Consider the following 121896-nt stretch of genomic DNA (forward strand, 5'->3'; position numbering starts at 1 on the left):
GCTTTTCAAATAACTATTTTGTCTGAAATTCTCTCCCCCATACTTAATTATAAGCTACAAAGCACTGTAAATTAATTTTGTATGCTCTAAGTATAGCATAGCACACATTGTGATGAGATTGTTTAGATAATAATACGATAATTCTAGTCTTTGTGATCTTTCCAACAGAGGCTAGAGCACTTGGCCATTTGGCAAAAGCCACACAGCGGAGCCAATGGGACAGTGACCCCAGAAACCCAGGACACTGCGACCTCAGAGATTTTCATGATTGTCTAGTATGCTACTGCTTTAGGTTAGGAAGAAGACAGGTTTGCTGAGAAGCCAAAGTTGCAGGTATTCTCCCTGTCAAGTGCTGCGGAGGGGAGGGTGTCCCCTGCAGCCACACCGTCCATGTCACTTGCATGCACGCCCAGCTCTGTCACTCAGGGCCTTGCCCTCTGACTGGGAAGCCTGACGACGGGTGCTGGGAGGCATGGTACGCTAGGCGTGTTTGAAAAGTTCCTGTGCTATCAGAGTACACACAAGTGTTCAAAAACTGGACAGACATAGGGAATTCTTTGTTTAGATAAAAAGGGGAGGAAAAAAAAATAGAACAAGTCAGCAGAAAGGATTGAAGCTGCCAGATCCCAGGCCTGTGGAACAGTCAGAAAGCACACGCAGCTGCTTCCCCCAGCACCTCCCCACCCCCATGGGGCCACATAAGGGGGGGAAGCTGGGTGGAGGCCTCTCGTTCTACTATTCAATGTGTGGTCTGTCTTACAGCGTCTCAGCTTTCTAATTTTACAGCAAGAAGGACGCTCGTTTGCATGGTGGGAAAAGCAGCCCTGGCCCATCCTGGGCCTGCAGATGACCTTCCCAGGAGGGGCCTGAGACTGGCCCAGAGCTCAGAAACCCACCCTGGAGTTCTCTTAAGGGTTAAGGCAGCAGCACTTGCTCAGGTTTCTGGCGCCCACAGCCTACTGAGTTTTCCAGCCCTAGGTGTCTGCTGGGAAATGCAGCTGGGAGCCAGGTGACATGGCTAAGTGGCTTTGTTTTGGTGTTACCAGAGAAACAAGGGGGAAAATAAGAAATGAAGTTTCCACAAAAAATCCAAACCGACTTCAGAAGTGTCTGTGTGCTTGGAGAAAGAAGAAACATTGGCTCCGTTCTGCCTGGCACATGTCACCCACCTGAAAACACCCACCCCACTCCCCATGCGGGAGACGGGAAAGCCAGGAGGTTTTTTCCATGTGGGAAGGCGCTGCCCGTGTGTCTCAGGGCCAGGAGCTGTGCCACCTCTGAGGTCACACCCAGCCCAGATGGGGGACATACTTCGCTAACTGTAAGCATCAGATCAGGAGTAGATTAAACAAAACCAACCGCAGAAGACACACTGCCTTACTCAGGGTTATAAATAGGAGGGAGGGGTCCTTACTAATACTTTAAACATCGGGAATTAGGGACCGGAAGGGAGGAGTCTATCAATCTAAAGACGAGGCAGAGGGCCAGACACCAATGCCAACTAGGGCTCTAGTCCTTTCCAGAGACTCTAACACTGGCCCTTTTGCAAATCCAGGCACTTTGGGAGCACTCTCCCTGGCAGAGCAGGGGCAGGCTGGACTGTTTAACCAGGTTCTGGAAATGGCAGTCTACACCAGGGGCCAAGAAGTGCCAGGAGTGGGCTCTGCTCTGCTGCCAGCTGGTTACCCTGGGAAACGGCTCGGCTCTTGACCACTCCGTTAGTCAGTGTCTGCCGCTGTGACAAAATACTGAGAAAATCAGCAGGCAGAAAGGAAGATAGGCATTTTCTTTGGGCTCATGGTGTCAGTGGTTTCGGTTCCTGGTTGCTTTGCTGTGGTCCTCAGGGCAAGCTGACCATCATGGTCAGGGAAAATGTGGTCTAGCGAAGCTGCCAGGAAGAACAACACCAGCTTTTTGTTTGTTTGTTTGTTTCATTTTGGGGGACAGGGTTTTCTCTGTGTAGCCCTGGCTGTCCTGGCGCTCACTCCATAGACTAGGCTGGCCTTGAACTCACAGAGATCCCCCTAACTCTGCCTCAGAGTGGTGGGATTAAAGTGTGTACCACCACCGCCTGGCTCAAAGCCAATTTGCATGACAGTGCCCTTCTCCCTGTGCCCATTTGGCTGCAGTGAGTGAAATAAGCAAGTGACTGTGTACTGTTTAACATGGGCGTGGCCATGTCAACGACCCCAATGCCTCAGACCCATGGCAGTCGCAAAGCTTCTCTGTGTAAGGATCAGAGGGATGATAATGCCTCCCTATTGTCCACCTGTGGATGCTAATCGTGTGTGAAGAGACATCCACCATAGCTTTTTGCCCACGGGATGTTCACTGCCTGAACACAGCTCCCCTACAAAGACTGCTCCTGCTGAGATTAGCTAAACCTGCCTCCCTCTTCAGCTGTGTGCAATAACCCACCTCCCAGTTCAGCTGTGTGCAATGACCCACCTCCCAGTTCAGCTGAATGCAATGACCCCACCTCCCAGTTCAGCTGTATGCAATAACCCACCTCCCTGTTCAACTGTATGCAATAACCCCACCTCCCTGTTCAACTGTATGCAATGACCCCACCTCCCAGTTCAGCTGTGTGCAATGACCCCACCTCCCTGTTCAACTGTATGCAATGACCCACCTCCCTGTTCAACTGTATGCAATGACCCACCTCCCTGTTCAACTGTATGCAATGACCCACCTCCCTGTTCAACTGTATGCAATGACCCACCTCCCAGTTCAACTGTATACAATAAGCATACTGAGCTTTTGTGCTGCTGTGACTTCACCTGAGAGCCCAGACTACCAGATGCCACTTTTCAGTGTGTCTACCCATGGATCCACGCTGTTTCTGGACCTACCTGTGTTGGACAAGTCACATAGTGGAGTCCTGTGACCCGTAGCTTCCAGTGTTTAGCCTTTTTTTAAGTATAGCTCTCTGGTTCACTCCTGTGATGGTATATTTAGCTGTTTCTTCCTTTTCATGGCTAAATAGAATTCCATCCAATCCAGTTAGGTCCACTGTTTGCCTCTGTGAGTGATGCTGCTGTGGCCAGCCTTTCTTTTGAGAGTGACTGGAAATTAATGTGAGCACAGGCAGCAGAGATGGGTGCAAGCTGCTTCTCTAAGCACTGATTTGGACAAGCTCCAGGCAGGATGACAGGATGCTCATGACCCAGGGGGCCCAACATCCAAGTTCCCCAAGCTCCCCCAAGCTCCCTCAAGCCGTGTGCTTTCCAGGTTACAGGGCTGCTTCCTGCAGATACAGATGCCCTGGGCAGGTATCGGGTTCACTGCTCTCAGGGAGGGGCTTCTGGTCCTCTCTGGACAAAATGCCTGTCCTCTTCCTGAGTACAGTGGGGTCCAGGACTCCTGGGGCTGCAGGCTGAACCCTCAGGTGCAGGAGAGCTGCCTCGATCCCCCATGTGCTAAGGTTATCAGTTGGCACCACATTCCCTGTTCAGTGTCCAGGTCTTAACTTGGTGCCGTTTGCAAAGGTCCACATGTTTGTCAAACTCAGCAGCTTAAAATTAGTACAATTTAAGGATGTAAAGTATGCATTTATAAGTTTTATATTTTAAAAAGATCAGTCAAGGACTTTTATTTTGTCAAGGTAAGTAAGTCAATTCCCCTGAAAGACTGTAAATACAACTAAAAATGATGAATTAAAAAAAACTTTTAAAATGCATTAATGACTAGAAATTATAAACCCAGATAAAGTGAAGGTAAAATCATTGACCAAAGTCTGAATTTCTGTAAGGATACCTGAAGAAATTTGATGACTTTCTTTTTCTGAAAAATTTCAAAAGGGTATGTCTTAGTTAGGGTTTCTATTGTTGTGGTGAAACAACATGGCCATAAACAAACTTGGGAGAAAAGGGTCTATTTCACCTTACAGTTTCACAGCGAAGTCCATCACTGAGGGAAATCAAGGCAGGAACCTGGAGGCAGGAGCTGATGCGGAGGCCATGGAGGGGTGCTGCTTACTTCCTTGCTCCTCATGGCTTGCTCAGTCTGCTTTCTTATACACGGCCCTGGGGGTGTCACCATCCACAATGTGCTGGATCCTCCCACACCAATCACTAATTAAGAAAATTTCCCACAGACTTGCCTGCAGGCCATCCCCCACCTCACCCCACGCCCCCAGAGACAGGGTTTCTCTGTGTAGTTTTGGTGCCTGTCCTGGATCTCGTACTGTAGCAAACCAAACTCCAACACTGTTAAACAGCTCAGTGTCCAGCGTCTGGGACTCACCTTCTTCTAGATCCAGAGGGCTCTCCACGGCTTACTTAGTGTGTCTCATAGGCTCAGGCCGGCTCTGTTCCATGGCCTCTGCTGTCCTGGGTGATTGTCCCATGGTACTGGTATTTCCAAAACGTTGGGGTCTTCTTCTGCAACAGGGTTGCACTTTCACCCAGTAGCCTCTCCTAAGCACTCTTCAGGGACGATGGTCCTGCCACATGGGGACAAGACTCAGCTTTTCTCTACCCTTCTTCAGACCTGGGGCTTTGACTGCAGCATGGGCTGTACCTACACTAACGGCATCTTCTGACCTCTTCGGGGACTCCAGCCCTGCCACACAGTGCCATGCCTCTGCCTCTGCAGCTCTCCACGACCTCCTCACACCTTCTAAAACCAGTATCACCTGGTAAGCTGACTCTTACACACTACCAAGTTCAGCTGCTAGCGTAAGGAACGGCCTTGGCCACCTCTGGACCACAGCCTCTGTATGTTAACCCTGCAGAAGCACTTCCTAGAAGATCCTGCCCCAACGACTTCTTAATTCTAGCTGATTCTCCATCCCCGGCTGGGCAGCACCCACACATTCTTAACTCAGAATATCAAACCACCCCCAATAGATTCTTTGAGGGATTCTCCAGACTTCTCCCTGGCACTTCACAGGTCAGGCCTCCACCATCAGCATTTCTCTCAGTCTTCTTCTCTTCCAAGATCCCAATATTGTCCTCTCCTCCCTCCCTCGCTCCCTCCCTCCCTCCCTCCCTCCCTCTCTTTCTTTCTTTTTTCTGTTTTTTTCAAGACAGGTTTTCTCTGTGTAGCTCTGGCTGTCCTGGATCTCACTCTGCAGACCAGGCCAGCATCGAACTCACAGAGATCCACCTGCCTCTGCTTCCCAAGTGCTGGGATTAAATGCATGTACCACCACTGCCCGGCCTCAGTATTATTTTCTAAGTACCTACAACAACTCCTTAAGCTCTGAACACCCAATGTTTTCTCCAGCCCAAAGTTCTAAAGTCCTTCCACAATCCTTCTCAAAACATGATCAGGTTTGTCACAGCAATGCCCCATGACCAGGTACTAATTTCTGTCTAGGTTGGGGTTTCTATTGTGATAAGACACCATGGCCAAAAAGCAACTTGGGAGGAAAGGGGTTGTTTCATCTTACACCTTATAATCCATCATCCAAGGAAGTGCTGCTTACAGGCTTGCTCGGCCTGCTTTCTTACAGCCCCCAGAACCACCTGCCCAAGGGTGGCACCACCCACAGTGAGCTGGGCCCCCCCACATCAATCATCAATCAAATAAGTGCACCACCGGCCAATCTGGTGGAGACATTTTCTCAGTTGAGGTTCCCTCTTCCAAAATGACTCTAGCCTGTATCCAGTTGACATAAGCCTAACCAATTCAGGGTAAGTCAAATTAAGATTGCAAGTGAATAGTCCAGTCATTAATTCTCCACAGACATCACCCTCAACCTGCACAGAATGCCTAACACAGATTATTCACCAAGAATGGCACCTGCCTGACTGTGAATGCCTCAAACCACAGGGCCTAAGGCAGAGGATTAACCCGTAGTGTGTTGATCAACCAGTCAGAGCCCTCCAGCCAGAGGATCTCCTTTGAGAATGACATTGTAGACCAATTGTTCTCAGCCTTCCTAATGCTGTGACCCTTTAATACAATTCCTCACGTTGTAACCCCCAACCACAAAATTATTTCATTGCTACTTTATAACTGTAATTTTGTTACTGTTATGAAACATAATGTAAATATCTGATATGCAACCCCCAATGGGGTCCTGACCCACAGGTCGAGAACCATTGGTATAATAGACTGACAAGCCCTGTGCCTTATCCACCAACATACCCTCTGCGGTGACTCCCGCACAGCGAGAAGCATGAACCACATGGTACTCAGAGGAAAGACGAAATGGAGGGAGCATTGTCAGGGATGTGTGGGGAGTCAATGCCGCAATTAGCAACACAAACTGCATGGGTAGTGCTCACTCTATACAGGAGGCACTGGAGTCTATGACTCCATGATATACATTGTTGCCTTGCCTTCAGTATCCGTCTGTATCCTCTGGAGTCTTTCTGCATCTGGCCCCCTCAATGGCACCCTACCTCCCATGTTCTGGGTCTAGCTAGTTTAAAGAAAAAAGAAATGGACCTGGGTCAACTTTCATGATGTTAAGTCTTAGGAAGAAAATAGAAGGTCCTTAGGCAGGAACAAAAGATTCTAGAAAGACCTGTGTCACGGACTGAGCCTGAGATGGCAACTTTGGGAGGTGACATAGTAAAAATATGGGACAAGTGGCCTCAAAGATGAGCAGGGCCTGTGTCCTAACAGTGGGGAGCATCCCCTGTACCCCCGAAGGACCCCAGAAGCAGTACTTAAATGATTCTAGGAAGCTGAGGATTTGCCTAGACGGAGACTTTAATATCTCCATGTCTGGGTGGCAAGACCTCCTGGGTGCTCTGGGGACAGTTGGAAGGATCCTCGGGATGCAGATCAAGCCACCCTTGACCCAAAGATGGAAACATAACTACCACTAACTGAGTTGTAGGGGCATGAGGAAGAATATTCCCTGCTACCATTGAAAACAGAATGAAGTAGGCCGTGGGGAGATAGAGAAGACACCCCAGAACTCATAACCTCATGCTCACCATGGTGGGGGCAGCCACCAAGCCACCAACTCATCACAAGATTCGGGAAGACAGTCCTAAATGTGGCGTCAGAACCAGGAGGCCATTGGCTCTGGGAACAGCAGCCACACCACAGCCTGGCTGAGCCCTGGGCTTCCTGTGGTACCATGTGGATTGGGGGTCTGTGGAGTAGGTAAAGCTCTAAGCACACTCTTGCAGGCCATGAGGCCCCTACACGACAGTTTCTGTGCTGGCTGGACACATAATTGGAAACAGCCTGAGTGTGTGACTCAGAGAAAGCCAGCACCGCCCCACCCGCTCACACAGCACATCCTGTTCCCTCCTTGAGGACTTCTAAGAAGGGGGTTAGCTTCCTGTGAGCCCCCAGCTCCGCCTGGCTGACATGTGTTGGCTGCACAGCTGATCTCAGCTAGCTGCTGTGTTCTAGAAAGTCTTTTTCCCACACACATCTAGCTCAATTCCGGGACGACTTGTCCAAGTCAAGAGCACCTGGATACATTTAAATACACATTTATATATGTGTATACACATATACATACATGGGCATATGTATGAATGTGTATGCACATGACTGCATATACATGCATACATGCAAGCCTACATGTACACACATTCACATATGTGTATACACATTCACACATGTATTAGAATGCAGTTATGTATGTAGTGTGTGAATAAGTGCACTACATATGCATGTGCTCACAGGTGTATACATGAACATTTACATGTATTTCATATGCAATATATGTACATGTGTATGTGTGTATATGACCACACAGGCATAGCTTTGCATTTATGTGCCACACATATACATTGAAATACATGTTTGTGCCAACATATGCTCCACTTACATGTGTGTATACATATGTGCAGAGGTATGTGTGTGTGCATATACACATATGCAAAATATATTTGTACATGCATAGCCACACACATAGGATGCTTCCTTTAATTATTCATGGCTTCCCTGGACACAGGATCCCAGAATCCTACACATGACTACTCAGGGACCCCAACATCTTGTCCCGGGCTCTTCCTAGGAACTTTGGGGACAACACAGCAGGTGAAGATATTCTGTACCACTCCCATTGCAAAGTACCCCTACTTTGGCAGTGAGGATGTCTTTTTTTTTTTCCGAGACAGCGTTTCTCTGTGTAGCTTTGTGCCTTTCCTGAAACTCACTTGGTAGCCCAGGCTGGCCTCGAACTCCCAGAGATCCGCCTGGCTCTGCCTCCCGCGTGCTGGGATTAAAGGCGTGCACCACCACCGCCCAGCCAGTGAGGATGTCTTTAGCCCCAAGATTAGTGTTGTCAATCAATCCTGCCAATCCTGGTCTTGTTAAAGCCATCAGCGCCTGTGGTTGGGCTGTGTCTGCTGTCCCAGCCCTGGGAAGGTGCTCTTCACCCCGCACCCTGCAGAATGTCTGGGCAGGGGGTCCCCTCTGATCTCCTGCTATGGCTGTCCCATGCTGCTCACTGGGATGTTTTTGAGGACACCACCAATGTTGAGCTGGGCAGCCTGCTTCCAGTTTGCCCAGCAGCACCTTGTCCCTATCCCCTCTGTTCCCTGGACATTGGTGCAGACATTGTCCTGCCTACACGACTTCCAGCTTCCTAGCTCAGAGTCACAGGGGCTTCTCATCTTGACTGAGAAGCCCAGGCAGTGGCATCAGGGAGAGCTGACTTGCATGTGGGTAAAGTCCTGGGGCATATCCAGACAGATCTTAAAATAGTAACTGGCCCACAGAGTGGCATTGAGGCTACTACTACTGGAACCTAGAGAGGGCTAGAGGGGCCTGGTGGGGGCCTTGAGTGACAGGCGCTTTAGCTGTAGAACAGATGGCCGCAGAGAGCAGCTTCAGCAACTTCCACTCCTCTGCCACTGTCCCCTTCCCCAGGGTCCCGGGCTGTGTTCACTGGGGGCTGTTCACGGGCTCAGAGGCTTCTCAAGCACACTCACAGCTGTGGAGCTATGTCTTCTGGCTGGCTATGAGCTACGGCACCACTCCGCTCCATCCACATGGCCCCGGTACCATCTTAGCAGCCAAAGACCCCAGCCCCCACCTCAGGTCCTACTGATGTTTCAGACATCACACCAGAGATGCTGTGGAGTGCCTGTGACCATGATATGGCTCCCTATCTTAAGATGAGCTACTTGGCAACCTTAGTACTATTCTACAAGACATGGGGACAGAGGAGAATTGGGAGGTGCAAAGTGCAGACGCTAAGTAGACTTCTTTTTCTATAGGAGGGAACTGAATTCTGGCCCAGGGCAGACCATAAGACGGTGTGAGTCAACAGAAACCAGAGAACTCCCCAGGCTGCTTGGGAAAAGTGCTAATAATCCCTGGCAACCCAAGGGGCTGGACACTCTAGATGCCTGTGGAGTTTCTTTGTCTCCACCATGATTCAAACCCTGCTCCCTCTGAGCTCAGACACAGAAGTCTGCTGTGGAGAAAACCTGTGTTTAACCGTTACTACAGTTACTCACTAGGAGCCCAGAGTCCTTCCTGAAATGTGTGCTGTGACTCATGTACCTGGACTGGTCACCTCCGGAACATTCTGTCTGAGTAATAAATCCATGCCATTTATGAGCTCCTGAGGGCCAGCTGGGTTGCTAGATGCCCATAGTAGGGTAAGGGCTGCATTGAAAAGCTCCCCCAGCTCTGCAGGGCCTCCATACCCAGGCCAAGGAGTGAAGGGCAGACATTAAATGAAAGGAGGATGGCTTCTTCTCATTTGGAATCTCTGCTATGGGAGAAGGAGTCTTGGGACTGACAGGTACCCCTATCTGTGTTGCTAGGGGCACCTGGCATTCCTCACTCAGGACCCCAAGTAGCAGGGGAGCCCAAGTTAGCAAGCAGCATCCAATCAGCCACATCAGAAAGTCAGAAAAGAGAGAGGGACCCCTGCTTAGAATATTCTGTAGAGTCCAGTGTGTATGTACGCACGCGCACACGCACACGCACACGCACACACACACACACACACACACGCACACGCACACGCACACACACACACACACACACACGTGTGCATGTGCGTGGATGTACACCAGGGTTGGAAGATCATATATCCCAACCACGAGGGCTGATGGTTTTAACTGGACCAGCTTTGTCAGAACTGACCAAACAGCAGTAATCCCGCAGCTCGTGATGTCCGCACCGCACACACAGACTTCTCAGACAGGCCAAAGAGAATCACTGATAGCCATGTCCACGCCGTGGACAAACTCACGTAACACATAAGTCCATCTCATAACCAGGAGAGGGCCAGGGCACAGAGGGAGCATGTGACTTGCCTCAGGCAGAACAGCTAATGAGTTGGGGCCTCTGACTCTCAGTTCCTTACAGTACATGGTCAGAGGACACAGGCACTGAGTGGATTCTGAGGATCTCTGCAAAATAGACAGTGAACTCCATCTCCTGTGCCGGTGCTAAGGCTATGGTCCAAGAGAAGCTGTTTCTAGTCATGTTGTAGCTATTTGGCCCTGGAAGGCTGGCTATGAAAGTCCAGCAAGGCCAATGCCAAGGTGCAGGAGATGTGTACAGCTAGAGACCAGGCAGGAAGGGAACAGACATTAACAACTACCATTGGATGCCTGCACCGTCAACTGTTCCACAGCTGCGCACACTGAGGGTGGGAAGTGGTCCCTTGCTGCTCTCCTTTCCTTTGGTGGTATCCATGGAGACCGCTGTCTATGGTAAAGAGCATTTGCATCACTATAGCTGGTCATCTCCAGGGAGAGCAGAGCACGGAAGACTAGTGGCAGCCCTTAGAGTCCCTGAGCCCACAGAGAGTCCAAGCGGGTCTGCGGAAGGTCAGTTCACTCCAGAAAACCCAAACCCCATGAGTGCCCGAGGCCTGGAGCCAGAGTCCTTTGAAGTCACTTTCAGTTCTCAAATCCTTGGTCTCCTGCCCTCAGCATCACACACCCTCCAACGCAGGTCCAGAGGAGTTTCAATGCCACTCGCTTGCTCTGAGCCTCGAAGCGGGTAGACCTCAAACAAGCTGGTTCAGCTTAGGGCTGGAATTTTTGAGACAATTTAACATTTTCTTCCTGCCAAAAAGGCTGCTCCTCAAAGGAAATGGCCCTTCTCTGCGGCTGAGCATCCTCCAGAATCAGCCCATGGAGAGTACAGGCTGGAAGGAAGCATGGGTGCAAGCCAGGATGCTGTGCAACCATCAGGAGACCCACAACCCCGGAGGAGCCCAGTAGGAAATGAGATCCCTCCGTGTCCTTTCTGCTTTTTCTGACTTTAGGGCCACAGAGGCAGGGGAGGCATAGGATGGTCCTGGAGTCCTAAGCCTCATAGGAAGACCTAGCAGCACCCCTCTACTTCAAGGAGGGTTCTAGGACCACTTGTGAGCAATATTCCTAATTTCCTGAAACCATCCATTTACATGTGTTGGCTGACTGAACTCCATGCTTCTCTCTGTGGCCTGTCTTCTATCAGTCATAGGATTTAGGCATGCTTCCTGGGCTCGGCTACATGTGATTTAAACACAGTCATGCCAGGAGTCTGGTGCTAGGGAAACCTGCTTATGGGTTCCAACATCAAAGTCCCTGCACACGTGACGTTTCTTACATGGTTCGTGTCTGTGAATGGCCCCTCTGACTGAGTCCTGCCCAAGGCACTGATGCGTCCATGCCTCACCACCCTGTCACATAGACTGGCTAACAGTATTGTTCTCCTAAGACAGGCTGGCCTGAACTGAAGTGTGGCCTTCAAAGGAGTTTATAATCCAAGAAGGAAAGAAGGTCCTGACACCCAGGAAAATGGGAACCTGAAATAAAAACAGGCAAACAATAGCGAAACTCAACAAAATGAAAAGACTGACAAACTTGGTTTAAAAAAAAACAAAAAAACAAAAAAAAGCTCTCTTCTCTCTCCTCCTCTTCTCCACGCACGTGTCTCTCCCACAGGCCTGTGCACTCTCTATCCCTTTATCTCTAATAAAACTCTTATAAGCAGATAAAAAAAAAAAAAAAAAAACTCTGAAGAAAACTTTAAAAACCTTACCTATGCTGAATTTTTTAAAAAAGAGTCTGAGGATGGTGAGGTGGGTCAGTAGGTAAAGTGATTGCTGCCAAGCCTGGTGACCTGAGTTCAACTGTAGACAGAGTTTCTCTGTGTCCTGGCAGCCACTCCCAAATTACCACTCAGAGACTTATAAAGTATAAATGCTCAGCCAATAGCTTAGGCTTGTCTCCAGCCAGCCCTTACAACTTAAATTAACTGATTTCTATTAATTTATGTGCTACCCTGAGGCTCATTTATCTGATCTATGAACTTCCCACATTGCTTCTTCTACATCTGGCTGAAGACTCTTCCAACTCTACACTTCTTCTTCCCAGCAGTCTCTCTCTGCCCCCCAAATCCTGCCTAGCTATTGGCCAATCAGCTTTTTAATTAACAATGACAGTAACACATTTTCACAGTGTATAGAAGGATTATTACATAGCATTAATCCTTGGGGGCCTTATTGGGGGAAGAGGGAACCAATTCACACTATTTTCACACACACACACACACACACACACACACACACACACACACACTACATATATAAATCTATCTTTTTAAAAGGTAAAGAAGTAGTTAATTATTAATTATTAATATTCTAGCAATTAGGAGGCTGAAGCAGGAGGGTTATAAGTTAAAAAACGACCCTGGTCCATAGAGTGAAACCCTGTCTCTAAATAAATAAGCAAATAAAATTTTAAAAAGAGAAAAAAAAGTAAAAGACATTTAAAAAGAGTCATCAGAGCTAGGAGGTGGTGGTGCACACCTTTGATCCCAGCACTCAGGAGGCAGAGGTAGGTGGATCTCTAAGTTCGAAGTCTGGTCTACAGAGAGAGTTCCAGAATAGCCAGGGCTACACAGAGAAATCCTGTCTTGAAAAAAAAAAAACAACAAAGGGGTCATCACTACAGATCTGACAGACATAAAGACAATAAATAGATGTGGTGATCAGCTTTATAACAATAAATTTAGACAACTCATATGAAAGAAACAAAGTCCTTGAGAAACACAAATTATCTAAACTAGCCCAAGAAAATGCAGCTTTGTGTTAGTCAAGAATATCGAATTCATTATCTGAAAGGTATTCCACCAAACATATGAGAAAGAAGTGACTTTCAACCCTGCACAAATTCTTTCAGGAATTGAAGGCAACTTTCCTAACATAATGAAGAGCATCACTCCAATGACTGATATCATAATGCAAAAGCTATTCTCTTACCAGACTATGAAGAGGTCCATTTCCATCACTATTATTCAGTGGCTTAATAGAGAATTTAAATAGTATGCATGAGTTGAGAAAAAGAAATATGTGTGATGGGTATTGGAAGAAAGAAACAAAAACTGTCTTCATTTGAAGATGATATGACTGTATCCTAAGAAGTTCTACAGAACTCATTTTGTATGTATAATTGTGTGTGTGTATGTGTGTGTGTGTGTGTGTGTGTGTGTGTGTGTGTGTGTATGTTAGGAAGAGAGAGAAAGAGAAAACATGCACATGAATGCACAAACCAATCGTCAATATCAGGCATCGCTCTCGCGCTCGCGCTCGCGCTCTCGCTCTCCCATCCTATTTTTGAAACAAAGTCTCTTGTAGTGGGTGTCTGTTACAGCTTTGACCTGGAAGTACTACCCCCACTGAGGCTTCCAGTAACTGTCATGCCTACAAGGCAGGGCCGAGACAGGAGCCCTTAAGACCTGAGATCCGGATACGCTGGCTCTCTTGGTTCCTGGATCCTGGACGCTGGAGGTAGACCCAGCAGAGTTCTCCAGAGAACGCCGCCGCCGCCGCCGCTGCCGCCGGGCTTCACCTCACCTCTCCCTGACCCTGTAACCTATCCCTTCACTTGTAAGTTACCACACAAAATAAACACTTCCCCTCCCCCCACTTAACGATGTGGAGTGGCCTTAAGACCTCCACCAATAGACTCTCACTGAACCTAAAGCACACTGAGAGCTCCCAGGTGTACCATACCACCTTTTTACATGGGTGATAGGGATCTGAACTCAAGTTGTCATGCTTGTACATACTGAGCCATATTCTCAATACCAGGATCTGTTTTCCTTAAACTATTATAACCAGTGAGTGAATTAGCGAGCCATGGTATAAATACACAAAAATACAAGGCAGGATTGCACAACAGCAGAACAAGAGTCGCCATCAACCCTTCCCTTCCAAAAATCAGTGTGATTACTGACGAAACAGTCAAACCCTACTATTTTCAAAGTTCAGGGAATTAGCCAAAAATATAATGATTTAAAGAGCATTTATTCAAGAAAGTAAAGCTACACCTTGCTGACGACCCATGGCATCTCTCTGTCACGAATGAGGCTTCAGAATGTAACACTAAGGGGAAGAAGCCGGACACACAAGGCATGTGATCCCACTCGTATGAAATGCCCCAAAGACAAAATCCCAGAAGAGAAAATAGATCTGCGGTTTCTGTGGGGTGGAGGCCTTACCCGGTCATGAACATGTTCTGAAACCGATGGTTACACACCGAAAATTATTGAATTGCATGTGTGAACAAGGTGAATTTGATATGTTAAATACATCTTATTAGGCCGTAAAAAGCTGATCACAGACTTTGACAGGCTCTTCAGGCCAGAGAGGCAATACCGAATCGAGGGCCCTCATCAAACATCCCAGCTCTCAGCGGGGCCCTTGAGAGTCACACTAAAAGAGTAAGAGGAGACTTGTGACTAGATTTGAGTCACTTCAGCCTGAGACTGCAAGCTGACCTGACCATCCAGAATCCTATGACAAGGAGGGTTACATTAAACAAAACTCCTATGGTATTTCACACATGCTATCTGGCATTTAATCAAAAAGTTACCTACCAGACAACTCTCAAGAGATAGGATCACGAGACCGTGTAGAAAAAAATAGACAAATAAAAACTACCCATGTGGAGCCCTGATTTTGGAATTATCAGACAAGAACCCTGAAATATATATGATGAGCACCTCACATTTGAAAGCGAGATAAGACTATATAAGGAACCAGTAAACTACCCCGAAGAAAAAACAGACATTCTAAAAGTAAAGAACGCGGGGGAAGAGATAGTTTAGTCTATAAAGGATTTGCTGTACAAATATGGGATCTGAGTTTGACTCTCCAGAACCCATACAGAAGCCAGGCACTCGATAATCAGCCAGGTTAGCCAAACCAGTGGGCTCTTCAAGAGGACCCACGTTCAGTTGACAGCACCACATAGTGGCTCACCACTGTAACTCCAGTTCCAGAGGATCCAACACCCTCTTCTGGCCTCTGTGGGCACCAGACATGAATGTGGTGCACAGACAGACCTACAGGCAAAACCCCCATACACATCAAATAACAGAATTGTTTTTTAAAAGGTGGAGTAACTAAAGAAGACATTGACCCTTGGCCACTCCACACATGCACATGCTCATGCACACACACACACACACACACACACACACACACACACACACGTATACACAGTAAGAGAAAGAATTAAAAAAATAAAGCAATAGCTAACATTAAGAGATCAGCTGATAGGGTTAACAACAGGTTGGATGTGACAGAGAAGAGAATAAATGAATTGGAAGAGCAGACAAAGGAAAAACAATAAAAGCAGACAGGAGGAACAGGGAGATGTGGAAATTGAGGTCCAGAAGAGAATAAAGACATAATGGAGTAGAGGTGATATTTTAGAAGTTAATTGCTAAAAGCAATAAAAAAAAAAAAGATGTCTTACCATCGATTTAAAAAATAAACTTGCACATGGCAAGGAGGCTAAGCTCGAGAAGCAGCCTCAGGGACAGGCTGCTCCAAACCAACAAGAACATCTTCAAAGAAGTCAGAGCAAGAAAGCTCATTTTCTTCAAAGACAAGCTTTCCCACACATCTGGAAGCCAGAAGACAATGGAATGCCATCGAAAGGAAACAAACTACTAAGTTGGAATTCCTACCTAGGGAAACATCCTTCAGAACTGGAAGTTAAATGAAAAGTTGTTTAGACAAATGGAAATTGAGAAACCTCGTGTCCAACAGACCCACGCTACAACACACAGTAGAAGGGATGGTGGCAGGCAGTGTCTAAAGTGGCCCCCCAAAGGTGCCACCTCTGGGCGTTCACCATTTGCACAGAACCTCCCCTTGAGTGTGACCATACCTAATGACTCTCCTCTAGCAAGTAGATGGTGGCAAAAGTCATGGGTTGTCACTTGTTGTCATAGGTTGTTGAGATGAGCTCACAGGAGCGCTGGCTTCTCTCTGCTGCTCCTCCATCCCTTCTCCCACCCTTCCTTGCCGACACTGCCTGTCTCTCTGTGTCTCATCCCCTGAGTCGTTTCCCCAACTCTGAGGAGATGAAGCTTCCATGTAGGACGTGAGGCCCTGGTTGTGGTAAGAAACTGGGGTTTGGAGCCCACAGAGGCTGTGGCTTACTGCAGGCACATGGGGAGCCTGAGATAATTGGAGGGAGGGCTGGGGGACCCACTCTTTATGGTCTCATCACATTGTGTCTTTTTACTTTTGTACAAGGAGCATGCACTCTCTATACAGAAATAATAAGTAATAATATAACTTTAATATCAGCCAGTAGTAAAAAATTTGTAATTAGAAAAAAAACACAAAACACAAAACACACACACACACACACACACACACACATACACACACACTCAAAAGGCAAAAGAAGGCAACTATAGGCACATCTGACAAAAAGGATAACCAAAAGGTGGTACATTTCACTCCTATATCAGACAGACAGACACACACACACACACACACACATGCACACATGCACATGTGTATGTACACATGCACACACATACTCACACATACACACACTCACACACACTCACACTCACTCACCTCTTCCACTCTACGATAGAGCCATCCCTGTCACCTGGGACTTCCTACCCTTCTTTGTCCTCAAGAGAGCTGAAGAGAGTAGAAGAGGAGCTTGATGTGACGGCATCCTCACTGCCGCACTCATCAAATGTGGACCCACAACAGGGCCTTTGCGAATGGAGACTGTGTTCTTCTGCCGAGAGAGGACAACCAGGAAAGAAGGGTGGTGGTAGCAGTGGGATCTTTGCAACACTTCCCAACCAGAGCTGAGATCTAGTTCTCCATCCCCTGAGTTCTGTTTGGCCTGTGATTCCTTTGACCGACAAAATGTGACAAAATGATACGTTTCTAGGCCCAGATTTCAAGGATCTTAGCAGCTTTTGTTCTCGCTTTGTTGACTGTCACAATGTGAACAAGTCAGAGTTGGCCTTCTGGAGAGGCCACACAAAGGGGCTTAGGCTTCCTGGCCAACAGCCTGCCCTGTAACCCTACAAGACCCATGAAGAATGCCATTTCTGGTCGAGCATGCATGCCAGGAACCTGCCATAGTAGCTCAAACACGCAGGCTTCTGCTAACTTGAAAGAGACAAGTAGGAACTGTTTTTAGCTCTGTTTTAGAATCTTTTTACTCAGGTTTTAGGTGGAAACTCTTGAAAGAAAGAAAGAAAGAAAGAAAGAAAGAAAGAAAGAAAGAAAGAAAGAAAGAAAGAAAGAAAGAAAGAAAGAAAGAAAGAAAGAAAGAAAGAAAAAAAGGGGAAGTGCTGTGGGATGATCTGTAAAATTGTTCTGGTTGGTCAATAAATAAAACACTGATTGGCCAGTGGCCAGGCAGGAAGTATAGGCGGGACTAACAGAGAGGAGAACTGAAAGAACAGGAAGGTGGGAGGAGACACTGCCAGCCCCCAAATGACAAGCAGCATGTGAAGATGCCGGTAAGCCATGAGCCACGTGGCAAGGTATAGATTTATGGAAATGGATTAATTTAAGATATAAGAACAGTTAGCAAGAAGCCTGCCATGGCCATACAATTTGTAAGCAATGTAAGTCTCTGTGTTTACTTGGTTGGGTCTGAGCGGCTGTGGGACTGGCGGGTGACAGAGATTTGTCCTGACTGTGGGCCAGGCAGGAAAACGCTAGCTACAATTTTTGTAGATAGAAGAGTGAGATGGGGTCTGATTATGGAGCCCAGGCTGTCCTGAGAGTGTCTATATACTGGTCTGGCCTCGACTCACAGAGACCTGCCTGCTTCTGCCTCCTGCATGCTGGGATTAGAGGTGTGCAGCGCTGTGCTTAGCAGGAATGCCATTTCTGGCCATCCAGCCTCCTCTGCATCTTTTGTCTGACAGCTGCCCTGTAATAAGCTCAGCGGCAGTTATCACATGACTCATCACGTGAACCAAAGAGAAAGCAAAACGGTTGCTAGTAAATGTTAGAAGGGTTTTACTCTGGAGAAATGGAGCGGTGATCCAAGTGGTGAGGGTGACCAGACTGGTGATGATGGTGTTGCCGTGGCAACAATGCCAGTTGTGGGGGAAGCGACGGCGATGAAGATGGTGGGGATGGTCTATGGCCATACCACCCTGAACGCGCCCGATCTCGTCTGATCTCGGAAGCTAAGCAGGGTCGGGCCTAGTTAGTACTTGGATGGAAGATGGTGGGGATGGGGTAAGTATGGTCATGGCCATGGTGATGGTTCTGTTTCTGTGATGCAATGCCATGGCCAAAGGCAACTTTATTTGAGCGAGTTTATTTGGGCGTGTGGTTCCAGAGAGAGGGAGTCCAGGCAGCCAGAGGAGGAAGCCGAGAGATCACATCTTTAACCATAAACAGGAAGTCGAGAGCAAACTAGAAACAGGTATGGCCATACATCCTCTAAAGCTGCCCCCAGTGAGGTACTTCACTCCAGCCAGGGTGCATACATCGTCCCATAGCCTCCCCAAATGGCGCCACCAAGTGGGGACCCAGTGTTCAAATGCCTGAGCTTCCGGGGGATAATTCTCCTTTAAACCACCACGATGGTCATCGTGGTGAAACTGATGAAGGTGATAATGACAGCAACGGTGGTGGAGGAGACGATGTGGGTGACAGTGAATCACGAGGATGGTGTCATGATAGTGATGGAGGCGACAGTAATGATGGTGAGGATGTCGGATGGTACTGTCATAGGACCGCCCATGGTGAATGTGGAGGCAGAAGTGGACATGGTCAGTGAAGATGATCATGGTACCGGCGGTGGTGGTGACTCTGGACCCCTGAGTCATCATAAAAATTTGGTCTTTGTTCAACATAGTTTTGTTATTCTGGTTCTCTGAGGATATTCAGTATCTTTGGAGGTGTGTGTGTGTGTGTGTGTGTGTGTGTGTGGTGTCTTAGTTAGGGTTTCTATTGCTATGGAGAGACACAGTGACCACAGCAACTCTTATAATGGAAAGCATTTAATTGGAGCTAGCTTACAGCTCAGAGGTTTAGTTCATCATCACCATGGCAGGAAGCAGGTAGACATGGTGCTGGAGAGGCAGCTGAGAGTTCTACATCTGGATTGGCAGACAGCAGGAAGAGACAGTGAGCCTCTAGGCCTGGCTTGAGTTTCTGAAACCTCAAAGCCTGCCCACAATGACACACTTCCTCCAACAAGCCACACCTACTCTAACAAGGCCATACTTTCTAATAATGCCACTCCCTGTGTGCCTTATGGGGGCCATTTTTATTCAAACCACCACAGTGTGTATTTGAGAATTTAATTAAATCCATGGATTCCTATCTCAGAAAAATACTCATAGGCAAAGTTTTTCTCAGACTTGGGGCGTTTGTTGCCCTCCCGAGGAGCCCTGTGCATTCTTACACCCTAATCAGGCCAGGCAGCATAGGGTTTTTTTTTTTTTTTTTTTTAGGTACAGCCTCCAGATGCCAGCACACAGCTGAATTACGCAATATTCAAGTGACCCCTTCATTCAGCACAGCACATCTGGTGAAGAGGAAGCTTTTGTCAAAACATAAATATTTTGAAGTATTTTGTAATCTAACTCCATGTAGTTTAGATATACTCAGAGTGATTGAGGCGGGGAAATCAATACTATTGGACCAGAAGTTAAAACAGTCAGAACATTCTTCCCCACCCCAGTCTCTTCGGGGAGCCTTATTTTTCCCTCTGTGAGGAGAGGGGCCTCTGCTGCCTACCCTTTATGGCACAGGGTCTAGTCTGGATGTGAGTAGAGATCTGCGGGGGCACTCCATTGTCAGCCTGGCTTCACTCCCTGACGAACGACTGCTGTGTCCAACACACACAGAGGCAATTAAAGACCACCTAACCACAGCTGTGACTGGGTTCTCCCAGAATGCTCCTGAGACACCCCCCTCAGGCATTTGTCCCCCAATCTTCCTGTCACCCGACATCCTCATCCCACCTGGGTCCTGAGAACCTGCCCTCGGCTCCTGAAAATGAAAGCATCTGTCTGCCCTCTGTGCCGCTGTGAAATTGAAAGACAAAAAACACAAGGGCCCAGCAACCCAAGACCTGGCGAGCTTCTTGAGGATACCGGGGTGTCAACAACTTGAGAAGGTGAACCTTGCAACTCTACCTCCAACTCTGAATAGTCATGTGGTACCATGGGGCAGCGGATGTGATGTCACCTACAGCAGGAGACTTTGTTCCTTTTGTTCATTTGTTTTCGAAGCTGTGTCTTCCGGGAAAGTGGAGCTCTGGGAGTTGGGGAGGTTACTGGTATATTGACTCTGTCCCTGAGCAAAAGAAACTGACCCTTCTTTGACATGTACTCAACATTTCCAAGGCCAAAACAATACCCCTGAACCTCGAGTGTTCCCACAGATATCCCTAGCAGAAGGGAGCCACAGAGGGTTCTCCACACAGACCTACTGCAGTCCTCCACAGGCCTGAGAACATGTGGGCAGAGGGAGAGGTAGAATTGCTTACTTGTCCTTCAGGTCATGACAGTGTGCTCAACAGGCAAACACAGCCAGTTAGTCCTCACAGGGCATGCATGTCTTGTTTCAGTCATTCTTTGGTCTACCAGACGACAAAGTATATCTGTGTTGCTCAGTCCTGCCATCCCCCCAGGGAAAAAAAAAAGTCATGTGGCTTTGGTATCTGAATTCTCCCTGGTGGCTGGGAATGACACCTAACTGAGGGTCATCCTTGAGCAGGTGGCCAGCCTCACAGGACCCATCATGGGTTGGCACCCGGAAGGTACTTTTATCTGGAAGGTACTATTGCCTGGGTTACCTCATGGCAGCTCAGTAGTGCCACTGCAGACACTAGAATGATGAGCAGCCTGAAAATGGAGCTGAGGAGGAGGAAGGCTGCTTAACCCTCCTGTGGCTTTGGAATGTGAGCTGGAGGAGATCTCTTCTCCTCTACAGGCAGTGAAGGCCAAAGGGACATCCCTCCAGAGCCCTCATCCATACAAGCAGATTTTCATGGAAAAAATGGGGTGTCTAGGAGCCTGGCTATTGTGTGAAGTCAGATACTGCTTAAGACCCTATGGATCAACTATGTGAATTACAACACATTCAAGGAGCAGAAGAATGAAAACAAGGGGGTGTATTGTGCTCCCCCATTCTGTTATGACCACCCTTTCAGCCAGGATCCCTTGTATTACATAAGAGCACAAATTCTTCCTCTGAAATAGAATCCTGAGGCCATCCTGTGACATCAGAAAACAGTATCTACCCAGATCCAAGGTCTAATCATCCTCAAGCTGTCTTAACTGTCCCTTTCCCTAATGTTCAAACGCCCATCTGAACAGGAGTCAGTAGCTTGCTTGTCCATTCTGTCTATTCATTGTGACCATCAAAGTCTAATCCCCAGGGCTGTCCTCACTGCTCCTGTGAGTATGTGCCAGCTAGCTCTTCCAACTCCTCCAACACAGAATCTGTTTCCTCTGATCAATCCTTGCACATCGCTAACTGGCTTACACTGAGCTTTCTCCTCAGTCATCGGGCAGCCTCTGATCATGCTATGGAAAGACCCAGCAGCATTGTCCATCACAGGGGTAAGGCTGGCATAGGAAGAAAGGATCACCTTATCTGTAGGCCCCGAGAGCCAGGAATACACAAAGCCACATATTCAACTTCCATGGATACCCAACCCACATGTCACTCAAATGTGTCTGAAGCCCAAGTGGTCCTCACTGCCATTCTAGAAAGGGGTACAATTTCCTTTTAGCTACTAGAGAGACCCTAAGAGGTCCTCTGGTATCAGAAGGAGCCCCTCCCTGCTGGCTAAGTGCCTTGGTCTCCTGTTGTCCCTTTACAGGGCATCAGTGTACCCCAAAAATAGCCATCTGACCCCATTGTTCTCCACACCCTTCAAATTCCCAAATTGCCACATTCTGAGTGTCCCCTGGTCTACATCAGGGTAAAACCTCCAACAATTGGTCCTCTACTTTGTGCTAAAGACAGTCAAGACAGCGTCCTCTTCTGCTAGTGAATGGTCACCTTGTTGCTGCTCCTTCAGGTCCCTGCTGCCCTCCCGGATGCTAACGGGATCCCCTGAGAAGTAAGGCTCAGGTGTGACCAGAGACTTCCTTGGTAATGCTTGGGAAAGACACAGGGCTGGTAGCCACAGGCACTGGGGCCTTGGGTGAGATGAGCCCCTGTGAGGGGTTAGTGGGGGGAAACCAGCCTGTATCACTCCTAGATTATCTTGGAGGACTAATCCCTAGAAGGATCCAGATCTTGGGATCTGCCAGCATCCTTTCCCTGGAGAGCAGCCAAGGCAGGAAGTAAACAAAAGCTGAGGCAGCCCAGATCAGCTGCAGTCTGGCATGGCCAGAGCCCAAGCCTGAGCCTCTTGCTCATGACCAGCATGCAGTTGTCACACTCACGCACAACCTGACCCAGACAGATGCTCGATCTCTGGTGCATGCATGCCACAACTCATTAACACACACACACACACACACACACACACACACACACACACACACACACACAGCATATGCAAATGCCACACAGAAGACACTCATGCATGCTCACACCTCTTGGCTCTGGTCACCCCTACCCACTCAAAAGGCCTCTAGAGCAGAGACCAGTGATACCTGGGGCTGCCCACACAAGGGTAGGTACTAACGCTGTGCTGCTAATAGTCTAACCAGGGCTCCAGGTTCTAGGAGGTGCAAATGAGAAGTGACAGGGGCAGGTATCTAAGGCTGGGACCTGTAGGGGCAGCTCTCAAGAGGTCGCCTTAGCGGCATTTTCCTCTTCCTTAGGAGAGACACTGTTCCTCTGCCACTGCTAGGCACAGGACACAGGACATTGTGGAAGGTGCCTCCAGCCAACTCCTCAGATGTGAGAAATCAAAAGAAAAAGATGACCAAGCTTTAGTGGGCAGAGGGAGGAAGGCCCTGAAGACAGGGCATCCATAGGGAAGTCACCTCCAGGGTGGGCTTACCAAAAGTAGCCCCCCAACCCCGGGACGGGACACGGGGCGGAGTGGTAGGGGGCGGGGAACAGGGGCGCTAGATCACAGATTTGCTCGGCGCTCATGGGAAGCAAGCCTCACCATGCCACCTCGAGAACTACCCTGAATTGAACCCCTTCCCTAGCCCTGCCTCTACTTCTCAGAGCCACACCTACTCCAGACTGGAAAGCCTGGATCCTAGCCACAGCCTGCTTGCTCATGCACCCTGCCTGCCAGGGACGTGAGCAGGACCCACTCAAAGCTCACCTTTGGGATTCTCGGAGAAGGGGGTGATACACCAATGTCAGGGCCCTCTCACCCCCTCCCCTAACTCTATGACAGATCCCCTTGCCTTTTGAGGGGCCCTTTCGACTCCCAAGAGAACAACCCGGTGCCCACGGGACCCTAAAAACATACGTTATTTGGATCCTTTCACTGCGCTTGGGAGCTCAACCCCACATACCGCCGCCAAGCTTCAGTGAGAATACTCGGATAGAGTGGGGGGAGGAGGGGAGAACCCCGGCCCACCAGGGTGGGAGTAGCTCCCACCGGTGCCAGTCCTGGGCTCCCTTCCTTTGGGTTGGGAAGGTACGGGAGACCTGGTAGCCCAAAGACTTGCTATGAAAACGTCATCAGGTACTACAGTGCAGACAGGGTCCAGCCCCAGCGCTGCGGCTGCGTGTCCTGGACGTTTCCATCTCCTCGTCTCCCTTTCCTCCCCTCCTCCCCCCTCCTCCCGCTCCTTCTCTTGCTCCCCATTAGTCGTTCCCGCATCCCCACCCTCTGACCCCGCCCATCCGCGGGGCCGCAGCGCCTCCCGGTGGTCGAGCTTTCCAGGCATCCGCCCGCCCGGGGCAGGGTTAAAGTGGGAGGCCTCTGGGCTTCGTCCCCTCCCGCTCAGTCCCGGGCCGCCCCTGGGTCCCCCTCCCTCCTCCCCACTCGGCGCCCGCATCTCGGGCCGTCAGGACCGGGCCTCTCCTCGGAAGTGCCCAGACGGCCTCTCCTTGGAAGGGCCAAACCAGGTAAGCTCACTGTGGGGTGCAGACTAGCCTGGGGGAGAGGAGGAACAGGGTTCAGAGGCTGCACCTCAGGGGTCTAGGGTGGGGACTGAGTTCTCAGAGGTCACAGATCTACCCAAACTGACTGTCCAGCCCTAGGTTCTAGTATCTGGCCGGCCCCTAAGTCTTTGTCGGACATAGCCTAGTTGGGTGCAGGCTTCATCTTGCTGTGAATTCCACAGCTTTCTACTGACCACTGATGGCCCAGACTCCCCTACTTCCTCAGTCCACAGAGTGCCTGGCATCTGGTCAGACCCATGGCCATTTCTAGCGGGTCTGAGTTATCCCTGGCCTGGAGGACATCTCCAAAGGGTTAAGGAACCTAAATGGCCTCAATGGGAAGATATGGTGTGAGTTGGACTTGGACACAGGTCCTGTTGTTGGCTCCTCTGCGGGCCCCAGGGAAGGGTATTCTTCATGGGGAAAGTGGCAGCCATTTGAATGAGCTCCTCAGGTGGACTTCGGGGTGCTCTGTGGGCAACAGAGAAGTGAGTCCCAGGTCCTATGGGTGGGCAAGCCAGGTGCTCTCAAGGAGACACCAACCCTCTTGTTGAATGTCCTCTGTGCTTAGGGACAGAAGCAGGAGCTGAGGGATGAGAGTGGACCCAGGTCACTCTCAGCTCCATCCTACCCCTGGGACTCCCAGGGCACACCCAGAGCACGGAGGAGAGACATCTCCCCTCTAAACAGTCTATAGACAGAACAACACAGAACAGCCCTCATGAAGCCTGGGTGTTCAGGGACTATCCCTATGCTCACTTGAGGACATGGAGCCAGTGGCGTAGAGGGACCAGGTACCTAAAAGGGATATTTAAGGTCAAGATTAACTTACTGTTTTGTTTTGGTTTTTTTTTTTCCAATTAAATAGTTCTGGCTTTGAGGCCAGCATACACTTAGCAAGAAAAAAAAAAAAAAGGAAAGGAAAGGGGCATTTGAGACTTCATCTCACAAATACTGGAAGTAAAGCAGGTTTCTGGGTCTCTTAGAGGGAAGGGGTAGGGCCAGGGACTGGGCTTGGACCTAGGATTCCAGGGAACAGGTGATATCAAGTACCCCACACCAAATCGGAAGAGCTGAGTACGGGGTGTAGAGCATCCATTCTGAGAGCTGTGCATCAGTCTTGGGAACAGTGAAATTCTCCATCTAATGAAATGGTGTCGGGGAGCCAGCACAGACCTTGGAAGAAGCAGAGGAGGCTGCTGCCACTTTGGGCAGTTTGTCTGCTGGAGGGTGGGTTCCTTCCTGTACAGCAGGGATATCCAGAGCAAATCCAGGCAGCTCTGCTTTGGAAGGACCTCTCAGCAGGGTTTGGGAAGCTTTCTGGTGCAACTCTCAGAATCCAGGATGAAAAGGGACTTGGGGTTTTTCACAGACCCTGGCATGGGACACCAGCCACACCCGCCCTCCTGGAGGCGGTTCTGCTTTCTGGTCTCAGAATAAGGTCTGACTTAGAAGCACTTACCAGTCCCTGCTAACAGGGATTCTGGGGTGTCTGGATGCACAGTGTAGACAGACTGTTCACAGCCCAAAGCACTGGGTTAAGATGTGGGGATAGCGTGATTTCTAGAACAGAGATAGTGTGGTTTTTGCTTCTTTGGTGGTTTTTTTTTTTTCTTTCCTTTTACATGGTCCCTCACTTCAATCTTTGCTGCATCTCTTTTTGCTCATTCAAGAATTCAGGGAGCCCCCACAAATAGACAGGGATTGTGGGGTACTGCACATGAGCAGACCTGGAAGCCCAGCCTCTGCCCTCAACACTGCGATGGACCATACTGTGGACAGCATCCCCATGGATGCACACAGACCCACTAGAGATTCAAGACACAAGCACTAGCTAGACATGGGGTAGCTTCCTTGTCCGTGTGGCAGACAGTGAACTGATCAGGGGAGTGGGGAGCTCAGTTCTAGGGGCCCCTAGATCCACTTGTTTTCAGATACCCACAGAAGTGGGCCAGAATGTGTATCCTGTGGTCTCTGCCAATCTGCCCATCTTGGTGTGCAATGCCTTGCTGTGGGTTTGATCTGCCTCAATTGTGCAACCTTATCTGATCACTGGCCCATTTCATTGTGATTTGCCTGGGAACAATTTCCCCATGCTCCTAATAGATGTTCTTTTCTTTTCCTTTTTTTTTTTTTTTTTAACTACTTGGGTGAGACCCTGGAGAGGGAGGGGAAGGACTAGATCTTTGTGTATATACTCTGTCCACATGAAGACATACCCAGAAGTAGAAGAGCCATATCATTTGGCAGTTCTGTTTATCATTTTTTGAGAAGCCACCAAGGTTTTGACACCAGCTTCGCCAGCTTCCATTTTCATCACTAGTGCACAAGGTCCTCACCTTGTGCTTCTTATTGCTTCAGAGCCTCGCTACTTGTCATTTCCTGATTGGTTGGTTTCATTGAGAGGGGAGGGCACACACTAGGGCTCAAACCTAGGACCTTGTGCATGCTAAGCAAGTGCTCTACCACTGAGCCACACTCCCAATCCTGCTCTGTAGTTGCTTTTAATATTAAATAGGTGTGTATAACTGGTTAATGTGTTTCTACTTTCATCTATGATTAATTGGAGTTTTCTTTAAAAAGTTTTTGATCTAGCTAAATATTTGTCAAATTTGTTGGTGTTTTCTGAGAATCAGGTTTAGTTTCATTGACTTTCTCCATTTTTCCCCCACTATGTATCTTGTTTTTCCTCTACTCATCTTTATTATTCTCTGCTAAAAGTCATGGGTTTACTTTGTTGTGCTTTTTCCAGTTCTTTAAATCGTAAGATGGGCTATTGCTGTGGGCCCTTCCTCGGCCTTGGTGTAAGCTTTCACAGCCCTTGCCTCCCCTTCAGCATTGCTTCTCGTGTGCACGTTTCAGAACATTTTTCATTGGTTTTTATTCATTTTTAAGTGTTTTCTTGCTTCCCTTGTGTAGTTAGGGTTTTTTTTTTACTCTTTGGTCTTTGGGGGCCTGCCACCCAGCTCCCAAATAAGTACACAGAGATTTATTCTTACTTGTGAATGTCCAGTCTTCGCTTGGCTTATTTCTAGCCAGCTTTTCTTAAACTGTGTCTACCTTTTGCCTCTGGGCTTTTACCTTTCTCTATCCTCTATTCCTTTCTTTCCTTCTTACTCCATAGCTGGCTGTGTGGCTGTGTGGCTGTGTGACTGTGTGGCTGTGTGGCTGTGTGGCTGTGTGGCTGGGTGGCTGGGTGGCTGGGTGGCTGGGTGGCTGTGAGGCTGGGTGGCTGTGTGGCTGTGTGGCTGGATGGCTGGGTGCCTAGGTGGCTGTGTGGCTGTGTGGCTGGGTGGCTGGGTGGCTGTGTGGCTGGGTGTCTGTGTGGCTGTGTGGCTGTGTGGCTGTGTGGCTGTGTGGCTGTGTGGCTGTGTGACTGCGTGTCTGTGTGGCTGTGTGGCTGGGTGTCTGTGTGGCTGGGTGGCTGGGTGTCTGTGTGGCTGGGTGGCTGGGTGACTGGGTGGCTGGGTGGCTGGGTGGCTGGGTGGCTGTGTGGCTGGGTGACTGGGTGGCTGTGTGGCTGTGTGGCTGTGTGGCTGTGTGGCTGTGTGGCTGTATGGTTGTGTGGCTGTGTGGCTGTGTGGCTGTGTGACTGGGTGGCTGGGTGGCTGGGTGGCTGGGTGGTTGGCCCCTGGAGTCCTCTCTCCTTCTCCTTCTCTCACTCCTTCCCTCTTCTCCTACTATTATTCTCTCTGCCTTGCAGACCCACCTACCCCTCTCCTGTCTCACTATTGGTCGTTCAGCTCTTTATTAGACCAATCGGGTGTTTTAGGCAGGCAAAGTAACACAGCTTCACAGAGTTAAGGAAATGTAACACAAAAGAATGCAACACATCTTTGCATCATTAAACAAATATTCCACAGCATAAATGAGTGTAACACATCCCAAACTAACATTCCACAACACCCTTGCATTTTTTTATTTGTGGGTTGCTTTAAGAGCATGAATTTGAATTTCCACAATTTTGTGATGTTTCCCAGTTTCCCGTTGTTACTAATATCTAACCTTACTTCCCTGGGATCTAAAAGGGTGTGTTTTAAGATTCCTATCTTGGCAAAGCTATTGCCTGAGCATTATTGTGTCTCCCTTGGCTGCAATCCTCTTCCTCTCTGGATGAAGTGACTTCCCAAGTACTTAAAGGACTGAAACTTTATCCCCCACTTTATTTTTCTATGTTCCCACTTCCCTTATGTTCTCATCCCCTACCCTCTACCCCCTACCCTCCATTGCGCCCCCCTCATCCCCAGTTTACTCATGGAGATCTTACCTTGAAGGCAGTAAAAAACAATGACTTGTCCAACACAGAGGAGCCTTGATAAGTTTACTGGTAGAATTCTTAATGAAGTTTGAGTCCAGAGGCGAAGGGTTAATATAGTCAAAGTGCTGGAAGTAAAATACCACCAACCAAGAAGGCTGTAACTATCAAAACTGTTCTTTGAAGATAAAGGGGAAACAGACATTACTAGATCAACAAAAGCTGAGGAAGTTCATCAGCACTCTTTTTGTCCAGAGAAGAATGCTAAGGGAGATCCTGAAGGTTAATATGAAGAATGATAGACAATTGCAATCTAAAAGCCATAAGAAAACATAAATATCTCAGAAAAGGAAAATATATGGGCAACTGCTAAAAGCCAGTGCTATTGTAACAATGGAGGGCAGCTCCAGTTTTTGTTTTCTACATGATTTAGAAAAGCTAATACATTTTACAGAGAACAATTGTTACTTTAAGAGCTAGTATTACAATGTTTATTTGTAATTTCAAAGTTTCTTTGCTATATATTTAAGAAACTAGTATATTAAAATGTTAGTCATAGGGATGGAAAGATGGCTCAGTGGTTAAGAGCACTGGCTGCTCTTCCAGAGGATCCAGATTCGATTCCAGCACCCACACAGCATATCATCACAGTATGTAACTCCAGTTTCAGGGGATTGAAACCCTCTTCTGGCCTCCTCAGGCACCAGGCACACATGTAGTGCACATGCATACATACTTGCAAAATACCCATCCACATAAAATAAAATAAAACTTGAAATGAAAAAATGAAATTTTTAATGTATATTAGTTATGTTTTTAAATGATATATGGTCAGCCTTCTGTATTCACTTTTTCACATCTATAAATTCAATCAATCACAGATTGAAAATAAAATTGTGTCTGTACTGAATATTTGCAGACCTTTTACTCCCTGTCAGTGCCTTTAAAATGTTGTATAACAAGTATTTATGTAGAATTTCTGTTGTGCTTGGCATTAACAGCCACCTAGAGATGATTTCATCATATAGGAGGATATACATACATTATATACAAATACTATAGCTTGTTATATAAGGGAGTTGAGCATCAGATTTTTGTATCTATTGCAGGTCCTGGAGCCAACTGTTAAGATACCAAGAAACAGTTGTAAGAGAATGGAGTTTTAAAATTTATTTGTCTATATGGGGTGTGTGTGAGTGTGTGTGAGTGTGTGTGTGTGTGTGTGTTTGTGTGTGTGCAAACACATGTGAGTGCATGTGAGTGTAGGTGCCCACAGAGGCCAGAAAAGAGCATCAGGCCCCTGCAGCAGCTGGAGTTCCATACAGGAAGTTGTGAGCTGCCCAACATGGATGCTGGGAACTAACCTTGGGTCTTCTTGCAAGAGCAGTATACCTTCCTAACACTGAGCCAACTCTCCAGCCCCAGGATGGAGTTTCGTGACACTGATAACTGAAAGGAATGGTCTCAGAGATATTAAAGGCAGAGAATGTTTATGTCATTAACGTGGTACGGATTGAAACAGTTTCAATTTTTAGGAAGCAAAATACAGTTTCCTGGGTAACTACCAGGAAAGAATAAACAAATACCAAAGAAATGAGAGGAGTATTTAAACATTTTACAACTAAAAATCAACTAAACACAAATGTAGACAGTTATACAAAAAGATAGAGACTACAAATGTGCAAGGTATAGAGACAAGGGATGCCAAAACAGAGGTCACCTTTGTCAGTAACTACTTTCAGTGAAATTGGATTAAAATCCACAATTAAGAAACAGAGATTGGCAGAATGGACTTAGAAAAAACAAAATAGTCCCGTGTTCTCTACAAGAGTCTCACTTTAGATCTAAAGAGAAAAAAAAAATAGTGATGGAACAGAAAATGATGTTCAATACAAACAGCCAGAAAAAGAAGGGCTAGCTATGTTAACATACGACAAAGCAGACCCTAAATTTTAAACACATGGAAGAGACGAAGAAGGACATTGCATATTGATGGGGAGGCTCGTTTCATCAGAAGACACGACAGGCCTAAGGTCATGCCCACCTGGTAACCGTCCATCAGAGTGTTTGTGGTTAGAGTTTTGGTTTATGAGATGGAGGCTTTTTATATTTCTCGGGCTTGCCTCAAACTCTCAGTCCTTTTGCCTCCATCTCCCATGTGCTGAGATCATAAGCACAGACCTCATCTTAGAAGCTGCACCATCATTCCATTGAAGTCCAGCAGTGATTTGATGTGAGAAGACCTTGTAAGCATAGAAACACCAGGAGGTGGAAATTAGAGGTTGTCTTGGGACAGTTATTTTTCCTTTAGGTGTTTCCTGAAATTTGTTGTTGCCCTTTCTTTCTTTCTTTTTTTTTTTTTTCTTAAGTGGGTTATTTTAAATTTTTCATTACAAGTTAGATTTCCCAACTGGTCCACTTCACATGGGTGTGCCTAATTAATTCTGTATTCCTGGTAATGATGGGTTTTCATGATCTCCAACACAAGGTCGACTCTGTCATCTCTGTTTCTTATAAAGCCACCTGCCTTTTTAGTTCCAATGATGCTCACTTTTTCGCGATCCATTCTCTGTCCCTTGTTTATTCTTAGCACCTCTAAGATGCTCATTGTCTTAGTTTGGGTTCCTATTGCTTGAAGAGACACCATGACCACAGCAACTCTTATAAAGGAAAACAGTTAATTGGGGTACCTCACAGTTTCAGAAGTTCAGTCCATTATCATCATGGTGGGACATGGTGGTGTGCAGGCAGACCTGGTGCTGGAGAAGGAGCCTAAGTTCTACATCCTGATCTGCAGGCAACAGGAAGTGGACTGTGGCACTGGGCGTAGCTTGAGCATAGAAGACCTCAAGGCCCACCCCCACAGTGACACACTTCCTCCAACAAGGTCATAACTACTCCAACAAAGCCACACTTCCTAATAATGCCACTTCCTATGAGCTTATGGGTGCCAGTTACATTCAAACTACCACACTTGTGTGTAGTCTATTTCATTTCTTTCTGAGATAGATAGGATCATGTTATGTAGCCCAGCTGGTCTTGAGCTCGTGGCTTCTGTCTTGGACTCCCAAATGCTGGGATTACAAGTATGTGTAATACCTGATACCTCCCATCCTTAGTATCAAGTATGCTGTTCAATGGTTCTACTTATTTTCCAACTAAAACACTATAACATCTGAAATCTGGAGTACTTCTCTGATCGAAGAAAATTTCCCAGATAACAAGTTGGGACAGAGTCTCTCCAGGAGCACAGCCACCCCTGCTCCAGAGAGTCTGTGTTGCTTCTTCTCCAGTGGTCTTGCTGCACCCACAGAGGGGAACAAGATGCCCTCAGCCTGCTGGCACCTGGTGGAAAGTCATACTAAAAAATCAATGTGTGATTCAGTCCATGCCAATGCCCCATGTGAAGGGGGATCAGGCTATAGGGAGAGGGATATGCCCAGGGTCCCACACTGAAGCTAGGACCTTCCCACTGAGTGAAGTGGGCCTGTTTCCCCCTTGTCCTGTTCCCACTGCAGGCCCTGGAGTGGAGTGTGTAAAGAGACACTGCTCCCTGGTGTTTCCAACCCATTCAAATGGGCCCTTCTGTGTGTACTCTGGCCCCAGAGATCAGGGAAGAATGTCTGAGTCCAGCCTAGAACCGAGCCCTGCAGCCAACAGGGAATTGGAGAGGCACAACTTCCCTGTGGGTGGGGGCAACAACATGGGTCACGGAGGCCCCTGTTTGCTCAAGGAATTACCAGATACGTGCATCCCACCCTGGGAGGACAGCAATATATTTGTGGGGGTGTCTGTGATGGTCCCTGCTTTTATTGCAGGACATCAGGGCACATGACTACTATCAAGATGTTCCAGGGTTCTTTTTCTGTGTTCCTGCTTGGGGGCATCTTAGGAGTCCTCCGTGCTCAGCAGCAGGAAGTCATCTCACCTGACCCCTCCATCATTGACAGGAACAACAACTGTCCAGGTACCTGGGTGGGGCTCTGGAGTCCTGGGAGAGAAGTGGTATTCATAGGGTGAGGGTGGACTCACATTATAGCCCCCACTTGGCAAGCCTTGACGGGTTCAATGTTGTCGCCCCACCCCAGAGAAGGCTGACTGCCCAGTCAATGTGTACTTCGTGTTGGACACCTCGGAGAGCGTGGCCATGCAGTCTCCCACAGACAGCCTACTTTATCACATGCAGCAGTTCGTACCTCAGTTCATCAGCCAGCTGCAGAATGAATTCTACCTGGACCAGGTGGCGCTGAGCTGGCGTTACGGTGGTCTGCACTTCTCGGACCAGGTGGAGGTGTTCAGCCCCCCAAGCAGCGACCGGGCCTCCTTCACAAAGAGCCTCCAAGGCATCCGCTCCTTCCGCAGAGGCACCTTTACTGACTGTGCCCTGGCCAACATGACCCAGCAGATCCGGCAGCATGTCGGCCGAGGTGTGGTCAACTTTGCTGTGGTCATCACCGACGGCCACGTCACGGGCAATCCGTGTGGAGGCATTAAAATGCAGGCTGAGCGTGCCCGCGAGGAGGGCATCCGGCTCTTTGCCGTGGCCCCTAACAGGAACCTAAATGAACAAGGCCTGAGGGACATCGCTAACACCCCACATGAGCTCTACCGCAACAACTATGCCACCATGAGGCCCGACTCTACCGAGATTGACCAGGACACCATCAACCGCATCATCAAGGTCATGGTGAGCAGCTGTGGCCAGGGCAGAGATTAGGGGTGTGGTCCACTCACCAGTGGGGCAACAGTCAGAGTTCAGTGTATCCCCCCTGTGAGTAAGGCAGTTGAGGGAGATTAGGATCAAGTCCTCTCATCCCCACGATCCCCACCCAGACTCAGGAAGGGCCACACACGTCCCCAGGCTCAGGCTAATCTGGTCTCTTTCTTTTCTGCAGAAACATGAAGCCTACGGAGAGGTGAGTTGCTCTGTCACTACAGCCCAGCCTTTGCTACCTGTTGGCAACCAAGACGGCTGACCCAGCAGAGGACCAACGCCTCACTCCTGGTTTCCCAGGGCCTCGAGCAGACCAGAGCAGCAGAAGGACCGAGGTCCACCTGCTCTGTGGGGCCTGACACTCTTGAGCTTGCGTGAAGCCCTAATCCATCCCCAGTCAAACCCAGGCCATTTAGTCCCCTGGGAGCTGGAACTAGGGTTATCTACCAAACACATGACTTCTGTAGAAGCTGCGTCATGTCCCAAACTGGGGGTGGGGGCTTTAATCCAACCCAGACTGCAAGCCATGTACCTGTTTTAGGGGTCCTACATGTAGCCTTGGGTACCCAAAGTCCCGCCCTGCTCCTTCTGCAGAAACATGCCATTATAGAGCAGCTACTTTCAAGAATGGCAAATTGGTCCCCGTATACAGATGGTGCCTACCCGTGACCAGAGCTCTTTGGTCCTTGTTGCTGTCTGTCACTGTTTATCACAGCCTCGCTTACCCAAAGCCTGGCTGGATGATTTGACTAAGCACTGGCCCCCACCTGTCTGGTACCCTGTGTGTATGGTCCTTCATTCCATTCTGTTTGTCTCTATGGGTGTTGGGGGACTTCCTCTGAGAGTCCAAGGTTTTGCCTATCCCCAGGTCATACCCAACTGGGGACTTGTCCTACCAACCTGACCTGCTGTCTGTCCACCTCATTTCAGTGCTATAAAGTGAGCTGCCTGGAGATTCCTGGGCCCCATGGACCCAAGGGCTACCGCGGACAGAAGGTAAGATGCCTGGAGACCGCACGGCTCATGCTCCAGGAATCCCCTGACCTGTGGGAATTCCACACTGAAGGCCAGCTGGCTGTGGATGGATGGCCTCAGTGCCTCCAAACTTGGAAAACCTAAACTTCAGATTTTATCCATTTCCTTTTAAATGGTATTTTGAGGAAAGTAGGAAATATTTAAAAAATTTTAAGATATGCCACTTAAAATACATTTATGAAGTAAGCAAGCATGCTCATGTGGGGAAATACACACACACACACACACACACACACACACACACACACACACACACACACGGTACCATTCTGTCAATGGCGTGATTGCTGATTGATATGAGGCATCCACTTGGAGGTTTATTTAATTCTAGGCTTGGAGGACTCTGCTTTGAATGGTTATCAGGCCTTTACCTAACAATAGAGCTGTATAACACAAATCCCTTCCACTACCACAGTGTCTGAAGCTAATAATTCGTGTGTCAGAAAGCAGGACGGTAGGAAGGAGTTGAGATGATGCCAGTCATATGAAGTGGCTTAGAGAGGAAGTTAGGAAGCATCCTCATGTTCTTTGCAAGTTCCGTGAGAGATTCTACAGCAGTGGGTAGCTGAGTGAGATGTCTTCTGTGCCAGCCACTCCCTGACCTGGCTTCTTCCAGTCCTGGCCATGAGCCGTGCCCACCCTGCTACAGCTGGGAATGAATTTGCCACCCGGGCTATCTGACCACTCACACAGCAGAGTGGAGGCCCTGGGAGGTCCCTAGGCCACAGGGACTTCAGAGCACAGCACAGCTGAGACCTGAAGGATATCTGACCACTTGCTTTACTTGATCTCTTCCTCCTTTCTCCTCTGCCCCTTGATTTTTTTCCTTCTTCTCTCTCCCTTTGCATTTAAAGTAGAAGGATATTAAAAAGTTGGTGCATTTATTAATAAATATATATCTAAAGTTAAAACTTTAGCTCCCTAGAAGTCCGATCTTATGTGGTTTTCTGAAGCCCCAATCTTTCTAGTTCTTTCAATCCATGCCTTACCCATGCCCATCCCATTCAAGAGGAACTCCCATGAGTGCCAGGCTGGCTCCCATGAGTGCCAGGCTGGCCCATGGAACACCCAGGGCCAACTGTGGTCTGGACTATAGTACAGAGGTCCCAAGCCCCAGCATCCCAGCTGAGAAGCTGCTCTGACCCATTTGCAGTGTGGCTTCATGGAGAATGGTCTATCAAGACTCAGAGAAGAGAGTCAGCAAGAGCCTGGTGGGGGCCACTGGGGCTCTGGGGGGGGGAGGGGCAGCTGACCCTATTCCAAGATGTTCCCACCTGGGGAGGGACCAACAGCTTTTGCCATACCACCTCTCCCAGGAGATAACAGGGTTTCCTTTGCCTCAATTTACCCCTTTCCCTGTCCTCTACTTTTAGGGTGCCAAGGGCAACATGGGTGAGCCAGGAGAGCCTGGACAGAAGGGGAGACAGGTAAGGTCCCCACATGGCCTCTGGCCCCTGACCCCTGACCCCTGACCCCTGACCCGACCCCCGACCACTCTCCCTGCACCCAGGCTGGCTGGGATCACACCCAAGCTTCTTTATTCTTTCTTCACAGGGAGACCCTGGCATCGAAGGCCCCATTGGATTCCCAGGACCCAAGGCAAGTTCCCTACCTAGGGCTAGGATGGGGCAAGGGAAGTGGAGGAAGGTCAGTTTGGGGCAGTTTCCCACCCTACCCTTGGGGATGTCCAGAGCCCAGCCCTTGTTGCCAAAGGAGAGAAACGCCTCTATAGTTTGAGGGTCACTCCAAAACTACATATCCAGCCTGACCCCTCCTCTATCAAGCGTGTGTTCAGGACCCACATAGGACTTCCAGGCATGGCACAGCCACTGTGCACACCCTCGAGGCTGGGTCTTGGCTGTCCTCCACATCTGTCTCTCCAGGGCTCCACTGCATCTGCTGACATGCCCTTGGTAACACACTGTCTTTTCCTTCTGCCCTTAGGGTGTGCCCGGCTTCAAGGGAGAGAAGGTAAGTTGTGATGGTGCCCAGGACGGTTGTGATGTACCACCTGACTGCATAACAGCCTGGCGGCTCCTGGAGGCAGCCCTAGGTTTCTGGCCTCATGTTTGGGGCTGAGAGTCTTCATTTGCACGCCAAAGACCACAGTGTCTGTGAAGCTTGGAAACTCAGCTAACACTTTGCTTGCCTCCTTGCACAGGGTGAATTCGGATCAGATGGTCGGAAGGTAAGCCTGAAGGGATGGGTGTGCCCTGCCATGCTGCTCAGGGAACAAGGAGTGGGACTAACCAGTCCCTTTTCTATCTTCTCCAGGGAGCCCCCGGCCTAGCTGGCAAGAATGGAACTGATGGACAGAAGGTAGAGTCACCAGCCCCACCCTGACTGCCAGCCACTGCCTCCCCCCACATGCACCTAAGTCTATTCACACAGATACCTATGTATAAACACCACACACACACACACACACACACACACACACACACACACACACACACACACACGTGCATGGGATGAGGACATTCCACACCCATGCGCCTGGCCTGGTCCTGGGATTCTGTCTCCATGGAGACAGAATGAAGCAAAATGGGAATCACCTCACCTTCCTGTGCTCTGACTAGGGTGCAGCTGGCCTGTCACACAAGGGCCTGAGTGGTGCGGTTACTGATGTGCATAGACCCCAGATTTATACTCTGATATTCCTTCTTCTTCTTTCAGGGCAAACTGGGCCGCATTGGACCTCCTGGTTGCAAGGGAGACCCAGGAAGCCGGGTGAGTAACTTCTCCATCCTTGCTGTCCATCATTCATGGAACATGACTGCCAGGCTGGGCTGGAAGCAAGTCTTCAAATTCTCTCTTCTGCCCAACTTCTCCCTGCTTGACCTTCACCCCAGTCTGGAGCTCTGCTGGTCCTGGGGTTACAGCCCACCCCCTCAGGAGCCCATGAGCCAACCCTTGGACATCTATGGTTTCCAGGCCAGGTGGCGCTCATGGTCCTAGGCTGGGAAGTTCTGAAACTTTGATGACCATCGAGGGCAGTCTTAGGCATGGCTCTTGAGCTGGGACCTCATAGCCTGAGTGAGCAGCAGCTCTGAGGTCCCCGCTCTGTGTCAGTGTTCTTGACTCATGAGAAGCACAGTCAACCCATGGCAGCACTCAGCAGGAACCTTTCTTACCTCCCTCAGGGCCCTGATGGATACCCTGGAGAAGCCGGAAGCCCAGGCGAGCAAGGAGACCAAGGTGCCAAGGTAAGGACTTGGCTAGATACAGTTCTAGAACAGGCTATCACCACTCTCATAAATCCCTGACTTGGGGCTCCCTATGCCCAGCTCAGATCAGGGTGAGGTGACTGCCCAGGCTGTGAAGCCTAGCAGGGAGGTCCCGTCCTTAAGTTCACTATTTCAGAGCAGGATCCCGTATAGCACAGCTTGCCCACCTCCCCTTCCAAGCTGGCAGAGACCGTGAAGACCGGGAGCTCTAGTCACTGCAGTTCCTACACCCTGAGGCCCTGGGGACCCCTTGCCCTTGGTAGCCCTAGACCTTTAGTCACAGGATAGACAGCCTTGTCCTAGGAGGCCAGTCCATGCCTCTTCTGCTGTTTCCTCCCTTGAGTCCCTGCCTAGCAATCCTGCTGTCCCCAGGGCCTCACATGGGGCGCCTTCCTCAGAGGCTCAGCAGACTTTACACTGGGCTCCTAGGTTGGTCTTTGGGGCATCTTGGCAAGGTCTTCCCCTCTTACGCCGGGCATCCTGTGTGCTTGAAGAACATGGGGGATTTAGATGGTCCTGTCCCACTGCCCAGTACCTGTCCATGAACAAAGCTGATGTCACCCCCAACCCTTCCAGGGGGACTCTGGCCGCCCGGGACGCAGGGGACCACCAGGAGACCCTGGAGACAAGGGAAGTAAGGTGAGTTGCTGGCCTGCTTATCCTTGCCCAGGGTATTGTCCACTCTGTTCTGTGCCCTCACACATGTCGGGAGGGTGATAAAGAACGGCTAAGGGAGCCCTCATGCACTAGCCCCGTGCATTCCCCCACCACACTCCCAACCATGCTGAATTGTCCCGGCCCCACACAGGGATATCAAGGTAACAACGGAGCTCCTGGAAGCCCGGGAGTGAAAGGAGACAAGGGAGGACCTGGCCCCCGTGGACCAAAAGGAGAGCCGGTGAGTTTAGGCTGCACCTACAGACCATAAGCCTCTCGGACAGAACCAGGCCCCTGCTTTGGGCTCTTCTGTGGCACCACTTTGGGCAAGCAGGGCTGGAGAAGGGCCATTGACAAATGGCACGGGGGTAGGCAGAACCCTCTGTTCCTAATCAGCCTTTTCACTACCATCCCTTCAAAGCTCCTCCCGGGCTGCCCTTGGGGTAGGGATCCTATCCCAAGGCTGACCCTGAGAAGAGACAATGTGAGGAGGCCCAGTCAGGGAGTGATCAGGAATGACCATGCTGACCGTCCAAGCCACATCCCAATCATTGGCCAGGATACAGCCTGACCATGAGCACCCACAGACCGAGTCCTGAGTCTTTGGGATAAAACTGTCACAGCAGCAGTATGGAGACAGAGTCCCAGCCCCAGGCAGATATCACCCGGAGGGAATACCAGGCCCAGGCTCCCCAGTGTCCTAGGGAGAGCAGGGCTACAAGTGGCTGCCTCATTCCTCCTTCGTCCTCACGCCCATTCTCTACAGGGGCGCAGGGGAGATCCTGGAACCAAGGGCGGCCCGGGCAGCGACGGTCCAAAGGGGGAGAAGGTGAGTTGCTCTGTAAGGAGCCAAGGGGTCTGCTCTGGAATCTCACCATAAAGCTGAGCGGGGGGGGGGGGGGGGGGGGGGGGGGGGGGGGGGGGGGTTGGTCCCTGCACTGTCTGAGAAAGTAGGAACCAGACAGGCAAGTTCCCACTCCCAGCCGTCCCTGAGGCTTCTGGAAGGGTACCACCCATCCTCTGTGTGCCATGCATAACTGCATAGGGTGCATACTGCTCCATGCGGCAGTATCCCCACTGCAGACATACATACACGTTCCTGCAGCTTCCCATTGCCACAGCTCTCAAGGATGGCGGGGAAGGAGCTTTCCTCTGAGCTGCTTAGAGCCCCTTCCCCCCCAGAGTGGCCTCAGCAGGACCGAGGCTGTCGGTCTGTGGGGATGAGAGGGCTTCAAGAGGAAGGACACTACCATTCCGAGATCGCCCTTCACACAGCGGTGTCTTTGTCCCAGCGGGTTGAATAACTTGTTCCCCTAACCCCACCCACTCACATTCCCCCAATACTGCCTCTGGAGTCGGGGCATCAGAAGTGTTCCTTGGCTAAAACCTGACCCGGACCTGTCTTCTCACAGGGTGACCCTGGTCCTGAGGGGCCCCGAGGCCTGGCTGGAGAAGTTGGCAGCAAAGGAGCCAAGGTATGCGAGGCAGGGGGTGGCAGATACCAGACTGAAAGGGGCTATCCCCAGGACAGGAGGTGACAGCGGCCAGGGTGGAGGAGACTAACTATCCCCAGGACAGGAGGTGACAGCGGCCAGGGTGGAGGAGACTAACTATCCCCAGGACAGGAGGTGACGGCAGCCAGGGTGGAGGAGACTGTGCCCAATAACCTGCCTCACTTAACCTTCTCATGGACCCAGCCAAGGCAAGACCACTCCTGGGCAGTGGGTCCAGTGCAGCTTGACCTCACCCTGAAGCGTAACGTAACAGGGCTGACGTCAGGACTCTGCGGGTGTACCGTTAGACCACAGTACCTCACCATCTGAAACTCATCTCATTTCTTTACAGGGAGACAGAGGTTTGCCTGGACCCAGAGGCCCCCAGGGGGCTCTTGGGGAGCCAGGAAAGCAGGTTGGTAGCAGGGCACTCGAAGCCCAGAGACCGTGACAGCATCCTGCTCCCAGACTCCCACCCACTCCCAACCCTGTTCTCGATCCCTAACTGTTCTCCACCCTGCCCTCCAACCCTCCACCTGTTCCCCATCTCGTCCCAGGACTCCCTACTCCCCACCCTTCCCCTAACCCTTCATCAACTCCCCACCCTGCCCCTTACCCCCATCCACTCCCCACCCTGCCCCTTACCCCCATCCACTCCCCACCCTGCCCCTAACCCTTCATCCACTCCCCACCCTGCCCCTTGATCTCCCTACCCCATCCTTTCTCCAACACTCCACCCACTCCCCACCCACCCCCAAAGTCCTTCCCACTCCCAACCCTGTTCTGTAAACCCCACTCTGCCCCAGGCCCCCTACCTACCCCCCCTCCTACTCTACAGACCCTCCCTTACCTACTCACCACCATCCCAACCCCTGGCCCCAGGCCAGGTGGCAGCCCTGTGGTGCCAAGACCCGCCATCTTCTCCGAGCTGGTCAAAGCAGGTTAGGTCATCACCACTTCAGGTGACAAGGCCACCTCTGACTCCTCTCCTGCCCTCAGGGATCTCGGGGAGACCCCGGTGACGCTGGACCTCGTGGAGATTCAGGACAGCCAGGCCCCAAGGTATGTCCCTTCCTCCTGGCAATATGGGATGGGGTCCAACGCAGTTGTGCTATGGAGGTACCCAACAAGAAGGTTGCAAGAGAAGCTTGGAGCCCTGGAGCAGGAGAGTGGCCTCCATTGAGCCTCCTGTTCCCAGCTCCTAGTGAGACTGGCCAAGGCATGGAGAGTACTAGGAGACCATGCAGCCTGTCTTCTGCCCTACCCAGCAGTGAATTACCTGGATAGATGGCAGGGTCCTGAGGGATGGACAGCCATATAGGTACTGCATGGTCTCAGTGGCCTCTCTAGTGTGTGCCACGGCCCCTGAGTTATCTGGCACATCAACTGCACACACTCCAGTCCAGAGGTGGACAAGCAAGGCTAGGCTCGCAGCCTCTCTTCCCATCCTACGCAAGATATCCTGGTCCTCATCTGCACTGTTTGGACACGGTCTCCTCACCAGTCATTCCAACTAACTCAACCTTCCCCTTCAGGGAGATCCTGGAAGGCCTGGATTCAGCTACCCAGGACCCCGAGGGACACCCGTGAGTCATGGCATGGAACAAGAACTCCCAGGAAAACCCCGTGGGCTGGGCCCCAAGGCTTCTGTGGTTCCCTCAGCGTGGGACTAGGAAGAGGGAGGGAACGGAGGCCACCTGCCCCTTGGTGCAAAGGCAGATCCAGCCAGCACCAGGAGACACCAGTGGTCAGACATAGCCCAGGGTTGGGTCAGCGTGGCTCAGCATGTGTGGCCTTTACCTTAGATGTGGATTGGATTCTGATATCCAAGAAATCATAAGGGGTGATCTCAGCTCCAAGGGATGGTGAGCTTCTCTTTCTGTAGTTAGACTTGGGGGTCTGTGGCTGAGCAACCTGTCAGACCTTTGTTTTCTTCACAGGGCGAAAAAGGAGAGGCTGGCCCACCAGGCCCTGAGGTACTTGGGGGTCTTGTCCCAATTAGCCTTTTCCTGGTGGGTTTGTGGAAGTCCCACATGCCATGTCCATTGTGGGAACCCTGGATGGGCTTTAACTGGTGGTAGCTCCTGTGTTGTGTCCTTTTCCAAACAAAGCTCGGGGCTTCCCTGAAAATGCCCAGCATCCTTAACAGACGCTGAACTATGCACACGGCTCCTGTGCCACCTCTGAGTTCCTGGAAGTCTGTGGAAGGTCTTGTAGTGTGCAGTGGGAGTGTGTATGCCCACAACTAGCATGTGCTCTGTGTTACAGGGAGGCCGAGGAGACTTTGGTCTGAAAGGCGCACCCGGAAGGAAGGGAGACAAGGGCGAGCCAGTGAGTGTCACCGTCCTATGCCCAGGGCAGCTGGCTAGCGCATGAGGAGGGCTTAGGATACCCGAGAAAACACCCAGCCTGCCTGGCACCCAGCCCTTGAAGGGAATGGTCAGGCTCTGAGGCCTCCTCTGTTCTTCACCCCATCCTCAGCCAGCACCTCCTATTGGTTCACTGGCCTGGACCATATCACCTTCACTTCCATGTCCCTAGAACTACTGGGTATCCAGCATCATGTGGGTGCATGAAGAACAGTAAGGGCAAGACAGCGCACATAAGGACGGATGGCAGATGATGGTGGGTGGGCAGATGGGTGGGGTTGGCAGTTCAGTGGAGGGATGGTCGGTGGGTGGACAGGTAATGGACAGGTGGGTAGGTAGATTGGGGCACATAGAGTGACTAGTATCAGAGTGAATTATCCCATCACTACTACCCTTGAGTTTCCCAGTGGCCTTCTACTCTCTCTTGCCTACCAGGCTCTGGTAGTGGCTGTTCAGGACATTGTTATGGTGGTGTCAGACTCAGGGTGAAGTGGGTGATGCAGTCCTTCATGCCCACCGTACTCCCAGCAGAGACCATTGACAGGGGCATCAATACTCCTATGGGGCAGAGACATCCCAGGGCTACACTGAGCCTACTTCCCTGTTCCTCCTCAGGCTGATCCTGGTCCCCCTGGTGAACCTGGCCCTCGGGGGCCAAGAGGAGTCCCAGGACCTGAGGTAAGCTACCTCTATCCCTTCGGCCCATAGCTCCTGAGCCAGCCAGGCTGATGTACACAAGAGCATCCTGGTTCTGCCCTTAGTGGGCCCATGGGTCAGTAAACACTGGGTGGTGGTACCAGAAGCAACTTGGACCCAACAGTCTCACCTCTCACTGTTATCTTTTGCCTCCAGGGAGAACCCGGCCCACCAGGAGACCCTGGTCTCACGGTAGGTGTCACCCAGTATGGAATCGGTATCCTTGTTTATAAGTGTCCTTCTCTCTTCTAAAGAGCGAGAACCGGGAGCATCCGGTATAAGGGGTTAACGAGCGAAGCCAGGGGAGGAGCTCAGAGGGCAAAGTTAGCAGGCATAGGGTCAGAGGTCAAAGTCAACAGGTGTGAAGTTGGCAGAGACCAAGTCAGAAGATGAATCAAGGTTGACAGGAGTAAGTTTAGAGGGCAAAATCAGCAGTGGTCAGGCTTGCAAGGACAAGTCCATAGGATTGGGGTCACTGGGTGGAGGTGGCATGGGTAAGGTCAGAGGGCAAAGTTGGAATATGTGTAGCTCTACTCCACATGTGAGCATGGACCCCAGCAGACATGGGGTTAAGGACTCTAATGGAAGCCCTCAGGCAACAGTAGGTGTTACCTGTCTAAATGCACCCAACTGGGGCTGTGTTGCAGGAATGTGACGTCATGACCTATGTGAGAGAGACCTGTGGATGCTGCGGTGAGTTGGCCCAGTGTATTAGGATGTGTGCACGCTTTGGGAGGGATGGGGTGTATGGGGGCAGGATCACGCACGCTGTCCCTGGCCCCGTACCCCTTCACACTCTCTACCCACTCACCCTGTCATCCCATACACACTTCCAGACTGTGAGAAGCGTTGTGGTGCTCTGGATGTGGTCTTCGTCATCGACAGCTCTGAGAGTATTGGCTACACCAACTTCACCCTGGAGAAGAACTTCGTCATCAATGTGGTCAACAGGCTGGGTGCCATTGCCAAGGACCCCAAGTCTGAGACAGGTCAGTGGAGGCCATGAAGGGCCCTGGGGCAGAAGCCATACCCCTACCTCTAGCCAGGATCATGCCTTTGCCCATGATTTCATTCAAGGTGGCTGAGCCAGTCACCGAGGTGACAAAGCAGGCCGGTAGACACTGTTCGCACGGTTGTCCCCTCATAGGCACGCGTGTGGGTGTGGTGCAGTACAGCCACGAAGGCACTTTCGAGGCCATCCGGCTGGACGACGAGCGAGTCAACTCCCTGTCCAGTTTCAAGGAGGCCGTCAAAAACCTTGAGTGGATTGCTGGTGGCACGTGGACGCCCTCTGCCCTCAAGTTTGCCTACAATCAGCTCATCAAGGAGAGCAGGCGCCAGAAGACCCGGGTGTTCGCAGTGGTCATCACAGATGGGCGCCATGACCCCCGAGACGACGACCTCAACCTCCGGGCACTGTGTGACCGAGACGTCACTGTGACAGCCATCGGCATCGGCGACATGTTCCATGAGACACATGAGAGCGAGAACCTCTACTCCATTGCCTGTGACAAGCCGCAGCAAGTGCGTAACATGACGCTCTTCTCTGACCTGGTGGCTGAGAAGTTCATCGATGACATGGAAGATGTCCTTTGCCCAGGTGAGTGGTGAGACCAGGACCTTTAGCCCCATCGAGCTAGTAGGTGACCACGGAGGGCCCCGCAGGAACTCACAGAGACCTTGTCTCTTTTCTCTCTTCTAGACCCCCAGATCGTGTGTCCAGAACTTCCCTGCCAAACAGGTAACGCGGGTGCCTAAAACCCTAACCCCAGACAGGCAGAGCAGCCCCAGCATCCTTCCTGTTCTAATAGCCAGAGATGCCGCAAGGAACTGTGCAGCCTCAAGGGTGTCCCCACTGTGGAGGCGCTTCCTTAGGGAGAAACCCTTGAAGTTGACCCCTGGCATGGTACAGTCAGGGGCTCAGGCTGAGGACTGGCTCCTGGGGGCATGTCATGTCATCCTGAGCCCCTGCGGGGTACCATCTGGGCAGAGACTGCTGGCCTGGCTGTGCTTGGCTCTTGGCCACTGATCAAAAAGGCATTTCAACACAAAGGAAGTCTCATCCCAGAGTCTAAAGTCTCCCTACCACTGGGAGCTCTCCTTTTGGTCCGCAGGGGCCAGGCCCTGGGCAGACATAGTTAGGGCCGTCCACTTACCGGGGCCTGGCAAGCTCTTGTCAAAAGGTAAGGCCCTGAAGCTGATGGGCAGATTGGCTAGTGTAAGATATCTGGGGGGCAAGCATGCTGATACCCACCAGCAGTGGATTGGCTTTGCTTCTAACCCTTCAGGCTGCCTTTGTGGCCTTCGTGGTAGGAGGCTGGAACCAGAGCTGCTATTCCTAAGGGAGGGTAGGAGGTGTCCCTGCTGTGCTGAGAGTCTCTGTCATTGCCCCCCACCCAGACACTGCTGTGACTGGGCAAGAGCCTCAGGAAGATGCCCTGGACCTCAAGGAGCATCGAGTAGGGCGTGGGCCAGTTTGGCATGGTAGGGCTGCTGTGGAGACTATGCAGCTACATCTCCCTGCAAAGTCTGTTCTTTGGTCCCCTCCCCCCCCCCAAAGACAAGGTGGCCCTCTGAGCATGTGCACAGGCTCTGAGACCACCCAACAGAAGGGACCGTGTGGACCAGGAGTCAGGGTCTCACACTATTCAAACAGAGATCATTACCAAGAAAACACTCTCAGGGCATGCCTTGGCCTCAGCCACCCAGTGAAGTTTTGTGGGGTTTGATCGTGTGAGGTTCAGAGCACCGGCCTCAAGTTGCCAGTTCTGGTATCTGTCAAAGGCTAGGGGCCATGTCTGCAGTGAGACACCCTCCCCCCAACCCTGCTCCTGGCACCTGACTGAGTTCCCAGGGGAGCTGTACCTTTGGTATCAGACTGTAGCACGGTGTTGTACGGGATGTAAACCTTAAGTGAGGTTTGTATAGGGGAGGCTGTTGCCCCAGACGGCTCCATCCCTCCAACACGGAAGCCAGACCTTGATCCCAAGGCTTGCTCCTGATCACCGTGGGAAGTGTTCAAGTTTCTGCTCCAAAGTGTGACCCCGGCGATGGGTCTCTGTGGCTGTCTTTATGGAGTAGCAAGTCCCCCCACTTAAGTTGTTGAGCTTTGTCGTCAGGAAAGAAAAGTTTTGAATCTTGTCACATGCTTGCTCTGTTGGTGACACCTCGTGAGGCCTCTTCAGCTATGAAAGCAATGGTCAGCTATGTTGGTTTTCTATTGTTGAATGAGCCTTGGGTCCCTGAGGCACAGCCCTTGCTTTTGGTCTACCTGTTTTTTCTGCTGAATTTGATCAGCTCATGTCTTAGGGAGGAGAGTTCACCTCTGTGTTCAAAGAACTGTCTCTGCATCTTCCTTTCTGGTGACATCTGTGTCTGGCTTGTATAGGGTGATGCCAGATGATAGGATGCAGTGGCTCCAGGATGGGGGCCAGGGCCAGACAGTTTCCACCTGCAAGCACACCAGCTCTGGAGGGTGGCAAGATCAGGAGGAAATAGGGACCTCAGCCTACACTGAGGTCTTAGGACCCCACAAAGCACAGTGCTCCTTACAAGATCCCCTCCACATTTCCCAGCTCCCTAACCCCCTTCCACTGGCCTTATAAAGCACATTTGTGTTTACTGCTATAGGAAATTTCAAGGTAAATTAGGTGTGTTGTCTGGGGACACGGTGACCTTAGATAGTGTCTTTACGACCAAGGTCCTGGATGAGAGCATCCTTGTGAGCGTTTCTGGTGTGAATACAGTGTTAAGAACACTTCCAACTCTGACCTAGCCCTGACCCTCTGAGCCAAATAGCCAGCCCTGTCCACCCAGAAGCCTGCCTCAAGCCAGGGATGGTGTCAATCATGAGGGACCTACTGAGAGTGCCTGAGAAGCTCAAAACTGTAGGAAGAAAATCAGTAATGACCATGGTATTAAAGACTGCAGCGAGACCTGAGCACTGACTGTGGAGAAAAGAGACGGGAGCCTCTAGAGAAGGAAGTGTCCCCAGGGAGGCCCAAGGTCCTTCTGGTCCTGGGCTGGACACATCTGGGTTTCCTCATGCCTCTGTGGTTACCAGAGAAAAGGGAGTGACTTTGGCCATGACACCCATTGAGTTATACCCTTCCACTCCAGCAGGCACTGGAAGCCAGAAAGAGGGAGGAGTGTGTGTGTGTGGGGGGGGGGGTAAAGAGGGAGGAGTGTGGGTGGGTAAAGAGGCAGAGAGAGAAAGATACAAAGAAGGAGAGAGGAAGGGATAAAGAAACAAAGGAACAGAGAAGAGGAATAGGGGCATGAAGAGAAGGGAGGAAAGAAAGAAACAGACTGGGACACAAAAAGAGAGAAGAGGAAATAAGGGAGGGGAGAAAGGAGCGGAAGAGAGAGGAGGTGACGAAGGAGCAAGGGAAGGAGGAAGAGAGGATCTTGCTCTTCCTTGGTGTCTGTACCACTATCTCAGACCCTTGAGGACAGGTCCTGGCATAGCAGATCATGTGTGGGACAAATGTTAGTGGTGTGGTTTTGTCTGTGGGCACTCTCTGGAGCTGCCTCTTCCCGGGGAAGTAGGGATGTAGCACTGAACTGGGGACGTTTCCAGCATTTGTGCACATCTCTCGTCGGTTGGCCTTGGGCACTAATGCTCCATGCTGGGCTTCCCTAGAGCTCTGTGGACACCCCAAAGCTGCTGCTAGGCTGCCTCCTTGGCTGTGTTGCTTGCTCTCAGCTTCTCCACCCCAGCAGGCCTCCCGCCTAGACCAGACACCACCACCTGCTCCATCTCCTACTTGTCCCCCTGGCTCCGTCTCTTTGGTCCCAACTACTGTCTGTGGTCAGAGGCCTAAGGAGGGCTGGAGGCCAGCCACACCCACTGGAGCCCCTAAAGTCTTCTCTGGACACTCCCTTGCAGATGAACCATGGCCTGGCACCAAGCCCCCGGTCACCTTCCTCCGCACGGAAGAGGGTCCGGACCCCACCTTCCCCAAGACCATCCCCCTGATCCAGCAGTTGCTAAACGCCACGGAGTTCACACAGAACCCAGCTGCCTACTCCCAACTGGTGGCTGTGATGGTCTACACCGCGGAGAGGGCCAAGTTCTCCACGGGGGTCGAGCGGCAGGACTGGATGCAGCTGTTTATTGACACCTTTAAGCTGGTGCACAGGGATATCACAGGGGACCCAGACTCTGCACTGGCGCTCTGCTAAAGCCTCGGGTTCTAGCCAGAGATAACCCCTCACTTCTAGCTTCCCAGGGCTACCACCACAAACTGAGGCCTTAGGCAGCAGGGACCTGCCCTCCTAGTCCTGAGGACAAAGTCCAGAATCTTATGTCTTTAGTGTTATACTCTCTAGAGGGTCCCTCCTACTTCCTCCAGCCTCTGGTAGAGCTGCCGTCCTTGGCTTGTGGGCACACTACCCCAGCATCCCTTCTACCTTCCCAGAGCCTTTTCACTTTGTGTCTGTGTCCCCTCCTCTTCCCCCCTCCTCTTTTTTACAAGGACATCAGTGATTGGATTGAAGGCCTACCTTAAACCCCAGAAGCTCACATCTGGCAAAGGACTGTACAGAGGGCATTATATTGAGGTTCTTGAGATACAGGCCTCTGGGAATCTTTCAGCTGAGCACACCACCTCAGTCGAGCTGAGCTCTCCTGTATTTCAGAGCACAGATTGGGGTGGGGTGCTATCTGAATGCTTGAGGAGGTCCCCCCCTTTCCTGCTTCTGTTTGGGCTTCATGTTTGGTGTCAGGTATGTGTTTATAACCCACAGAAACCACACGGATGTGACAATGGCCTTAATACCCCTCAGCTACTGTCACAGCAGGAGATCCGAGTGCCAGAGCTGTCTGCCAGTGAGCCCCAAACACCTGTATGCTCAGCCAGGTCTCTGGATATACAAAGGCATCATGAGAGTAGCCAACAGGCAGGGCTTTTGATACCCTCAGTCACGTGACTGAGAACCATAAAGGCATCCTCTCCCCAGTGTGGGGAATAGCAAGGGACCCACTGCAAAGTCACGAGCCATCAAGGCAAGCTCATGAACCTGGAATTTTCTCACTGGTCTCAAGGCACCTCATCAGGCTGGACTGATGTCCTTTCTTCTATCTGTGCCCCGCTAGCCCAGGGTAAGACCTATCCTCCTGGGAAGGTGACACCCCCTCCCTGCTGTGAGGTCACAAGTAGAAGAAGGGACCCCCACAGAAATGAAGCACAGAGACCCCCTGAGACCCCAAACTCCCAATTACATATGGATCTTCACCAGCCTTTCCCGGTCTCCCCCAGGCCCTGTAGATGTTGATGTTAAGGAAATGTGCCCAAGCCAACCACCCCTACTGTATGTCTGCCTCTGGGTTTGTGGTAATAACTGTGAGGGTGCCTGTCAATTACGAGGAGCTAGGAAGTCCAGTTGCCCCCTCCCCACAAAAAAAAAAAAAAAAAAAAAAAAAAAAAAAAAAAAAAAAAAACTTTCTAGATATTCTGAGAAGATTCCAGGGATGGTGGACAATAAGTAAGGTATGTAGCTAGTAAGCTCTGTAAGAATGACCCTGCCTATCCACAGGCACTCCCTGGCCCAGGGCTCAGCCTCAGAGGGAGTGAGCCAGGTTAAACATTTTATAAAAAGACGAAACCTGTAACTTAATGCATCGCTGTGGTCAAATGCCAAGTTGGGCTAGTATACACTGGGATGGGCCCTCACACACAACTGGGGTTGGGTGGGATGGGGGTTAGCACTCTGGCAGCTGGGTCCTGTCTCAGCATTCTTGGTCATACATGACTGGAGTCAGGATGTTCTTAATGTGATTCCCCGGCGTACCAAATAATTGGGCCATGACAGCATACATGGGCGAGCTGAACTCATCTTCATCTAAGGAAAGCCTAGATGGATGTCTGGTGAATAGGTACCCAGGCCCTAGCCTGTGGTTTCTGATACCTGTGTGGTGGTGTGAAGTGTGGCTTTGGCTTCCATAGTGTGTCAGGGCTGGTGACCATCCACCCTCTGAGGAAGGCATCTCTTGGTGGCAGTGAGACCACCAAGGGCCCACCTGGATTCTTTTAGCCATATTCTATGGCTCAGACAGACCAGGTGACTCAGAAGTAAGTGGCCCCTGGAAGAGGGCGTCAGGTCCAGAGGCCCTATCTTGCCCCCACCAAAGAATGACCTTTATGTGAGTAGCTATATCTTGGACTGAGTGAGGACTTTGGGGCTATTGAGGGTCCCAGAGGTGGCTGGTTGAGGCTGAGACCATGCCTGGCGACAAAAGATGGATCTTCTGGCCTCTAGGCAGATCTCTGGTCCACTAGTTTGGGGCCACTGAAGGGACAGTCCCAGGGAACCCTAGACATACTCCCAAAGGAACCTGAGTCAAGGACATCACCTGGGACTGCTTTACTGAGGCCTCCATTGGCGGCTATGGGTGAAGCCCCAAAGTCCCATGATCTGGGATCCAGGGGGCAGGGTGTATGCAGAGATGGGGCGAGTCTCGAGCTGGCCACCCCTGCATGCCTGGGCCCACCTTACGTCTTCCCTGCAGAGCTCTATGTGGCCCAGTGCACACAGAGGCCCGTGGACATTGTCTTCCTGCTGGATGGCTCGGAGCGGTTGGGCGAGCAGAACTTCCACAAGGCACGGCGCTTCGTGGAGGAGGTGTCACGGCGCCTGACTCTGGCGCGAAGGGATGACGACCCACTCAATGCGCGCATGGCCCTGCTGCAGTATGGCAGCCAGAACCAGCAGCAGGTGGCCTTCCCGCTGACCTACAACTTGACCACCATCCATGAGGCGCTGGAAAGAACTGCCTACCTCAATTCCTTTTCTCACGTGGGCGCAGGCATCGTGCATGCCATCAACAATGTGGTGCGGGGGGCACGGGGCGGGGCGCGGCGTCACGCAGAGCTCTCCTTTGTCTTCCTCACGGATGGTGTCACGGGCAACGAAAGCCTGGAGGAGTCGGTGCACTCCATGCGCAAGCAGAATGTGGTGCCCACCGTGGTCGCCGTGGGCAGTGATGTGGACATGGAGGTGCTGACCAAGATCAGCCTGGGTGACAGGGCGGCCATCTTCCGGGAGAAAGACTTTGACAGTCTGGCCCAGCCCAGCTTCTTCGACAGGTTCATCCGCTGGATCTGTTAGCACATGCCCACCACGCCCACTCAGCCCTCATCCATCTCCCCTCCGTGGTGCTAATTGGACCCTAGCCCCGCCAGTCCCTGCTGGACTGTACACTTGGGTCTTCCTGGAGAGTCAAAGCCCTTCTCCCAAGGTCCGGACAGGAGGACTCTGGACCCAAGACACCTTGCCGTCTTCGGCTCCCTTGGTGATCTCCCCTTCTTCTCCATCCTACCTATACCTTGCCCTCAAGCATTGGAGGACCCCGGAGCCTTCCCACTGCCTGTTTCCCACGGCCTCTGCCCCTCCACTTCCCTCTCTCCGTGCCTCCCACAGTCCCTTCCGAAGGCTGTCTGCTGGCCTGCACCAGTCTTGCCCAGGGCCCTGTCCTTCTCTGACCATTATTTCCCATATCAGCTCAGACCTGAGAGCCCCAGGTCACACACCCAATGGCCCAATAAAGGTTTTGAACCCCCCTGCTGCTGCCAGATTCCCCAGTGTCTGTGCCCAACTGAACCACACTGGGCCTCCTCCTAACATTAAGAGGACACTTAGGAGCCGGGCGGTGGTGGCGCACACCTTTAATCCCAGCACTCGGGAGGCAGAGCCAGGTGGATCTCTGTGAGTTCGAGGCCAGCCTGGTCTACAGAGTGAGTTCCAGGAAAGGCGCAAAGCTACACAGAGAAACCCTGTCTTGAAAAACCAAAAAAAAAAAAAAAAAAAAAAGAGGACACTTAGGCTGACTACATGCCCACCAGAATCCATCACTCCCTGATGCCCAGCCTCAGTTGCCCTACCCTCATGGGTCAGGGACTTCCAAAAGGTGCCGACTGTCTACACTGTCGCTAGTGAGTATTCAGCATGGCCCCAACATGGACTCCACCCTAGCCAGTGAGTGCTCAGTTAAAATTGTCAGGGCAAGGTACTCCCAGACTACCCCACAGCTTGAATGAGATACTCATATATAATTAGTGGATTGTGGGTAGACAAGACAAATGACCATCAAAAGCCAGTCTTACTTCAGTGTGGATGATTTCGGCTTGCTCATACCCTGGGGCCTTCTACACTAACACTCCTGGAGACTCCACAGAGAACTGTGGGTTGTCCAGGACAGCTGGGTGCTGTGCTGTGTCACACCTACATACCTAGGCATGGGGCCCGAGTGGCCTAGAATGTACTGTCTTGGGTTATGGTATGTTTCAGGGAGGGGGACTTACCTGGTGTCCACGAGGCCCTGGGTTTGAACCTAGCACCGGAAGAAAGGAGAAAAAGAGAAAAGAACTAGATGGGGGGAAAGCTCATGGCTTCACAGACATGGAAGCCGGAAGTCCAGGTGTGAAGTGGTTAGGGCTGGGGCCCTCTGCCCGTACCACAGAGGATCCGTCCTAGGCCTCAGGCCTGACTCCAAGCTGGCAGAATCACAGCAGTCCTCGTGAGACGTTCTTCCTGTGTTCGTCTGTCCAAATTCCCCCCTTTTCCATTTCTTTTCAAACCTGGATAAATTTTTACTGTGCCTCTTAGTTTACAACATGAGGGGGTAGGAAAGACAGTTCTACTCTTCGCAGCATTTTGCACAGAGGTAGGGAAGTGCTTCCAGCTCCGGGGACTTAGAAGGATTTCTTTCCCGGAAGTTGGAGCAAGTAAACCGGTGTTGACTCCTTGGGTTTTCCACGGGCTCTTCCCTCATAACAACAACAAGCTCTAATTAGTCATGCAGGTCTCGGGGCTAATTTTACCACTACTTCTGGTATTGTAGATCTGAAGCCCTGCTGTGTTCATCAGCAGTCACTAATTCCACTTCAGAGTGGGTTGCACTGGTGGAATCTTGGCATCAAGCCACCCTCTCCCTCTCTCCAAAGCCCATCTGGCTCACGCTGCAGCCTTTTCCCTGCTCACAGCCATGCTGACGTCTCGTGTCCTCTGATAAGTTTGCCTGCTCCAACCTAAGGACAGGGACTTGGTGTCTTTGAACTTGTTTGGACATTGGTATCAATGGCAGCCATATCCTGCTGCATTCCTGTATAAGTAGTGAACATTTCCCTCTGGGAGACGGTCAGTTTTATCTCCCTTTTTCAGATATTTTATGCATCTGATGGACCCTTCCTTTTTCTTTTGGTTTATCTTCATCAAGCACCTTATTTTTCATTTGCTGAACACTAACGCTTTGTGTATACTTAAAACGCTTACTTTAGAAAATTGTTTATAGGCTGCAATCACATGGCTCTTACTAGTGTTCTTGGCTACATTGTAGTGATTGCTAATAACTTACGCTTTGCGAGAAATGGATCTCAGTTTTGGTACTGCAAAACTTGGCAATGTTCTTCTCAGCAGCTGCTCCACAGCCTACAGCCACTGAAGAACTGCTGCTGTCTCCCGGCTGTCTGCTCTACTCCAGGTTGCCCTTTTAAAAAGGATACTAATCTTGTTGGGCTGAGGCCCTCCATTGTCCAGTAAAACCTCTTTGCAATGAATGACATTTGCAAAGACCTTCTTTCCATGTCGGGCCATACTCTGAAGGACGGGGCTTTGGAAGTCAACCCATGTGTTTAAGGATAAGCATCCCTGCTGTAACTCTGACATCATGATCTACTCATTGACATTCCACCTCTCCATCTGGCCACACAGCCTGCAGCAGAAAGGCCCTAACCCTAACTCTGTCTCCCTACAAAACACACACACACACACACACACACACACACACACACACACACACACACACACAAAGTACTAGCAATAAGCCCACCTGCTCCCCTAAGTCCCCCCAATCAGAGAGTTAACCCAAAAGTATTACACATTGAATTAGACATTCCACAAGCTGGGAATGTGGGATGACATGGAGGGCACCCTCCACTCCCCAGAGTATAGACCACAGGACTATACCTGGGACCTCTCAGAGGAAATGGACGCCCTTCGCTGTGACACCAGTTTCTGCAGCTTCAGACCCAGGGTGGTATGAAAACCAGTCTCACAGAATGGACTTCTACACATCAGTGATATGGGAAAGGGTTCTGTCTTTGTTAGGGCTTCTATTGCTGTGAAGAGACACCATGACCACAACAACTCTTGTGTTAAAGGAAAACATTTCATTGAGGTGGTGACTTGCAGTTTTAGAGGTTTAGTCCATTATCATCCTGGTGTGACATGGTGGCGTGCGGGCAGGCATGGCTGGAACTGAGAGTCCTCCATCTTGAACGGCGGGCAATAGGAAGTGAACTAAGACACTGGGCGTGGCTTGAGCATATATGAGACCTCAAAGCCCGCCTCCACAGCCATACACTTCCTCCAACAAGGCCACACCTACTCCAACAAAGCCACACCTCCTAATAGTGCCATTCCTTTGGCACCCACTCCCATTTTCTTTGAGACCATCACCGGTTCCATTCACTGGTGTCCTTTCTTCCTTCCTTCCTTCCTTTCTTTTTTTTTTTTTTTTTTTTTGGTTTTTCGAGACAAGGTTTTTCTGTGTAGCTTTGCACCTTTCCTGGAACTCACTTTGTAGACCAGGCTGGTCTAGAACTCACAGAGATCCGCCTGCCTCTGCCTCCCGAGTGCTGGGATTAAAGGCGTGTGCCACCACCGCCCGGCTACTGGTGTCCTTTCAACAGCCATCCCACACTAGTGAATGCACCAGAACCGACTCACCAATATCCCCTACCCAATGGGCCCACACCACAGTCCCCTTGCAATGATCCCTTTACCCACATAACATCACACCCTTACCGACATTCCCACTGCAGTATCCCCTCACTTACATCTCCTTACCAATATTCTCCTGTCAACACTCCATGACAGCCATGCACTCATCAACATCCCATCTCCGACCTACCAAACATCACTACACCAATATCCTACCAACACTCATACCCCTATAACCTCAATAATATCTGTTACAAATAGCTCCAAACCAAAGTTCCCTCACCACTGTGCTCCACTAATGACCTCTCACAACCGTCCCTGTCACCAGATCCCCTCAGTATAGCACCCACAACATCCTCACCAAAAACACACCTTCACAAGCCCTGTGGTACCACTCCCTCTGGACAAAGGCTATCTACTTTCTGTGCGTTAGCATCCCCTACCACTGCCCCCTCCTCACATTTCCCCACATCAACATTTTCTTACCCCCCTTCTACCAATTTCCTTTCGCCGCCTTCCACTTATAATTACCCTCCTTCAACACCATCTCCTCACTGCCTTCCCCACAGCGTCTTCCATTCATGCCCGTCCTCCCCACCACCTTCCCTCGGCACCATCTCCTTACTAAGTTCCCCTCACCCCCTTCCCCTCATCAGAATCCTCTCACTACTTACCCCACATCAGGACCCTCTCCTCATCTTCTCCCCACCACCTCCCCCCCACTACCTTCCCCTCACCAACATCTCCTCTCTGATATCCCCCCCCCAAGAAAACCCCTCACAAATATGACCAAACCACAATTTTCTCACTGTCGTGGTCCTTCCAATGTCCCTTTGCTTATGTGCCTTTAGACGTCTACGTGTCCAAGAATCTGCACAGCAACAGAATAGGTAGTAGCCAGTCCCTACCCCCCCACACACACACATACACACAGTCATACCCAAAATGCATACAGGAGCATGTTCAGATGTTCCCAGAATCCTATAATACTAGGCTGTACCATGCTAGGCTTCTCTCCACCATGGTGGGAACAGCCCATCTCCTACCCTGCTTTGGGCTCATCATAGCTAGTGTTCTAGTTTTCTTTCCTATGATGAGCCACCACCAAAAAGCAATTTGGGAAGAAAAGAGGGATTTTAGCTTACATTTCAATGTTACAATCCATCATTGAGGGAGGTTGGAGCAGGAGCTCAAGCAGAACCCATAGAGGAATGATGTTTACTGGCTCACTCCCTCTGCTCATGCTCAGCCAGCTTCCTTATACAACCCAGGACCACCTGCATAGGGGTGGTACCGCCCACAGTGGTCAGGATCTTCTCACATCAACCAACAATGAAGGCATTTCTCCACAGATATGGACATAGATCAATCAGATCTCAGCATTCTTAGCTAAGACTTCCCAGGTGACTCTTGGTTGTACACAAACTAAGAACGATACCTCTTCATGAGAATGATAACACACCCAAATACTCCTCCTTCACACCCCTGTGATACACATACTGGACGGAAGAGTTTTAATCCAACCTTCTCTGCTGCCCTGCAGCCTCTCTGGGTTACCACTCCATTTCTGGGTTACAGTGCTGGGATGTGGCTAGGGTTAGGGACCTAAGTCCAGGTGGCCTAGCAGAATCTCCTCTCTGTCTGCAGAAGGGCCAAAGGAAGCTGTACGCTGGAGAAATAAGTCGTCTGGGCCACTTTTGTGTGTCTCCTCAGTATGAAGCATGGGCTGGGGAACTGGATGGGATTGGGTACTAACCTCTGTTCTCAATGCCCTTGAGTATCAGGGAAAGAATACAGAATCCTCACACGTCTGCCTCCTCTCCAAGACAGCCCCAGTCCTGGGTGGGACTCACATTTGAGACTAGCAGCTCAGACAGCTATGAAAGATCCCATGGGACAGAGCAGTATACCCACCGCCTCCATGTTCCCACCCCACCTGCAACCACAGCCCCTGCATGCTTCCGCATGCTGACAGAGCTCTGAGCCAATGACCTTCACCACTGAAGTCCTAAGGAACCCTGAGCCTCGGAAGGGAGTAATCCCCCTGCACTGGTGCCACACCAGCTTTTTCAGCCTAGCTCTTCCAAAGCTAGGGTTATGCAGGCTCCATCCTACTGGTGGTACATAGGTGTGAGTTCAGGGACGGACAGACAGACAGACAGACAGACAGACAGACAGACACACACACACACACACACACACACACACACACACACACACACACACACCAGTCCTCTGGGACCCAGGTTGCTGTTGTAAAGGATAAACAGAATCAACCCTGAGAGATGCTTAAGCAAATGCTCTTTGGGGCCAGCAAGGGGCAACGCCCCAGAGTCCTCCTTGTTCTGTCTCTGGCACAAGCATTTGTTACACACGAGTTGGCCAGGGCCCCTCCCCGGACCTGAGCTGGCCCTCCCAAGCACTTTGTTAGGTTCGTTCTAATTTGTAGGAACTTCCTGCATTGAAGGATTCCACCCCTTTGCCTGTAACACATGTGACATCTCCGTTCACGTTGCTTCCCCTGGTTGACAAATGACTGAAATTTCCAGATAGCAAATCTACCCTAAAAGGCACTTAGATTTTCTGCCTCACTTGGGAAGAACATACCACAAGCTGTTTTCTTTTTATATCCTGTGTTAATAAGTACAACCATACTTGGGAGATTTTTTTTTCATGGAATGGCGCATCTGAAAGTCATTGGGGTGGTTTTTTATTAGTAATAGAGAATAGAGACAAGAAGCGACCAACAGAACATCTGAGGATGGAGGATGGAGTGAGCCCCGTGAAGGCGGCGGGGGAGCTAGGAGTAGACCTTCTAGTGAAGGGAGAGAATGTCCTTACAGTCCTCAGGAGCCAGACATTCCCCAGTGTGAGGGCTTTGAGCACTACGGTCTCTGTTCCTTGCAGCATGGCTGTGCTGGCTGCTCTCATGTCAACTTGACACACACTGGAGTCATCTGAGAGGAGGGAGCCTCAGTTGGGAAAATGCTTCCATAAGAACCAGCTGTGGGGCATTTTCTTAATTAGTGGTCGTGGGGGAGGGCCCAGCCCATTGTGGGTGGTGCTGTCTCTGGGCTGGTGGTCCTGAGTTCTGTAAAAAAGGAGTCTGAGCAAGCCAAGGGAAGCAAGCCAGTAAATATCACCCTTTCACGGCCTCTGCATCAGCTCCTGCCTCCAGGTTCCTGCCCTGTTTGAGTTCCATATTGTTTGAACAGCAGCAGTGTGGAAGTGTGAGCCAAATAAACCCTTTCCTCCCCAACTTGCTTTTTGAGCGTGGTGTTTTGTCACAGCCATGGCAATCCTAACTAAGACAAGGCAATGAATCCAGTGCTCAGAGCATCCTAGAGCTCTGGGAGACCTGGGGCTGGGACTCTCACTTCATTACCCACAGTCCAAGGGGCACACCCCCTGGCTGTGCTCCCAATCCCAGGCTTAGCCCTTGGCCTTGCCCCCAAACCAAAGCACACCAGGCAGGTTTGTGTTCAGGATTTACTAGAAGCCACAGGTTAACAGAGGGTGTCCGGCTGCATGCCTGCAGGAGACTGCCCCCAATCAGGCCCTACCCCCTACCCCAACCACATCTGTTGCCTCTTCTGATCCTACATAGACAGCTGTGTGTAGAGCTCCATCCAGACCCTGCTGATGTCACGCCTGAGTCTTCCCCAAAAGCAAGGGTCACTTAAGATAGGTAAGGATCACTGGAAGTTGGACCACCCATGGCGTGGGCAGGAAGAGGGTGCGGGGTCGGGGGGTCCTCTTCACTCCTTCCTTGCTTCTAGGCTATCCAGCACCAGTGCAGCCTGTGTCTTGGCTTCCTGCAGAAGGCTGGAGATTCGATGGCGTATCTGACAGACAGAGGGATACGTCACTCTACCACCTCCACGCTTGCTGTGGCCTGCTGCTCCTAACAGAAAAATCCCAGGCTCCTCCTGCCACCTCCCCATGGTATACCCACCTCACAATGACTAGGGTCATCTTGAACAGCCACTCCTGGATTTCTCAGTGTGGACAGGGGCCACTGACCCTCCACAGACTCCCATCCCATTTCTGCTACTTCTCACCAGACTGCTGAGGGTAGAACTGTGTCCATAAGACCCAGGGGCAGAGCTCACATGGTTCATGCTGTCTAAAGTTGATCAGGGAGGGGCTCAACCCCCAAAGATGCCCAATTGCTAGCATTCTATGTAAGAACCGAGCCCTTAAAAAGGTCTTTTCAAAATTGTCACAAATATCTAAGAGACAGATGCTTAAGAATGGCTGCCAGAGCTAGGGTAGGGAACAGTGACAGTGTGTGTGCCGATTGACAGAGGGATCCTTCAAAGCAACAAAAATGTCCTGGAACTTGCTAGAGCGATGACTATACAACACTGTGAATGTGAAGTACTGAATTCTATACTTTAAGATAGCAATTTGTATGTTCTGTGATTTTTTTTACCTCAATAATGCAATAAAATTGCCATGCAGTTGTCAGGAATGCTGAGGTTTGGTTCATTTTTTTTTCTTGGTTTTTCGAGACAGGGTTTCTCTGTGTAGCTTTGCGCCTTTCCTGGAACTCACTTTGTAGACCAGGCTGGCCTCGAACTCACAGAGATCCGCCTGCCTCTGCCTCCCGAGTGCTGGGATTAAAGGCGTGCGCCACCACCGCCTGACATTTCTTATAGCCATTGTTTTCCCAGTCTCTGGGGTGTTGGTGCTTGGGGGTCCCCAGCCTGGAGTGGCCAAGCCTTCAGTTCTACTGTGAGAGCCAGGAAGATGGTAAGGATACAGCAGTCCTATTTAGCAACTTTTCATCTCCTAGCCAGGTCTGGACCCATGGGAAGGGGAATGTCAAAGTGTGCCTACAGACACCTGGCCTCTCTGTACCCATGGCTCCTGGAGAGATAGCAAGGGCCTGTTCCTTCAGATGGCCAGCAAGAATCATCCCTGCCCACAGTAGACATGGCAGGTCCCTGGGTGGGGCCTGGCATCAAGTCTTCCCCCTGCCTACCTTCTGTTTAAATGCATCATCAGTCATGTCCTTCAAGTTGATGAGCACATTGAAGTATGCACCAAACACACCCGTCTCCAAGGCCTTGGCTGCCACCTGCAGAGACACCAGTGAAAGGGGCTGGTTCTGGACCCACAGTACCACTGTGCCTCTTGAAAATCTCAACCCTCTTGTCAAGACTGAGCAAGCTGATCCATCCTATGGGCTGACAGGCAAGGGACCTGTATTCTTTTTTGTTTGTTTGCTTGCTTGCTTGCTTGTTTTTTGAGACAGGGTTTCTCTATGTAGTTTTGGTGCCTTTCCTGGAACTCAGCTGTAGCCCAGGCTGGCCTCAGACTCACAGAGATCCTCCTGCCTTTGCCTCCTACGTGCTGGGATTAAAGGCGTGCGCCACCACTGCCCAGCTACCTGCATTCTTCATACCATTAAGCCTGGCCCTACCTGCAGAGATCAGGCTACCAGGGTCATTTTGGTCTGAGACCTGAACCTGGAAAAGGAATACACTCTTAATTTGAAGATGTGGCTCCTGGAGGCCTGAGGAGGCTATACAGGTAGGGGTATGTTCTAGAAGCCGTCAACCCCTCTGAACCTGCCCTCATCCGCTATCTGCCTGCAAACTAGGGCCACTCCCAGTATAGAGGATCACTTCTCTGGGGCCTCTGGACCATACGCTGAAACGCACTGCATACTGTAGGGTTCCTGGGTTAGTTGTGGGGGCCATAGGCCATGACTCTGTTTTGACCCATCCCCCACACAGGACGCAGATGAATGATGTCTACTTCCACAGGCTGCCTCAGGCATTTCCCCGTATATAGGGTGGTATATCTGTAACTGGAGGCTCTGAAGACACCCATGGTGCTGTTAACTGTGGGACAACATTGAACAAGAAGGTCAAGGTACCACCCTGAGCTGCTGTGACTCCCTGGCACCCTCATACCTGCAGGTCAGACAAGCAGGCCAGGTTCCCACATAGGGCCAGCTCCTTCAGCACCGGCCATAGCTGGGACACAGTCTCTGCCAGTTTCAGGGGCACAGAAACGGCCTGTCTCAGCCCCTCCTGCAAAGCACATGCACGCCTAGAACCCAGGCGGTGAAATGTGAGTTGGGGGCAGAGTGCATTCGGATGATCCCAACCAGCATAGTCCCTTCCCATAGGCTGAGCACACAGACTCAGGAGGGACAAAACAATCATGGCTCACTGCCCAGGGTACACCTGTGCCAACTCCCCAGACACTGAAACCCATGGCCCAGAGGGTCCAGCAGGGTCACTTGGCCAATACTGTGCTCACCTGTCCCTCTCTTCAGGTGTGTTCTTGGGCAGCTTTATTGCCTCCTATAGAGAAAAAAAAAAGACCAAAACACACATGGTGAGATGCCCTGAGGGGCTGGCTATGTCCCTTGGCCATGCTGCAATGGCAGTGAGGAGGACCGTGTCCTGGGACATGGCAGCATGGGCAGCATTTATCCATGGCCTCCAGCATGGGCATTTCCCACCTAAGTGCATCGTATGCTACAGGCCACAGGCCAGGACACCTTCTTTGGAGACGATGTTTCTATTGGTGTCTGTGGTCTACAGGTCTTGGCACCTGGGTCTGGGTATCATAGGCCCCCATGGCCACCTGGAGAAGACATGTGAGTGGCATTCTCTGGGGACCTTGCTTCTAGAAAAGGACACCAAGAGCCTTTTAAGGCCCTGAATTCTTCCCATCCTCCTCCGCACAGTACCAGGCTCTCCTAGTGCCAACTCCAACTTAGAATAATGCAAACCACTTCACCATGCCCAGTCTAAACACATAAGAGTGGCGGTGGTGCTGGCAGCTCTAAGGCCTTCTCTGCCATGGTGCCACATCCCTTGTCCCTGGCTGTCTGTAGACCGGGCCCTTTCCCTGAATGGCTCCAGCAGAGGTTTGTGATTTCACAGGAAGGGACTCTGTGTGTGATAAGCACTGCAAGTCCCAGCCTCCCACAGCACCCTTCAATCTTGCAGGGTGAGACAGGATGGGGGGAAGCTGGCTAGGGGGTGCACACACTGTTGTTGGGTATATCCACCCAGATCGCTGCCGGAAAGTCCTTGTCAGTGGCCCTTCTATCAGCCATGAGGGACAGCAGAGGCTGAGCAGACACTCAGTGTCACTGTGTCGTAACAGGTACCTCTCCTCCTGCATGGGGAACGTGGCCCTCGGTTAAGCCTCTTGTCTTTGCTGTGACCTCCCTGCTGTAGCCCACGTCATCAGTTCTGTTTCCTAATTTAGTGCACGTTTTATCATGCTTTCATTTTTTTTATTGTTTTTATGTTTTATTATTTTTGTTGTTTTATTGTTTTTATTGTCTCAATGAGAAAAGTACATAGCTAGCATTTTGCTTCTAGAAATTTCCTAAGTACTTAGTGGCTCTTTCCTTGTTTGTTTGTTTGTTCATTTATTCCCAAACATTCATCTTCTTGCTGCACGTGAAGGACATTAATCAACCCCACGCTTACACAAACTTCAGTTCATATTATTTTAGATCTCCTAGTGTGCTTTTGATGCTTATTGTCCGTTTTCTCTGCTGCCCTCAGTTAATTTTCATTTATGTGACTTCCTCTCACAGTTGGTTTTTTTTTTTTTTGAGCCTTCATCTTATTTGTTACTTCTAATCTCTAATGTTAGGGTTTGCCTCTGAATTTCTAATATTTATATCTAAACTAACATTTCTCTTTAAATGCCTCTCATCTCTCTCTGTCTTTATATCTCTGCCTGGGGCTGTGTCTGTCTTTCTGTGTCTCTGTCTGTGTGTCTTTCTCTGCCTGTGTGTGTTCACGTGTCTCATCACTCTTCGTCTCTGTCACTCTGCTCTTATCTCTGTCTCTACCTCCACCTCTCTAACCATTTCTTTCATCTTTTCAGAGGCTGGCCCTGCACCCTTGCCATGTCCTCCCATCTGCCCACAACCTCTAATTACTTTTCAAGATGATTTTTCCACCTCCGAACTCTCCTCGTGGTTCCTGCCATCTTGTGGCTGAGGAGGGCTTTCCAGTCAAAGCCCCTAATCTCCACATCTGTTCTGTTAAGGTTTCTATGACTTCCTTAGAGTTCTGGCTTGCTGGAGGGGGTCAGGACAGGGGGCTGCCCCTGCAGTTTGCCCCTCACCAGGGCACAGGGCTGGCCTCCATGGTAGGCTAGATGACCTACAGGCAATAGGCTTCCTTCCTGCAGGTCTCTAGAATCTGGGGTCCAGCTCTCACACATCTCTGGCCTGGAAGCCAAGATCTTGGCTGGCCAATCTGTGAGAAGTGTCTACTGTTAAGTTCAATGTTGCCAGGCAGTATCCCTCCAGGATCCCCAACTCCAGGGTTCCCCATTCTGGAGTCCTGCCCTCCTAATTCCCTTCTCTGGGGCAAGGTCCATGCTCTCCAGGCCCAGACCCTCAGGGCTGCTGAAAGTAGGGGTTCCTAGAATTTTGGCAAATCATGCCACCTTCCCAGTGCCCTGCCCCTGGCTCCAAATTTGCAGGCTGCTATGGCTAGCAAGCCTAGGCCTGGCAATTCTGCACTCTTACCAAACAGGCAGCAAAAGCCTGGGCATCAGCATCCACCAATGGGATCAGCTGGGCGGAGGCCGCATGGAAGGGTGGGATCAGGCGCCGCATGGTGGAGTCCAGGTGCTCAAACTGGCGCCGCCCGTAGGTCATCTGGCCCACCATGGAGGCCAGGGCTGCACCCTGGTAAGGAGCAAGCTGTGGGGGCCACCCGGGGTCCTGGCTACCCCAGGCCAGAGCCCAGCAGGGAACCCCAAGTGCAGGGAGATGAACTGACGAATCTCATCCTGCAGGGTCCCCCACTAGGGAATCCCTGACCCCTGAGTCCCACCCTCCAGAATCCCCCACTATGCCCCGCCCCGCGCCTGGGTCCTGCCATCCATGGCTCCGCCCTCAGTGGGTCACCTCGGGTGCTCACCAAGGCTGCGACAGCTGCTGCTACAGAGCCGCCGCCAGGGGCAGCAGAGCGGGCGCCCACCTCCCGAACAAAATTGAGCAGCGACTTGTCCATCAGGCCCTTTTCGGGTCCACTAGCCGGAACCAGGTACCTACCAGTGGGAGGGGCTTAAAGAAGGGGAGACACACACCCCCTTAACCCCAGCCCCAAGCTGAGAGCCTGGAGAGAAGGGAAGCAGACAGGCCAGGAGGCAGGCCGGGAGGGGGCGGGGCCGAAGCACGCAAAGAAGTTGGAGGATCAGGCACCAGGCTTGATTTGGGGACCAGAGACGTGAAGATGAGGAGGAAGTGGAGGGGGATGGGGGTAAAGCAAGGAAAGGAGGAGCAGGAAGTGGGCAGAGTCGGGCCAGGGATGTGAGGCCTCACTCGATGATCCTCTCCTTTGGGTCGAAGGGTGCCAGGGAATCCAGGCCCAGCCGGTTCACTACCTGGAGAGTGGACATCTCACCTTAGCCAAGCTGAGCTTAGCTTTCACCTTGACAAGTTTTGCCCACACTCCCTCCCCCGGAACGCTACCAGTTCGCTTCCTGACAGGTTGAGATACACGCGAAACACTCCACGCTCCCAGCGAAAACAGGACAAAGAAAGGGTTGCCCACCCCTTCCCTCACAACGGAGCCTCGATGGCCATGGGGGCAGGGGGCAACTAAACCCTCTTCTTGGGATTGGATTCTAATTCAGAATCTAAAGGACGGAGTCTTACAGTCAGGGGCAACCTTGATTCACCTGAACATAAATGTCAAGAAAACTGAGTTTCACCCAAATCCAGGATACAGTTAAAAGAGTCCCATGTAAGACTAGAATTCATCTTAACAAAAAAAACCCCATTTGACCCGTTATGAAGCTATGCAGCGGTAACAACAGGTCTCCCTTTCTAAAAGCAGAAAGGGACCCACACACTTGAAGGACACAAGGCAGGTGCACTCCAAAGGTGGTTACGGAGATGGGTAAAGGATGCCGCCTAAGAGTTAGGTCACAGAATCAGCAAGCACTGAGGAATACTTCCCATGAGAGGGTGGGAAAAGAAAAGAATTCCTCTGGAGATGCAGCCACCTCCAGAGCAGATCCTGGGGCCTGGAGCAACTGAGCAAAGGTGCCGTGGACAAGCAGGACTGCTTTAGAAGAGAGTCATGTGTAGATGGAGCCAGGGGAGGTATAGCCAGGGACATGTGGACCCAAATCCATAAACGGTGGGTTACAGGGGTGTAAGGGACCTGATGGAGGGGGCTGGCAGCAGACCCAGTTCTTCACAGAGCCGGACAGCCCAGGAGTTAAGAAGGCAGAGAACATACAGTTTGTGTAGTACAAGTCACACAGGAAAACTTCTTAATGCTCTAAACGATGATGAAAATGGAAAATCTTCTAACTACAAGTCAAGAGCTGGCCACAGAGCTTGGTCAGTAAAGTGCTTGCCAGGCAAGCACAAAGCCTTGAGTTAGAGCCTCAGGACCCATGTCAAAACCAATTAATTAATTAAAAACCCTGGACCCATGTCAAAACTAAGTAATTGAAAATCCTGGCATGGTGGCAAGCACACTACTTGTAATTTGCTGAGGAAGTGGAGACAGGACGACCAGCCTGCCTCACTGGTGAGTTCCAGGTCAGTGAGAGACCCTGGTTCAAAAAAAAAAAAAAAAAAAAAAAAAAGATGGAAGCACCTCAGAAATGTGACACCTGAGCCCTGTGGTGGTGGTGGTGGCACACGCTCAGAGGCAGGTGGATCTCTGTTAGTTCGAGGCCAGCCTGGTCTACAGAGTGAGTTCCAGGACAACCAGGGCTGTTAACACAGAGCAACCAAGAGAAGAAGAAGAAGAGGAAGAAGAAGGAGGAGGAGGAGGAGGAGGAGGAGGAGGAGGAGGAGGAGGAGGAGGAGGAAAGAAAGAAAATGTGGCACCTGAAATTGTCTTCTGTCACACACGCACGCACGCACATGCACATGCACATGCACACACTCCAGTCAATAAAACAAAGGACTTGAAGGAAGAAGGTTTTGGGTTTTGGGTGGGCCCTTCTGGAAATATCAGCTTGCTTCTGGAGCAGCCGAAGGCCTACAGCCTCCACGCCTCCCTTGACATCTCACTCCCAAAATGAGCGCGGCCCACCAGCCGTATCCGGTGCTCCTCCTCCAGAACAAACAGCTTCTCCTTCTCACAGTAGAAGGCTGCGGCATCCAGTAAGGCCTTGAGAGGCACCAGGCCCACCAGCTGGGAGCCCACCACTGGGAGATTCAGCTCCTGTGAGACAGAGGCGAGGTCAGTGTCTGGGGGTCTCCGAGCGTGGGAAGGCTGTGGCCGCCTGCCCTACCCACCTGAGCGTCTCTGCAGGCCTCCTCATAGACTGTGTGCAGAGCTGTGACCTCGAAGTCCAGGAGGTTTGTGGAGACCTGAGCCAGGTTCTTCTCGTCCAGGTACCAGCCGATGCCCTGAACCTTTTTCAGACGTCCTGGCTACAAAGAGATGCATTCCCCAGCCTGGGCTAAGAATCTGGTCTCTGGCTGGCCCCTGCCCAGACTTCATAATGCCTGGCTCTGAGACTTTCCTATACTTGTGTTCCCTAGCCAGATGAGTCAGGCAAGGTGGCCCCCGACAGCTAGATGTCACTGTGGCTCTCCTTGCTCTTTCTATCTTCCTTGGTCTGGCTAGAGAGACAGGCAAAACCTCACCTACCACATGAAAACTGAGGCCCCGAAGTCCAGGTTTGGTGCCAGTCTCTGACCATACCATGTTCTAGAGACCTAGGGACACTGATGTGGGAAGCCAGGGGGAAGTCCCAGCTCCCCTTGTCATCCGTCTCCCAACCGCTTGGCCACCTCAGTCACTCTGATCCTCTCTTTGATGACCTGAGTGAGGCAGGAGCTGTGACCTCACTTTGGAAGGGCTCTCTGTGTGTTTCATGTTGTGCCTACAGACAGCTGATTCTGCAGGAGGCAAGGCTCCTGGGGCCTCGCTGCCTGGTAAGATGTGAGGTTGGGACAGATGGGAAGATGACTTCCGGTCACCATGTATGTCTGTCACCTGTCTCTGAGATGGACTCTAAAGAAATGATGCTCAAGCTAGCCGACAGCTTCTATGCAGACCTGGCGAGGAAGCTTCCTCAGAACACCTGAAGAGTTCCAGAGGCATTGTGTGTGGGGGGGGGTGGAGGCGAGGGTGCATATTTAGAGCATCTGGAAGGATGTGAAGACATCTGGGACTGCTAGGCAGCTGTCTACACAGAAACCTGACCCTGTCTGCTTCTGTAGAAAAGAATAAATAAAATAAAATAAAATAAATAAATAAATAAATAAATAAATAAATAAATAAATAAATAAATAAATAAAGGCAACTGGGGTTGCCAGAGAGATGGCTCGGTGGTTAAGAGTGCTTGTTGCTTTTCCAGAGGACCTGGGTTCGATTCCCAGCACCCACATGATGGCTCATCATCATATGTAACTTCAGTCCGAAGAGACCCAGCACCCTCTTCTGGCACACATGCAGGCAAAACACATATGATTTTTGAAGGGGACCCTCAGTTTCAAACACTGGACTCACCCTGAGACCCCACAGGGCTGTGACACCAAGGTGAACAGTCTCCTCTGGGCGTTCCAAGGAAGATCCCTGGGGCACGGGACAGCCAGCCAGAAGCTACCCACCTGGTCTTTCCCGCGGCCCTGCTCCCGCAGGTTCAGAGCAATCCGATGGGCCTGTTCCTTGGTGCTGATCAGGTTGATGTTGAAGGCAATGAGGAACTTCCGGGCACCTGTGACGGTGGCGCCCCAACTGGGGACAAAGGAGCTGGGGCCAAAGTCAGGCGCCCACTCGGCCTGCTTGAGCTGCAGGAACATTCACGTGAGATGAGGTGGAGGGGCCCAGACCATCCCATTCTCCCCAGGGGGAAAAAATGGCCGGGAGGCCACCCTCGGACACCCAGCCACCTACGGGGCGGCACCTTCTCAGGCAGGGCCTCATACTCTCCAGCCCGGATCGCCGGCAGGGTCTGGCGACTGGGTGTCTGCGCTGCCTCACCATAGAGGTATACTGCAAAGGAACCCAGCTGGTCAGGGGCTTGTCTGGGTAGAATCCAGTATCCTCACTCCCACAGGGGCCCAGGCAGGGTAGCTCCTCCAACTGCAGCTGGGGGTAGATCTTCCTTGGCTTACTCTCTCTGGGGAGCCCCGCCTTCTCCATACTCTTGGAGTGGGTATTGCAATGCAGATGCCATTAGCATATGCCTTCCACCCACCCCAAACCAGTGCCATCGACGAGGACATGTTTATAGGAGTCATGGTAGGATATGTGGGGGACGCTGATGGAATACTCTTTTTTAAAATGTATTTTTACAGCCAGGTGGCAATAGAGGCAAATTAAAGGCACACACCTTTAATCCCAGACCTTGGGAGACAGAGCCAGGCAGATCTCTGTGAGTTTGAGGCCAGCCTGGTCTACAGAGTGAGATCCAGGACAGCCAGGACTACACAGAGAAACCCCATCTCGAAAAACTTAAAAAAAAAAAATGTATTTTTACTGTGTGGTGAACCTGTCTTCATAAGAGAAAAAAACAAAAACGGAACTTGCTGTGCACACGGGCCTTAGCCTCAGATGTCAGCTTATGTTTATGGCAGCAACAGGCCCTGGCTGGGTCCCACCCTGTGCTGCCTTATGGATGGTCTATCCTGGTGTATCCCCCCAACACTATATTGTGCATCCTGTTTCTAGTTTGTCTCATATCGTTTTCTTGATCTAGTTAGTTTCCCCCAATGAAATCTTTTTCCCGCATTTTTCATGTGTGTATGGTATGCATTTGTGTATGCTTGTTTATGCCTTTGCATGGGCTCATTACATGTGTGCATATGCATGGGGAGGTTTAGGGTTGATATCAGGAATCATCCTTAATCATTCTTTAACTTCGTTCATGGAGGTGGGTCTCTCAGTCAGACCCAGAACTCCCTGGCATGGCAAGTCTTGCTAACTAGCTTGTTCTGTCTCTGCCTTACAAAGCTGGAATTACAGATGGCTCACCACAGCCATCTGTATTTATGGAGGTTCCTGGAAATCTGAACTCTGGTCCTCATGCTTGAGAGGCAAGTGCTTAAACCAGTGAGCCATCTCCCCAGCCCCAAATTCTACTTACAAGGCATAGGCTTTTTAGTCTCCAGGCTCAGCAAGCTAAACTGCTTTACCACGTGGCTAAACAATGACTGTTCTGGAATGATCTTTTTGTACACTGTGAAGATGTGTCTTTGTCAAGGTGCCTTCTGACTGGTTTAAGGTGAAAGGATGACTGACAATAGTTAAGCAGGAAGAGGTTAGGTGGGAAAGCCAAACTGAGAGGGTGCTAGGAAGAAGGGCAGAGTGATGAGGAGTTGCCAGTGAAACATGGAGGAAGCAGGAGATGAACATGCCATGCTAAAAAAAAGGTACCGCCACATGCTAGAGCATAGATAAGAAATATGAGTTAATTTAAGTTGAAAAAGCTAAATAGTAATAAGCCTAAGCTATCAGCCGAGCATTTATAATTAATAAGAAGTCTCTGTGTGGTTATTTGGGAGCAGCTAGTAGGACAGAGCTGACTGGCGGGACACAGAAAAGTCTGCCTACAAATGTCCACTGCCCAGTAAGCAGGATGGGACAGGCAGCTGCACTCTGCTGTGGCTGTGATTTCTGCTTGCATTTGTTTCATTGTCTAAGAAGCTGAGGCTGGTGGCTTTCTCACAGTAATCTTTCTTTTTTGGTAGTGATCTGCATTCTTTTTGTTTGGGTGGTTTTTATTTTTGTTTTTTGCTTGTTTGTTTTGTTGTTGTTGTTGTTGTTTTGAGATAGGGTCTATGTAGCCCAGGCTGTCCTAAAACTCTCTATGTAGAGCAAGCTGGCCTTGAACTCATAGAGATCTGTCTGTCTCTGCCTCCTGAGCACTGAGATTAAAGGTATGTGCCTCCATGCTAGGCATAATCTTTGTCCTTAAAAGGTGTCAAGAGCAGAGAACCAGAGCATGTGTCAGAGTCTGGAATCCAGAGATGCCCCAAAGCCTATCCTCCCAGGACACTCACCTGGTACATTCAGCTCCTCTGCCAGCCGCTGGCCAAAGACCTTAGCACAGAGCACACACTCATCCATGCTGACGCCCCTCACCGGGATGAAGGGACAAACATCCAAAGCGCCCATACGAGGGTGCTCTCCTGCAGGAAGAGGGGCAGGCCATCACCCTTACAGCCTTACACACTGACCATAGAAAGTGGTTGGCAGCAGCAATTTTTCCCAGGCTGGACTAGCAGGGATGCCACAGAACATGAGAACTATTTTTGTTGCTATGGCTGGCAAGAGAAGGACTTTATAGACCTGGTAATGGGTAGGGATTGCATAAGCTGGCCATTTATAATACTTTTTTCCTAAAAAATAAAAACCCATAAAACCAAGGCCTTCAGTAAGACCTTGCCAGGCTGAAAGTATCTGGTTATGGGCCAGCCCTGCTTTCCCTGGCAAGAGAGAATCCACACCACATCCAGAATGCAGTGCCCAGCCCCTCCTAACCTTGGCAATCCTCTTATCTATTCCTTACCATGACCTCTGAAAACCTCTCCCCGAGAACGGACAGAGGCCTTGGCCTTCTGCCCAGTTCTGTGTGTCCACCAACCTTTGACCCTGCCCACCCCTGCCATTGTGTTTGGTTTTGAGGCAGTTGACAAGTTTGCTTCCTAGTGAGGTGTCCTTTTCTGTCTCCCCAAGGCCTCAGTCTAGTCAAGACCTTGGGATGAGTGAACCCCTGTAGATTATCATAGAATCACTGAACCCCAAAAGAGAGGTGCCCACTCCAGGAGGTTGCTGATCTCCATAGCCTGTGTCCTAGGGCCATCTCCCTGCCTTTCCCTCAATCCACTCCTGGGGATAGGCACCAAAGCCACACTAGGGCATACCATGTGGCCCTGACCCCGGGGAAGCCTGCCCACAGCCCTGTTGAACTTACACCCCATGTCCATGCCCTGGGCCCCTCCTAGGGCACCATGGCATAAGCTCAGCCTGGAAAGTGAGACATGGGAGACCTGACCCAGTTCAAGTCCTGAGCTGCCTCACCCTTGTGCTTGCTCATGTCGATGAGTTGTGAGGCTGTGCGGGCCGCGTTGAGGGCTCCCTCGACCACACACTCTGGCTGCCCCACGAAAGTGTAGACAGTGCGGTTGGTGGAGGGTCCAGCATCAACATCCAGTAGCACGCAGCCTGGGGTCTGGGAGATGGCTTGAGAAATGGCATCAATTACCTGGAGATAGAGCCCAACACCATGCCTCAGTCCCTATTTGGAGAGGCTGGAGTTTCACACCCAAGTGTGATCTCAAGAAAGAGGTTTGGGGGATCCCCAAAAAGCTAAACTTCAGCCTAAGAACCCACATGGCACAACAAGGAAGGCCCCTGTGGCAGTGGCCGTGGCCACCCCAGGCTTAAGTTGGCCCAGAAAAATAAATAATGGGCCTGCTCCCAACACCTAGACATTCAGAAGGGGTGGACAGAGTGACAGCCTTCCAGTGGGAACAGCAGGGTAGAAACCATTAGCTAATGGGGTGGGGGGGAGCTGATCAGCGCACAACCTTCCAGGTCAGGAGCTGGGCTCAGAGCTCAAACCCCATCCTGAGGACCCTTCTTGCCTCAGTTTCCCCATAAGGGGGGCCTGATAATAGTGCCTGCCTCACAAGGCTTTATGGGTGAGGAAGGAGTTAATACATGTGGGAATGACCTTTCCTGTGACCTCAAATAGCTCTCTACTCTGCATCTATATTCAAGGTGCTTCATTTTTAGTTAGGAACACTGAAGTCAAGGGACTTACAACTTCTACCAGGAACACTCCAAAATCCCCAGGCCTGCTGCCAGTTCTCCAGAGTCCCCCACATCCATGGAATGTTCCAGAGCTGGCAGAGATGGCTCCTTTGAGGGAGCCAATAGGCTATGGCTTTGCCCGTCCTGGGAAGGCAACCTCACCACCTGGGAAGGCCCACACCAAACTCATTCCCTTCTTTGAGACTAGAGCACCCACATGTTCTGCCAGCCCTGATGGAGCCTCACCTCCTGGTTGTTCCCCTCTGAGAAATTGGGGACGCATTCCACCAGCTGGGACATGGTCAGCACCTGAGTCCAGACGCTCCTCTCAAGAGGCAGTGGAGAGAGGTGGAGTGGCAGCTGATGGCCCCGGGGGTTTTTATACCGCCTCACAGCTAGTTTCTTATTAACCAGGGACAGTGTGAAGGGAGCTGGAGAGTGTAGGGGTAACTCCCAAATGAGTATGTGCTCTCCAGGATGAGCTTTCCAAAAAGCACATGATCAGGGTCAGAGGGGCACATGCTGAGGACTCTTGGAGGCCTAGAGGGGCAAAGTTCAAGCTAGGGCATCAGGCCAACTTGGGCTCAAGGCCCAGCTTGGTCCAGGGCTGCCTGTTGACTATCCAGATGACGCAGTTTTGCTCTCAGAATGTGGCCTTCCCAGAGGAGGCCCCATGGGACTTCTGGGTTGGTATCTTTTCTTTTCACAGAGGACCTGTCCCTCGGGGATGGGGTGAAGGAGGCCTTGTGTGAGGCCTAGTGTAAAGCCTGGTGCCCCGCAGAAGTCATCTTAGCTCAGAGAGGCGGGAGAGAGTATCAGGGTGAGAGCAAGAACGTGTGTAGCCATGGGAATTGTGCAATCGGTGTACACATGGGTGAATTGAGTGGATATGGGTGTGGGGGGTGTATATAAGGACATATGGGAATATGTAGGGGTTGGTGCGAGTGTGCACGTGGGTGTTAGTGTGCCTATGCAGGTAGATTTTAGAATACATGCTCTATGTGGATGACGGCATGTATGTGGATGTTGGAGTTTGCAAGTGGGTGGATGTTAACGTGTGTGTCAACCATGATGCAGGAAAGATGGATACTGGTGCTGTGTGTAGGTACTGATGTGAACAAACCATGGTGTGTATGTATCCTAGTCAGCTTTTCTACTGCTCTGATGAAACACTCTAAAACCAAAAGTAACTTGGGGGCTTCTTTCAGCTTACACTTCCAGGTCCCAGTCCATCATTGAGGGAAGTCAAGGAAGGAACTCAAGCCGGAGATGAAGCAGAAGCCATGGAGAACAGTGCTTGCTGGTTCCTGGCTCACTCCTAAGCCCAGGACCATCTGCCTAAGGAAGAATCCTGCCCATAGCAGGCTGCGCCCTCCTACAGCGATCAAGAACCAAGTCAGCCAGCTGGTGGTGCACACCTTTAATCCCAGCACTCAGGAGGCAGAGGCAGGCGGATCTCTGTGAGTTTGAGGCCAGCCTGGGCTACAAAATGAGTTCCAGGACAGCCAAGGCTACACAAAGAAACCCTGTCTTGAAAAACAAAAACAAACAAACAAAAAACAAGCCAATTCCTGGAGCTAGAGAAATGGTTCGGTAGTTAAGAGTACTTGTCATTCTTGCAGAGGACCTGGGGGGTTCAATACCCAGCACCCACATGGCAGCTCACAACCATCTGTAACTCCAGTTCCAGGGGATCTGACTCCCTCTTCTGACCTGCGTGGGCACCAGGCACACATATGGTCCACAAACGTACATGCAGGCAAAATATCCATACACTAAAATAAATCTAAAAAATAAGATAATTCCCCACAGACATGGCCATAGACCAGTCTGTGGGGCGTTTACCCACCAACCCCACGGTTCCCCAAAGTTTTCTTGAGTGCAAGCAGCAGGAAATATTAGATAGAAGGATTTATATTGTGGCGATAAACAGACAGAAAATAAATGATAGCCCTGAGAGAGCCTGGAACCTTTTCCAACAGGCCCTGACTGTCTCTGTCCCAGGGTATTTATAGAAACACCAAGGAGGTGGAGCAAAAGACCTCCCCCCAGCACAGCCAAGTGCAGACCATCTCAGACTCCTGCACTCAGGCCCGTGGTCCTAATCATCCTCTCTATGAGGACCTGCTGGGTAAAGCCACGAGGAACCTGAAAACGGGCTCCCACACCAGTCGGACCTGGATAATCACTCAATTGAGGTTCTCTGTTCCCAGGAGACTCTAGGTTGCATCAGGTCAATAATAAAAACTAATCAGCACAATGTATATGTTGTGTTAGTATGTGTGCAGTGTTAATGTGTAAGCATGAATGTGTGGGTACTGGGATGAGTGTTCCTGTACAGATGTTAATGTTGCATTTACGCAGGTGTTGTGTATCTATATATTCAGGTATTTGTATATGAGTGAATGTTGGTATGAGCATGTATAGATTGTGTGTGTGTGTGTGTGTGTGTGTGTGTGTGTGTGTGTTCAGATATGAGTGAATGTTGGTATGAGCATGTATAAATGGTGTGTGTGTGTGTGTGTGTGTGTTGGTATATGTACAGATATGAGCATACATGTGTGCATGTTGATGTTGCATGTACATGTGGCTGTTGGGGCAGGTGTAGGTGTGAGTGTTACACCTGGTAAATTGGTGTGAGAGTGGCGGGTGATGCTGTTGTGTATGATTTGCTATGTGGTATGTGTTCCCGGGGCAGGCAGGTGAAGAAAGCATGGGTTTTCCTCACCACTGATTCTGGAGTCAAAACTTCTTAAAGTTTACAGCCCCAACTTTGGTAAGATCCGGCTCATGGCTCCAACTCCCAGATTCCTTCTTGACAATTCTTAATTATAGGTAGAGGCTGATATATCCCTCCTATATGGGGTCCACAGATCTTATTACAGTCCTGGACACACATGAACATCCCCGTCCTAGATGCCTTTTGTGCCCATAAATCTCACAAAGATGCCCGCATGCTCCACAAAGCCTTTGAGGGTAGCAGAGTGCTGTTACATCACCTCACAGCATTGCTGGGCCTGGATGAAGTGATGCATTTGGACTCGGAGACTCCACCTCCCCTGTGGCCGTATGGAGAGACTGAAAAACTACTGAAGAGACCCCAAAGCTGGAACAACCAGAAGTGAGGTGCTGGACCCAGATACAGATGCTGACCAATTGCCCATGCAGAAGTATCCCAAGTCATTCATGCAGGCATTGGCCCTGGGCAGGTAGAGCAGGACTCCACCCTTCCAATGTGGGCTCTGGCCACAGGAAACCAGTCCCAACCTGTATCCATCTCCAGGGGATTCAGCCAAACTATACCACTGTCAAAACCTGCCTGAACCACACATACACACACACACACACACACACACACACACACCTTCACCACTGTCCCATCTCCTCTCCCACAGGAACATCTTCAAGCCTTCTAAACAGCACACCAGATACTGCAATCTGGGAGAGGCTCTGTTGAGGTACTGAGCCCTAATCTTTTGGTGTTCTCCCAAGGCTGGGCCCACCATGTGCACCATGTTGCAGACACACAACAGCCTGGGACCACTCAGAGGTGAGCTCAAGAACTTGGGGACACCATGATCCTCTGGGTTTGGGTTTGGAATATCCTCCAAAAGTTTCCTGGTTGAAAGCTTGGTCCTGGACGACAGCAATGTTAGGAGAAAGAAAGGGCTTTGGGGGCACGATTGGATCATGAGGTCTCTGATCTCTTTGACGGATTAAGTCATTGACGAGTGTGGGAGCCCGTTCTTGGGTTCCTCGTGGCTTTACCCAGCAGGTCCGAATAGAGGATGATCAGGACCACGGGCCTGAGTGCAGGTGTCTGAGATAGTCTGCACTTGGCTGTGTTGCAGGGGGGGGGGGTCTTTTGCTCCACCCCTTGGCGTCTCTATAAAAACCCTGGACCAGAGACAGTCGGGGCCCCGTTGGAATAGGTTCCAGGCCCTCTCGAGGCTATCCTTTATTTTCTATCTGTTTATCTCCGCAAGATTCTCCGCTATAAATCCTTCTATCTAATATTTCCTGCTGATCGCACTCAAGAAAACTCTGGGAAGCTGTGGGGGTGGTGGGTAAACACCCCACAGACGAGTTCATATTGAATGGACTCCTGGGAGTGGTAGAAACTGTAGAAGGTGGGGGCCTGTCAGGAAGAGGTAGATTCCTGGGAGTTTGCCCCTGAAGAGGGTGTAACTTGTCCCATATCCGTGCTCTCTCTTTGCTTCCCAGACACTGAAGTGAACAGCTTTGTTCCACCATGCACCCGCTGCCCTGATATTTTGCTCCATCACAGACCCGGAAACAATGGAGCCAGCCAAGCATGGCCCGAAACCTCTGAAATGTGAGCTAAAGAAATCTCCCCTCACTAAAGTGACTTTCTCAGGTGTCTTAGCACAGTGATGGGAAGCTGACTAACACAACGACTCATAGTCAAGTCCAAGAGCCCAATTCCTCCAAGCCTGAAGCCCAGAGTCCTGCTACTCAGTCCTCCCACTCCCCAGGGTTACTTTTGAGCCCTTGCTCCTATTTTCTATTTACTCTTCTATAAAACCATGACATCTCGGGTTCCTTACTATTTGGAAATATCAGTCTTTCCACTGTGAGCTAATGATAGCATGTATATAAGTGTATAAGCATGACTTTGTTATGTAAGATAGCAACTCAAAGCCCACTTCTTCATAAAACTCTCCCCAAGCCAAGGGTCCCTGACCTCCAAACCCCACAGGGCAAGGCACTTGGTCAGTTCAGATACCCTCCTCTATCCTAGCCTAAGGAAGTTGAACTCTATACCCCCATACTTGTTCCTACTCACCTACCCTGCCTCACCCATTCCTTCTCAAAGAGGCCACCACGGGCCCTCATTCCTTGGAAGCATCCTGACCATCCCCTCCCTAGCCCTGCACACAACAGCAGGATATACTTCCTATTGGGATTGTGTGCGGCACACGCAACTCTCTCTCTCCATGTCTGCCAAGCCTGCTGTACCAAATGAAACAAGCCCAGGTATACTCACCTTTACTCCTTACCTTAGGTTTGCGGGAAGCATCCAGTTGCTGACTTCGAGAGGAAGTGGCTGGGGCCTGTCTGGCTAAGACAGCAGACATGGCTACAGGCCTGTGCTCTGACGGCTCCTCGCACAGTCTTTTTGGATGTGGTCATGCTCACCGCCTTGCTTTAATCACCCTAAAGGTTAACCCCAAAAGGGGCAAGCTGGTGACACCACCCCTGAGCCAGAGCCCAGGGCCTAGGCAGCTCCAGGTGGCTAGACCCTCCCCTGGTGTCAGGTCTGACCTCTTCCTTCACCGAGACCCAGCACTCCCTCCAACCGACAGGCATCTCAGAACTGAACACATATACCGAGCAGAGTGTGTGTGTGTGGGGGGGTCCCCGAGGGTGTCACTCAGTATTCTGGCTCCAACAATCTAGTGAGCAAGACAGAAGCCCTACCCTCAAAACGCAGAGGCGAGCAGGGGGACCAGCTGGGGGTGGCTACCTGCACTGTCTGGGCCAGCTCTGCTCTCCAACCTGCCAAGAGGCACACCAACCACTCCAGGGCTTTGTGTCTGGATCCTTAGCCCCAGCCCCACTGATTCACTGAGGGTCCGTCTGTTTGCTGCAGGGCTGACTCTGCTGACTGTAGGGCCGTGTATGTGCACGTGGGGGTACCCGTGGGGTGGGAACTGATGTGAAGTCACAGCAGCCTTGCCACTCTGGCCAATGTCCAAGAACATCGTAGGCCTCCTCAGTCCCAAGTACTAAGTACTAAGTAAACCCCACCAGCACTCAGTGGTCCCTTCCCTGTGCTGCTGCTCCTTTCTTAATTCCTGTATCACGGAGTTTATCCTAGGTCCAGTCCGTGCTCAGTCACACAGGCCAAACACAGACTTAACACACACATAGACCAAAGTCCCTAACTTCGATTGCAGAGCCTTCCATTCTGATAGGCTCTGCGGGTTCCACAACCATTTTGCCTTCAGCTCTTCATTTGCGGGGGGAAACCAAAATAGAAGAGGACTTGCTGGTCCTTTCAAGGGAGAGACTGAAGCCTTCAAGGATGCTGTGCTACCTCTGAGGGAAGGCAGGGGGCGGGCACAGTCCTTGAGTTAAGGGTCCTGGCATCAGCCAAGTCCGGGGTTCTAGTCATCAACACTGATCCACAGCTCTTGCAGGCCAGCAGAGACCAAGACATCTCACCACGCCCTCAAAGAGCCAAAAGGTAAGGCAAACAAATAAATAAGCTTTTAATAAGGCAACGGGTGCCCGGCAACTGTGAGCGGCCCGAGTAGCTGGGTGCCCAGGGCAAGCGCAGGCGTGGAGGAGGCTTCTCCCCACTGTAGCTGGGCAGACAGCTTTCCATGCGGGAGGACGCGGGTGGCCCCCGGGTTTGGAACAAACACGTTTATTGCAGGAAGGGTGAGGCGAGCGGCTCACCAGGCGAAGAGCGGCTTGCTGTCTTCCTTGGAGAGTTCACACAGGCAGTTCAGCAGCAGCAGGGAGTCACCCAGGAACTTGGGCGGCACAATGTCAATGACCAGCTTGCGCAGCGCAGCTGGGCTGCTGTGCAGTGGGTTGGCCCGCAGGTCCGGACGCTGCTTCAGGATGCCGTAGGTATTGATGAGAAACTCGCTGAACACCGGGTGCACTTCGCGGCTGTAGCCCAGCTTCTCCAGGCGCGCGGTCAGGGTCAGATAGCGATGCGTCAGCTCACGCAGCTTCTTCTCATCCACGGAGCCGTCCAGGGACTTGATGGATGTCTGAGGACACAGAGGAGTGGAGACAAGGCACTGGGTCAGAAAAGCCTCTGACTCTAGTGGAGGTAGGTGGGGCAGGGCAGACTTGGAGGCTTAGCGGGGAAATGGGGGCCCTAGGCCCCTTTCAGCACTTCAGAAAGATGAGCCCTTATTCACCCAAGAAGAGTCAGGGGTCTTCTAGAACCTGCCAGCACTAGGATGTACTCCCAGTACCAGCCCTGGCCTGGGGCATCAAAGACAGTGTACCTGCTTGATCTTCTCGGGGATGTTGGATACTGTGAAGCCGTAGAGGCGAGTCACCCCCGGAAACACATAGGCCAGGATACGCCGGTCAAGCTGGAACGCGATCTCCCCGACGATACGACCATCCTTCTCCGCACCCGCAAAACTCTGGATTTCTGGATGAGAGAGGTGCCATCCTGACCATTTCAAGGTACCAAGGTACCTTTGTTCCCCCATGGCCAGAGTAAATAAAAATCTTTAAAAAGCTAAGATGTTTGGAGCTGGAGAGGGGTATCTCTCTCTTCTCTCTCTTCTCTCTCTCTCTCTCTCTCTCTCTCTCTCTCTCTCTCTCTCTCTCTCTCTCTCTCTCTCCTCTCAGCATGCTTTCCCTGGGACCTGGGCACACTGTTCCATTCTCTGTCAGAGATGCCAAGAGGCACGTGAACCCGAAGAAGACAGTGGGGCCCCTGGGGAGGATAGCACCCAGGTCTACCCAGGTGGAGTGGGGCTCTCTACTGTTGTTCTCAGAGGCTCGTCTGCCGCCCCACCCACTCAGCCTTCTCTGGGGACTGCAGGAGCATCACAGCCTGGCTCTGGAAAGGGCCGGCTCCTTCCGGTCCCTAGCACTGCCCTCAAAGACTGGCTGATGTCTAAAGTTCAGTATCAACCCGACCTTGCCCATGTCTGTGGAGAGGATAATGTGCTGATAGAAGATTCTCTTCTCAGGGACACTTGAATCAGGTGAGGACCCTGGCATTGCCCCTCAAAAAAAAAACAGCCCCCAAATAACCCCTCTGCCTACAGCAGCCTGTGTCATAAAAATCATTATTAAACAATGCAGTATATATCAACATCCTTTCAAAACTTTATGCTCTTTGAAAAATGAACCTTTTCTGAATTTGAGAGCAAAGACCTGCTGTTCATGGGGGAAACACTCTGGTTATCTACAGGGTACACGTTGACCTGTCTCTCTGAGGGGGTAAGCCCTCTCAGTCCAACCCCTACATTACAGAGCACAAGATGGCAGAACAGGTAACTTCCCCTAGGGAACGTCCCACCCCACATCCCATATGCTGCTCTCCTGAGCTGCGCACATCCATCCCGACAGAAGACACAGGACAGCATGCTCACACCCAGGCACTTTCCAGACAAGACCCATGATACGGACCCTGACAGGATGTCAGTTTGGTGAGGTCCTGGGGGTCTGACCCAAAGGCTGCAACAGTACATGAATGCATGGCTGAGGAAGCCCAGGCCCTGTGTGCACTGCGTACCTCAACCTCCATACTCAAGACTCTGATAACCATGCAGAGAAGTGGGCCCTGGCCCCTGCTGCTGGTGCCTTGTGACCTTGAGCATTATTGGTATGTCCACATCAGCCTGAGACCCAGAATGATGTGCTGTCGTCCTTACAGCCATGACGGAATGAAGGGGCAGGCCCAGAGCTAGCTCTGCCTATGACCTTGGCCAAGCAGTTTTCCATCAGGTATCAGGCCCTAAGCCAGGGTCTGTGATACAGATTGACCTGGACAACACTGTGCTGAAAAGCATGTACCCCTGTGAATACCAGTTACTCTGGTTAAGTCAAACAACCAAGAAGAAGCTTAGCTAGACAGGGAAAACGGGAACCCCATCCTGGGCTCACGGAATAGGGGACAGGGGAGATGAGAAGCCCACACACTGCCCTGTATAACAGGGTACTTGGAAGTAGGTTCAGCTAGTACCTCCTTTGCAAGACCAGCCTCTCCCTAAATCAGATACTCTATGTGTTTTCCTACATATGAAACACTGTCACCGCAGAGAGACCGAGGATGCACACACAGCCTGGCCTCCTGCACAGACTCCCAGGCAGCAGGAGTCAACAACTTTGGGTTCATGGTACCTGCAGAACAATATTCTCCCCAACCTGTTCTAGTTATGAAAACAGCCAGAGGGTACACAGGGCAGTAAAGAGAGTGAACTTTGCCATTCTCTGTGACCCTGGCTCGGCCTGTCAGAGGAACAGAGCGACACTCATGACAGAGAATGTCCTTCTAATTGGATTTGAGGCCCACTCCACAGGTGGGAATTCATGCCTGGTACTGTAAGCCTGGTCAACAGCCCATGACTAGAGAAGTCATTGGCCCTAGAAAGGAACTGACTATCGCTGCATCCCTACGTGGATGTGTTGTCAAACTTCCTACTAAACATTTATGTTTATACCCAGGGACTAGTGCTGCTTTCCATGTTGGTAGAGAAGCTTCCCTCTGCAGTGGGCAGTGCTTAATGAAGAGACTCATAACTGGTCAAAGTGCTGAGAAAAAGTTAACTGTTGCATGCTCAACCCTAAATGCATATCTTTATCACTCCCCAGCCCCGAAGCTCAGGGAACATTGCCAAGGAAAAGGAGGAAAGAATCTATAAACCAGAGGATGGAAGAGTGCCATGAAACGCTGTCTTCTGAACAAGATATGGCCATGCACTCAAGAATTCACAACAGCTGAGCTTGCTGCTTGCCCAAGACCTGCATAATACTGAGAACATCAACATTCTAAAATAGATAGGGAGGGGTCATGGGACTCCAGCCCTAGCTGAGGAGCTGTTGACAGTTGTTGGCAGCTGGAGAAGGGGAATTATCTTTTCTCGGTGGTGTAGCCACTTGTAAGTTACCCATGCTCCAGTAACTAACCCCACTCATCTTCATGCAAGCAACCATCATTAAACTCAGTGAGTCAGCCAAAGAAAAGACACAGAAGTAAGAGGAGACCCTATTAGGGAAAAGACAGGATCCAGAGGGAGTGGGAAGGGGTTAAAAAAGATGTGGATATTATCAAAATACATTAATATATGTGTAAAATTGTCCAAGAACATATTTTTTTTAATCCAGGAATTAAAACTGACAAGACAAAAAAGTACCCAGGCCCAGTCGGGCAGTATATGTAATGTCAACATTTAAGAAGTAGAGACAGGAGGACTAATGTAAATTTGAGACTATCCAATGAAAACCTGTCTCAAACAAGCAAACATACAAACATACATACATAGGGTGGATGGGCACATGGAGAGGCAGAGTGCATACATACCCTTCCATATTAATGCATATCTCCTCTCTCTCTCTCTCTCTCTCTCTCTCTCTCTCTCCCTCCCTCCCTCCCTCCCTCCCTCCCTCCCTCCCTCCCTCCCTCCCTCTCTCTCTCTCTCTCTCTCTCTCTCTCTCTGTGTTTGTATGCATGTGCACCTGCAGATACATGTTCACATATGTGTATGCATGTGGAGGTCAGATGAGTTGGACACCAGTATCATCATCTATCACTCTCTTCCTTATTTTTTGAAGCAGGGTCTCTCACTGAACGTGAAGCTCGCCAATTGGCTAAAATGGCCAGCCAGCAAGCTTCCGAGATTTGCCTGTCTCCACCTCCAGTGCTCAGTCTTTACGTAGATGACAGAAGCACAAACTCGGGACTTCATTCTCACACAGCGGGCACTTTACCAGCGAAGCCATGTTCCCAGCCCCTGCATTTCTCCTGTTGGGGTCTCTCTCTCCTCTGCACCCCGCCCCCAAGCATTAATTAGGCAGATGAAACATTCCGCCTAAGAAGTTCTAGGACTCATTCCTAGACCAACCTAGAATTTCCAAGATCCGCCTGTACGTCGAAGAAAAAAGTCAATACAATTGACGTATCTCTAGGTAGAGTTATCAGGGAAGAATAAAATACAAATTTAGCTAGGATCAAAAATTAGAAATGGCACCATTCTAATGACACTTAGAGAGATAATAGGAAAATATTAGGAGTAGCTTTACACACACACAAAAAAAAATGGCAACCTAGATGAAACAGAACACTATTAGAAATATACAAGCTACCAAATCTTATGCAAAACCAGTATACCTATGGAATATACTTGTTCAACAATGGTATTTGTAGTCACAATGCATTCTTACAGGAGCTGGAGAGGTGGCACAGCAGTTCTTCGCACTTGTTCCTCTTACAGAGGGACTTGGGTTCGGTTCCCAGCACCCACGGGGTGGTTTGGTTGTGATCCTTAACTCTAGATCCAGGGCACCCTGTTCCCTCTTCTGGCTGCACAGGCACTGTACATGTACAGGGTACACACAGATACATGCAGGCAAAACATGAATACACATAAAACAAAATTAAACAAACCTTTTTTTAAAAAGATTCTTGCAAATTTCAAGGCCAAGTTGGTTTCAGTGGTGAATTCTGATAAACATGTAAGAAATAAATAAGAGCTGGGCAGTGGTGGCACATGCCTTTAATCCTAGTACTCCAGAGGCAGAGGCAGGTGGGTCTCTGAGTTGGAGGCCAGCCTGGTCTACAGAGTGAGTTCCAGGACAGCCAAGACTATATAGAGAAACCCTGTCTTGAAAAAACCAAGGGAAAAAAAAGAAAAGAAAGAAAAAAGACAAACATGACATAAATTCCTCCAGCTAAATAAGAAGGCTGTCACACTGTCTATCTCATTCTTTAGGGCCAACAATTTACACCAAATCAGAAAATGCATTACAAGAAAACTGAAGAATGGCACCTCACATGAATAGCACACATTCTTAACAAAAATTTTAGCAAGCAGAATTCAACTAGATGAAAAAGTAAAATATATCGTCATCAAGAGAGGTTTATCTTAGGAATGCAAGGTTAGTTTAACATTGAAAAATTAGTCAGTATGATTTGCCATAGGTTGGTATGAATGGGATCTCCAAAGGTCCATATGTAAAGTTTGGCTTCAGGGTAGCAGTACTATGGGCCCTTCAAGAAGTGGAGCTGGTGGTAGGTCCTTAGCTCACTGAGAGTGTGCCCTCACACGGCCCGGTGGGACTTAAGCCCCCTCTACCTCTTCTCTCTACTTCTTGCCTGTGCCTCCCTCACCAGAATCACAATCCAGGAGACGACTTGATCTTCTTAAACTTGAGTCTCCCAATCCATGAACCAAAACAAACCTCCCTTTACTTCCTAAGTAGCTTGTTTCTAGTGTTTCATCACAGTGATGAAAAGTTAAAGTATCTTCTTAACATATCACAAAAATATCCATCTCAATAGAAGTTGAAAAAGTATTTAACAGAGCCGAGTGGTGGTGGCGCATGCCTTTAATCCCAGCACTCGGGAGGCAGAGCCAGGCGAATCTCTGTGAGTTTAAGGCCAGCTTGGGCTACAGAGTGAGTTCCAGGAAAGGCGCAAAGCTACACAGAGAAAGCCTGTCTCAAAAAACCAAGAAAAGAAAAGAAAAGAAAAATTATTTAACAAAATTTTAATTTCTGTCTGTGAAAAATCAGCAAACTAGAAACCAAAGGGAATTTTTTAAGCCTGGTAAGAGGCATTTACAAAAACCTTAACTAGTGTCAAGCTTCATAGTTAACACATGAAAGTTTCCCCTAACTAGAAAAAGAACAAAGATGTCACTGTCATCAATCCCACTCCACACTGGTTTAGAGACCTAGCCGGTGTAATAGGATAAGAAAAAGAAATTAAAGACATAAGTTAGAAATAGAACAGTGAGCTTGTCTTCTTTCACAAATGACATAATTGGGCAGAGATATATAGTTCAGCAGTAAATAGGATGCTTGCCTAGCAGGCTGGGGGCCCTGGGTTCAGAGCTGTACTGCAAAAAAAAAAAAAAAAAAAAAAAAAAAAAAAAACACCAGAAGGAATCTGTCAAAACAGTTACTAGTTTGGTAAGCTTTTAGAGCACAAACTGTATTCATCAGTGTTGTCCAGAGCAATAGAACCATCAGGAGTGTGTGTGTGTGTGTGTGTGTGTATTATAAGGGATTTGAATGATTATGAAATCCCACAGATCTTGAGAGCTGCAGTTGGCAAATCGCAAAGCCAGAAGAACTGATGATGTAGACAAAATTCTCGTCCAAAGGCTAGTGTCATAGAGACTAGAAAGAACCAATATTTACAGTCCAGGCCTGAAAGCAGAATTCTCGGGGGATGTTTTCAGACCTTCAACTTATTCAAAGACTACCCACATTGAGGATGGAGATTTGTTTTTTTCCAGGCTACCAATTTAAATATTAATCTCATAAAAAAAAAATCTTTACTAGCATACAAGGAATAATGGATGACTAAATGACTAGGTGCCCTAGCCCAGAGAGGCTGACCTATGACACATGAGTTAACTATCACAGAGGTCAGCACACAGGTATATAGTGACTGTATTTAGGAATATATAGAGATATTTTCATGTGTAAGAAATATAAAATGTTGTTAGTAAACTTTGTGGCCAGAACACGATGGTGCACGCCCTTAATCCCAGCACTTGGGATGCAGAGGTAGGTAGATCTCTGTAAGGTCAGCTGGTGTATATAGTGAGGTCCAGGACAGCTGAAGCTACATACTCTGTCTCAAAAATAAACAAACAAATAAATAGCATTTACATACCTCAACAAATATAAATATACAGTGTTCATTTAAAAATTCAAGTGGCCAACCCTAAAATCATATAGATACAAGTAAAATTATACAGAATGAGCAGGTTGTGCTTATATATTTAGGAATACACACAGGCACACATACACATATGTAGCAATAACTTAAAAAGAAGCCATCATGACTTTGAGAGAAGGGGTACTTGGGAAGGGTTGGAGAGAAGAAAGAGAAAGGAAAAGTCATACAAGTACATTTTAATTTAAAAACTTATTAAAATAAAGAAATAAAAACTAAAATATGTCAATTTCTCAAAGGTGCCATTTGTCAAAAAAATCAATGTAATTGGCCTAGAGATCCAAGATCATTCCAGTCAAGATGGCATCAGACTTTCTTTTGTAAAAATGGTCAATCTGATTGTAAAGTGAATACAGAGCCATGAAGGAGCTAGAATAGCCAGGACAACTTGATTAATGGTTTTATACAAAGCCATAAACATCTAGTCTAAGGGAATCTACACAAATGGATGTACTAAGCCACATAAGAGTCCAAAATCAGACTCACATGCAGGAAGAGGATCAGATTTTGACAAGATGCTGGGGGAGTTCTGTGGGGAAGAGCCATCTTTTCAAGTGTTGGTGTTAGGTGTAGCTTCTACATGCAAACCTCATACCACAGACAACCTTAAAAAAAAAAAAACCCGCAAAAAAAAAAAAAACCAAAAAACAAAAACAAAAACCTTATAACTAGTGAGAGACCTAAATCCAAAACCTAAAGCTATAATATAAAACATCCAAAAGAATAAAGAGAATCTATAACCTTGGGTTTAACAAATACTTCATAAATCAGACACAGAAAGTACAAACTACAAAAAAATAAAAAATAAAAAAATACCAGGAAGTGCAATTTGACTATGTTCAATTGTTTCATCCTTCCCCCAAGAAACAGTCAACAGTGGAAAACATGCAGACTGGGAGGCGATATCTAAGAAACATAAACCCAAAAAAGATTTATATCCAGAATCACGTGAACAGATTTTGCAACTAAATATGAAGACGAGAGACTCCATTTTTTTTCCAAAAGGCCAGGACAGATATAACCTTGGACCCTGGCCCTCCCTGGCCCTCCTCCCTACTCTTCACTACTGGAGAAGCTAGCCACAACCAAGTCTCCTACACATGGGTTTCCCCACCCAGGGCCGCCTGTGTGTACCATACCATTGAGGTAATAGGTCCGCCTGCTCCTATCCCCAGTGGGCAGGTTACTCTCCGAGAAGCACACCTTCTTAGGCCGCACCATTTCCCTGGTCTCAAGCAGGGTTTTGTCCGTCAGGGAATCCTGCAAGGGGCTCAGGAGTGGGGACAGCTTCCGGTCGACCAGCCGTGTCTGTAGTTCTGGTGGATTGAGGAAGGCCTTGAAAGGCACCTGGGAGGTGGATGCACAACCTGGGGAGGCCTCGTCCTCACTGGAGAGCGGGGCGTGTGAGCATAGCAGGTCCTCTAGGGACGATGTCTGTAGCTGAGAAGCTGTATCAGGGACACTGGCAAACCTTCCAAAATCTGGACCTGGGGTGGAGAAGAAAAGGGCAGTAAGTCAGACTGGAGGTACTCAGACAGGCTTGGAAGCACAGAGAGATGTGGATGAAAGCTATCACTCCCGACCCAGAGCTCTGGCCCCTCTTCCTAGCACTTCCGGTGATGGAGGGAGCCCCTGTCCTGTTAACTCGACAGTAAGCATGTGGGCCTTGATGTGCTCACAACCACACTCACTGGAGTGATGCCTAAAAACGTGCTTTTTTAAACTCATCACAAATGGTATCATTCTGTAAGTCTTTCTGCAACATAAAATGTTCACATTTGTCCATATCCAGCCACTTGTCAAGCACCTGGCTCCTCTGTTTCCTTGCCCATATGCATGCCCAGTGACTTTTCATCATAAAAAGCAAAGCTGTGGTTTGGGTGATGGCTCAGTGGTAGGACACTTGCTTAGCTGGGCTAGGCTCTGGGTTCAAAGCTTAGTACTTGAAAAAAAACCAAACAACAAATAGCCAAGCTGTGGTCAGCCTCTCTGGATGTGCTCCTTGCTCAGTGAGTCCTTCTACCGTCACTCCTGAGCTCAGGTGTGTGCATTTTGACTGCCCTTGTTTGCCACAGGTCTCATCAATCTGTTCTTTGGCTTGGGAAGTTCTTATCTACCCAGGGCTTGTTCTCTTAGCAAGCAAGCAAGTGTACTTGAGGAAGTGTTTTTAAGAGCCTATCAAAAGCCTTATCTTAAAATGTACACATGCAGGAACCAACTGCTTTGCCCCTAAATGTTTTCTAAGAAAAACAACAACAACAACAACAACAACTTGCTGGCAAGATGCTACACCTCCTGCCTGCCCCTGTAAGACCCATTGGTCTTACAGACCCAGACACTCTTCAAAGCACCAACAAGCCTTATGTACAGCTGTTCACCACTCAAAATATTGACAGGAGAGCTTCTCTTGGAAATTGATATAAATATGGCTCAGTAAAAAGCAGAAAACCAAAAGTGGACCAACAAACAAAACTACAAATTCCTAGAAAAGGGGTCTCTTCAACACATAGTTTTGGAAAACTGTGTTTCACGTGTCAAAGTACAAAACTAGATCCCTCTCTCAGGACCTTTGGGACCCCATCAGGTAGCATGAAGTTTGTCAGTCTCGGATGGTGGTCAGCAAAATGAGACACTAGTGAAGGGCTAGTATCTCCACAGCCACTACAACACACAGCGTCACAAATTTCACACATTTGCTGCAGGATGTCACGCGTGACCCAACTGCATGAGCACAGTCCCTCCAACAAACGGTCTGTTTTCCTGGCCACTTGGCAGCAACACTGTGGATTCCCAACTCTAGCTCCCTGTGAGGATCCCCTGTATATCCAAGCTCCCTCTTGGGACTCAGTGACGGGGATGTGGTGAAGGACGCCTCTAATCCTCTAAGTTTCGTGCCTACCAGACCCCAGTGGGCTACGAGATGCCTTTTCAGTAATGGCTGGGCTCAGAGGACAGAGGCAGACATCCAAAGCGGACTCTAAGAAGTCACTAGACCAAACATATGTCCTCAAAGTCTCCCTTTTGACACGTTCATAGCTAACCTCAAGACACCTCCTAGGAGTGGGCTACAGCCTGGCCAGCTCCACAGTTTGCCATCAGGCTGTTTGTATCCTTAAGGACGAGGTGGGTTGGAGCATATCTCTAGCCCCCCCCCCCACTCTGGCCAGGTGGTATAAATGGCAATCACTTCCTTAAGGAAGCTGAGTCTACTGGATCACTAGAGTTCTCAGACATCAGTGATGGGAGGGGCCTCTGTCCACTGCCCACCATTCCAACCAAAGTCCCAGGTCACATCTGCCAAACACACCCTAAACCTCACTACTGTGTATGAAAAGAGAATTTTTTTTAACCAAACCTTTTAAAACACAACCAACTTCTTTTTGCAGAAATTGATCACCAGCCCCACACATGCTTTTCCCCCCTCTCTCTGTAAAAAAGATCCACATGTTTGAGCTGATACTATGTGGTGAACAGATGGTGGTAGCCCCACAGTCTTTGCCATCCACTCACATCCAAGAATTGATAGCCTGATCTCCCTCTGGGGTGGGAGCTGCACCTCCCTCCTGGAGCCAGGTTCAATCAAGTGACTCTTTCAACCCAGTGCAAATGAATGGCTGAGGCCCAGCTTAGCTCGATCAATAGGCACGCCTGCCCCACTACAAGACAAGAATATGGGACCAGCTGCAACAAAGCAGAGAAAGAAACAGAGAGCAGGATAAAGCCGCCCAGCCAAGCCCAACGGAATGGAAGTGACTTCAGCAGGCCTGGAGTCATGTGATCACACCCTGCCTGTCTTAATCCAGGTGGCAGTACTTCGAGACATTACCAGCTGGCATATCCACCAGCTGACATGCCCACTCCACCATTCAGGTGTGGACTGAGTCTCTGAGAGAAAGGCTTTCCCTAGGATATTCTGCACAACAGGCTACTTGGCCTAAGAAGTTGGAAGTTGCCCCATTGGCGGGCCTCTCTAACCCTTCGTAGGGGGAGCTGCTCTGTCCAGGCAAGGCCTGCACCTCACCTCCATTCCCGGGGGAGCAGGCCTCAGGGTAGGTAGGGGCCTTAGGAAAGAGCAAGTCCCGGCTCCCTCGGCCACAGCTGTCCTGGCAACTCTCATTGAGCAGCCTCTTCAGCATCTGGTTCTCCTTCAGGAGGCGCACCTGCTTCTTCAGGTCCGCGTTCTCACTCATGAGCCTGTTCATCAGCTCACTACCCTCTGCCATAGTGTCCTAAAGTGCTCACATGTGGGCCTGTGGCCCCATGGAGATGGAAATACAGAGCCCACAGACCCCACAGAAACAACCTAAGACCACGGAGTTCCACGCTGCCTGGTTCCACAGCCTTGTGATGTCGATACCCTTAAAGAGACAGCACCACAAGGCCAACACCCTTCTTCCTCTAGCCCTCAGTCAGCTCCCCCGGACAACTCTAGACCAACCTGGGCCTGGTGATACACATAGAAGCCAATTGCATACAGAGTATGTAGGCAAGCACCTCTAACCACAGAGGGATTGAGAGCGTCAATAACATAGACGAGGTCCATGGTTTGTGAAGGCAGGAAGTCCATGGACTGTAAAGGCAGGAGGATGACCTCCTAGAAAGCAGCCTAGACAGGAAGGAAAGCATGTACCAAGACCCCCAAGGCCAGACCTGACAGCACCTTCCAGAAGCAGCCAGAACAGGGCATGGGAGGGTCACGCTGGCCACACTATGTGAAGTCCACAGGCCACAATGGCAACTTGGCTGTCATCTGTGACTGCTCTTCCTATGACATGTGTCTACGAGGTTGCCCTGTCATTTCCTGACTCCACGGGACCACAGGCCAGTGGGGTTCCCAGAACCTACAGGGTAAAGGACACGCTGTTTTTGAGTCTCGCCCTTGGAACCTGTGCTTAAGAAAGAATGGGGTCCTGAGAGCAGAGGAGGTGAGCAGCCTGGGGCAGGACCCCTTGATGGCCCCACAGTCCCAGGGAGACTCTAGGGGAGCCCTGACAGGGCTGGAAGTGGAGGCTACTTACTGATCACATGATCAGACTTCCCTCATGAAAAGGCTTAAGGCAGCACAGTGGTGTCCGTCACACACAATGAGCACTGAGTGAGTCCATGACAAACTCTGAACAAAGTAGGGATCTTGGCTTGGCGGTGCTACCGTGGTCAGTTAGTGTAGCTGTCTAGAAACTCACCTGGGCACCCTGCTTTTCCTACTGCCTGAAGGGAGTGAGCTCTGTTTCTGAATCAGAAGATCTTCCTGCACTGGCCACTCAGACACCAGTTCGACTTTTTGCTTGTTTTATTTTTTTTTTATTATTATTTCCTTCTTTACACTTATTCTGGCTTCTTTCAGCAGTTGTTAAATCCTTATTCTCTGCATGCTTTAGCTACATCCTACACATTTTGATGTCATTTTAACTTTCATTCGGCTTGAATTTCTGTGCTCTCAATATTTTCTTCTAAAGGCTTTCTTTTTTCTTTTGTTCCTTTTCTTTTTATTAAGAGATTTTCTATTCATTTTACATATTAACCATGGATTCCCCTATCCTCCCTCCTCCCACCCCCCAGCCTTCCCCCCAACCCACCTCCCATTCCCACCTCCTCCAAGGTCTCCCCTGGGGAGTCAGCAGAGCCTGGTACATTTAGTTTGAGGCAGGTCCAATCCCCTCCTCCCTGCACCAAGGCTGAGCAAAGTGTCCCAGCATAGGCCCTAGTTTCCAAAAAGCCAGCTCATGTACTAAGTACAGGTCCCGGTCTCACTGCTTGGGGGTCCCCTAAACAGATCAAGCTAAACAACTGTGTCACTTATCCAGAGGGCCTGGTCCAGTTCCATGGGGGCTCCTCAGCTATTGGTCCACAGTTCATGTGTTTCCACTACTTTGGATAGTTGTCTCTGTACTTTTTCCAATCATGGTCTCGATATCTCTTGCTCATATGATCCCTCCTCTCTCTCATCTATTGGGCTCCTGGAGCTCTGCCTGGGGTTTGGCCATGGATCTCTGCATCTGCTTCCATCAGTCACTGGATGAGGGTTCTATCATGACCAGTTAGGGTGTTCGGCCATCCGATCACCAGGGTAGGCCAGCTCAGGCACCCTCTCGACCATTGCCAGTAGTCTATAGTGGAGTCATCTTTGTGGATTCCTAGGGACCTCTCTAGCACTCTGATTCTTCCTATTCCCATAGTGTCTTCATTTATTGTGGTATCTCTTTCCTTGTTCTCCCATTCTGTTCCTGATCCAGCTAGGACTTCCTGCTCCCCTAAGCTCTCTTTCCCCCGACCTTTGCCCTCCATTACCTCCCCTCCCCCATCCCCAGTTTGCTCATGTTGATCTCATCCATTTCTCCATCGCTGAGTATCCCTGTGTCTTTCCTAGGGTCCTCTTTACTAGCTAGCCTCCCTGGAGCTGTGAATTGCAGTCTGGTTATCCTTTGTAAAGTCTTTATTTTAAAGACCAGTTTCAGTCTCAAATGGCTGAGAAACACTTAAAGACAAGTTTAACATCCTTAGTCATCAGGGAAATGCAAATCAAAACAACTCTGAGATTCCATCTTACACCAGTCAGAATGGCTAAGATCAAAAACACAAGTGACAGCTCATGCTGGAGAGAATGTGGAGCGAAGGGATCACTCCTGGAAGTGGAAACTTGTACAGCCACTTTGGAAGTCAATATTACAGTTTCTCCAAAAATAGGGAATGGATCTACTTCAAGACCCAGTTATACCACTCTTGGGCATATACCCAAAGGATGCTCAATCGTACCACAAGGACACTTGCTCACCTATATTCATAGCAGCTCTATTCATAAAAGTCAGAACTTGGAAACAACCTAGATGCCCCTCAACTGAAGAATGGATAAAGAAAATGTGCATTTACACAATGGAGTACTACTCAGCTGTTAAAAACAATGACACCAGGAAATCTGCAGGCAAATGGATGGAACTAGAAAAGCTCATCCTGACTGAGGTAACCCAGACCCAGAAAGACAAACATAGTATGTATTCACTTATAAGAGAACTCACAGCTGGGTGGTGGTGGCGCACACCTTTGATCCCAGCACTCAGGAGGCAGAGCCAGGTGGATCTCTGTGAGTTCGAGGCCAGCCTGGTCTACAGAGTGAGTTGCAGGACAGGCACCAAAGCTACACAGAGAAACAAAACAAAACAATACTCACAGAATCAACTAACTGGGCTCAAAGGAGCTCACAGAGCCTGAACCGACAACCAGGGAGCCTACATGGGACTAACCTAGGCCCTGTGCATATATGTGACAGTTGTGTAGCTTGGTCTTCTTGTAGGACTCCTAACAGTGGGGACAGGGGCTGTCTCTTACTCTTTTGCTGGCTTTTGAGATCCTACTCTTAGTGTTGATATACATGTTTTGTTGATATCCACGGGAGGCCTGCCCTTTTCTGAATAGAAACCAAGGAGTGGATGGGGGAGGAGGCAGAGAGGTAGGAGGAGGGACTGGGAGGAGAGGAGGGCGGGGAAACTGCATTGGGACATAAAATAAATAATAATAATATATGTATGTATGTATATATTATCTTTATCCTTCACTCTATCACAGAGCTGAAACCATGTAGTATGCAACCCTAAAGTACACATAAAAGTCTCCCCATCTGTGTGTGTGTGTGTGTGTGTGTGTGTGTGTGTGTGTGTGTGTGTGTGTGTGTGTGTATGTGTAGATCAGAGGAGAACTTTGGGGAGTTGGTTTTCACCTTCCACTTTGAGACAGGGTCTGCTTCTGCTACTGTGCTGCATATTCAGGTTAACTGGCTCAAGTTTCAGGGTGGTTGGTTCTCCTGCCTCCCATTTTGCTGTTAAGGGTGCTGGGATGACAGACAGATGCTGCGGCATCTGGCTTTTTACCTGGGTTCTGGGGATAAAATTCAGGTGTCAGGTTTGTTTCTAGTAATTTTACCTTCTGAGCCATATCCCCCAGTGCCCAAATCTTTTTATAAAAAGAGAGTATCTCTAACAAAACTGAGACAAATTTATAAGCTTAACTATCAGTACCTAAAGAAAAAGCAGAAACATTATATTGTGCACAAACAGAAATTAAAGCCAATCGAATAGACACTAGTTTTTTGGGGGGGTACTGACATTGTTGGTACAGAACTGAGAGGGGAAGAGAAGAGACTATAAAAGGGAGAACTATTGGTCACATCACCAAAGTCTACCTTCCCAAAGTCATAATCTAGAAATAGCCCTACACGAGTAATGTCAGTCAACCCTGTTCTTGCCTTCTTCATCTTTATCACAAGTTGTTTAGAAGTGTGCTGCTTAATTCCCAAGGGTTTTTTTTGGGGGGGGTGGGGGGGGCTCCAAATCCCTTTATTTCTCATTTAATTCCATTGTGGTCAAAGAATATACTTTTCCATTTCTGAAGATCCTTCTCACGATGCAGCAGAGTGTTCATCTTGGTGAACAAGGCAGAAGCCCTTGGATGTGTCAGTCTCCACTGGTCGGGTGACATATTCACAAACAACAATGCGCTTGCACTGGCTGACACTAGAATCTGTTCTTTTTTTTTTAATTTTTTATTTTCAGATTTACTATTTGTATTTTATTTTATTTCCTTTTATTTATTTTACAATACTATTCAGTTCTACATAACAGCCACAGATTCCCTTGTTCTCCCCCTTCCTGCCCCCCTCCCCTTCCTCCCAGCCCACCCCCCCATTCCCACCACCTCCAGATCAAGTTAGAATCTGTTCTTAACGGGTTGTCGGAGTTTCATTTCTGTTGATAAAAAACACTCTGACCAAAAGCAACTTATGAGAGGAAAGGTGTCACTCCAATCTCATGTCATCGTCCAAGAGGATTTATAATTTTAATAATTTTAATTGACGTATGGACACACAGACAAAAAAAAAAAAAGAGGAAGCTTTGAATTCAAGCAGTGCCACACTTTATTTACATCACTACAGCTGTTCAAGTGTAAAGAAAACCAACCTTGAGACTATGAAATTCCTGACTCATAGTTATTTCTGCTTTAGTACATATGAGATAATTAATTCACTGTTGTTAATGCTCTTTTGTTAAGGCAATTGTGTAAGTTCTAAAAGTAATGATAAATTGTCTCCCAAGACTGTGCACTCGTCTGGTCAGCTCTGTATGAACAGTTGCCCACTTCGGGGCTATTTTTCTTTTGTGCTGGGACAGGTGGCTGGCCCTCCCTGTTTCCACCAACCAAACCACCCCTAGTTCAGGAGCTAGGGCTAAGCAGTTATTTCTTTTGAGTATTTTTTAGTTCTTAAATTTTATTGCTTGTATCTTACCAAAAGCAATCTACAGATTCAATGCAATCCCCATCAAAATCCCAACACAATTCTTCACAGACTTGGAAAGAAAAATACTCAACTTTATATGGAAAAACAAAAGACCCAGGATAGCTAAAAGAATCCTATACGATAAAGCAACCCTTGGAGGCATCACCATCCCGGACCTCAAACTCTACTATAGAGCTATAGTAATAAAAACAGCTTGGTACTGGTATAAAAACCGACATAAGGACCAATGGAATCGAATTGAAGACCCTGACATTAATCCATGCACATATGAACACCTGGTTTTTGACAAAGGAGCCAAAACTATACAATGGAACAAAGAAAGTATCTTCAACAAATGGTGCTGGCATAACTGGATGTCAATATGTAAAAGATTACAAATAGATCCATATCTGTCACCATGCACAAAACTCAAGTCCAAGTGGATCAAAGACCTAAACATAAATCCAGTTACACTAAACTTAATAGAAAAGAAGATAGGAAGCACTCTTGAACGCATTGGCACTGGAGACCATTTCCTAAATAAAACACCGACAGCACAGACCCTGAGCACAACCATTAATAAATGGGACCTCTCAAAACTGAGAAGCTTTTGCAGGGCAAAAGACACAGTCAATAAGACAAAAAGACAGCCAACAGATTGGGAAAAGATCTTCACCAACCCCACATCTGACAGAGGATTGATCTCCACAATATATAAAGAACTCAAGAAACTAGACATCAAAGCACTGAACAGTCCAATTAAAAAATGGGCTAAAGAGCTAAACAGAGAATTCACAAAACAAGAACTACAAATGGCTGAAAGACATTTAAAGAAATGCTCAACATCCTTAATCATCAGAGAAATGCAAATCAAAACGACTCTGAGATACCACCTTACACCTGTTAGAATGGCTAAGATCAAAAACACCAATGACAACCAATGTTGGAGAGGATGTGGAGCAAAGGGAACACTCCTCCACTGTTGGTGGGAATGTAAACTTGTACAATCACTATGGAAATCAGTATGGCGGTTTCTCAGAAAATTAGGAATCAAACTACCTCAAGACCCAGCCATCCCACTCTTGGGCATATACCCAAAGAATGCTGATACATACCATAAAGATACATGCTCAGCTATGTTCATAGCAGCACTATTTGTAATAGCCAGAACCTGGAAACAACCTAGATGCCCATCAACGGAAGAATGGATGAAAAAAATGTGGTACATATACACAATGGAGTACTACTCAGCAGAGAAAAACAATGAAAGCATGAAATTTGCAGGCAAATGGATGGAACTAGAAAATATCATCCTGAGTGAGGTAACCCAAACCCAGAAAGACAGTTATGGTATGTACTCACTCATTGGTGGATTCTAGATATAAAATGAACAATCAGACCACAACCCATAGAACCATAGAGGCTATATATATATAGCATGGAGGTCCGTAGGACGACTGTGGCATATAATAAATTTCAGTTTTACTCAATTATTGAAAAAAAAAATAGCCAAATGAATGGAAACACATGAACTATGAACCAAAGACTGAGGGGCTCCCAGCTGGATCAGGCCCTCTGAATAGGTGAGACAGTTGATTGGCTTGATCAGTTTGGGAGGCATTTAGGCAGTGGGACCAAGTCCTGTGCTCATTCCACGAGTTGGCTGTTTGAAACCAGGAACTTATGCAGGGACACTTGGCTCAGTCTGGGAGGAAGGGACTGGACCTCCCTGGACTGAGTCTACCAAGTCGATCACAGTCCTCGGGGGAGGACTTGTCCTGGAGGAGATGGGAATGGAGGGTGGGCTGGGGGTAAGGGGAGGGCGTGGGAGGGGGGAGAATAGGGGAACCCATGGCTGATATGTAGAACTGAATGGTATTGTAAAATAAAAAATATATATCACAAAAAATAAAAATAAAAAATAAAATAAAATAAAAAAAAAAAAAATTTTATTGCTTGTATTTGATGATAGAGGTCAGTGACATTTCAGTTTCAAATGTCCTTGCTGCTGAGAAGTGTAGATCCTAGTGAAAATTACATAGTCATGAGATAAATGAGTTTTTGTTTTTTTCTTTTTTTCAAGAAACTATGGTATTATTGGATCTATACATCATAAAACATTCTGCTTTGTGGAAGTCCAGACTGAATGCAGCATCATCCATGTACCTGGCACATTTAACAGCCTGGATCTCTCACTACTTGGTATTTTTTGCATTAGTTAAGACAGGAAGTTGGTAGCTCAGTCAAAAGGGAGGGGAAATGTGCTGTTAGGTACATCTGAACTGAGTGCCAGACTCATCTCGGTCAAATTTGGGAAATATAGCCTCTGTACATAAACTTTAAAAGACAGCCATTAAATTCTAAAAAAAATTAATTACAAAGACCTTTTGTACAGATTTAAAAAATTGTCATAGTGATCCATATGATCGAGAGCTAATAATTTCATTTCTACTAGTGCTGCAGATTTGCCAGGTGACTTATTTCCTGGGTCAAGATGATTGCAGTTCCCTTCCTAGGACTTGTTAGACGACAAAAGGCTGTTTTGGAACTGCACATTTGATCAGGTTGTTAGCTTTTTACATTTTATTTCTTTTGAGAACCTTTAAATAAAAACATCTGAAACTTTAATAAACAGTAATTTATACTACAGATACATAGTAGTAGTATCTGTATAAAATACAGAGATAAAATAAAGTTGAGATTAAAAATCAAGTTGAAAGCTTGGTGTAGTGGTACTTGGTAAGCAGGTGGATCTCTGTGAGTTTGAAGTTAGCCTGGTCTACAGCCAGAGCTACATAGTGAGTTCAAATAAATAATTAAAAAATAAAACCAAGTCGACTAACTATATATTACCATGTAGTTGTATTTGCTATGGTTGTCAATAAATTAGAGAATAAGAAAATAGCATACAGCAAAAATTTATTGAAAAAAGAAAAGAAAAAATACTTTGTCAGAGAGGAGTTTCCATCAAGTCCTTCAGCAGGGCATGGTAGTAATGCCTACAACCCAATCCTCAGGAGATGGAGGCAGGATGGCCCTCCAGCTGGGGGCCTTAATTACGTGGTGAGTATCATGTCATAGTGAGTACCACACATAAAATCGTTTCATGAGGAAAAAAGTGTAAGCATTTCCTACTAAAGAATCCCTCAAAAAAGTGTTGAGGTTCACATCTCAACACAGAAAATCTACTACGACTCCACAGGAAAAGTTTGCAGCACATTCTAAATTTGTTCCTTACAAGTTAAAACTTTCATTTCAAGGATCTTCAAGGACTTCTGGACCGTTATCTGGTGAGCGTGGGGAACTCTCTGAACTGGGACTGGTAATCCTGCACACCTCACACTGACCGCTCTACAGCATGACTGGTCTGCAGGACAAAACAAAGTAAGAATGACACACTACAGTCTAAAGCATGTGTTATCAGAAGTCTGTTTATTAAGGGAATTGGCCCTGTGAGTGCCAGTGTATTTTCTATAGTGATCTGGTCCTGACTGGGAATTCCAAGGGCAGTTGCTGCTGCTGGGGACAGACCTAGTAATTCACCATCTATCTGCTCTGCTGCTGGCAGAGGCTGAGAACTGTGCAGTTATAGCACAGGTTACGATCTAAGGGAGGGGAGTCCTGGGGGTCACGGCACAAGGTGACAGTGGTGGGAGTTGGACAGGCGGCAGATGACAGAAAGCCTCAGGGAATCTGCACCATGGCAGAAGGCAGGCCTAGAGGGTCCTGGGCAGGGAAAGGGGATCAGATACAGCTTTCCACTTGTCTGAGGAAAGACCATGGGCCAGGGAGAGGCTGGAGTTACCACCAGTCCAGAATGTAAGAGAGGTAGGGAGCATTAGACTGAGAAGGCACCAGGCTGGACCCTGCTCACCATGGCCAGGAAGAAAAGCAGTAACTTCAAGGAGAAGCTACTACCTTATCAGCCCCGAACTCTGCCTGCATGTTGGACAGACACACAGTTAGAAATCAGCAACTGAGAGCTCACCCTTATGTGTGGCTTCCCGCATGTGCCTCTCTATCTCAACAAGATGACAGGAGAGCAGGATGCTGATATCCCAGAAACCAACACAATGTGTATGGGCTCACAATCTAGGGGCAGAATCGGACGCTGCATCTGGCTCCTTGTCACACAGCCACAGGACAAAATGCCTGGGGGTTTTGTTTTTGCTTTGTTTTTAATAGTTTATTTTAGAGATTTATTTTATTTTATGTGTATGGGTGTTAGTCCTGCATCCATGTTTATGCACCATGTATGCAGTGCCCACAGAGGCCAGAAGAAGGCATTGGGTCCCCTGGGAACTTGAGTTATAGAAGGTTGTTAGCCACCAAGTGGGTGCTGGGAATCAAACCCAGGTCCTCTGAAAGAGCAGTCCATGTTTTTTACTGCTGGGCCACTGTTCCAGCCCCAAAATGTCTGTTTATTAAGGGAGTCGGTGATCATTTAAATGACTTTTAGTGACAGTTTTAGTATAAAGCGAGTCTGTATTTCCTTTCTGGAAAACAGGTATTTCATACAGTGATCAGGTAACAGCCACGCTCGGGGCACAGTGAACAAGGGCTCCGCCTCACTCCCCACTGAGCCTTTCTCTGAGCATACCAGCACCATAGAGTCGCCCTACCTCCGCCAGCCCAGCAAACAGAAGTCTGGTCAGAGGCCCGCTACACAGTAGACAAAAGAGGAGGGAAGAAGCCACTGCTCCCCTCACGGGGAAGTCACCGGACACGAAAACTCTCCAGCCTCAGTCCCTCAAGAAGGATGTGCCCGGGAGCTGCAGAGTGCAGTGTGCCCCTCTGGATTTCAAGGTTTATCTGGTTCCCTTTCCCGCTGAAGCTAGTCTCAGAACTAAGCCTACACTGACAAGTGCCTAAAGATACCAACCCCGACCCTAGTCCCAGCCTCAGGTCTACAGAAATAGAGAAGAAGGCCTAGAGCGGGGGTAAGAACCCCCAGTCTCGCCTGGACCTGTATGGTGATGATGCTGGCCAGCTGTAGCACAGGCAGACATGAGTTCAAGGGTGGCCGGCAAGGGTATTGTCAGGGTACAGGTTGGAGAAGCGGCCCAGGGCCCAGATGGGGAAGACGTTCCTATAACTTGTGTAGCTGATGGCACAGGACTTGTTGAAGACCCCAGAGATGTTCTCCTGGAAGAATACAGAAGAAAGAACAGTTAAGGAGCTTGTCCCCACATGGTGGTCCTGACTATTGAATGTCCCAGCCCCAGAGCAAGTCTGCTTGGGGAGGGCTGATGAACCAAAGACGGGGAAGCAAGGTCCCAGCTCAGAGACTAGAGCTGAAGAAAACACTCTTCCTTGGAACAGTGGTCTCTAACAGTCCCTGTAACCACAAGGGCAGATGGAAAGCCATCCACACGTCTTGTCAGTGAAGAACCATACACAACATGTACTATGGTAATGCCAAGGTTCTGCAGGAAACCCCAACTATCCAGCCCTTTTCCCCCAACCAGTCCCTTTACAAATAGCAAAATGTGCTCAACACTTCAAGACCCAGCAACACATCTTAGATCTACAACCAGGGCAAGCCTCTGGCTGGCAGTGTCCATATCCCAGATCTCCAAAGCACCCTGAGTGGAACATGGGCAAAGGAAAGTGTGTGGAAACTAATGGGCAAGTTGAAAATCCATGCTGGAACCACTATCCCGTGGCCCCTCACACACCTGAGGCCAGTCTCCATTGGAGAGCTGTTTCTCCAGCAGACATCTGATTCCTCTCTCCTGAGCACTGATGTCGGGATGCCTGAGGGACAAGAAGACAGGCTTGAACAAACATGCATCTCAGGAGAAGGACAAAAAAAAAAAAAAAACCCAAATACTGTGGCAATGACAGGCAAATCTTAACAACCAGAATCCTCAGACTCCTACTGCAGTCTTTCCAGGAGCCCTGAGAAGCAGAGCGTGGGCAAGCATGGGGATGGTCAGGTGGGACATACACTCCTGTACACTTGATTCTACCCTAGAAGACATGGTTGACAGGTGACATGGCTGGCACAAGGTGCTGATAAGATTTCCAAGGAGAGGTCTGGTGCCTACTCTGCTCCCTGGAAACTACAGAAGCTATGTGCTCCGATGCACTGGCTGGAAGCGTGGGACACCAGACGGACTAAGGGTCTGACAGCAAGGCCAGCAGTGGGGGACTGACTCGGAGCAGACCGATGACTGCCCTGCTCTTGGGGTCCCTGTATGCGCTGACTAAGGGGATTTTAGGAAGATCTCCAAATGGTTTCAAGTGTACTGTGGCAACACAGGCTAAGACAACACATACAAATTTGTGCGTGTGCATGTGTATGTGTGTGTGTGTGTGTGTGTGTGCGTGTGTACCTATACCTGTGTGAACACGAACATGCATATCCCTAAACATATATATATATATGCACCTACAAGTGCATACACATACATGTGTACACCTGTGTTCACTAGTGCAGTACACGTGGCTCAGTACAAGCTATGGACACACGAGGACCAAAAGCAGCTACAGTCTTGTGCTCTTAACCCTGAGGCAGTACTTTCTCCCCACCCTGGGAAGCAGCTTCCCCACCACAGCCCATATCACTCATCTGCTTCCCTTGGGCCCCAGCTCCTCTGGCTCTGCCAGCAGGTACTGACTACCAATGGACAGACAGACCATTTCGAAGAGGTAAGTCTCTCTATAGGGTTCCACTCAGCCAGACTGGCTGCTACTTAGCCTAGGAATAGGGCAGGTGGTTTCTGAGGCTGCCTCTACCCACAGTTACAGAGGAATATAATATATGAACATGGCTCAGTCCCGTGATTCCTTTCACCTCTCCCCACATCTGTACGTACCCTGTCCCACCTCCTCAGAGTTGAACAACCTAGTATACAGGCCCGAGGATGGGTGCCATTGCCCTTACCTGACAGCCATCAAGCCCATCAGGGCCCAGCACGTACTGTGGACCTGGGACCTGGCACTCTGCACGTAACGCCGTTGTTCACAGGACTCAAAGTCTTCTCCCCAACCTCCATCTGCCATCTGCTGGGACAGAAGGAAGTTGCAGGCCTGAGACACTTCTGCACAAGCAGTCCTGTAGAGAGCAAGACAAGACACTTGAGACATCATGTCCTGGGAGGATCTAAGGCCTCTATATCCTACTCTGTGACAGGCTGCCTTTGGGTCATGGGAGAGGCCTGCAGAGGTGAGTGGACACAGGTGCACATGTCTCACAGAGCTAATGGGCACAGAGAAAAATACTCTGCAGCTACAGACACAGGCAGGCTGACTATGTGGGCACATGGAAGCAGACCCAGGATCCCTGGGTTGCATCTTGCTTAGTATAACATCCCTACTCCCCAAACCCACCAGATCTAGAAGCACTGGCTAGGCAGCCAGAGACAGGGCCTGAAGCGAGCCCACCTTCCCTGGTCCTAGACCCCAGTCCTTTCTCACTCAGGATGAGAAACAGAGATTTCTAAGACTCTGAGGTAATGCCTAGCCAAGGCTTATGAGCCAAGAAAATATGTCCTTAGAATTCCCTTTTTCTTTATCAGTGATCTTACCTCATTGTTTAAAGATATTAAACAAATAAAATCAAATATCAAAGGGGAAAAAAAAAACATGGCAGAGCATGACTGACCTGGTTACTGTCAACTTAACCCAGAGTCACCTGGGAAGAGAGATCATCAACTAAAGAACGTGGGAAGGTCCAGCCCACTGTGTAAGAAAGCTGGCTGAGTGTCAGTTCCTGCCCCAACATCCCTCAGTGATGGATTATGACCTAGAAGGACAAGCCTAACATAAACGCTTTCTTCCCCAAGGTGCTTTTGGTCAGTGTTTCATCACAGCAACGGAAAAGCAGGCGAGAACAATTGTGGTAAGGCCCTCGCTTGACATCAGCCTGGAAGCCACACTCACCCATCTTGGTAGGTATGCCCCATGCAAGCGAAAGCTTCCAGGCCAAACCAGGTGCCATAGGTGAAACAAACTCCCCAGGAGCTAGAGGGAGGCAAAAGAGAAGGTCAGCCTCGGTCTTCATTCCAAGCGAGAGGACAGGTACTCTACCGGGTACTGGGACAACCTCAAGAAGGGAGGGCAGAACTGGGATGGAGCATGGTGGTGCATCCCTGCATTCCCAGCACTGGGCTAAGACAGGGGATTGCTAGTTTAAAGGCAGCCTGAGATACACAGCAAGATCCTGTCTCACAAAACCAAAGACAAAGTAAGAGACAGAGAGAAGAGGATGGAGGGTTGGGAAGGGGAAGCAAAGAGGGGAAAGGGATGTCGGCAGTTGCTAAAAGCAGTGTTCACATACATCCCAGACAGTGCAAATGTGAACACTGCTTAAAGTGGCGCTGTTCCCCTGGCTCAGCCACTGCTTCCTCCACACAAGACACAAAAGAGCTGCTGATGCGCACAAGAGGGCGGAAAATCACATCTAGGCCGCAGAGCCCTCTCCGTACGTAACCCAACTGTTCCCTACAACACGAGCTCTCAGCATAAGGGAAGAGCAAGCATCAGCCAAGGAACATGACCAACCAGGAAGTGCTTCCTGAGCCCCCAGGAAGCAGGCAGCAAGGGCAGACTCCCAATCCCATGTGCACGTCATCACCTCCCACCAACCCCTCTGCAGGTGAGCCCAGGTGCCTACTCACCCCTCCCAGGAGCCGTCAGATCTCTGTATCTTTCGGCAGAACTCCAGGCCTTGCTTGAGGGTCTCCCTGCAATACAGGAAGTTAGCCCAGTGAACACTGCAGACAAAATGCCTTCCCCAGCCTTGCCCACACAATGGTCTCAGAGATGTGAGAATGGCCTCCCCTTCAAACAGATCAAAACAAACGTTCAAAGAGGAAAAAATGTATATAGAGCTATAGGACAGAGAAGGGGCAAACAGCCTGTCCACGTTCAGAGGAAACAGAAAGGAAAACAGACTTTGGAGGTGAAGACCACATTGGAAGTAGCTCTGAAAACTACCAAAGCCACTGACAATAAAACAACACTAGTGTCACGGGCCTGGACAAATCATATAAAATGAACTAGATTGAAAACCAACAACAACAGCCTGCGTGCCATCTTCCAGTATTCTGAAAGCCAGCTAGCAGGGAAGGACTTTCTACTTTTGTCCTAGCCTAATTTTGCCAAAGTATATGGTGTCTTTAACACTAAGGACTGTCTTGTTCTGCAGTCAACAACAGCGGCGATAGCCTTGTAGTTTGAGGGGCCTGCCTAACAGCTCCTAGGGAGGTAGCCCACTCCTAGCATTGAGACAGTTTACAAAAAACAAATGATAAGACAATACACATAAAGAAAGAGTAAGCTGGGAGAGATGGCTCGGTTAATAGCATTCAGACTGATCTCATTTGCCCCCATGAGACATCAGTCCAATTCCTCTGTCTCACCCTCTGGGACTGTAAGACCAACTAAACTCTTTCTTTTATAAGTTGCCTTGGTCGTGGTGTCTCAGTACAGCCATAGAAAGCAACTAATTTCTTTACTGCTTTCTGTGTGATGTAAGGCTCCCTTCACAGGAGGAAACTCACGTGTGATATTCTAAGCCAAAGCAAAATTCATGGCTAGGGAAATCATAGGCCCAAATGAGGAAGCTATTATTATTGTTTTACTAAATGGATATGATATGCCTATCAAATTGCCTTCTAAATTTGTGTTTATACCCTTACATTACTGCTGCCCTCAGTCTTCATCATCGTGGAAGGAAACTTTAATAATGAGAGATATACCACTGAGACTCATAGCCGTGCTCCTGAGACAAACTAATTGTTGCTATATCATAATGGCCCAATATTCAACCATAGATGGGGAGAAATGAACAGCTACACCAACCTCTCCAAGACTCAAGAACCATCACAAACAAGGTTAAGAACACTTAGCAGCTATTTAACTGGACACTGATGGCAGAGTTAGACATGAATGCTCATTTTAGGAGATGTTCAAGAAGACAGGAAAAATTACCCATTCTTGTGTTATAGTTGTACTGTCTTCCCCAGAGTAGCACACACACACACACACACACACACACACACACACATACACACACACACACACACACACACACACACACACCCCACACTCACACATACTTGATGGATTATCTCTGCATACCTTGTGGGAAGCCAAGGTCTACTGTCAGAGAATGCTATGGCTGAGCTGTGACCCCCCTGCTCAGTCCTGGCCTCCCCTTCCTTACCTGATCTCTGCTGCCCTATGGTCTGGACAGTGTTCATGGAAATGCTTCAGAGCCTGCATCACTGCGGAGGTACACTCTACATATGTGTAGTCAATCATGATGTCTCCTAGAAAGGAGAAGAAGGAGGCACCTGAGCTCTACTATGGCCCAGGGTCTATAGTTCAGGCCAGAATGTGGTGAGCAAGAGTGTAGAAGCATGCAGTACTAACATCTGGATGTTACCCCAAGATCAACTATGGTGATATTTTATTTGTACTGAAATGTGATTTTAATTTTATGTTAATAAATAAAGTTGCCCTGGGGTCAGAGCTATTAGAGCCATAGCAAGAGCGTGGTGGTTAGAAGAGCTAGGTAGATTTCTGTGTGTTCAGGGATACAGCCAGTATTGGAGACATACGCCTTTAAGACCTGGAGGGCGGTACTTACAGGCAGTGACAAGGCAGTCATGTGGTTGGGTTTACAACCAATGAGAAGGCAGAACAGAAAGACTATTTAAAGACAGACAAACAGGAAGAAGCTCTCTCTCGGGGAAGCTAGGAGCACTGCAGGAGGTAAGATTTTATCTCTGAGCTCTGACCTCTCGGCTTTCTCTTTTACATTGGCTCTGTGTTTCTTATTTTAATAAGACGATTGGTTACATCTACAATCAACCTGGGCAATGTGGCTACGGTGGGCAGAGTGGGACTACACACCTATGCTACAAGACACACACAAAACAGCCGGGCTACTACTGCCACCATCACCAAAAGAAACATGTTTGACAGGTCAAGGAATAGGATAATTAGAAGCCATGAAGGAAGGGGAGAGCAGGTGCCAGAACCAGTGAGGAAAGAACCTGACCGGACAGACTAGAACCTCAGTGACAACGCACAGTCATGGCCCAGCAGCCCTGGACACAGGTCCTTACAAGGGCTGGGAGTCACTGAGTGTATACAAGGCACATGGCAGCCTCTGCAGAGCACAAGGCCCTGAAAATAAGCAGGAGAGTGTAAACCCAGCTTACAGTCTCCACGGCCTGAGACAGAACCACAGCCATTCATCAAGATCATCAAGATTCATAATACATCAGGTACTCCATACTCTGAGGCTCACAGAGGGCTCTGCATGGACCTGCCAGCATGCCAGGCCTGGCCTATACACCAAGCTGCTAGTCAACCACTCACCGAAGACCTCTGAGGGGTTCAGCAACTCCAGCAAATGCCCCCCACGCTTGGTCTCGTAGGTAGCAAATCCTCCATCAGAATTCCTCATCTCCAACAACTAGAGGGGAATGTAACAAGGGGGGAATGACCTGAGAACCGAGCACACAACTTATAGTATGGCCTTCCCAAAGCACCACAGGACTGACAACCAACAGGACAGGGACGAGGGATAAAAAGCCCTTAGGTGCTCAATGCAGCTGCTATGGCACACCATCTGGAGACATATTCCAATGTCAGGAAAATGCAGATCTCCATAGTAAAACATACACAAGGAGCAGAGGTGCTAAAAGGACTTTGCACAAAAGTGAACAGACATTTCCAACTTTCCTTTGGATCCCCAGCAAAGTCCACCAGCCCTCCCAAAAGAGACCTGCAGAAACCTCAGCACAGATGTGAGAAGTTCCTTGAGCTCTAAAGTCAGGAAGAGAAGCTCCAGGGAGCATATAACACAACTTCTGGGACTGGCTGGGCACCATCTCTTACAGCACCGAGCCCTATGCACATGCCAGGCCAATGTCTAACCCTGGCTCTATCCCAGGGTTCACAGCCTTAGATTCTGATGCTCCTACACCCTAACCTAAGTCTGCTAAGACAAAACCATAGAAGTGGAAGCAAACACAAAGTAGGATACTCACCACAGCCACAGCATCACAGAGCCGCTCGCGGGGGATGTGATCAGTGATTGAGGGGCACTGCTTCTGCAGGAGTAGCACAGCCTTCAAAGCCTCGGCTGTGCAATCAGCAACGATCCAGCCACAGTCCAGGGTGCTGAAGCAGAAACCACCCTAGAGAGACAGAGTGGAAGAGTGCTCCTCCCCTGCACGGTTCCATAGACGTGAGCGGCAGCACAGGGGCTATCTAGGACTTCATGCCCATCCTGACGGTCCTCGGATCTCAGCAGGAAGAAGTGATCTGGGGCCCAAACAGCAGCACAGGTGCCCTACGGACCCCACTATGGAAGGCAGCAGCTGTGTCGATGTCTCATTTCACAGCCTGCACCTGGAAGCAGGCCCTTACAGCAAAGGAGGTTAATGCCGGCTCTGAGTCCTCTATACCCTCTGCCTGGATTTCAACACTCCAGCTCACTGTTCAGCTCTGTACTCAGCATCTCTGTGCGCTAGATAACCGAACTATCCTGAGGCATGGCCACAGAGGCATAGTCTGTCTCAAGGGTGATGAAGCCCCTACCGTGAGGCATCTGCATAGCAAATAGCAGAAAGCCCTCCTCAGAGGGAAGAGATCTGAGCTTGGGCTTGGGTGGGTTGCCCACACATACCTTGTGCATCTGGCGGTAATACTTCTGATAGTCAGGAAGGTTGTCTGGGACCTGGAGAGAAGCAAGGAGCATATGTGGAGAGCAGAAACATGTTGGCACCTGGGACCCTGTGCTGCCATCTGGGAGCTGGATCTACTGCTAGCCTCAGTCAGTGTAGCATGGCACCCATGAGACTATCACCTTATCACTACTAGGAAATAAGATCATCCAGAGAGGGCTAAATAATCCACTCTCCTGCCCAGCTTCGTGGGCTCAGGGACTACTCACTACTCCTGAGCTGCAGGACTCAGTTCATTGAGAAAGTAAACAGTTCTGCGTGTGCGGTAGGGCCTATACAGACGGGCTAAAGACCCATCACTCAGTGTAGGGCCTGGATCAGGCCTGGTGTGGGAGACACTGCTGACTCACTCCCTAACAGCCTTAGACAGACATGGACACCAGCTACACAGAGGGTCCTAAGGAAGCTGCATCCTAGCGGGTTCGGAGGACAGGGAGTTAGGGTCATGAGGACTCTAAGCAGGAGGAGGCCAGTGGGATCAAGGCTGGAGGCATCCACTGTGTTTGAAGCAGGGTATGCAAGGCCAGCCTAAAAAAAGCAGTGCATGATGGGGGCCATAGGTGGATACAGAAGGCAGGAATGAGAGACACTGATCTGGCAGGATAGATGGCTGTACACAGTCTCAGAAGGTGGCCACAGGCTAGGGTGAAGTGATTCTACTGGCCCAAGACACCTCAAAGAAGGCTAGGAAGTGGGCAGGCTGTGGTGCTCAAGGACACAACTCCTGACTGTGCCCCAGGCTGGCTTTGCCCCTCTGCACACATGTTTCAGCATGAAGAACAGAAATCACTGTTGGTGATGGGCTACCACAGGCCACAGTCAGAGCTACCTTAGGGTGACTAGGTGCACCAACATGGTGCAAGGCAGGGCAGAACAGGGCAGAACCAACCAAGAAAGCCAGCTTGGGGGGAGGAGGGGTAGGACAGATACGGAGGGGTATAAGCCTCACCTGTGAAAGCCGCAGGAATTCGTGAGCCTTCTGCAGGCAGGGTAGAAATTCAGGTCTGTGGTGTGCACCTGCCTAGGAGACAATAGGAAAGCAGAGTTAAGCCGGTCCTCCAATGTCCTGGCAACATCTTGCTGCCCCAACCCTCAGAAAATGACACCTTAGAGTTTTCTAGGTTTTCCTGATGTTCTCAGCTTTACAGACAGAAAGACAGTGAGGCACAGCTAAAGACTGGAATGGACAGAAGAGACCACCCTGGATAGTTACCAAAATTCCACCTGTTCTATCAGGCCTCACCTTAGGCAGCCCAACTTGGCCTAAGCCCTGGGCTGTCCAAAGACACCCTGAGGATTTTATGGCTCTCATTCCCACCTGCAGAGAAACACTCTTTCCCTCTAGCTCAAGTAGCAGCTAATGTTCTAAGAGCCTCAAGCGCACCCAGCCCAGGTACCACCCTGCTCACTCTCTCCCTAGGTTTATTTCCCAAAGCCCTACTCCAGTTTAGTGTCCAGGTTCCATATCAACAGGGGACTGGAAACCAGGCAAATGGGAAGCTCCGGGGACAGAAGACATGGAAAGCAGCATCGTTGTTCTCAGGGTGAATGTGCGGCTCACACACACAGGAAGATCAGATGGGGCCTGCACAGAGAAACAGAGCCACATACCTCCAACAGTGCTTGGATAGCAAACGAGGTGTCCCAGATCTGTGACCCATTGGTGCCCTGGACACAAAGAACAAGCTGTTATAGCAATCCCATCCCCTGACTCCTAGAATCTGAGGGTGTCAGAGAAGTACCCGGTTAATACCCTATACTGGAGTCTGAGCACTGTACACTGTAACGGCTGACAAAGGTCAGAGAGAATTCTAAACCTCACAGGCAGACGTGGGTAACAGAGAAGGCCCCAGCAGAACAGCTCTTTCTCAAGACATATCCAGGACCATGTGATCCCTTGAAGGCTCCTCAACACCCCATGACAGCAGGGTACCCCAGTCATGGGACAAGCAGAAACAAAGCCCCTCCATTTCCAAGTATGCCTGAGGTGGCAGGGACCCAGCTGATACATCACTGTGTTCCCGATAGAGTAAGGAAGGTCTACTTCAAATCCCACCCAGAACCCTGGTTTTCTGGACAACACTCTTGGGTCTCAGTGCAGGAAATGGATGATCAAATCCACAGTGGGTTTTGTCCAGGAACCTCTAAATATTTGACAGAAACTCCAGCTCTCAACACTACAGGGTAATCACAGACCCTAAGCTCTCCCATAGCTCCTTGGAGGCCAAAGATCCCAGCAAAACGCCTGACCAGAGACAAGCATTTTCACTGACTACCCTTGGGCCAAAGCCCTAGAAGGACCTAGGCAAAAGATGGCCATACATCATGTGCTATCCCCAGCAAACCACTTCCTCTCTACTCTGCAAAACTACAGATATGCCCTCCTTTACCACCAGGTACCAAAGAAAGGATCAGTTTTCAGGCCTGGGCACCCCCCTCTGACCTGGAGGCTCCTCCTGTACTTGTGGCTACAGAGGGCAATCTCTAGGGTTATCCTATGAGCTGAGAACACACAGCCCCCAGAGACCTGCCAGAGGAGCCTCCAGACGGCCTCACAGAGAGGCCCATTACAACCCAGGGCCACTTTTCTATCACAATAACAGGATGGAGGTTTTGCGAGGGTCTGAGCCAAGCCTGGCTCTGTCATGGTTTCGTCCACCCTGATGAAAGACTACAGGTGGACATGTGAGAACATACAGCAACCAGAGACCAGGAGGTACTCAAAGCCCCACAGACATGAGGGCTAAAGGGGGGTTCTGTCTCTCTCCTTTTACCACAAGAACTGTACTGGAGATGGTTTCTCAACTCTCCCCTCCCCCCACTCTTTTAAATTCAGAAACAGGGTCTTGCTGGACAGCACTGTCTGGCCCCAAACTCAGTCCTTGTGCTTTAACTGAGTGGCAGTACTACAAGCAAGTGCCACCATGCCTGACTGTCACTTTTGAGTCATAATAAATAAGCAGAGAGGGTGACAAAGAGAGCCAGCAGCCTCAGCTCCCCAGCCCTTACCTGCATTTTCATGCCATCAAGGCCCAGCCTACGGGGATAAGAAAAGACGATGTCAGGGACCACGTGACAGCTGGAATTCTAGCTGTCCCTCAGGAGATACACACAAGCACGAGCACACGGATCTCCGCTGGGAGCGTCCACAACCCCCCGCCCCCACGCCGACTTCAGTATTGCACAGCTGGGTTCACAAGCACAAGGCCTACACCCAGCAGGACCAAGACAGTGGCTTACCCAGGGGGCACTGGCCCGTGCCAGGGTAAGTAGAAGCTTCTACAGCCAGGTCTGCTTTGCTATCTATCCTCATCTCACACCACACCGCCAGAGAGAGGATGGCCTTTATGAGCACATGGCTTCCTGCTGTGGTCTCTGTGATAGTCCCCACCTTGGGCACAGTCCAGGGATGACAAGCCTCTTTTCCACCGGCCTTCACAACAATCTAAGACTGTTCCAGGCTTCCTGCCTCTGCCTCTTGGAATCACCCATAGCTACTGCTAGATTAAAAAAAAAACAAAAAACAAAACTTCCCAAAGACAATCTAATTGTCTAATTGGCAGTGCTTCTGATTCAGTAAAATATTTCTCAGAAGTTTGACACCCTGGTACCCCTAACTAGATGAGGCACAGGGGCCCAGCATTATAGCTGCATGTCTATGGTCAGCACTTGGCACCACATCCCAGTCACACTCACCAAAGGTAATCTGGGATCCTAGAGACGTGCTCCTGGAAGGCAGAGGAGGATGGCCCATCCACTGACCAACGAACAAGCATGTTGATGGTTTTTGAGATCTGCAGGATACGTGACCATCAGGACCCATGCAAATTCACTCTGGGGCAGGTCCCATCTGTTCTAATAGGAGCTCCCTAAGTGTTTTCTATACATTCACGTCCCTACACTCAAACTGAAGGTAATGTCACTCAAGATTCTGGGCCAGCTTAAGGTGTGACTAAGAAGGGCCAAGAGTCCATAGAGAGGAAGAAAGAAGCTCAGTTTATCCAGAGAACCCATGGGCAACCCACCACAGTATCATCACCAATATTACAACCCACCTCCTGATTGTTTCCCATCAGTGAGGACAGCTTCCTTGTTGGGTCTCTACTAGCTCAAGCCAGTATGCACTGACTAGCCAGCCTCAGGCCTGTGCTCCTTAAGGTCCCAAAGCAAAGCACATGCACAGTTGGCCAGGCCCAGGAAGCAAAGCAAAATCAGAAACTAGAGGCCTGGCATTCCCCAGCCAGATGGGAGAGACCAGAAGTGGAACATGAGGATCCCTGCTGTTTTCATTGCACCCCTAGGCACCTATAAACCTTATAGAAGGGGTATAAGGTGGATTATCTAGGGTGGGATCTGTGAGGGAGTAAGAGGAAAAAACACACCCCACCCAGTCGGCCAGAAAGCTCAGGAAGCAGTCTTCCAGGAGATGCTCAGAGTCTTAGACAAGAGCCAGGTAGAAGAACAGGAACCCAGAAAATGAATATATGTCATGCTTCCAATACACTGACCCAAATGGAGATGTGCCAGGATCTAGGAAATAAGCCTGCCTCATTCCTACCTACAGAGCCCATCTCCTAGGGTATCTGACAAGACCTCACTGCCACCAAAGCTGCTCCAGGCACTAGGGGGTCGGGGCACTGACCGGGCCAATGCTGATGCTCTTAGTGAACCGGTCATCGGCGGCAATATGTTCATACAGCATTTTGATGGCCCGCTGCCGCAGGCTGGTACTGTGGAAACGCTCATACAGGTTGAGGATCCCTGCAGGGGAGAAGGCATTAATGGATGCTCAGCGACAGGAGTGACACCTGGCATTCCTGGATAGGCTGTGCCCTAGTCCTTCAGATGGGAGTGGGTCCTGCACAGTCCAGCATCTAGCCTCTCATTTCCCCTGAGATCCCTCCTCCCACTCACTCTGCTTCATCTGTGCTTCCCCCTTCCCATCTAGGAAGGGCTACTTCACACCTCCCACCGTGACCCTGCCCTGCCCTACCTAGGTGACACTAGGTGAGGGGGTATCACCTAACAGTAGCTGGTCCTTGCTGGGGGACCAGAGCAAGGTTATGTCTTTCCAGCTCCCACTCCAGGGCGCAGCACAGAGGCCATTTATTGCTTTGACAGAGTGAGCCAGAATGAATGAACTAACTGTGTGCCACCCAGGCTCCCCCAACCCTCAGCAGGCACCCACCATACACCACATGCAGCAGCCAGCTGTGTGGCGTGTACAGCTCATCGGGGCACACGTTGTTCCTCTGTGCTGGCCAATCGATGCTGGCATAATCCTCCACATAGAGCTCCTAAAGGGCAGGGGGATACCTGAGTGCCTAGCAGAAGCAGCAGGCTTGCCTCCCAGACACGGAAGACGGATGGGCTCTAACCAGGAGTAGTCTCTAGCTGTACATTCTCAGGGTTCTGGGTCACAGCCTTTCTCAGGGGTGGAGACACCCAGCGAACCACCACTAGAGGGCGTGAGTCCCAGTTACTCCAGTTACACCACAGCTAATCTGAGGAGCTGTCCCAGCCCGAAGAGCCTAAGTCCTACTCTGGTGCAAATCCTGTTCCAAAGCCCATCTCAGGGCTCTTTCCCAGGAACAGTAACTGCAAGCCTAGGCTAAGACTGCAGCTTGTGAACTCTCCAAGCCCCACTGGGACACTGAACGATGGCAGACACCTTTCAGGTCCCCATGAGCAGTTTATCATTTGTTTACAGGAGAAAAGGCAGAGACTCCTCAGGACCCCAGAGTACCGAGATGCATTTAAGCTCCAGAGACTACGTGCCATTTCCTTACAAGGTCCCTAGAGATCATAAGGCTTACCTGGCGGAGGCTCTGAACCAGTGGGTCCTCTAAGGCACTTAGCCTAGTGGCGTAGCAGTAGCTCATGGGCAGGTAGACCTGCCGACAGTGACACCAGAGGGTGGAGGGGTGGGCAGGTACCCACTCAGGAAACAACCTAGAAGAGAGCATGTGTCAGCAGGACAGAGGACATAAGCCTACATGTTAACAGCCCTGAGGCCTTGGGCCCTCCCAAGCATGGACACTCATGCTGCTATGAGTGCATCCGTCCATGTTTATGCATGCTTGCATTCTGCATTCTAATGCCATATGACTGTGGAGCTTGTGTTCCACATATGTGGAGTCGTATGTGGAGCCCTACAATGTAGGGACATAGACCAGAAGCCTCTCCAGTCCCAGCTTAAGCAAACTACTCTACCCCGGCAAAGCCTTCCTCTGCCTGCATCTCCCCAGGCAAATCTAGCATCTAGCCAGTAGAGCTGCCAATGATGGGCCATTGGATGACAGCACAATTCTAGTACACCTCCTTACTTCAAGTAACAGTACACCCACCCTGCCCCACACATGGACAGCTCTCTCCACACCCCTCACTGGTTCATTTGCCACATCTTCCACTTATCCCCACTCAACCAGGCTGCAGAGCAAAGCCTTTCAGTCTTTGTTTCAGGACTCTGTTGTCCTCTTTCAAGTGGCCCCTCACATCCTATCTTTCTGCATATGAAAGCTATCTACTACAGGAACCCTCAACTCTGTCTTCAGGAGGATGGCAGGCTCTTCTGAACTCTGGATAGTTCTGGAGAGCTTACCTACAAGAATGTGTAATCTGGGGGTAAATTTATATATGCATTACATATGGGGCCAATGCTTTTAAAAGATATTAAAAAAAAAAGATAAAGACACTGACTATAGGTTTCAGTTAGTAAGGAATAGGCATTGATTCTGCTGAGTAAATATTGAAAACAAAAACAAAACAAAACAAAATTTAAAGATGCACATGGAAGTCTTCATTGGTAAAATGATTACCTAGGACTTCCTAAACATTCACCACAAATCAGTTAAGAAAACGAGATCCAGGGATGGGAGACGCTCTTTCCTTTACCCCTAAATACGCTCCAAGTTTTTTAATTGCCAGGTATGCACTGATGTCTATCCTCACAAAGCCCAAGCCACACAATGGCTTCTGTAATTACCCCACAGGGAGGGCCCCACGGCCTGCCACAGAGCTGGGTGGTTTGACAGCTTGCTCTTACCTAAAAGAGAATCCCCTTTCTATATATCTGTAGAGCACATGAAGGGCCTCTAGTGAGAGGCTAACCCACCCCATTAGGTCCCATCCATCCACTAGAAGGCAGTACAACAGGCGGAGGGAGGGCAGGCATACCACATCTCAGGAAATAGGGTATTGAGTCCTTCCCAGCTATAAACATTCAGGATGGCCAGCCAGAACTTCCCCCAGGAGGGGATGGCCACCGCACCGCCTGGAACGAGAAAAGGAAAAATTAGTGTGAATATTATGTGTGAATACTGGCTTGCAGCTATCTCTTGTACCCCTTCTTGCATGAACTGAGGGTCAGCCTGCCATGGGTCCTGTAACTCCCAGATGAGATGTCACAGGACACCAGAGCCACTGGGTAGAAACTGCAGCCAGAAACAGGTGTATCCAACCTCAGAAGAGCTGTTTACAGCCCTTATCCGCAAGAATGAGCACATGAAGGCAGCTACCTGTGAAGGCAGCTCAGGGAGAGAGGGGCCCAGATACACACAGTGGCATGGGCCTGGAGAGAGAGGGAAGAGGCCGATGTTTGGCTGCTCTTTCTCCAACCAAGACCAAGCCGCACACCTGTGACTTCCGTTCAGCAGACAGCCTGACACAAGTGACTGAGGCAGTCTAACATGCAGCCCCACATTCAGAGCCACCCCTGCCCCTACCAAGCAATAGTTAGTCTTTTGTGCAGCACATGGCAACACTGATTTATACACATTGCATGAGTTCTGCCCTAAATCCAAGCATGTCAAAGTTAAAAAGACCGAGAAAGCTACTAGTTGAAGTATGGTGAAGCACATTCCTCCTCTTGGCAGGCCTCAGAACAAGACAGCAACAGGGAAATAGAGTTACTTTGAGAGTACATACATGATAATACCATCAGAGATTGAGGATGACTCACTGAATCCCAACAGGGACAAACACTTGAAAGAAGACTGCAGAATTCATAAGGCATACGGAACACTTCATCTAGCCTGGGAAGTCAGAGAGAAATCCTGAAGGAGTGAAGTTTAAGATATTTGTAAGTGTGACGAGGAGTTTCCAAGACAGCATGGTGAAGGTGGAAAGTGAGGTGAGGGGATATACTGCATGGGAGCCCCAAGGCAGGAAACCATTTTGACAAAATGAAAGGAGGCCCTTGATCTTGGGGCAAAGAGCAAGACAGGAGTGCATGCCTTTGAGAGGCAGGGTACGGGACCACACGAGGAGCTGCAGAATAGCAATGCAAGATAAGCTTCGTTCTAAGAGTAGTGGGAGACACAGAGCCCACAGAGGGCTGGAACAGGAGAGGAGTAACCGTGCCCAGGCCCAGAGATGGCATGTGGAGGGGATGAGCAGAGCCCTCACTGGAGATGCTCGCCTGCAGCTCAGCTGCCTCCAGAGGGCAGACTTCATGGATGTCCCACACGTACTGTATGTAACATGTTGCCTTTAAACCTTTACCAGTTCAAATTGCTTTGAGCTAAGAATGTAACTTAATTGGTAGAGTGTTTCTCTAGCAGGCACAAAGCCCTGAGTTCAATCCCCCCACACTACATAAATCAGGCATGGTAGTGCGTGCCTGTAATCCCAGCACTCAGGAGAAAGCAGGAAAATCCAGAGTTCAAGGCCAGTCTTGGCTACATAGTGAGTTCAAGGCTAGCCTAGGCTACATTAGACTCTGTCCCCCAATAAACAACGACAACAAAAACAAAACCACAACAACACTCAAGTTGCAGCTGTGCTAAGTGGGCAATGAACTGGCCACACAAGCCTGGTAGCCTGAGTTTGATCCATGGAACTTAGGCAAAGATGAAAGGAGAGAATCAACTCTACAAAGTTGTCCTCTGACCTCTACATGTGCACTGTGGCATAAACACACACACACACACACACACACACACACACACACCTCACAAAACAAACACACACAGAAATTAATTAATTAAAAATAATAAAATTAGGGCTGGAGAGTTGGCCAAGAGGTTAAAAGCACATAGTGCAGAGGATCTGAGTTCAGTTATCAGAACCCACATGGTGGCTAGCAAAGGTCTGTATCTGTAACTACAATTCTAGAGATCTGACACCCTCTTCTAGCCTTCATGGGCACTGCATACCATACATGTGGTGTACAGACATACGTGCAGGCAAACACTCATATACATAAAAATAATAAGTCTCCAGCCTGGCAGTGGTGGCACACACCTTTAATTCAGGAGGCAGAGGAAGGTGGGTCTCTGAGTACAAGGCCAGCCTGGTCTACAGAGTGAGTTCCAGGATAGCCAGGACTACAGAGTCTCAAAAAACAAAACAAAACAAAAAAACAAAAAAAGTCTTTTAAAATAATTAAAATGAATAATCACTATTATTAATATTGTTAATTATTAAGCAGCTCAACAGTTTCCATGCACTCATGTATTTTTCCCAGTGTTTCACCTAGAGGTGCATCTTACTAATTCCCATTTATAAGAGCTCATTACGTCAGTACGACACAAACCCCACACGCCATACAGGATTTACCTTTTTTGTGAAGAATGTTTCGAGCACGTACAAGGTCAGGATCATCAGGCCCAATACCCAAGATTCTGAGAGCCACATAGTTCAGGGCGGTCCCAAACACTGAGGACTTGTCCTCAATATGCCTAATGGAAATATGAGACTGGTTGGAAAAGGGCTTTTGTCATCTGTCACTATTTCTACGAAATAAAACCATCCTGGCAGTGAAGCCTGCTTAGAAGAAAAGATTGCTATAATACCTCCCATCGACAAGACAACACAGGAAGCATGCTGTAGGAACGCCCAGGCAAAGTTTAGTCCACCCAACAGAAGACATCCAATCGCTTCAAAACCAGCTAGGCAGGGTCTGCCTACCCCTCTGCTCCCAGAGTGTGTACATCAGGAAAGCAGGTTGAGATGGGTCTGTGGGGGCCCCCTACACTTGCTGCCATCTCTGCTGCCTCCACAATTTTAAAATACTGTGGCTTTAACTTGGCCTGTGAGTCTCAAGAGGCTCCCAACCATGAGACGCAGTCACAGCATTGGAGGCAGAACCATGACCAGGCTGCACATAGGTCCCAGCCTGTTCTCCTTCTGCCAGGCTTTCTCCCAGCCCACCCCAGGTCCACGGTTCCAGTTATCCCACTTCTCAACAGCTGCCTGGAAACCCAAGCAAGAGCTACGTAACAACACATGCAAGCACACACGTGTACAAACGTGCAGATGGGCACACTCACAGGCCCCAGCCGCCATCGGGGAGCTGCACTGACCGCAGGTACCGTACCATCTCCTCTCTGTATCCAGCTGGCAGAGGGATGTGTGACACATGACATGTAATCAGGAGACCTGGGTGGTGAGAAGGATGCCCCACATTAGGAACGAGTGCTCAGCACTGCTAATGACTTTGGCAACACCAGGAAGAATACAGTGAACACTCCCAGGCCAAGGCTGCAGAGCCCAAGTGGTTATGCCTGGCACCCATACCATATTCTGGGTCAGAGAAACACTGCAGAGCCTTGAAGAGGCCTCCCACGAGTGCCCTGAAGGCCTAAGAAGAGGCAGTTCAAGATCAATGGGACCACAGGGGACGACCAGGTCTAGCTTTAACACCTGCCTAGGATTGAAATACTAAAATGGCAACCCTGGACAAGATAATATATTGCTTAGATTTTACTGTTCTCTTTATAAACTCTTTACACGCATGTGCTACTGTATATGGGGAGAGATGACATGAGACAAGAAACCTTTGTTCCAAGCCTGGTCTTTGGGTATACAGCTCCTATCTTCATCACTCAGAGCAGTTCCATATCATACGCCCACGGCAAGGCATAGGAAGGGTATCATATGGCAGCTACTACAGAAGCAAACCTGTATTTTCATAAGAATTCAGGCTACTGAGAGATAAGAGTTAAAACTCAAGGAGGAAAAGGTCTTGATTCATGAATACGAGCTTCTTTAGAGAAACATTACCAGGATGCAAAAAAGTCTTACACATCCAAACTAGATCAGAGACCAGTGTGTTCAAATGCAATCCTATTACCACTCACCAACCTGGACCTGTGGTTTCCCTGCCAGAACCCCCCAGGCACCCTTTGACAGCAAGTTCTCAAGAGATATTATAATGCTCAAACTGCACCCGTAAGGATACCAGCTTCTCACCTACAACCTGGCCTATCTACAGTACCCTGGCACTGGCTGGGCCAAACCCAGAGTGCCATCTTGCACTGGGATTCAAGAGCACCCACCCCCCTCCCCTAGAGAACCTTTGGCTTCCATTATTAGAGTGTTTACCAGTTTACCCTGGGCTAACATCATTCCCTAACCCTGGCAGCAGAATGACTGGAATACAAGGCCACCTTCCCCCAGAGCTTTTCCAGTGCACTGCTGGGTTCCAGCCTGCTTGACCAGGGTAGGTCAACCCCCCATCCCACCCTCTAACAATCCGGAACAGCCTCCCCCTTGAGTTTGGGTGGCATGCTCCTACCTGGTAAGAGGAAGAGTGGACCACCATAATCACCCGCCCAGTGTCCATCCTCAGCTTGCAGCTTGGCATAAAATGTTACTCCATTCAGGGCCCCCTCATGGGCTGTTTGAGCTTTAGGTAAGTCTTTGAAATAATTCTTCTGCAAAGGGAAAGAAAAAAATGAGAGTTGAGGTTGCCTGGAACCCTCCTCACTCACAATCCAAGTAAAAATATCGAATCTAATTTACTTTAAAATTTTGAACTGTTTCGATCTGAAATGAGTCTTTGATGACAACATCACCCCAGAAAAGTTTAAAAAAAAAGCAATTCCGTGTTGTCATAATTTACTTTCCAGCCACTGATCTGCAAATTTCTTCAAAGCTTCAAAACACATTAACATAGGGCAGGTCACTGATGCCCAACTGATACTGGTAGGGGATGGTGGACTTTCTCCCTTTCTCAGACAGGGCCCACATAATAGCATAGAGGATCCCCAGAGAAGGTTTGCTGACAGGACTCACAGGAAGCCTGTTAGCTAACTAGTCGATGACTAGCTGAACTTCATTCGGATATGGGTGCACGGATGCACACAACCAGAACATCAGATCAAAGTACTCCACCTTATGAATACAAACAAAACCACACCCAGCCTTGTAATTCCCTTACAAATCAAAGATTTTGTCAAAGCAGAGTACTCAAATAAAAGTAAATTGGTGCAACTTCGTCCACGGGTCTCTTGGATGAAGGGACTGATGCACCAACCAGGGCTGCTGTAATTCATGTCTCTGGAAGGAGGCATGGCCCCCTCGTCACCATACTTCTTGTTGTTGTTGTTGTTGTTTTCAGCTTTGGAGATTGGACTTAGGTAAACAGTCAACCACTGAGCTGCTCACCTCTTTTTTTTTTTTTTTTTTTTTCTTTGCTCGTTTGTTGTTGTTTTGAGATAGGGTCTCACTACGTAGCCAGGTCTGGTCTAGGACTTGCTGTGGAAAACCAGGCTGGCCTCCAACTCAGAGACCTACCTGCCTCTGCCTCCTGAGCGCTGGGATTAAAGGCCTGCACCTCCGCACCCAGCTTTTTGGCTTTTTTTTTTTTTTTTTTGACAAGGTCAACTAAGTTGCCAGGGCATATCTCAAACTTAGATCCTGCCACAGCCTCCTGAGTGGCTGGAATTACAGAGATGCCCCATGTCCAGGTTCATGCCTCTTTTTAAAAAAATTATAAGCTTTATTATTTTTTTAAACATAAGCTTTATTTATTATATAAAAAAGTATAAGCTTGCAAATAAATAAAAACATCACACACCAAAATTAACCAGACACAAAGCCTATTCTAATGGACTTGGCATTTGAAAAGGAAGCTGGGAAGCTTAACCTTAAATTCTATACTTCAGTACCAGTGCATTGTGTGCATTAATCCACCACCCCAAACAAAAACCCCATGACAGGATCAGAACTAGAAAAACAGCTGGCTTTTCACCTTCTTCCATAACTCACACCCACTATCTGCACTCGGTCCTTCCTCATCCCCGTATACTTAGCTTTTCTTTGTGTTGCACCACACTCGAGTGCACATTTGTTTCCTGGCGAGATGCCCGCTTTTTGAACAAGGCCCTCTACGGTTTCAGGGCTCTGGCTCGGGAAAGGCAGGGCAGAGGCTGGACCGTGGTCACCTCCAGGCACGGGGTGCAACGGTACCCGGGGAATCCATCCCATCACTTAACTGTGTCCAGTCCCAAAGAGTGGGCTTCTAACCCGGTCTGCTCTCGACCAGGGTCGTCCTCCGCTTGGAAATACGTCCACGTCTGCCGACCCAGCTCATTGCGGAGCCGCCAGCGGGTGAGGTCCGTGGCCGGCTCGGTTTTGTAGGGTCCCCCTCGACGCCGCAGACACCTGAGCCGACCAAGCGACGACGACAGTAAGGTGGGGCTGCCTGCATCCCGGGCGTGCAGGAGCACCCGCCCTGCCACCCTGCTGCCCCGGGCCCCTTCCCTGCCACCGCCCTGCCGCGTCCCTCGCAGCAGCACCCGCGGGAGGCCCAGGGTCCGGGACTCACGTGCCCTCAGTCATGACCGCACCACCGCACGCACTCTCCGCCGCCCGGCTCGCGAGCGCCTTCCTTGACTGACAGTTTAGCGCACTGCGCAGGCGCCAGCCTCGGCCGACCGGAACAGCTGGGTGGGCCGATGCTGGCGCGGCCAATCAGAGCATCCACGAGGGGAGTCGCACGGCAGGCGCACCGCAACCGCAGTGGCTGGGCGCACGCCGCCCGACACCGCAAGGCTCCCGGGAGGCGGGGCCTGCGGGGGCGGGACAGAGCGTGGGGGCGGGGCCTGCGGGAGGGGCGTGGCCTTGGGCTTCTTGCTCTGGATGTTCTAGGTGAGATGTCTCCAGGGTTGGTGAAGAACGGCCCCTCCAAACATCTGCAGGAAAGAGGCCGCGGACGCCACGGGTGCTGCCGGAGAAGCACCGAGGAGGCTAGACTGGCCTGAGGTGAGAGCCGAAACGAGAGTTGCTCGGTGATCAACAGGAGCCACGCAGGAAGCCAAGGCGCCACGACAGAGGATGGGACCACCATGGGGCGGGGGTTTGACTCCGGGGAGGAGAGGAGGAAGCTACAATGACGTGGTTGGGAAGAGGGCCAGGGCGGTGTTCTTGGGAACGAGGCACAGGCTTCTGATAGGGACTCGCTGAAGGGCGTGGTCAAGGCTGGCAAGGCAACTCGGACTTCCTGACTGCCAACAGCGGGTGGAGCTCCACCTACCTACCTAGCCACACAACTAGTCTCAGGATACCGGGGGTTGGGAGTCCCACTAGTTAAAGGGGGAAAGGCCTTGATTATGTTTGAAAGTAGGGAGGGAAGCCTGTGGTGTACAGGCAGAAACTATGAGGAACAATGGAGATATGGAGAAGACTGGAGGAGCATTGCTGGCATGCAGGGACAACCAGAGTGCTACTAAAGATAGAGTTCCAAGAACCCACAGCGGCGCATTATGTCTGAGCTTCATCTATCCTGCAGAGTGCAGACCTTGTTACAACTACCCAAACCAGATAGCCTCATGCACCTAGCCCTCAACACGCTACCCCGGTGAAACTTGAAGGGCCCATGACCCACAAGTCAGAGGAGGAAGTTGGAGGCAGAGAACACCCACACACCTTCCCTCCATGGAATCTTATCGTTTTTAGATGGCTAGTCATGAACACTAACGTCTTCCTAGCCCAGCTTAGAAACTTCTAAAGATACATGATGAGTAGGCATCATGACAACTGCCACAGGCAGTTGGTTTGGGGCTGGTCCAGTGGTTAAGAGTACTTGATGCTTTTGAAGAAAACCTGGAATTGATTTCTAGCACCCACCTGGTGGCTCACAACCATCTATAACTCCAGTTACAAGGAATCTGATGCCCTCTTCTGACTTCCTTAGGCACCAGGCATGTAGGTGATGCACATACTTTATATGCCAGCAAAATACTCGTACACATAAGATAAATCTTTAAAAACTCAAAATGCACCAGGCAGTGGTGGCCCATGCCTTTAATCCCAGCACTTGGGAGGCAGAAGCAGGCGGATCTCTATGAGTTTGAGGCCAGTCTGGGAGAGCTTGGTGGCTGACAAAGATCCTGGAGCCCAAGGATTTCAAGATAGGCCAAGGGAAAGGGCCTTAACTGTGTGTAGAAGTAAGAAAGATCAGAGGAGCCAGTGTCGTATACGAAAATAGGTAAGGTGTGTTTGGAAATATCAACTTTTACACTGGGGATATAGTATGACAAATATTAGCCATCCAAGTGGAGAGAGCCTTATTTAGTGAACTTGGGAGAACAAGTGTTCTGTAGACTGTCATTGAAAAGAGAACTACTCTAGAGAGAGGAATCTGATCAGGTGGCA

General features: G+C 49.6%; 4 protein-coding genes across 8 annotated transcripts; 1 reads left to right on the forward strand and 3 right to left on the reverse strand.

Annotated features, from left to right (window-relative positions):
• The first annotated feature begins 23959 nt into the window (after window positions 1–23959).
• Col6a2 (collagen type VI alpha 2 chain) lies at window positions 23960–51227 on the forward strand. 2 transcript variants are annotated; one of them, XM_076558585.1, is made up of 28 exons: window positions 23960–24184; window positions 32294–32442; window positions 32564–33162; window positions 33371–33391; window positions 34120–34185; window positions 35598–35651; window positions 35779–35823; window positions 36169–36195; window positions 36386–36412; window positions 36499–36543; window positions 36901–36954; window positions 37368–37430; window positions 38028–38090; window positions 38260–38349; window positions 38875–38937; window positions 39521–39583; window positions 39954–40016; window positions 40601–40663; window positions 41137–41187; window positions 41542–41577; window positions 41870–41932; window positions 42586–42648; window positions 42823–42858; window positions 43314–43359; window positions 43503–43655; window positions 43814–44266; window positions 44369–44407; window positions 50177–51227. In XM_076558585.1, the coding sequence occupies exons 2-28, from the start codon at window positions 32307–32309 to the stop codon at window positions 50773–50775; spliced, it is 3081 nt and encodes a 1026-aa protein (XP_076414700.1). In that variant the 5' UTR covers window positions 23960–24184; window positions 32294–32306; the 3' UTR covers window positions 50776–51227. The 2 variants fall into 2 exon arrangements, with proteins under 2 accessions (XP_076414700.1, XP_076414701.1); XM_076558586.1 differs by lacking the exon at window positions 50177–51227 and adding an exon at window positions 47555–49284 and having other exon boundaries at window positions 24038–24184.
• Window positions 51228–57862: 6635 nt separating this feature from the next.
• Window positions 57863–71527, reverse strand: Ftcd (formimidoyltransferase cyclodeaminase). Of its 2 annotated transcripts, XM_015986210.3 has the most exons (14): window positions 71373–71527; window positions 70392–70575; window positions 69371–69499; window positions 67273–67361; window positions 66977–67156; window positions 65654–65791; window positions 65448–65579; window positions 63713–63774; window positions 63309–63438; window positions 62912–63073; window positions 60664–60707; window positions 60312–60450; window positions 59375–59470; window positions 57863–58232 (listed from the first exon to the last, which is right to left on the reverse strand). In XM_015986210.3, exons 1-14 carry the CDS (start codon window positions 71424–71426, stop codon window positions 58146–58148), a joined length of 1626 nt encoding a protein of 541 aa, XP_015841696.3. In that variant the 5' UTR covers window positions 71427–71527; the 3' UTR covers window positions 57863–58145. The 2 variants fall into 2 exon arrangements, with proteins under 2 accessions (XP_015841696.3, XP_076414702.1); XM_076558587.1 differs by lacking the exon at window positions 70392–70575 and having other exon boundaries at window positions 71373–71479.
• Window positions 71528–77338: 5811 nt separating this feature from the next.
• On the reverse strand, window positions 77339–89253 carry Spatc1l (spermatogenesis and centriole associated 1 like). Of its 3 annotated transcripts, none has more exons than XR_006066724.2 (4): window positions 88562–88870; window positions 85744–86027; window positions 78119–78270; window positions 77339–77875 (listed from the first exon to the last, which is right to left on the reverse strand). XR_006066724.2 is itself a non-coding variant. In XM_042266215.2 (4 exons), exons 1-4 carry the CDS (start codon window positions 89225–89227, stop codon window positions 77549–77551), a joined length of 864 nt encoding a protein of 287 aa, XP_042122149.1. In that variant the 5' UTR covers window positions 89228–89253; the 3' UTR covers window positions 77339–77548. The 3 variants fall into 3 exon arrangements, 2 of the variants coding, with proteins under 2 accessions (XP_042122149.1, XP_006992606.1); XM_042266215.2 differs by lacking the exon at window positions 88562–88870 and adding an exon at window positions 89191–89253 and having other exon boundaries at window positions 85680–86027; XM_006992544.4 differs by having other exon boundaries at window positions 85680–86027; window positions 88562–88868.
• Window positions 89254–93427: 4174 nt separating this feature from the next.
• Lss (lanosterol synthase) lies at window positions 93428–120426 on the reverse strand. The gene is made up of 22 exons (XM_076558614.1): window positions 120068–120426; window positions 119736–119904; window positions 118034–118172; window positions 116787–116895; window positions 116074–116195; window positions 113692–113788; window positions 112332–112467; window positions 111704–111812; window positions 111158–111276; window positions 110212–110309; window positions 109525–109552; window positions 108127–108183; window positions 107465–107536; window positions 106458–106508; window positions 105817–105966; window positions 105143–105239; window positions 103980–104085; window positions 102430–102495; window positions 101693–101773; window positions 100695–100865; window positions 99484–99562; window positions 93428–98950 (listed from the first exon to the last, which is right to left on the reverse strand). The coding sequence occupies exons 1-22, from the start codon at window positions 120079–120081 to the stop codon at window positions 98819–98821; spliced, it is 2202 nt and encodes a 733-aa protein (XP_076414729.1). The 5' UTR covers window positions 120082–120426; the 3' UTR covers window positions 93428–98818.
• Window positions 120427–121896: the final 1470 nt, after the last annotated feature.

Source organism: Peromyscus maniculatus, chromosome 21 (assembly GCF_049852395.1).
Source record: "Peromyscus maniculatus bairdii isolate BWxNUB_F1_BW_parent chromosome 21, HU_Pman_BW_mat_3.1, whole genome shotgun sequence".
In the NCBI taxonomy this organism is placed as follows: Eukaryota; Metazoa; Chordata; class Mammalia; order Rodentia; family Cricetidae; genus Peromyscus; species Peromyscus maniculatus.

What these genes read in the sequence shown, in the direction of transcription:
- Col6a2 (XM_076558585.1), top strand. Translation starts at nt 32,307, where the DNA reads ATGACTACTATCAAGATGTTCCAGGGTTCTTTTTCTGTGTTCCTGCTT. An exon ending in AGGGAGACCCAGGAAGCCGG is followed by an intron (nt 36,955 to 37,367) that starts GTGAGTAACTTC and finishes TACCTCCCTCAG; the next exon opens with GGCCCTGATGGATACCCTGG. An exon ending in CTGGCCCACCAGGCCCTGAG is followed by an intron (nt 41,578 to 41,869) that starts GTACTTGGGGGT and finishes TCTGTGTTACAG; the next exon opens with GGAGGCCGAGGAGACTTTGG.
- Ftcd (XM_015986210.3), bottom strand. Translation starts at nt 71,426, where the DNA reads ATGTCCCAGCTGGTGGAATGCGTCCCCAATTTCTCAGAGGGGAACAAC. An exon ending in AGAGGAGCTGAATGTACCAG is followed by an intron (nt 67,362 to 69,370) that starts GTGAGTGTCCTG and finishes GTTCCTTTGCAG; the next exon opens with TATACCTCTATGGTGAGGCA. An exon ending in ACACCTGAAGAGAGGGACAG is followed by an intron (nt 60,451 to 60,663) that starts GTGAGCACAGTA and finishes CCTGGGTTCTAG; the next exon opens with GCGTGCATGTGCTTTGCAGG.
- Spatc1l (XM_006992544.4), bottom strand. Translation starts at nt 88,763, where the DNA reads ATGGCAGAGGGTAGTGAGCTGATGAACAGGCTCATGAGTGAGAACGCG. An exon ending in CTGCTCCCCCGGGAATGGAG is followed by an intron (nt 86,028 to 88,561) that starts GTGAGGTGCAGG and finishes TCTCCACCCCAG; the next exon opens with GTCCAGATTTTGGAAGGTTT. An exon ending in GCGGACCTATTACCTCAATG is followed by an intron (nt 78,271 to 85,679) that starts GTATGGTACACA and finishes TCTCTCATCCAG; the next exon opens with AAATCCAGAGTTTTGCGGGT.
- Lss (XM_076558614.1), bottom strand. An exon ending in TTGATGGCATGAAAATGCAG is followed by an intron (nt 108,184 to 109,524) that starts GTAAGGGCTGGG and finishes CTTTGTGTCCAG; the next exon opens with GGCACCAATGGGTCACAGAT. An exon ending in AATTCCTGCGGCTTTCACAG is followed by an intron (nt 106,509 to 107,464) that starts GTGAGGCTTATA and finishes GCTTCTCTCCAG; the next exon opens with GTCCCAGACAACCTTCCTGA.